Source organism: Lathyrus oleraceus, chromosome 1, assembly GCF_024323335.1.
Source record: "Lathyrus oleraceus cultivar Zhongwan6 chromosome 1, CAAS_Psat_ZW6_1.0, whole genome shotgun sequence".
NCBI classification, from domain to species: Eukaryota; Viridiplantae; Streptophyta; class Magnoliopsida; order Fabales; family Fabaceae; genus Lathyrus; species Lathyrus oleraceus.
In genome coordinates this window covers 304,811,554-304,955,732 of record NC_066579.1, presented here as the reverse complement: position 1 = coordinate 304,955,732, position 144,179 = coordinate 304,811,554, and the positions used below count along the sequence as shown (strand labels likewise).

The 144,179-nt window shown below is 38.6% G+C and overlaps 2 protein-coding genes and 1 pseudogene across 2 annotated transcripts; 1 reads left to right on the top strand and 2 right to left on the bottom strand.

Annotated features, from left to right (window-relative positions):
* The first annotated feature begins 6,457 nt into the window (after positions 1-6,457).
* Positions 6,458-10,610, top strand: LOC127115690 (uncharacterized). Its single transcript, XM_051047167.1, has 2 exons — positions 6,458-6,784; positions 9,034-10,610. The coding sequence occupies exon 2, from the start codon at positions 9,039-9,041 to the stop codon at positions 10,539-10,541; it is 1,503 nt and encodes a 500-aa protein (XP_050903124.1). The 5' UTR covers positions 6,458-6,784; positions 9,034-9,038; the 3' UTR covers positions 10,542-10,610.
* Positions 10,611-42,452: 31,842 nt separating this feature from the next.
* LOC127131949 (pentatricopeptide repeat-containing protein At1g62930, chloroplastic-like) lies at positions 42,453-108,426 on the bottom strand (annotated as a pseudogene).
* LOC127131961 (pentatricopeptide repeat-containing protein At1g62930, chloroplastic) lies at positions 45,714-47,652 on the bottom strand. The gene has a single exon (XM_051060837.1). It carries the CDS (start codon positions 47,507-47,509, stop codon positions 45,902-45,904), a length of 1,608 nt encoding a protein of 535 aa, XP_050916794.1. The 5' UTR covers positions 47,510-47,652; the 3' UTR covers positions 45,714-45,901.
* Positions 108,427-144,179: the final 35,753 nt, after the last annotated feature.

Below are 144,179 nucleotides of genomic sequence, written 5' to 3'. Positions count from 1 at the left end.
TGGAATGAGAATCAGAGCAAGCTGTAGTTCGGCTAACTACGGGGTTATGGATTGGGTTTTGGACGAACGACGTTACTACGCAATCTACCGGATGCTCGACCTTTGGAGACTTACTCGCATGTAGTAGAAGGAGTTAACGTGTTCTTAGGAGAAGAAAAATCAATGAGTTGGTAGGGTTAGGGATGCTCATGCAAAAAGGCAGTCCTTGACGAAGGAACCTGTAAAAAAAAATAAACACACAAAAACATTGCCTCCTATCGAGGTCTTCCAGCTAGGAAAGCAGTAAAATGCGGGAAAAGTGTAAAAGTACCACGCGGATAAAGATCCGAAGTAACAGCAATTAGAGGAATGGGAAACCCTGAGATCCTCCCAAGCTAACACCATCAAAGAAAGTGAGTAAGTACAGGTAATCGGAATGAAACCTCCAGGCGGTATCCCACAAATAAAGTGGAACACCAGGCAAACCATCTCTGCAAGAGTCATATGAGCCCTCACAAAACAAAACTCAACAAACAGGTTAGAGAAACAAAATAGGGTAACCAAGAGTTGCCCCCAAACCAAAATGTAACCACATGAATCATGCCATTAAAATTCACAAAAAGCTCACAAAAAGCAACCAAGGGTAGGAGGCCTAAACCTCTTGTCAAACACATGCATCAAAAGGGTATCAAATTCACCCATAATACCTCATACATTTAGAGCATTCAAATTAAAGGCATAAAGATGATGGATATAGGGCAAACCTGATTGGAGAGATCGGTTGAAATCAAATGGCACGGTTGGATTTGCAAACCAATGTTAGGGTTTGCTTGAGTTGAAAGTGTGTGAATCAGAATGAACCTTTCAGAGTTGCCTGGAGGTTGCTTTGAACTCTGTTAGCTCTTCTCTCACTATCTTTTTCCACAGGGTTCTTCTCTCACTATCTTTTTTCCAGACAGAGTAATAGGAATAGGATGAATTTTGTTTCACTGAAACTCTGAATTTATAACCTGATTTTTGTGGACCTGTGGGCTCAAATGAGAGAGGTCCAAGTCCAAGATTTTTTCTTTTATTTATTTATTTTTTTTATTTTATTTTATTTTTCGTTTTCCGTTTTTTTTTGTTTTTTTTTCAAAACACGTGGGCTTCGCCTAGCGAGCATGACAGCTCATGAACAAACCTTTGCTCCTTCAAGATTAACGTTTTGACTGACGAATAGACCCCTGTTGGAAGTAACTCAAGTCTTTCCCTTGTGTTGACTAATCATCTAAATAGAGCCCACAAAGTGTCCTGGATGATGTTCAAGCTTCTTAGATCCGATTCCGATTGCCATGATGAAATGCAAATGCTAAATGACCTAAAAATGAATGCATGCATGAGGTGTAAAGCGTATGCTTCCAGGAAAGATGAAATGGTAAATTTTGGGGTATTACAGCTGCCCCTATTCAATCAACTAGAGACCTGGAAAGAAGATAGCAGCGACTTTCGTGCTTTCGAGGTATCAAGGGATTGAATACAATAAAAGCCCGAAAATTTGCACTGAAGTGAAGTGAAGTAATAATGCCTGTCAGAATCGGCAAAGAGGTGGTCTTGAAAGAAGAATCCGTCTGGTGCGGTGAGAGTCAGTCTGAATACCAAAAAAGAATGTTAACCTGGATACCAAAATAAATGGTAACACAGAAATAACCATGGCCTGAATGCCGCTCATCAGTCTGAATACTGGAAATGACTTCGATCTGAACATCGGGAGATATGAGATTATTAATATCGGTCTAAACACCGAGAGGTTGGCCTGAATGCCACAAGTTGCGTCGACCTGAAGGTCGGGAACTTCTTCGATCTGAACATCGGAAAATTGGCCTGAATGCCACAAGTTGCATCGACCTGAACGTCGGAAACTTCTTCGATCTGAACATCGGAAAATTGTCCCGAATGCCACTCCGATCTGAATATCGGAAAATTGGCCTGAATGCCACAAGTTGCATCGACCTGAACGTCGGAAACTTCTTCGATCTTAACATCAGAAAACTGGCCTGAACGCCACAATTTGCATCGACCTGAACGTCGGAAACTTCTTCGATCTGAACATCGGAAAACTAGCCTGAACGCCACAAGTTGCATCGACCTGAACGTCGGAAACTTCTTCGATCTGAACATCGGAAAACTGGCCTGAACGCCACAAGTTGCATCGACCTGAACGTCGGAAACTTCTTCGATCTGAACATCGGAAAACTGGCCTAAACGCCACTTCGGTCTGAATACCGGAAACTTCATGCCTATCAGCATCGGCAGAAATAGGGAACGATAATAGAGGCGGCGCATGGGCCAATGACACTTGCTGGGGATAACAACGATAAGTCATGCACAATCTTCAGTCTGAGTACTAGAAACAACTTCTGGCTTATCACTTGGGATACCGAGAATGTTTTATGCTTACATGCGTATGTTTGAATTTTTCAATGGCGTAATGCTCCATGAAAATGGAAATGCTACGCGATTTGGGAGGATGCAATGCAATATGATTCTACATGCAGGGATGCGAAATGCTGGGTAGAATGCCAAGCTGAGGCAAGGGGATCTGCTGGGGAAATGATCACCATCTTCTGGACCCTTGCAAGGCTGTTGGAGATGCACATCACAAAGAACTCTGTGGGGAAATGACCCGCCACACGATGTTCTGGCAAATAACAAAATACCGAGACTCTGACTAGGGAGAGAATGGCACTAAAAACTTGCTGCTGAGGAAAGCGACAGTGGTTCTGGCAACCATAATCTACGAGAGAGAAGACTCAGCAGGGGAAGCAAACACCGATACGGTACCGAGGTTCTGCTTCAAGGAAAGAAACCATGGATTTGGCATTGGGATTATCGATCCGGCCTCGAACTCTGAGGAGCAGCCGCTTCTGCTGGGAAGATACAATATGGCACTGTCAACTCCGCTGAGGGTATATAGTCTGACACTGTCAACTCTACTGGGGAGTGTATAATCTGAAACCAACGCTTGGGGGGGGGGGGAGGTACAGTGGTGAGAACCTGCTGGGGATTGAAGAATCCAACGCTCTGATCAGCTCTGCAGGGATAAGATACCGAATTCGTCTGTTGGGGGAAAACATTCACGATCATCTGCAGGGGATTTTAAGGGAATGCCCCGAGGGTACCTGTTCTGAATAGACGATCCAAAGCACTTAAAATTTACAGCAATTTTAAATGTTTATTAAGCATGTACCTGTAAAGCTCTTATGTGTCATGATGCAATGTTTATCAAAAAATTCGGACGTCATTTTTGCAAACAAAACAGAAAAATGAAAATGAAAACAGAGATATACTGAATAACATGATTTTATTGATTGAACGGCCTCTGAATAGGCATTTATATCAGGAAGCAATCCCTGGAAAGAGGTAATCGCACAACAGATAAAAACAGACATTAATCTAATGGCAATGTGAAATGGATTTCTATTGGGTTCCAATTCTGCTATGACTTGCTCGTCTTCAAGATCCTCCAGATGATCAGCTTTCTGAAAGAGTGATTGGATTGTTTCCTATCCTTCAAAAGTTTCCAGTCATTGACACGAGATGAGATTCAGAACTACTCAGAACGCAGTCATTCGCTTAATCCCTAACTTTTGCCTGGATCGCCCTTTTCGGGTTTTCAATCCACCGGGATACCCATTTTTGCCTAAGTTGCCTTTTCAGGTTTTCAACTTACCGGGTGTACAATCTTTTCACTTTTAAACCCTAATTTTTGCCCGAACCTTTTTCATTTTCTTGGTTCGCCGGGATGCCCATTTTTTCCTGGACTACTCTTTTTATTGTCCAGCGGGTCTATTTCATGCGAAGTACTTTTTAACTACGTCTGAGTTCACCGGGGAAGTGAAGTTTTCACCATCCATCGTTGCAAGCATTAAGGCCCCACCATCAAAAACCTTGGTGACAATATACGGTCCATCATAGTTAGGAGTCCACTTGCCCCTGTGATCTGTCTGAGGAGGAAGGATCCTTTTCAACACCAAATCTCCGACCTGGAAGCATCGAGGACGCACTTTCTGATCAAAGGCTCTCTTCATCCGACTTTGATACAACTGCCCATGACAAATGGCTGCCATTCACTTCTCTTCGATAAGACTCAACTCATTGAACCTTGTCCGAATCCATTCAGCTTCGTCTAACTTGACATCCAACAGGACTCTTAGAGAAGGAATCTCCATTTCAACAGGTAGGACTGCTTCCATACCATACACAAGGGAGTAAGGGGTTGCCCTGGTCGATGTACGTACTGAAGTACGATACCCATGCAAGGCGAAGGGTAGCATCTCATGCCAATCTCTATACGTAACGACCATCTTCTGCACAATCTTCTTTATGTTCTTATTTGCCGCCTCAACAACACCGTTTATCTTAGGGCGGTAAGGGGAAGAATTGTGATGCTGAATGTTGAAGTTCTGGCACAACTCCTTCATCATTTTGTTGTTGAGATTAGAACCATTATCAATAATGATTCTTTCGGGAATCCCATAGCGACAAATGATTTCTTTCTTGATGAATCGGGCAACCACATGTCTGGTGACCTTCGCGAACGATGCTGCTTCGACCCACTTGGTGAAATAGTCGATGGCAACAAGGATGAAGCGATGCCCATTGGAGGCGGTCGACTCAATCTTTCCAATCATATCGATGCCCCACATAGCAAAAGGCCACGGTGAAGACATCACATTCAAAGGATTTGGCGGCACATGTACCTTATCAGCATAAATCTGGCATTTATGACACTTCCGAGCATATTTGAAACCATCAGATTCCATGGTCATCCAGTAATATCCCGCTCTCAACAATTTCTTAGCCATTGCATGTCCGCCGGCATGAGTACCGAAGGAGCCTTCATGAACTTCCTGCATTAACATGTCCGCTTCGTGTCTATCCACGCATCTGAGCAAAACCATGTCGAAGTTCCTTTTATACAACACATCGTCTTTGTTCAAGAAGAAACTGCCTGCCAATCTCCTCAAAGTCTTTCTATCATTGTTGGATGCCCCTGCAGGGTACTCTTGATTCTTCAGAAAGCACTTGATGTCGTGATACCAGGGCTTGTCATCAACTACCAGTTCAGCAGTAAACACATACGTGACCCTATCAAGGCGCATCACGTCGATCTTGGGAGCATGGTTCCAACAGATCACCGTGATCATGGAGGATAGAGTAGCAAGAGCATCTGCCATCTGGTTCTCATCACGAGGTATATGGTACAGCTTTACTGTTGTAAAGAAAGTCAACAGTCTTCTCGTGTAATCTCTGTAGGGGACCAGAGTAGGTTGGAGAGTGTTCCAATCACCATTCACTTGATTGATTACCAGAGCTGAATCTCCGAAGATGTCCAAAGTCTTGATTCTCAAATCAATGGCTTGCTCAATACCCAATATACAGGATTCATACTCAGCTTCATTATTGGTGCACTCGAAAGTCAGACGCACGGTGAAAGGCACGTGGGCACCTTTCGGAGTTGTAATTGTCGCACCCCAAAATTTGACTTTGGCTTTGTTGACCACATCTTGATTAATCTCGTTGTCTCGTATTCATCTCAATTTCTTAAACTTCGCGTGACAACTGGTTTGATTAGGTTTTGTGTGTTTTCGTTGCTTACCGTGTTGTATTTCGTTGTTTTAGCAAAACCTGGCCGATATCGTTGCCTCGTATTTATCTCGCTTATCTCTTTTGTGCGTGGCATCGCTTCGATTAGGTTTTGTGCGTTTTTTTTAATTGTTTGTTTGTCGGTATTTTGACTGTATTTCGAATATATTAGAGTTTTCGTATTGTCCGATTATTTGTGATTGTGTTTGTCAGCGTTTTCGTGATGTCGTGTTGATTTTATTATTGCCTAGGGTTGTTTATTTAATTACGTGTTGTGCCGTGTGATTTAATCGAGTCTGTTTGAGTCGTGTTGTTGATTTTACTGGTTTACCGGTTTACTGGTTTATTGGTTTTATCAATTTGTCTGTTTTGCTGTGCAAATTGTCATCGTTTTTATCGCGTTCGTGTCGCTCGATTTTATCGTATTTTAATCGTGTGCCGTTTAATATTATTTGTGTTTAATATTAATTGTGTTTAGTTGTTAATTAGTTTATTTAATTAGGATTAATATTATATTAGTTTATTATTATTATTATTATATAATATATAAATTATATTATTAATTTATGTTAGATATTTTTTAGGTTTCTTATTGTTTAAGTAATCTAATATATATTATTAATTTATGTTAGATATTTTTTAGGTTTCTTATTGTTTAAGTAATCTAAATATATATTATTAATTTATGTTAGATATTTTTTAGGTTTCTTATTGTTTAAGTAATCTAAATATATATTATTAATTTATGTTAGATATTTTTTAGGTTTCTTATTGTTTAAGTAATCTAAATATATATATATATATATATATATATAGATGTGGTTAGTAAGAAAAAAGAAGAGAAGGTGGATCAGTAAGGAAAAAACGTGTGGTGAGAGAAACAGAGTATTGAAAAGAAATATTTTTCCAAAAGCATTACCGTATTTCACTTGTTCTTCATTTTCGGTAACCCAAAATCGTCCCGATTATTCACCGAAACACAAAACCGATTTCATATCTTTGAAGTTCGTTGAGTCCAGGTCACAAATATCCAAGGTTCATTTCATTCCGGCGTTGTTTCACCGATCAAAAGCGACGTTGAAGTCAGGTACTCACGAAGGCAGCCAGCACTGCGTCGGTGACGGTTTCCAGCTTTCGGTCGATCATTTGGACGATCAGAAGTTCATCCTCTTCACACAAGGTAATATTCTTCACTTATCTCTGAAATCGGCAAAGTTCCGGCTTGCCGACATGTGTTTTAATATATTATTTATCTAAATATATATATATATATATATATATATATATATATATATATATATATATATATATATATATATATTATTTTTGTCTATTATATATCTAAATAAATAAATAAAAAATATATATATATATATATATATATATATATATATATTATCTTTGTCTATTATATATTATTTGTCTATATATATATATATATATATATATATATATATATATATATATATATATATATATATATATATATATATATATATATATATATTATTTTTGTCTATTATATATTATTTGTCTAAATGTACACATATATTATTTTTGTCTACTATATATTTATTGTCTAAAAATAAATAAATAAATAAATAAAAATATATATATATATATATATATATATATATATATATATATATATATATATATATATATATATATATATATATATATATATATATATATTACTTTTGTTTACTAAATATTGTTTAACTTTATTATTATTTTGCATATATGTTTTATTTAAATATTAGTTAAATTAATTATTTGTTTAAATGTTTATTTTAATTAAATGTTTATTTATATCAAATGTTTATTTTGTCTAAAGTAAATGTTTATATTGTTTTTTTTATATTTGTTTATGTTGTTACTAACCGTTTCGTTTCAGTTTCAGCTCGATTAACTCCACTAACTATTCGTAATACTAACTATTCATAGCTAACTGTGTTGTAATAATTTACTTTCTCGCATTTTTTATTTTCTGTATTGTGTGTTTAATCGTATTGTTCACGTTTTATGTTAAAAAATCGAAAAATCCAAAAAAGAGAAACCCGATGCGATTCCAACGGTCGCCGTTTAAGAAACCCTTTTTCACACACTCACAAGCTTACTCTTGGGCTTCCTTATAATGAGCCCATTTATTTATTGTTTCAGGGTTTAGGCTCATTCAAATCTTTTGCCAGCTTTGGCTTTTCAGTTTAAAAACATTTTCAAAAGGACGTGTCAGTCTCGAAGCCTCCCGCCTAGGTCGAGTAAGAGATGGCAAGACACGCCAATCTAAAATCAACAAAACAGACTTTCCCCTTTTCTTTTGGGAGAACTACGTGGATTCTGATTTCTCCATTGCGCCTTGGAGATACGTAGGCATAAAGTCTACGACTTTATCGAGTCCAAAAAACAATAAAATCAAGTTCTTTTCTCATCTCCCCAATCAAACGATCAAAGCGAAGAAAGCAAAGCATTCACATAAACATAAGCAAAAAGGTTCCTGTGGAGTACCACAGATGTAGAGGGTGCTAATACCTTCCCTTTGCATAACCAACCCCCGAACCCGTAACTCTAAAGGGATTTATCGTTATTTTTCCCTTCCTCTTTTTGGATAAAATAAAAGACGGTGGCGACTCTTGCATTTAAAATATTTTTCAAACGGGTTAAGTTCAATCAATACTTAATCTCGTGAAAAATCCCGCCGCGACAGAATGGCGACTCTGCTGGGGAAATATTGCTTAAACTTATTTGAGGGTTTAGCCTATCTTTGCTTGTTTATATGTTTGCTTTGTGAATATTTGCTAAATTGTATTGTTTGTAATGTTTGTTATTTTGGGTTTTGGGGGATACTTGTGATAAATCCTATACCCGGATTTGGGGCACATTTGAGATAGGATGGATGATAATTCAGGTTGACTTGATAGGAGACAATCCTTACCGAGTTGACTTGAGCCTTTGTTCGCTTGGTGGAGGCCTCTTTGAGGGTGATAGTGCTAAACAAGTCATTTGTGAGGCATTGTTGCTTTCGACGGGCCCGTGAAGCCAAGGACCTTAGTTTACCTTTACCCCATCTTGGCCTTACTTAGGATGTGATGTAGTGACCACTTCGGACCAAAAGTCTGGTTTGGTCGATACGCGATATCACACTCAAGCGAGATTCTTTTGAGAATAATATTGGAAAGCGAGCAGTTGCTTAACCCGGTATTATCCGAAGAAGGATCCATAACCTTGGGTACTTTTAGAACCCGTTTGGCAGGTGAAACTTAGAACTTATCTTGGGGCTTTGTCCTAAACTCCATGCTGGTGATGAACTTTGAGCCTTGTATTGTTTGACCATGTTTGTGTTTGTTGCATTCATGCATGACATGCATTCATTCCCATCATTTCAACCTTTTTCCAAGGAACTTAAAGTGAGGATTGCAAATATTGCAGGAAACATGGATTTTGGACGGAGAAGTGTGAAAAAGTACAATCTCGTCAATCCAAAGATAGATGAACTAAAGAAACTGGTTTCTTCGATCGCAGATCCTATTGGTTTCAGAGACACATATGGGGCACTTATATCTTTATTGACACTTAGGATGGAAGAAGGGTTATTGCAGACATTAGTACAGTTCTATGATCCAGTCTATCACTGTTTTACATTCCCAGACTATCAACTCATGCCTACATTGGAAGAGTATGCCCAATTGCTTCACATCCCAGTTGCTGATACAGTACCTTTCTCTGGTTCAGAAAAGTTACCCGAGCACAGTTCTCTTGCAAAAGTGTTGTACATGAAGAAGTCAGAATTCAAGAATAACTTCACCACCAAAGGAGGACTTCCAGGTTTCACTGCCAAGTTCTTAATGGGGAAGGTTTCTTATTTTGCCAGTCAAGGTTGTGATATTACTGTGGAGCATCTGTTCGCCTTGTTGATCTACGGTTTGTTACTATTTCCTAATATTGAAGGTTTTGTGGATTCATATGCTATACGCATCTTCCTAAGTGGTAATCCCGTTCCAACTTTGCTCGGAGACACCTATCATTCCATCCATTACCGTACTTTGAAAGGAGGAGGAACCATAGTCTGCTGTATACCGTTACTCTACAAATGGTTTGTCTCTCATCTTCCTAAGTCAGCTACTTTTTGGGATCGCAAGTCAGGACTTCAGTGGTCACAGAGGATTATGTCTCTTACCCAGTCAGATATTGCATGGTATAGTAAAGTTTTAGACGATGTGAAGATCATTGATAGTTGCGGGGAGTTCCCCAATGTACCCCTCATGGGCACAAAGGGAATCATTTCTTATAATCCAGTACTTGCTAGGAGACAACTCGGTTACCCTATGAAGGACAAGCCTCCTAACATTCTTTTAGAAGGTATTTTCTTGAGGGATAACGAGAAGGACCCTACCATGAAAGAGAGAGTAGTAAGAGCTTGGCATCGTGTTTGTCGCAAAGGGAGACTTGAATTGGGTAAGAAAGATTGTACCTCCTATGAGCCGTACCTCCAGTGGATCAGAGCCAGAGCTATACAGTTGAAAATGCCATACCCACATCATGATCCTATCAAACCCGCTCCGTTGAAGACCCCCTACCTTCCGCTAGATGACAAAGAAGAACTCCAAGCCACCTTGGAGAGGGTTAAGAAAGAGAGAGACGCTTGGAAGGATAAGGCCCAGGTGCTCGAAATGGAAAATGAAGAACTTCAGAGACAGTTAAAGGAGCAGAGTGGAGAAGATCGTGCAGGTAAACGTCCAAGGGTGCAAGAGGATTTATTTTCCTCAGGCACAACAGATTACTCCCAGATTCCACAGTCCTCAGGTGCATGGAAAGGTCTTGTAGACAGTTTGGTGAAGGAGAAAGCTTTTATGCAGAAGGCCTATGAAGAAAGAATTGAGAGACTTGAAGGACAACTCCTACTTGTTTATGCTCGTCCTGATGACACATGTCTTTAAATGGTTTTCTTGGTTGTATTTTGGGTTGATAACTTTGTTTTGTTATCAAAAATGTTTGCAATTCTATCTTTTCCTTCACTTAGAGTTCCTTGGAAAATCATTCATTTTGCATATCCATGCATCACGTGCATACAGGTTGTCTGTCTCGGTCCAGTCTTCTAACAGTTGCTTCCCGCCAGCAGATCCATTTCAAGCTGACGCATAATTACAACACAAGAGCCAACTACAAAAGAAGAATGGAGATAACAGATAACGAGAACCGAAAATTGAAAGCTCAGGTTGACCGCCTTTCTGCTATGGTCGAGACATTGATAGCAAACCAAGCAGCCCAAGCTGCTCAACTTCAAACAGCACAAGCTCAGGTTGCCGAAGCACAAGATGCACAGATCCAGGCGCAAGCACAGGAAGCAGAGATGCGCAACCAAATGTTAACCGCCCGTCTACAAGCAGAGGAAGCCCAGGCTAGGGCTCAAGTTCATAATTCAGGACAGACTTCGGCACAGAATCAACCTCAAATTCAGAATCAGACAACAGCAGCACCCGTCACTACAGTCATCGCTTCAGAAATCAACGTTGTCCCAGTCACTTCTGTTACCATCACAGCATCCCGTCCTTGGGAAATACCCATGGATCTTAATCAAGATAGATATCAACAAGAGTTCGTTCCACCAAATGCTCCTGTCTTCACTAATGTGCCTCCCGTTGTTCACTATACTCCTCACCTAGGAGAACCTGTCTATCACGGCCCTACCCCAAGTGAGGATCCTGGTCTCAATGATAGAATGGATGAATTCCAGGGTCAGTTTGCGGAATTACAAAAAGAGATAAAAGCTCTTCGAGGGAAAGACAGAATGGCGACTGGAGTAGTTATGAAGAACTGGACCGCAGTTGACATCCCACATTGTGTCCACATATCAAAGTAATTAAGCTTTTCAGTTTTCAAAAACCTTCCGCTTTAGCCCAAAGCGCGAAGCATTAATTTTGTAAAATGGGCACTTTTGTCAAAAACGTACTATCCATGAAAAAGATCTTTTGTGTTCCTATACACTTGTGTCCTTTTATCTTTTCAGCTTTTTCGGAAAATGGTAACACAAAAAAACCTTAAAAAGAACACATTTTTGCATGTCATGGTCAGTCCTCTAAAAACAATTGTTTGTACAGGTTACTTAAACCCGTTGAACACAATGACATCATGCCCTCTCCCAACTTTGAACATTCTGTATTCGAAGCTGAAGAGGAAGAGTGGGATGAGATTCCAGAAGAGGTCGCCCGCCAGCTTGAAAATGAAGAAGACACTATTCAGCCATACAAGGAGCCTTTGGAAACAGTCAACTTGGGTTCGGAAGAAAATGTGAAAGAAGTCAAAATTGGAGCATTGTTATCCCCACAGGTCAAGGAGCAATTGATCAGCCTGTTGAAAGAGTATGTAGATGTGTTTGCTTGGTCTTATCAAGATATGCCTGGTCTCGACACTGACATCGTAGAGCACAAGCTACCTTTGAAGCCAGAATGTCCACCGGTCAAACAGAAATTAAGAAGAACACATCCAGATATGGCCGTCAAAATTAAAGAAGAAGTTCTGAAGCAAATAGATGTTGGTTTTCTTGCCACTTCAGTGTATCCAGAGTGGATAGCAAATATTGTGCCAGTTCCTAAGAAGGACGGGAAGGTACGAATGTGTGTCGACTATCGTGACTTAAATAGAGCAAGCCCAAAGGATGATTTCCCCCTGCCTCACATTGACATGTTGGTAGACAATACAGCAAAGTTTGACATATTCTCCTTCATGGACGGATTCTCCGGGTATAACCAGATCAAAATGGCTCCCGAAGACATGGAAAAAACTACATTCATAACACCATGGGGAACATTCTGTTACCAGCGAGCCATGACAACGCTCTTTCACGACATGATGCACAAAGAGATTGAGGTTTATGTGGATGACATGATCGCGAAGTCTCGTTCAGAAGAAGGTCACTTAGTAGATCTATTGAAGCTGTTTCAACGATTGAGGAAGTTCCGTCTTCGCCTCAATCCGAACAAATGCACATTTGGCGTCAGGTCAGGTAAACTCTTGGGCTTCATTGTCAGCCAAAAAGGCATTGAAGTTGATCCAGATAAAGTAAAAGCTATCCAAGAGATGCCCGCACCAAAAACAGAAAGGCAAGTGAGAGGTTTTCTAGGACGATTGAATTACATATCCCGGTTTATTTCTCACATGACTGCCACTTGTGAACCTATCTTCAAATTGCTGAGAAAGAGTCAGAATTGTGTTTGGACAGAGGATTGTCAGAAAGCATTTGACAGTATCAAAGAGTACCTCATGGAGCCTCCTATCTTGTTACCACCTGTTGCTGGAAGACCGTTGGTTATGTATTTGACAGTGCTTGAGAATTCTATGGGCTGTATTCTGGGTCAACAAGACGAAACTGGAAAGAAAGAGCATGCCATTTACTACTTAAGCAAGAAATTTACTGACTGTGAATCACGATACTCCTTACTCGAGAAGACATGTTGTGCATTGGCTTGGGCTGCTAAGAGATTGAGGCAGTATATGTTAAGTCACACCACTTGGTTGATATCCAAAATGGATCCAATCAAGTACATTTTTGAGAAGCCTGCACTCACTAGTAAGATTGCAAGATGGCAGATGCTGTTATCAGAATACGACATTGAGTATCATACCCAGAAAGCTATCAAGAGCAGTGTGTTGGCTGAGTACCTTGCTCACCAACCCGTTGAAGATCACGATGATAATGAGGATGAGTTTCCTGATGAAGATGTCATGTTCCTAAAATCCAGAGATTGTAAAGAGCCACTTCCTGAAGAAGGGCCTGAACCAGATTCTCAATGGGGTTTAGTATTTGATGGAGCTTCCAACGTTTATGGACATGGAGTAGGTGCAGTCATTATCACTCCAGAAGGTTCTCATATTCCTTTCACGGCAAGAATTTGCTTTGAATGTACAAACAACATTGCTGAATATGAAGCCTGTATCATGGGTCTTGAAGAAGCCATTGACCTCCGCATCAAAAATTTTACTGTTTATGGTGACTCAGCGTTAGTTATCAATCAGATCAAAGGAGAATGGGAAACACGCCACCCTGGCTTGATCCCATACAAAGACTATGCAAGAAGATTGTTGACTTTCTTCAACAAGGTTGAATTGCATCACATTCCTCGGGATGAGAATCATATGGCGGATGCTCTAGCTACGTTGTCTTCAATGTATCAAGTGGGTTTTCCAAACGAAGTACCCAGAATTGTGATCAAGCGACTTGATAGACCAGCACATGTGTTTACAGCTGAGGCCAGTTTTGATGATAAACCATGGTACCACGATATCAAGCATTTCCTTCAGACTCAGGAGTATCCTCTTGGAGCAACAGAAAAAGATAAAAAGACTTTGAGAAGATTGTCAGGCAGTTTCTTCCTTAATCAGAATGTGCTCTATAAGAGGAATTATGACATGGTCTTACTCAGATGTGTTGACAAAAAGGAAGCAGAAATGTTGATGAAAGAAGTTCACGAAGGGTCCTTTGGTACTCATGCAAACGGCCACTCTATGGCAAGAAAGATGTTGAGAGCTGGTTACTACTGGTTGACCATGGAATCAGATTGCTGCAAATTTGTAAAGAAGTGTCACAAATGTCAGATCTACGCTGATAAGGTTCATGTACCACCAACCTTTTTGAATGTGATTTCTGCTCCTTGGCCATTCTCAATGTGGGGCATTGACATGATCGGTATGATTGAACCCAAAGCTTCCAACGGACACCGTTTCATTCTCGTGGCAATTGATTACTTCACCAAATGGGTGGAAGCAGCTTCGTATGCAAAGGTGACAAAGCAAGTGGTGGTCAGATTCATCAAAAATAATCTCATTTGCCGATATGGCATTCCAAACAAGATCATCACTGACAATGGCTCCAATCTGAACAACAAAATGATGGATGAATTATGTGAAAGTTTCAGGATCGAGCATCACAACTCTTCTCCTTACCGTCCCAAGATGAATGGGGCAGTTGAAGCTGCAAATAAGAATATCAAGAAGATCATTCAAAAGATGGTTGTTACCTACAAAGATTGGCATGAAATGCTGCCTTTTGCACTATACGGATATAGAACATCAGTCCGTACTTCAACTGGGGCAACCCCATTTTCACTTGTATACGGTATGGAAGCTGTGTTACCGATAGAGGTTGAAATTCCATCAATGAGGATACTAATGGAAACTCAGTTGTCAGAGGCTGAATGGTGTCAAAGCAGATACGATCAGTTGAATTTGATTGAAGAAAAAAGAATGACTGCCTTGTGCCATGGACAGTTATATCAAAAGAGAATGAAGCAGGCATTTGATAGGAAGGTTAAGCCGAGAGAATTCAAAGAGGGTGACCTTGTGCTCAAGAAGATGATACTATTTCACAATGATTCTAGGGGCAAGTGGACTCCTAACTATGAAGGACCATATGTTGTCAAGAAAGCCTTCTCAGGTGGTGCTTTAATTCTTACAAACATGGATGGTGAAGAGCTTCCACGACCCGTGAATACAGATGCAGTCAAGAAATACTTCGTCTAAAAAATGAAAAGAACAGCTCGCTAAGTTGAAAACCCGAAAGGGCGGCTTAGGCAAAAATGAGCGTCTCGGTGGACTGAAAACCTGAAAGGGCGGTCCAAGTAGAAATTAGAGACATAAAAAAACAAAGAGAATATTATCCCGGTAGATTGAAAACCCGAAAGGGCAATCTAGGCAAAAGTTAGGGATTTCAGGCAAGTAACTGCATAACAGAGATAAGATCATTGAAGTATCAGAATATTTTCAACAGTTCTCCAACTTTCTCAAGGCTGCAATACAGGTCAAAAGTGGAAGAGAGAATGATGTCATTGTAGTTCAACGTACCCTTTTTCCACGAAATTACCATTTTCCAATTTGTAAAGATCTATGGAATCACGCTGTTGGCTGATTACCATCCTATCAAATCAATTTGAGCCTTTCTATATTTCTTGGCACTCTTAATTTTCATTTCAATTTACGAAAGTTCTTTTACTTTGACAGATATGTTTTGAAACAAAAGTTTTGAATTAAAAACAGTTTTTGAAAAATATAAAGATTATTTATTTTGATTTGTGGACGTCAATAAAAGGATTGAGACATGTGGTCCCAGTAATTCTGAAATCATGTGATTCCAACTAGACATGTTCATATTACTATCCTTATATGTATATGATGAAAAAATCTCCACAGGTGTCTTGGCAGTAATATTTCTCCAGCAGAGGTTGTGATTCTGGATATCCCCAGCTATGCTTCCTAGTTTTCCTCAAGAGATCATGCAAGAAATATTTCAAGAAGTTTATTCCCTTCACTTGGGGCATGAAGACTCCCCAGTTAATTGATCATGAAGACTTTGATCCAGGTTTTAAGTTACAGATTTGGCCTATGGGATTACTACAGGTATTTCCCCAGTAATTTATCAAGGCGGGATCAGCAATGTCCCCAGCAGAGGATGAGAAGGAAGATTTGATTTCCCTGAGCAGGAGTAATACAGAGGTCTCCATCCCTCAGCGAGTGAAGAAAGATGATATTCAGAAACTACAGGGAATCTCCTGTTGTTCTCTGTCCATTCAATAGAAGGATATGTCTCCTCCTCAGTAATGTTTTGTAGTAAAAGAAGAGTGTGTTATGCATTTTAAGCAAATTCAAGAATTGCAGGATTTCTCCCGAATTCTCATTTATATTCAAAGGTCAGACATCACTGTTCCCCGGCAGAGTCTCCTAGAGGAAAGATCTCGTAACCAGATATCAGACACCATAATCCCCTGCAGAGTCTTCATATACAGAAAGTCTCCATGATAATTAAAGCAAAAAAATCAAGGATAGATTTCCCCTATATTCTTATTCCCTGGAAAGATACCACCTATCCCCAGCGGACTTTATCCCCAGCGGAGTCTTCCAGAAGAATAATCCCTTCTGCATTATCAGCAAATTCAAGAATTGCAGGACTTCTCTTACAATATCATCTTATTTCCAGAGGATAACACCTTGTATCCCCAGCGGAGTCCTCAGAAAGGTCCAATCCTCATATACCTCACAAATTCAAGAACCACAGGGAATCTCCTGCATTTTTGAAGTAGAAGGCATCTCCATTCTTCTACGGAATCCTCAGCAGAGATAGACTTTTAAAGAAACCTGGATATGGTGCTCTTGTACCAATTCCCCAGCAAGTCTTTGTACTACTCCCTAGCGAGTCTCAGTGCAAATCTCCAGCAAGTCCTTATGCAGCTGTTAACATTTTTAGTTATTCCTAGTTTTGTCTGTCCATCATGCATTCATCACTAAATATTCATGCATATCTATGACATATCATGCTTGCATTCATATGCACCTTGTTTCCTTGTTTATATTGTGGGTTGAGTCAATCTCTCCATATAGAGTATCCTCATAAGCAGCAAAATACCTTTTATTGGTCATGTTCCCCACAGAGATCTATGCCTCGTGGAAGATGGTTGTTTCAGTTGTAAATCCTGATGAGTTCATTCCTCTTCAGTTGAAGTCTTGTTTGACCGTTTCATTCTAGTTCTATCCTAGTTTGAACCTCGTGTCTCCAGATAAAGCTCAGAAATTGCCAGTAAAAGAAGGCAACAATATAGTCTTTGTGACTCTCATTCAGTAAAACAGACATGACAGATATTGTGTCCAAGTCCTTTATACCTTCATCTTTGAGTTGGTACCCGTTACAAACTTGAGTTACCTACATCCATGAGTGGTAACCTTTGTTATCCCTCGGATAAATTAATTACTATCTCCATCTATGAGTTGATAACATCCTCACAGAAAGTTCCATGGTTCTACCTGCAACTTTGAGCTGGTAGCGTGCTTTCGTCTTTGAGTTTAGCACAGATTCCTTTTGATTCCACCTTCGTCTTTGAGTTGGTGAAGTACCTGCAACTTTGAGCTAGTAATATGCATTCATCTTTGAGTTCGCACATTTTCCGGTGATTCCATCTTCGTCTTTGAGTTGATGGAGTACCTTCATCTATGAGTTAGGTACACTTTATCCTGTTACCTTCATCTTTGAGCTGGTAACGTGCTTTCGTCTTTGAGTCAGCACAATTTTCTTATGTTTCCATCTCCGTCTTTGAGTTGATGGAGTACCTTCATCTATGATTTAGGTACATAGTGAGCCCTCAGCTATGAGCTAGTAATATGCATTCATCTTTGAGTTCGCACATTTTCCTGTGATTCCATCTTCGTCTTTGAGTTGATGGAGTACCTTCATCTATGAGTAGGGTATGTTTGATCCTTGTTGAACTGATAGTGTGCTTTCATCTTTGAGTCTGCACAGATAACTTCTGATTCCATCTTCGTCTTTGAGTTGATGGAGTACCTTCATCTATGAGTTAGGTACATTTTGTCCTTCCACCGTCATCTTTGAGTCGGTAATGATAAACATCTCCAGGAGAATATGTTCTAAATTCTTTTAAACACCTTTGTCAATGAATCGGTGGTTGCCTTCAACTTTGAGTCGGCATTTCTCTGTCTACCTCATCAATGAGTTGGTAGTGTGCATTCAACTGTAAGTCTGCACAATGATCCTTAGATCTGATTCTTCATCTACACCATCATCAATGAGTTGGAATTTGATTTCCCTAGCAGTGTTATTATCAATCTTTTGAAGCTTGCCTTCAACTTTGAGTTGGCATGTCCTGTTTACCTCATCAATGAGTGGGTAGTGAGCTGTCAACCATGAGTTAACGCAGTTCGATTCTTATTATGCCCTTGTTATACCTTCATCCTTGAGTTGGTATTCATCTTTTCTGTTATCTCCATCTTTGAGTTGGTAATGTACTGTCACATCAGTACTCTTGTTATATTGATCTTTTCCCACTTTCATCTATGAGATAGTGATGTATCGTCAACATTGAGTCGATATCTCTTTTCCTCCTATTTTCCATCTATGAATAGGTAGTGAATCTTCCCCAGCTGAGTATTCTCAGTGTTTACCTTCATGCATTGAGTCGGTGTATGTCCTTCCCCAGTAGAGTTTGCACTCCTGTGTCTCTGTGTCTGTCTGTCTTTTGCATCATGCATACATGCATTTGCGGTCAAATTTTGTGGCGTTTGTCATATTTAATTACCTTACGCCATTCGATAGCCTCCGGCTATCTGGCCTAAGTTAATTAAATAGGGGCATCTGTCGCACCCCAAAATTTGACTTTGGCTTTGTTGACCACATCTTGATTAATCTCGTTGTCTCGTATTCATCTCAATTTCTTAAACTTCGCGTGACAACTGGTTTGATTAGGTTTTGTGTGTTTTCGTTGCTTACCGTGTTGTATTTCGTTGTTTTAGCAAAACCTGACCGATATCGTTGCCTCGTATTTATCTCGCTTATCTCTTTTGTGCGTGGCATCGCTTCGATTAGGTTTTGTGCGTTTTTTTAATTGTTTGTTTGTCGGTATTTTGACTGTATTTCGAATATATTAGAGTTTTCGTATTGTCCGATTATTTGTGATTGTGTTTGTCAGCGTTTTCGTGATGTCGTGTTGATTTTATTATTGCCTAGGGTGTTTATTTAATTACGTGTTGTGCCGTGTGATTTAATCGAGTCTGTTTGAGTCGTGTTGTTGATTTTACTGGTTTACCGGTTTACTAGTTTATTGGTTTTATCAATTTGTCTGTTTTGCTGTGCAAATTGTCATCGTTTTTATCGCGTTCGTGTCGCTCGATTTTATCGTATTTTAATCGTGTGCCGTTTAATATTATTTGTGCTTAATATTAATTGTGTTTAGTTGTTAATTAGTTTATTTAATTAGGATTAATATTATATTAGTTTATTATTATTATTATTATATAATATATAAATTATATTATTAATTTATGTTAGATATTTTTAGGTTTCTTATTGTTTAAGTAATCTAAAATATATATTAATTTATGTTAGATATTTTTTAGGTTTCTTATTGTTTAAGTAATCTAAATATATATTATTAATTTATGTTAGATATTTTTTAGGTTTCTTATTGTTTAAGTAATCTAAATATATATTATTAATTTATGTTAGATATTTTTTAGGTTTCTTATTGTTTAAGTAATCTAAATATATATATATATAGATGTGGTTAGTAAGAAAAAAGAAGAGAAGGTGGATCAGTAAGGAAAAAACGTGTGGTGAGAGAAACAGAGTATTGAAAAGAAATATTTTTCCAAAAGCATTACCGTATTTCACTTGTTCTTCATTTTCGATAACCCAAAATCGTCCCGATTATTCACCGAAACACAAAACCGATTTCATATCTTTGAAGTTCGTTGAGTCCAGGTCACAAATATCCAAGGTTCATTTCATTCCGGCGTTGTTTCACCGATCAAAAGCGACGTTGAAGTCAGGTACTCACGAAGGCAGCCAGCACTGCGTCGATGACGGTTTCCAGCTTTCGGTCGATCATTTGGACGATCAGAAGTTCATCCTCTTCACACAAGGTAATATTCTTCACTTATCTCTGAAATCGGCAAAGTTCCGGCTTGCCGACATGTGTTTAATATATTATTTATCTATATATATATATATATATATATATATATATATATAATATATATATATATATATATATATATATATTATATATATATATATATATATATATATATTATTTTGTCTATTATATATCTAAATATCTAAATATATATATATATATATATATATATATATATATATATATATATTATTATAATATATATATATATCTTTGTCTATTATATATTATTTGTCTATATATATATATATATATATATATATATCTATAGATATATATATATATATATATATATATATCTATATATAGATATATATATATATATATATATTATTTTTGTATTATATATTATTTGTCTAAATGTACACATATATTATTTTTGTCTACTATATATTTATTGTCTAAAAATAAATATATATATATATATATATATATATAGATATATATATATATATATATATATATATATATAATATATATATATATATATATATATATATATATATATATAGATATTTAGATATATATATATATATATATATATATATATATATATATATATATATATATTACTTTTGTTTACTAAATATTGTTTAACTTTATTATTATTTTGCATATATGTTTTATTTAAATGTTAGTTAAATTAATTATTTGTTTAAATGTTTATTTTAATTAAATGTTTATTTATATCAAATGTTTATTTTGTCTAAAGTAAATGTTTATATTGTTTTTTTTATATTTGTTTATGTTGTTACTAACCGTTTCGTTTCAGTTTCAGCTCGATTAACTCCACTAACTATTCGTAATACTAACTATTCATAGCTAACTGTGTTGTAATAATTTACTTTCTCGCATTTTTTATTTTCTGTATTGTGTGTTTAATCGTATTGTTCACGTTTTATGTTAAAAAATCGAAAAATCCAAAAAAGAGAAACCCGATGCGATTCCAACGGTCGCCGTTTAAGAAACCCTTTTCACACACTCACAAGCTTACTCTGGGCTTCCTTATAATGAGCCCATTTATTTATTGTTTCAGGGTTTAGGCTCATTCAAATCTTTTGCCAGCTTTGGCTTTTCAGTTTAAAAATATTTTCAAAAGGACGTGTCAGTCTCGAAGCCTCCCGCCTAGGTCGAGTAAGAGATGGCAAGACACGCCAATCTAAAATCAACAAAACAGACTTTCCCCTTTTCTTTTGGGAGAACTACGTGGATTCTGATTTCTCCATTGCGCCTTGGAGATACGTAGGCATGAAGTCTACGACTTTATCGAGTCCAAAAAACAATAAAATCAAGTTCTTTTCTCATCTCCCCAATCAAACGATCAAAGCGAAAAAAGCAAAGCATTCACATAAACATAAGCAAAAAGGTTCCTGTGGAGTACCACAGATGTAGAGGGTGCTAATACCTTCCCTTTGCATAACCAACCCCCGAACCCGTAACTCTAAAGGGATTTATCGTTATTTTTCCCTTCCTCTTTTTGGATAAAATAAAAGACGGTGGCGACTTTTGCATTTAAAATATTTTTCAAACGGGTTAAGTTCAATCAATACTTAATCTCGTGAAAAATCCCGCCGCGACAGTAATGACAGCACCAATTCCACTTCCTCTAGCGTTGACGGCCCCATCAAACATTAAAGTCCACTTTTCGTCTGGATCAGGTCCCTCTTCAACAACTGGCTCTTCACAGTCTTTCATCTTGAGGAACATGATGTCTTCATCTGGAAAATCAAACTTCATCGGCTCATAATCTTCAATCGGCTGTTGAGCAAGATAGTCTGACAGAATACTCCCCTTGATGGCTTTCTGGGAAGTATACTGGATGTCGTACTCTATCAGTACCATTTGCCAACGAGCAACTCTTCCGGTGAGAGCTGGCTTCTCAAATATATACTTGACTGGATCCATTTTGGAGATCAATAAGGTTGTGTGAGACAACATGTATTGTCTCAATCGCTTCGCAGTCCATGCAAGTGCACAACATGTTTTTTCAAGCATTGAGTATCTCGACTCGCAATCTGTGAATTTCTTACTCAGGTAGTAGATGGCATGCTCTTTCCTACCTGTCTCGTCGTGTTGACTGAGAACACAACCCATGGAATTATCCAATACTGTCAAATACATAATCAGCGGTCTCCCTGGGACCGGAGGCACAAGGATAGGAGGATTCTGCAAATACTCTTTTATCTTCTCGAACGCCCTTTGACAATCATCATTCCACCTGATAGCCTGATCTTTTCTAAACAATTTGAATATTGGCTCACACGTGGCTGTTAGGTGAGATATGAACCTTGCAATGTAGTTCAACCTCCCTAAGAAACCACGGACTTGTTTCTCTGTTCTTGGCTCAGGCATTTCCTGTATCGCTTTCACTTTGGTCGGATACACCTCAATCCCTTTTCCGCTAACAACAAAACCCAGTAGTTTTCCAGATCTCACCCCAAAAGTACACTTGTTCGGATTAAGCCTCAGCTTGAATTTCCTCAAACGCTCAAACAGTTTCTGCAAATTCACCAAATGTTCTTCTTCTGTCTGAGATTTGGCAATCATATCATCAACATAAACCTCGATTTCATGATGAATCATATCATGGAACAGAGTCACCATCGCTCGTTGATATGTTGCTCTGGCATTTTTTAGACCAAACGACATCACCTTGTAACAGAAGGTGCCCCATGGGGTTATGAATGTTGTCTTCTCCATGTCTTCTGGTGCCATCTTAATTTGATTATAGCCAGAAAAGCCATCCATGAAGGAGAATACCGAGAACTGAGCCGTGTTATCCACCAAAACGTCAATGTGAGGTAAGGGGAAATCATCTTTAGGACTAGCCCTGTTCAGATCCCGGTAGTCAACACACATCCGTACCTTTCCATCCTTCTTAGGTACTGGAACGATGTTTGCAACCCATGGCGGATAATTTGTGACTGCTAGAAACCCTGCATCCAACTGTTTTTGCACTTCTTCCTTTATCTTGACAGCCATCTCTGGTCTTGTTCTTCTGAGCTTCTTCTTGACCGGAGGACAACCTTCTTTGAGCGGCAAGCGATGTACCACGATGTCTGTGTCGAGCCCTGGCATGTCCTGATAAGACCAAGCGAAGATGTGAACATACTCTTGCAGCAATTCAATCAACCCCTTCTTCACATTGTCTTCCAAAGCAGCCCCTATCTTGATTTCTCTCTTGGCGTCCTCGGTGCCGAGATTAATCACTTCAACAGACTCTTGATGCGGTTGAATGACCCTTTCCTCTTGTTTTAATAACCTGGTAAGTTCTTCAGGGAGTTCACAGTCTTCATCACCCTCTTCTTCAGCTTGAAAGATTGGATTTTCAAAGTCGAAGCGAGCCATAGCAGAACCGTTATCAATAGGATCCGGTGATGTGCATCTGCATGAGTGATGGTATGTGCTTATGAGTGTGAAAAAAAAGTGGAAACTAAACAAAACATTGCCATTTTTTTTTCAAAAACTGCAAAAATAGAAAGACATGGAACGAAATATTTGAATGCAAAAAGACGTCCTTTATTTATGATAAAAAATGCAAGTGTCACATATATGAGCCCTACAATGAGTCATTACGCCCTGGCGGAACGTAAGACTTGGATATGCATGAATAAACAAAGAAAATTATTCCTCCAGACAAGTGGCTTGGACAATCTCCTCAGAAGACCAATTGTTGAGAACTTCACCCGGGATCCTCGGACGCACCCAGTTATCGATGTCGCAATCACTATCCCCATCTTCGTTGTTGACCGCAGAGACTAATTTGACTTCTCCTTCAACCATGTTAACGTTGGCTCCACCATGCTGGGGCATGGGATTGTTGACGACATTAGGAGTTGGTGCAAAGTTAACGGCCTTCGAATCAATGAGGTCCTGAACTACGTGCTTAAAAGATTTGTAGTTCTCAATAGTGTGGCCAGGTGCCCCAGAGTGGAAGCTACACCTAGCGTTGGCGTCATAACCCACTAGAAGCCTACCAACGGGAGGAGCCAGAGTGTGTAACTGCACAAGTTGTAGTTGTTGAAGACTAGAAAGCAACTGAGCGTACGACATTGGAAGAGTGTCGAAACGCCAGTCCATCGTCCTTGACCTCGGTTGATAGGCGGGTCTGTTACCCGGTTGTTGTGGTTGGTACTGAGCTGATTTATGCCGTGGTTGTTGTTGTTTTAGTGGTGCTGTGGCTGAAATGGTCATAGCCGCAACATACGGTTGCTGATGATAGTTCTGAAAGTTATTCCTCCGGTTATCCCTGTTCTGATAAGAAGATATGGCACTTGCATCCCCTTCTCTCCTCTTCTGTCCCTGAATGAACGGCTTCTTCACTCCTGATGAGGATCCACCTTCACTCTGGGTCTTGTATGTCCTCAGGTAATTCTCCACCCTCTCTCCGGTAGAGACTACATCAGCAAAATTGGAGGCATTGCAACCCACCAAGCGCTCCAAATAACGTCCTGGCAGAGTGTTCATGAACATATTAGCCATTTCCTTCTCCAACATAGGAGGTTGAACACGGGAAGCTGTTTCTCTCCAGCGTTGAGCGTATTCTCTGAAACACTCATTGCTTTTAAGAGACAGATTTTGAAGTTGAGTTCTGTCCGGAGCCATGTCTGCATTATACTGATACTGCTTCACAAAAGCCTCAGCCAAATCCCTCCAACAACGGATATGGGCTCTGTCCAGCCTCATATACCATTCCAGGGATGCCCTAGCTAGGTTGTCCTGGAAAAAGTACATAAGCAACTTTTCGTCATCGGAGTATGCAACCATTTTACGGAAATAGGCTTGCACATGGGTCTTCGGGCAAGAGTTGCCATTGTATTTGTCAAATATCGGGACCTTGAATTTCGGTGGCACTCTCACACCTGGGACCAGCCCCAAGTCAGCAACATCTACTCCCAGAGGATTCTGTCCTTCCACTGCCTTCAACCTCTCTTCCAATCTTCTAAACATGGGGTCCACACCATGACCCATACCAAAGTCTTCCTGCAGCAGGGGGAATTGATCGTCCTGATCATCATGAACGGGCTGTTGACCGGAGGTGACATGTAGGATTCAGATAGGCCCCGGTCCATTGGGTCCATTAGCCTCTCCAGCTGGAGGATCAGTCACCGTCTCTGGTTGAGCAGGGGGATTCCTCTGTATCATCTGCCTGAGCTCTTGTTGTCCCTGAGCCACCCCTTGAACCACATCCATGAATTGATTCATGCGGATTTTCATCTCGGCGAACTCTGCCTGTAGGCTTTCCATTACTCTTTGTTGGTTTCTGCGGGTACCGTACCGGTGAATGCATGGGTCAGCTATCCTGTCGATGGAACACAAAACAAACTAAGAACACTGTGGCGGTACCTATTATGCAAGACATGATAATGAATATGTAAATGCAATGACATGTTTATCAATTTCAAAGGTATTCTACCCCCTTGATTCCAGTCTCTCAATAGATAAACGATGTAAAAAAAAAGACTAAGCCGTTGATGAGAACCAAGAAAATTCCGACTAGAATCAAGTAGAAGATATAAACCCCACAGAAATGGATAAACATGTGTGAATGATTATGAATGCAAAATGATGTGATGCAAAATGATGTGAATGCAGTGCAGTGGCATGGGAATCAGGATCGTTGTATCTGCTTGAACATCTGTCAAGTTGCATTGTCTGGAGAGAAATTAAGAGCACACCAAACAAAGGTCATGGGATGGATCATGTTATCCTTAATATCAACCACCCATTTTGGCGGATTATGGTTTACACCTTATCAACATCCAAGTTTCATTGATATTAAGGATACTTGATCGGATCAACCATGAATCAAGGGTTTGTTGCAAGTCACGAGCATGGAGTTTAGGTTAAGAACCACCCAAAAGGAGTGTACTAAGGTTTAAACCTGCCAAACATGTTCTACAAAAGGTTCCCATAGTCATAATCCCATCTTTCGGATATTATCGGAGGAACGACTACTCGTATTCCAAAAATATTCTCAAGAGAGACTCTTATGAGTGTAGTATCGCGTAACAATCGTATCAAATCTTACACTTGAACGACTTTCGCACTACGTCCTACGAATAGGCCAAGATGGGTTTGGTAAACTAAGGTCCTTGGCTTCTAAGGTCTATATTGGAAGAAGTAATGTCTAACCACAACTTACTTGTGTGACATTATTGATCTCAACATGACCTCCACCAAGTGAATGGGCTTGCAAGTCAACTTGCTAAGGAATAACTCCACACAAGTCGACAAGACTATGCCATTCTCCTATCCTAAGTGCACTCGAGTTCGGGTATAGAACTCATCTCACGAAGATCACCAAGCAGCCATAGCCAGCTAACAGATACAACAATGATATGTACACAATGCAATAAGGTAAAGCAGGTAAATAAATAACAGTACAAAAGCATGAACACCCAATAAACAAACAAACTACAAAATCTAGGAGGGACTCGCTTAGGGAAACCGGTTCCCCAGCAGAGTCGCCAGCTGTCGCAACCTGAAAAGTACAGTGTGCGAAAAAACAACCGGCGAAAGAAAGTGACAGAAGAGTCGCCACCGTGCGTTATTTATCCCAAAGGAGGGAAAGGAAACGCTCGAAGTAAACCTGAAAAGAGGAAAGGAAAAGACAAGGTCTCGCAACCAAATCTTGGGTTCGGGAGTCGGTTATGCGAAGGGAAGGTATTAGCACCCCTACGCATCCGTAGTACTCTACGGGATCCACTTTTGTATCTCTTGTCTAAAGGGTGTGAGTTTATCTTGTGCTGTTTACTAAAAAAAAGGGTTAAATGAAAATGACTCGCACGGATGTCGCATCCACTGCATACGTATCTCATCTGAATATGAGAATCAGAGTCTTCGTAGCTCAGCTGACCTATGGGTTGGGGGGATGTGTGCTCGTTAAGACATCGCGTCTTATGCCTACGTATCTCATCTGGAATGAGAATCAGAGCAAGCCGTAGTTCGGCTAACTACGGGGTTATGGATTGGGTTTTGGACGAACGACGTTACTACGCAATCTACCAGATGCTCGACCTTTGGAGACTTACTCGCCTGTAGTAGAAGGAGTTAACGTGTTCTTAGGAGAAGAAAAATCAATGAGTTGGTAGGGTTAGGGATGCTCATGCAAAAAGGCAGTCCTTGACGAAGGAACCTGTAAAAAAGTAAACACACAAAAACATTGCCTCCTATCGAGGTCTTCCAGCTAGGAAAGCAGTAAAATGCGGGAAAAATGTAAAAGTACCACGCGGATAAAGATCCGAAGTAACAGCAATTAGAGGAATGGGAAACCCTGAGATCCTCCCAAGCTAACACCATTAAAGAAAGTGAGTCAGTACAGGTAATCGGAATGAAACCTCCAGGCGGTATCCTACAAATAAAGTGGAACACCAGGCAAACCATCTCTGCAAGAGTCATATGAGCCCTCACAAAACAAAACTCAACAAACAGGTTAGAGAAACAAAATAGGGTAACCAAGAGTTGCCCCCAAATCAAAATGTAACCACATGAATCATGTCATTAAAATTCACAAAAAGCAACCAAGGGTAGGAGGCCTAAACCTCTTGTCAAACACATGCATCAAAAGGGTATCAAATTCACCCATAATACCTCATACATTTAGAACATTCAAATTAAAGGCATAAAGATGATGGATATAGGGCAAACCTGATTGGAGAGATCGGTTGAAATCAAATGGCACGGCTGGATTTGCAAACCAATGTTAGGGTTTGCTTGAGCTGAAAGTGTGTGAATCAGAATGAACCTTTCAGAGTTGCCTGGAGGTTGCTCTGAACTCTGTTAGCTCTTCTCTCACTATCTTTTTCCCCAGGGTTCTTCTCTCACTATCTTTTTCCTAGACAGGGTAATAGGAATAGAATGAATTTTGTTTCACTGAAACTCTGAATTTATAACCTGATTTTTGTGGACCTGGGGGCTCAAATGAGAGAGGTCCAAGTCCAAGATTTTTTCTTTTATTTATTTATTTATTTATTTTTTTCGTTTTCCATTTTTTTTTTTGTTTTTTTTTCGGTTTTTTTTTGTTTTTTTTTTCAAAACACGTGGGCTTCGCCTAGCGAGCATGACAGCTCATGAACAAACCTTTGCTCCTTCAAGATTAACGTTTTGACTAACGAATAGACCCCTGTTGGAAGTAACTCAAGTCTTTCTCTTGTGTTGACTGATCATCTAAATAGAGCCCACAAAGTGTCCTGGATGATGTTCAAGCTTCTTGGATCCGATTCTGATTGCCATGATGAAATGCAAATGCTAAATGACCTAAAAATGAATGCATGCATGAGGTGTAAAGCGTATGCTTCCAGGAAAGATGAAATGGTAAATTTTGGGGTATTACAACCGTCAGTTAATATATGGTCTTAGCGGTGTTTCCATTTTCGACACTCAGATCTGGCGAAGCTTTGCCATGGGTTAAAGTTCCATTGATCGTTAACATTGCATAGATGCCATTCTTCGAGGTTTGCCGGGGGATCTTGGATTTGTTGAAGTATACCAAAATATACTATCAATGCTCGCTACAAAGGTGAGACATATGAGTGTGATCTATACGGGTTTTGTCATCGAATGTCGTAACATCCTTTGCAAGTTTCGGTTGGTTGCGTCTCAGAAGAAGAGAAGCCATTCTTGGGAGATATCTTTTATAGACCCACCTCACAGTTGCATTGCAACTAATGTTGTATAAGATCACCGTAAATTAAGCGTTGCATTGATATGTCAAGACATTTTGCTGCTTGTTAAGAAAGACCCGTCAGTGAAGGTAAGTATAATAATATCTCATATCATCATAAGATATAATTATACTCCATGTTACAAGAAAGCGTGGATTGCGAGGACAAAGGCTTTTGAAAAGGTGAGTATAATAATATCTAATATCGTCATAAGATATACTTATACTCCATCTTACAAGAAAGTGTGGATTGCAAGGACAAAAGTTGTTGAACAGGTATTCGGCAACTAGGAGGATTCATATAAAGAATTGCCACGGTTTTTATGGGCAATAAAAACATACGCACCAGGAACTGTTGCAATTATGGAGACATTGCCAACATTTACGCCAGACGGAATCTGTGTTGCTGGAAATAGAATCTTTCACCGCCTCTTTTGAGAGTTTGAACCGTGCATCAAAGATTTTGCATTCTACAAACCTATTATTCAAATTGATGGAACATGGCTATACGGTAAATACAAGGGTACTTTGCTTATGGATGTTGCTCAAGACGACAACAATAATGTCTTTCCCATTGCCTTTTCTCTGGTTGAAGGTGAAACTGCTGGTGGTTGGGGGTTCTTCCTTCGACATCTCAGAACACATGTTGCTCCACAAGCCAATCTCTGTTTGATTTCAGATAGACATGTTGTCATTGAGAATGCTTACAATAACCATGATAATGGATGGCATGATCCTCCTTCTACCCATGTCTATTGCATTAGACATATCGCACAAAACTTCATGCATGCAATCAAAGACAAGAACCTTCGCAAAAAAGTGGTGAATGCAGGGTATGCTCTAACTCATTCGTAATTTCAACATTACCATGATGAAATTAGATTGTCTAATGCAGATTCAGGAAGATGGATGGATAACATACTAGTAGAGTAGTGGACAAGGGAATTTGACAGAGGCTGTCGATGGGGCCACATGACAACAAACTTTGTGGAATGCATGAACGGCGTATTCAAAGGCATTAGAAATCTACCAATATCCTCTTTGTTCAGAACGACCTATTTTAGGTTGGCATTTACCTTCGCATCCAGAGGTGAAAGATGGAGTGCAGTGTTAATGTCGGGTCAAATATTCAATGAATGTTGTATAAAAGTGATGAAAGAGGAAAGTATCAAAGCTAGAACACACGCGGTTAAAGTCTTTGACCGTCATAGGCAAAATTTCAGTATACAGGAAACAATGGACCATAATAAGGGGAGGTCAAATTTATCCTATGCTGTCAAACTAAACAGAAGTTGGTGTGATTGTGGAAAGTTCCAGGCCTTCCGTATTCCTTGCTCCCATGTCATTGCGGCATGCACACATACTCACCAGGACGCTTATAGCCATCTATCTGATATTTACCAGGTCATTACTGTCATGAATGTGTATAACAAAAGCTTCTTAGTGCTACCAATGAAGGAATATTTACCTCCTTATGAAGGTGACATAATTTGGCACAACGATGAGATGCGAAGAAAGAAAAAAGGACGACCAAACAGCACGCGTATTAGAACAGAAATGGATACGACTGATAAAATGATAAGATTATGTAGTATATATCGTCAACCAGGACACGATAAGAACATATGTCCTAATCTAGGAGCAACATCTGCATCATAATTTAGTATCTCATTTCAGTTTTTGTAACCTTGAATTTTTATATATCATTATCTTTTTGTTACAACAAGGTTAACAACAAACATCACTACAACATAAGCAAACTTAAAACAGAACATTTCTAACTGATTACAACAATCAAACTGATGTCGTCTCGTCCAAACATCATTTCCCTAGCATCCTTATCAGTTTTTACTCGCACCCAACCAAATATACTATCGAGTCTCTCAATACTCCTAATTTTGTCCCCTTTTGGTATTTTCCCATCTAACCAACAAATCAGTTCCCTCTTCAGTTGATTGAAACTACAAATGTTCCAAAAGAGCATTAACATCAGAGGCTTATCTCTCGAATAAATCATTTTTTCATAGCGGCGACGAACACCAAACATGTTTGCAATGTGACGAAATGAGATATGGAAAAATGAATCACACAACACATCTATTTATTAAAAAAAAATTGCACATTACATTGAGGCGCTAGACCAATTGGCGCCTCATCTTCCAAATTACACATGGACGCCAATTGGATTGGCAGCACCATGTGTTATAGCCAATCCAATTGGTGCCCCACTTAAAATTTAAGGGTAGACGCCAATTGGTCTGACGCCTATGCCTTAGGTATTTTTTTTTAAACTGAGGTAGTTTGAGATTTTTTTTGAAAACTGTGTTATTTTAGGATTTTTTTTTTGAAAATGTGGAGTATTTGAGTAAAAAATTCTAATAACTTTATATAAATATTTACATGGTAATAAAAATCGAAATAGATTTGGAACTAAAATCCTAATCGGTATGTTTGGACTTAAAAACCGGTATGCAGAAGAACCAAAAATTAAATAAAAAAATTGATCTAAAATCGATAAAAATTTGAAAACCTAAAAGGTTATACAATTTAAGATAGACCGAATTTTGCTTTTGATTCATAAAAAAAATTATAATAAAATATATTATTTTGAATCAACATGTTATTTCCTTCGGCAATCACTTGATATTTGATTTAATTTTCTTCTCCATCTCCAATTACTTTAGTACACAATAGCGAGATAATCCAAATAAAAAAATAAAAATAAAAATTATTTTTAATTTATTTATTATTTATATTCATTGAAAATGAAATTTGTATAATAATATGTAAAAATAGAAAATGATACAATAATGTGATTTTTTTTAAATGACCGTTATTTTTAAATTAAATACTAAAACAACCATATTTTTAAATTATTTATCAAACTAATCATTTTTCAAATAAAAAAAATACACAGCAAGAGCAGACACCATTGTCTGTGGCGCATACATATTTTTTTACACTAAGACACCAAATTCTAGTGACGCATGCATGCACATGACATACGCCACTGTTAGTGGGACATGCTTTGTTTTTTATTTATTATTATTTAAAATATACATTGCATATGTACTAAGGGGAAACGTCAAAAAGTGTGACGCATGTAAAAAGCTATTGAACATGCATCATGAGGAGTAGTGCATGCATGCAATATTGATAAAAAAACAATAGGTAGTGGGGTCAGGAGGAGTGACACATGTATGCAATATTAGATTTTTACATGCATGTGTCATAGACAGTAGCGCCTTAGTGCAAATAAGCAATGGATGCGCCACAGGCAATAACGCTTGCTCTTGTCGTATAATTTTTTTGTTTGAAAAGTAGTTAGTTTGATAAATAATTTTAAAATATAATTATTTTAGTATTTAATTTTAAAATAGTGATTATTTAAAAAAACTGATAATATTGTCATGATTATTATTAATTTATTGTTATTATATTAAGATGAAAGTATTGAACATACATAACTCATGAGAAATGATAGTTTTATACTAAATTTGACATTTACACCGTATATTAATTCGATAATGTATATTTTTTTTATTTTGATATTATTTTATAAAAATTGAAAATTGTGCTAATAGAAAATAAAACATAAATGCTACTGTGTAGGGATACGGTGTCATAATTACAGTATCAGTATAGCATTCCTCCCATTGATCCATTACTTTTAATTTTATAATTTTGTTTACCTTATTGTGTAAAAATTAAAGTTAATTATATTATTATAGAATAAATTATATTTTTTTGGAAGAAGAAAAGAGGTTCAAAATATTTTGGATACTTTTGTGTTGTTTTATTTGTTGATAGTTTTTAAATATCTTCAAATGATTAAATATAAAATTTTAAAACTATAAAAGGCTATAAAAACAAAATAAATTATCAAGTGTTAGTTATTATGAAATTATCAACAAAGTTTTTATACCATTTTTAAAATATAATTATTTTTATGATTATTATTCGCATATATAAATGAAAAAAATATTTATTTATTTATAACTGGCTCAAGTGCGATTCAATTAAAATCTTATCTTAAAACCTTAATCTCACCTATACACCTGTTTGATATTTAGTCCAATTTTGATTAAATTTTTCTTAAAGTATTGTGGATACATATAATAAATACTTCTTATTTCAAATTATTTTAAAATAAAAGACAATTATCTTAAAATATAATTACAATACAACTTTAATAACTTTTTTTCATACATATTACCTATTATTTTATATCACCTATTATTTACTGAGAAATTCTTAAATGAAAAGATACATAAATCTATATTCTTAGGAACATCCGATAAGAAAGAGAGAGAAATTTAATTTATTTTTTAATTGGATTCATGACATGGTTGTGATTATGAAGGAGAAAGAAAAAAAATATTTTGTAAGTTAATAAAAAATTATAATTGATTGTATATAAAACTATTTGTTATGTCGTGTTTACCTAAGATTTTTTTTCTTATTTATTACTATTATTCTGTCTACTACTATTAATTATTCAACTTCAGTTCAAGAGGGTTATACCTCACTAAAACTCGTATTAGCCTTATAAGCCTATGGTAGCATGCTACTTGAAGTTCTGCATAAAATTTAGTAGAAAAGTCTGCATCACATAACCATAAGGTCTGATTTCATCTTTATAAAGTTGCTAACTAAGTTCGCATTTTGGTTTTTGGTGTTTGAGTTCTAGAACATCACTTGAGGTACTTGAAATTACATTATTTATTCACACAAGAGAGGCAAGCATTGAGTCCTTGACCTTTGGGGTGCATTGAGTCCTTGACCTTTGGGGTCATAGAAGTAGAAAGGAAAGGACTGAAAAATTCTAACTTTTTGTACCTTCTAGCACTAACGATAGAGTTTTTTACTGGATCAAATTAAATGATGAACATCCAGAGTATAACATTATCTCGTCAAATGGTTGCGTCTCACGATGATCAACATAGTTGTTGAAGTGCATGTCCTCGGCAACCAAACGGTCAAGATAGACTTTGTAAGGCTCGGTCGTCTAGTTCCCTCTGAACGAGATAAAAGCAGTAGCACGCGACATATCCTCAGTGTAATCAGGTACACTCATGCAACCAGAGATATGCTGGAAGAGCTGGAGGATCCAACCCTAAAATGAAAAGTTTGGAACACACGAATCATCAGTAATGGCTTTGCAAAGATGAAATAAAAATGAAAAATAAACATTCAAAGACCAATAATTATTACTGTCAGTAGTGTGACGCTTCTTGTGGCCTGCTTCATTTTTCACATACACCCATCTCTCAGCTTCGAATACAGGTAGACCAAACAAGCCGCCCCTAATTGTACTCATAAATCCGCTCGAAATCCACAAAGTAACGTAGGTAGACGACTTCTATATAGGTGGCACTCTTGTCCACAAAAATCGCAGTGCCAACCAAATAAAGCACGTGTGCTCTCAATGCATGTGATCTGTGGAGCGTCACTTGCTCATCATCATTATCATCCTACTGTGCACTCAGAAGTGCATTTTCATATACCTTCTTCAGGTATACAAATCTAGCATGAGCACCTCTAGTCTTATCTAATTCATTCATTGCCTCCCCTGGATTATCCCCCCGATACTCTACCATCATCTCGAGTGTCTCGTCTTTTGTTATCCTCCCATGATCTAGGAATCTCCCCCTGATCGGAAGATGTAGCAAATACGAGATATCATTGAGTGTGATAAACATCTCACCATGCGGGAGATGAAACAACGAGGTCTCTGAGTGTCATCTTTCCACGAATGCATTAAGCATCTTGTGGTTCACCGTAGTATAATTGTAACACCCCGAATTAAATAAGAGGATTATTTAATTAAGTTAATAATATATTAATAATTTAATTAAATAAATTGAATTATTGGATTATTATTATTATTAATATTATTTGGAATAATAATTAGTGGAAAATATATAAGTTGGAATATGGAAAAAGGGTTTCATTGTTGGTAAAGAGTTTTCACGTGAAACAGAGCAAACGGCTGAAAGGTGAAAAGTGGAGAAAGAGCAAAGGTTGAAGAATGGAAAAGCTTGAAGCTCAGAGATTGCCGGATTATCTAAGGTAAGGGGGGTTTATCGTCGTTTAATGGGTATTATATATTAACATGTCATGGGTAGTGAGAAACCGTTGAATTGACCCTAATTGGGATTGTTGAATGCTGAAAATTTGTGATGAATGAACTGGGTTTAAGCTGTAATTGAATCGGTAGTTGTGTGAGTCGTGATTCCCCGAACGTATAGCTTTTTACGGAAATTGAATCGGAGGTCCGAAAGTCCTCCAATGGCGGAAAATGCGGAGAATTCTGCATTCTGCCTTGTGTTAGCGCAGGAACTGCTGTTCGTCTGCGTTAACCGGTTAACCCAGGGTGTTAACTGGTTAACACTGTTATATTTTGTGAAAATGTGCTGTTTTGCCTGCGTTAACCGGTTAACCCAGGGCGTTAACCGGTTAACACTGTTGCGTTTTGCCAGAAAGTGTATTTTTCCTGCGTTAACCGGTTAACCCAGGGCGTTAACCGGTTAACACTGTTGCAGAGTGGGAAAATTGTTAAGTTTTATGCTGTGAACACAATTGGTGATTGGCCTATTGTAGTTAATTGAGATGAGTAATTTTGTTGAGTTTATGTGAGGAAATGTTGATACAAATATGTTGAAAGTTGATTATCAGTTGTTTTGTTGGAATTATTGAGTGGTAGGCTGATGAGCCAAAGTTGATTTTAAGTTGCTTGTTGAAAATACTGAGTTGTAGGCCGATGAGCCAAAGTGATTATAAGTTGTTTTGTTGAAGAAAAGTTGTTGTGTTGCTGTTATTCTTATGTTGTTGAGTTTCAAGTCGTACATGCCATATACATTCATATGCATTAAGTCGGAGCTTTTGCTCACACCACGTTGGCCTGGATTGGCAAAATTATGGGGCTTTTGCTCACACCACGTTGGCCTGGATTGGCAAAATTTTAAGTTGAAAGTTGGAGGCTTATGCCTTGATGCCCACTAAAATGGCAATGATTTAAGTTGGGAGTTTACTCCGAATGGTACCACATGCATGCCGAGTCGAGTCTCATTTGAGTTGCATTTTATGTTGTTATTGAATATGATCTTGAGTTGATAACTGCCGTTGCTGTATGTGTAATCTGATTTGGGTGATGAAACGTGTTAAATTACTTAGCATTACATGATGAATTATAATGCTTATTATATTGATTGAGAAACTCACCCTTACAGTTATTTTTCAGGTAACGAGCAATGAGTTGAGTAGAAGCTAATGCTTGGAGTCTAGTGTAGTCGCTTTAGTGGGTCATGCTCTGATAGATGTAACATCGGGACGGGATGTTTTAATTGTTTTGTTGTCAGTTGTTGAACCATTTTTCATGTAATACGTTATATGCTTTTGGAACGGTTGAGTTGATTTATATCCGCTGCGAATTGTGCAAAAATGTTATTTTGATTAAATAATTGAGCATGACGGTTATTATGTTGTTGAGTGCTGTGTGACACCCTTGGTGCATAATTACTCTGATATTTGTTGTTGTTATTTTAATTAAATATTTGGGGTATTTTAGAAGGGTGTTACATTAGTGGTATCAGAGCAGGTTGGTCTGTCCGGCCAGTTGTCGTGTCGTTACTGTCTAACAATTAGGTATTGTTACTAAACTAACTTTAAGTTGTGTTGTATTGATAAGTTGAAATGGCTGGAAGGAATGACGCTGCAATGGCTGCTGCAATGCAAGCAATGGCACAAGCTGTGCAGAACTTGCCAAATGCTGGTGGAGATGCTGGATCACGTAGCTTGGCGACTTTTCAAAGGGAGAATCCGCCGGTGTTTAAAGGGAAGCATGATCCAGATGCAGCCTTGGGATGGTTGAAAGAGATTGAGAGAATCTTCCGTGTTATGGATTGCACTCCAGCTCAGAAGGTTCGGTATGGTACTCACATGCTAGCAGTCGAAGCTGATGACTGGTGGCTAGAGACTCACGAGAGGTTGACCGTGGCAGGTGAAGACATTACTTGGGATGTATTCCGTAGGGAATTCCTGAGAAAGTATTATCCGGAAGATGTCCGTGGTAAGAAGGAAATCGAGTTCCTTGAGCTGAAGCAAGGAAACATGTCTGTCACTGATTATGCTGCGAAATTTGTGGAGCTGTCCAAATTTTATCCTCATTACACTGGTGCTGGTGCTGAATTTTCAAAGTGCATCAAGTTTGAGAACGGATTGCGCTCTGAGATTAAGAAGGCTGTTGGGTATCAGAAGATACGCGTTCTTACTGAATTGGTTGATAGCTGCAGGATATTTGAAGAGGACAATAACGCTCATTACAAGATTGTCAGTGACCGCAAGGGAAAGCAGCATCAAAACCGTGGAAAGCCGTATGATGCTCCAGTGGGAAAAGGGAAACAAGTAGCTGCTCCGGCTCAGAGGACTAGTAGGGGAGGTGCTCCTGCTGGTATAGTTTGCTTCAAATGTGGTCAGGCTGGTCATAAGAGTAATGTTTGCACTGCTGAAGTAAAGAGGTGTTTTCGCTGTGGTAAGACTGGTCATGCAATAGCTGATTGCAAGCACAAGGAAGTGATTTGTTTTAATTGTGGCGAAGAAGGGCATATTGGAAGTCAATGTCAGAAGCCAAAGAAATCTCAGACTGGGAAGGTGTTCGCATTGACCGGAACTCAAACCTCCTGTGAGGACAGACTTATCCGAGGTACATGTTTCATAAATGGTACTCCTTTAATTACTATTATTGATACCGGTGCTACCCACTGTTTTATTTCTGCTAACTGTGCTCGAAGACTGGGTTTAAAATTGTCCGCTTTGGATGGTGAATTGATTGTTGAGACCCCAGCTAAGGGATCAGTAACTACTTCTTTGGTATGTTTAAAATGTCCTTTGTCGATCTTCGATAGAGATTTCTATGTTGATTTAGTATGTTTGCAGTTGGATGGGATGGATGTAATTCTTGGTATGAACTGGTTAGAGTATAATTATGTTCATATAAATTGTCATCATAAGTCGGTGAGGTTTTCCACTCCTGAAGAGGAAGGAGTTGACGTATTACCTTTCAGAGAATTGCGAAAATTGATGAGAGAGGGAGCTCAGACGTTTTCTTTGATGGCGACGTTGTCGGTTGAAAGTAAAGCGAAGATAGAGGAACTGTTAGTGGTGAAAGAATTCCCGGAAGTTTTTCCTGATGAAATTCCTAGTGTGCCGCCAGAGAGGGAAGTTGAATTTACGATTGATCTGGTACCTGGTACTAGGCCTGTTTCGATGGCACCGTATAGAATGTCGGCATCTGAATTGTATGAATTAAAGAAGCAATTGGAAGACTTACTTGAGAAGAAGTTTATAAGGCCAAGTGTGTCGCCGTGGGGAGCTCCAGTGTTGCTAGTAAAGAAGAAAGAGGGTAGTATGAGGCTTTGTATTGATTATAGACAATTGAATAAAGTAACGATCAAGAATAAGTATCCACTACCGAGAATAGATGATTTGATGGATCAATTGGTGGGTGCTTGTGTGTTCAGTAAAATTGATTTGAGATCGGGCTATCATCAGATCAAAGTGAAAGATGAAGACATCCAGAAGACAGCGTTCAGAACTCGGTATGGACATTATGAGTATTCTGTGATGCCTTTCGGTGTGACTAATGCGCCGGGAGTATTTATGGAATACATGAATCGTATTTTCCATACTTATCTGGATCATTTTGTGGTAGTATTTATTGATGATATTTTGATTTACTCTAAGTCCGAAGGAGAGCACCAGGAACATTTGAGATTAGTATTGGAGGTTTTGAAAGATAAGAAATTGTATGCGAAGTTGTCCAAGTGTGAGTTTTGGTTAAGAGAAGTCAGTTTTCTTGGCCATGTAATTTCAGGAAAAGGTATTGCTGTAGATCCTTCCAAGGTAGAAGCTGTATTGCAATGGGAAACTCCTAAGTCGGTTACCGAGATTAGAAGCTTTTTGGGATTAGCTGGATATTATAGAAGATTTATTGAAGGATTTTCTAAGTTAGCACTTCCGTTGACTAAATTAACTTGCAAAGGTAAAGCTTTCGTGTGGGATGTTCAGTGCGAAGAGAGTTTTAATGAATTAAAGAGGAGATTGACGTCGGCGCCGGTTTTGACTTTGCCAAATCCGGAGGAACCGTTCATAATTTACTGTGATGCTTCGTTGATGGGTTTGGGAGGTGTGCTCATGCAAAATGATAAAGTAATTGCTTATGCGTCGCGACAGTTGAGAATTCATGAAAAGAACTATCCTACGCATGATCTTGAACTTGCTGCTGTAGTGTTTGCGCTAAAAATTTGGAGGCATTACCTTTATGGTTCCAGATTCGAAGTTTTTAGCGATCATAAAAGTTTAAAGTATCTATTTGATCAGAAAGAGCTGAACATGAGACAACGTAGGTGGTTCGAATTGCTTAAGGATTATGATTTCGGTTTGAATTATCATCCAGGAAAAGCAAATGTTGTGGCCGATGCTTTAAGTAGAAAGACCTTGCATGTGTCAGCAATGATGATTAAGGAGTTGGAATTAATTGAGCAATTCCGTGATATGAGTTTGGTTTGCGAAGTAACACCGCAGAGTGTGATGCTAGGAATGCTAAAGATTAATAATGATTTTATGGATAGTATCCGAGAGGCACAGAAATTGGATGTGAAATTAGTAGATATCCTTAATCGTTGTGGTCAATCAGAGAAAAGTGACTTTAAGGTTGATGCGAGAGGTGTGTTGAAATTAGGGGAAAGAATTTGTATTCCTGATGACGCGATTTTGAAGAGAAGTATTCTAGAAGAGGGTCATAGAAGCAGTTTGAGTATTCATCCAGGAGCTACTAAAATGTATCAGGATTTAAAGAAATTATTTTGGTGGCCCGGAATGAAAGAAGATGTGGCTCGTTTTGTGTATGCGTGCTTAACTTGTCAGAAGTCGAAGATTGAGCATCAGAAGCCTGCTGGGTTGATGCAACCGTTGGAAGTTCCAGAGTGGAAATGGGATAGCATTTCTATGGACTTTGTAACGGGGCTGCCTGCTACCTTACGAGGGCATGATTCGATTTGGGTGATCGTTGATAGGCTCACGAAGTCGGCTCACTTCATACCTATTAACATCACTTACCCAATTGCGAAGTTGGCAGAGATTTACATCCGAGTAGTTGTAAAGTTGCATGGTGTTCCTCTGTGTATTGTGTCGGACAGAGATCCGAGGTTTACATCGGGATTTTGGAAAAGTTTGCAAGATTCGTTGGGATCTAAGTTGAGGTTGAGTTCGGCATATCATCCTCAAACTGATGGCCAAACTGAGAGAACGATTCAATCATTGGAAGATTTACTGAGAGCTTGTGTTCTTGAACAAGGAGGTTCGTGGGACACTTATCTTCCATTGATCGAGTTCACATACAATAATAGTTACCATTCTAGTGTCGGAATGGCGCCTTTCGAAGCATTGTATGGTCGTAGATGTAGAACTCCGTTGTGTTGGCACGAATCTGGTGAGAGTGTAGTACTTGGACCAGAGTTAGTTCGAGAAACTACAGAGAAAGTGAAGTTTATCCGGGAGAAGATGAAAGCTTCTCAGAGTAGGCAGAAGAGTTACCATGACAAGCGGAAGAAGGATTTAGAATTTCAAGCTGGTGACCATGTGTTTTTGAGAGTCACGCCTGTGACCGGAGTTGGGAGGGCTTTGAAGTCTAAAAAGCTCACTCCTCGCTTCATTGGTCCGTATCAAATCTTAGAACGAGTTGGGAAAGTTGCTTATCGGATGGCATTACCATCTAATCTTTCGAATTTGCATGATGTATTCCATGTGTCGCAGCTTCGGAAGTATATCTCAGATCCGTCTCATGTGGTTAGTATGGATGATGTGCAAGTGCGAGATAATTTAACAGTAGAGACAAAGCCTGTACGAGTTGAAGATCGTGAAACAAAGACTCTTCGAGGAAAAGAGATTGTGTTGGTTAAAGTCGTTTGGTTGGGAGCTGCGGGCGAAAGCATGACATGGGAACTTGAGAGTCGGATGAAGGAGTCCTATCCGGAGTTGTTCGCTTGAGGTATGTTTTCGAGGACGAAAACTCTTTTAGTAGGGGAGAGTTGTAACACCCCGAATTAAATAAGAGGATTATTTAATTAAGTTAATAATATATTAATAATTTAATTAAATAAATTGAATTATTGGATTATTATTATTATTAATATTATTTGGAATAATAATTAGTGGAAAATATATAAGTTGGAATATGGAAAAAGGGTTTCATTGTTGGTAAAGAGTTTTCACGTGAAACAGAGCAAACGGCTGAAAGGTGAAAAGTGGAGAAAGAGCAAAGGTTGAAGAATGGAAAAGCTTGAAGCTCAGAGATTGCCGGATTATCTAAGGTAAGGGGGGTTTATCGTCGTTTAATGGGTATTATAGATTAACATGTCATGGGTAGTGAGAAACCGTTGAATTGACCCTAATTGGGATTGTTGAATGCTGAAAATTTGTGATGAATGAACTGGGTTTAAGCTGTAATTGAATCGGTAGTTGTGTGAGTCGTGATTCCCCGAACGTATAGCTTTTTACGGAAATTGAATCGGAGGTCCGAAAGTCCTCCAATGGCGGAAAATGCGGAGAATTCTGCATTCTGCCTTGTGTTAGCGCAGGAACTGCTGTTCGTCTGCGTTAACCGGTTAACCCAGGGTGTTAACCGGTTAACACTGTTATATTTTGTGAAAATGTGCTGTTTTGCCTGCGTTAACCGGTTAACCCAGGGCGTTAACCGGTTAACACTGTTGCGTTTTGCCAGAAAGTGTATTTTTCCTGCGTTAACCGGTTAACCCAGGGCGTTAACCGGTTAACACTGTTGCAGAGTGGGAAAATTGTTAAGTTTTATGCTGTGAACACAATTGGTGATTGGCCTATTGTAGTTAATTGAGATGAGTAATTTTGTTGAGTTTATGTGAGGAAATGTTGATACAAATATGTTGAAAGTTGATTATCAGTTGTTTTGTTGGAATTATTGAGTGGTAGGCTGATGAGCCAAAGTTGATTTTAAGTTGCTTGTTGAAAATACTGAGTTGTAGGCCGATGAGCCAAAGTGATTATAAGTTGTTTTGTTGAAGAAAAGCTGTTGTGTTGCTGTTATTCTTATGTTGTTGAGTTTCAAGTCGTACATGCCATATACATTCATATGCATTAAGTCGGAGCTTTTGCTCACACCACGTTGGCCTGGATTGGCAAAATTATGGGGCTTTTGCTCACACCACGTTGGCCTGGATTGGCAAAATTTTAAGTTGAAAGTTGGAGGCTTATGCCTTGATGCCCACTAAAATGGCAATGATTTAAGTTGGGAGTTTACTCCGAATGGTACCACATGCATGCCGAGTCGAGTCTCATTTGAGTTGCATTTTATGTTGTTATTGAATATGATCTTGAGTTGATAACTGCCGTTGCTGTATGTGTAATCTGATTTGGGTGATGAAACGTGTTAAATTACTTAGCATTACATGATGAATTATAATGCTTATTATATTGATTGAGAAACTCACCCTTACAGTTATTTTTCAGGTAACGAGCAATGAGTTGAGTAGAAGCTAATGCTTGGAGTCTAGTGTAGTCGCTTTAGTGGGTCATGCTCTGATAGATGTAACATCGGGACGGGATGTTTTAATTGTTTTGTTGTCAGTTGTTGAACCATTTTTCATGTAATACGTTATATGCTTTTGGAACGGTTGAGTTGATTTATATCCGCTGCGAATTGTGCAAAAATGTTATTTTGATTAAATAATTGAGCATGACGGTTATTATGTTGTTGAGTGCTGTGTGACACCCTTGGTGCATAATTACTCTGATATTTGTTGTTGTTATTTTAATTAAATATTTGGGGTATTTTAGAAGGGTGTTACAATAATCGGTCATGCACAAGCTCTTCAGGCCAGATAAGGACTAAACCGACTGAAATCATTCCTCATTCGTCTGAGGAAATGCAACAATATTCTTCCTGTGGTTAAGAAACTTTTGTGGATCACGCTCCTGAAATTTGTCAGAAATAATCAATGTCAGAAATTAAAATTAACGTATAAATAAATAAAGAATCCATAACTCATGTTACCTCTCTATCCCAGATATGCCTGACAATATGGTCTGGATACATAGGCAGTAAGGACAAATCAACTAGACCACCCCTAAAAGCCTCTGGCTCAGCATCCGCAGTAGCCTCACCCTCCGAAGGTGGCACTGGATCAACAACATCATCAGTAGGAGGTGGGACATGAGGTGGGACTGGATCATCAACATCGGTAGGAGATGGCACTGGTGAAACCTCACGCCTGCGGGAGAATGGAGGGAGTGATGCGTCAGATGGCGAATCTCATCTCCTACAGGAAGAAGAAGATGAAGCGGCATGAGGAGAAGCACGAGCCCCAGAAGTAGACGACTTTTCCTGACCATATGAACTAAGAATCTCCGGAACCTACTGACTCTTCTCCTGTCGAATGGATGCGTGTTGAGCAACCCTGCCATGCCTCAATCTATCATGCATATCAGTCATTATGTTTGTAAGTTAAAGTAAAGCAGACCATTAGTGCAGGCAATCAACACAAGTAAGAAAATAAATACAAAATACTGAGAAATTTCTGGAGATGCATCTCCGATTACTGAGAAACTAAGCCGCTGAAAAATTCCGGAGATACATCTTCAGAATTTTCTGCAACTCAGAAGTCGCACCAATGGCGTAATGTACCCACATGCAAGTTCAAAAAAATTTATTTTGATCATCAGTTTCAGCCAACAAACAATTAATATATTATGCCTAAACTATCTTAAATGTCATTTCTACTCAGTTCTAAACCCTAATCATTGATTTCTACTCCTTTACACCAAAACTCAACCATTTATCGAAAACTCGAAAAACTTACAAGAAATTGATGTTTTTGATGAAGATGGATGATATTACATATGAAGATTGATGTTCCCTTGAGTTCCCTTAAGGCTTGTTGAATGAAATTTGACTTGGTGTAGAGAAGAAATTTGAGAGAGGTTGAAGTTGAGTTGAGTTGAATTTGAGTAATGTGAAATGATGAAGGAGAAGAGTCTAACGCGACTTAACCTGTAAAATGTTCCGGAGATTCATCTCCAAAATATTTTAACGTTAACTGATCTTTTGGTGCGTCCGGAGATGCATCTCCGAAAACTGGAGACAAGAAACATATGAGGTGCATTAAGAAATCCTCAAAAAATATTTTATGAGGCCCCATTTAACTATAGTTTAACCTTGAAAATTTTGAGACGCTATGCAGTAGCCCATCTTGCACGCCCTCAAAGACGGCCCTAACAACAAGAATAATATATTTTCACATTATGTAATTTTACTCAGAGTGGTGGCAGGTTCCTACACAAACAAAAAAAAAAATACATGAAAACAAACCAACAACTCCATAATAGTCTTAAATAATAAATAGAACTAGGCATGAAAATTCAAAATGTTAAACCGTCTTTCAATTCCATGTCCTCCAAATATGCACAAGTAAATGATTATGGCTAGAACAACTTCTGAAAAGACACATTTTCAAAGAGGATTTCTTAATGCACTCTATAAGTTACTTAGGCATCACATGAAAATACTTAAATGCCCCTAGATTTTAGAAATGTATCTCCGGACGCACCCAATTTTGACTTGACGCTAAAATATTCCGAAGATGAATCTCCGGAAGATATTAGAGCTTGAACTCCTGAAAAAGATGTATACAGATGAGCTACTGGTGCGATTTAAGCTCCACTACCATCCGGAGATGCACCTCCGGAATAATTCTGGAGATACATCTCCGAAATATTTTAACGTTAAGTCTGAATTGGGTGCGTCCGGAGATATATCTCCGGAATCTGAGGACATTTTAGTATTTTTCACGTGATGCCTAAATAACTTATAAGGTGCATTAAGAAATCCCCTTTTCAAAATTAAGCCACAGACAAGAGTGTGAAGTAGCTATAGAAGAAGAAATTGAGTTTCATAGGTTGCAATTCTTGAACTAAACAGAAGCAAAAAAGACAGCATAGCAGTCTAACTCACTAATATCATTAAGTCATTCTTTGCTTACTTTCACTTAAGTGTCAAGCTTATACCTGTTGCGTGCAATTAAGATCTTAGCAATTCAGCCTTAAACATTCTGAAACAATTAAGCTTCGCAAGATAGAATTATCATGCGGAAGAACAAATATAACTTCGATAAAATAAATGAAGTTACCTGTTCTGTCCCAGTTCAATTTAGTAGCCCAAAGAACAAGTATAACTTTGATAAAATAAATGCTGGGAATACTAACAGTTATCAAATAAATAAGATAAATGAAGTTACCTGTACTATCTTTTTTTGTTCACTTGTATATAGTTATTTATAAAAACCAGGTGTGACTTTCATAACTCAAAGCATTCTGTTGGAATGAGCATGCAAACCTATTTTCTGCAGAACCCAACAACAAGAATACTGAACTAGTAACCAAATACAAGAAGAAGAAAAAAACAATTCAGTTTAAAAAGCATAAGTTCCAACTCAAGCCCTGCTTTTCATGATCTTGTAGCTGTTAATTATTCAACTTCAATTCAAGAGGGTTATACCTCACTAAAACTCGTATTAGCCTTATAAGCCTATGGTAGCATGCTACATGAAGTTCTGCATAAAATGTAGTAGAAAAGTCTGCATCACAGAACCATAAGGTCTGATTTCATCTTTATAAAGTTGCTAACTAAGGTCGCTACATTTTGGTTTTTGGTGTTTGAGTTCTAGGACATCACTTGAGGTACTTGAAATTACATTATTTATTCACACAAGAGAGATAAGCATTGAGTCCTCGACCTTTGGGGTCATAGAAGTAGAAAGGAAAGAACTGAGTAATTTTTAGACAAAAAGTTCTAACTTTTTGTACCTTCTAGCACTAACAACATAGTTCTTTACCGGATCAATTAAGTGATGAATGAGATAATGTAATATCATCTAGAGAAAGATAAATGGGAGGAAACAGGAAACAAGATCTATAGATGTTTTCGTAAACAAACTTAACAAAAGAAACAACAACTATAAAGCCTTTTCCTGTTAAGGGAAAGGGCAGGTACATAAATTAAATGATACGACAACGTTTATATATAAATTCAAAATAACAATGTATAAATAGAAAAACATCTAACCTGGTTTGAATCTTACAATAGACCTCTCATAATCATTTCACGAAGAAGTTTTTCCGCCATATCATTTTCATTTTTTTTGAACAACGAAAGAATAATTATTTCATAAATTTTAGCATTTGGAATGAGGCCATTCTTTTTCATTTTTGACAGCAAGGCCAAGGCTTCATCAAAATAGCCCTTGTCACAAAACCCTTTGATCATAACAGTATATGCAAAGACATCTATATTGTAGCCTTTACTTAAAAGATCTTGAAAAATCTCTTGTGCATTCTTAAGCCTTCCATCTCGGCACAGTCCCGTCATAAGAATAGTATATGTATACAAATTTGGTCGAATACCTTGGTCTTGAACTTTTCTTAACAATGCAATTGCCTTGTCAACATGGTGACTTTTGCATAAAGCATCCAATATAGAGGTGTAAGTAATTATATCCGGGGGTTGACCTCTATCATGCATCTCTTCGACAAGCTCTAAAGCATGTGAGATTTTCCTCGATTTGCACAAACCATCAATAAGGGAGCTGTAAGTTACCGTATTGGGAATGATTTTTCTGCAACGCATTTCTTTGAAGAGATTAATAGCTTCATCCACCATTTTAACCTTACAAAATCCAACTATCATGGTACTGTAGCTCCAAACATCAGCAATCACTCCCCTTTTGGACATAATGTTGAATATATCATTGGCCTTGCTCACTTCATTTGCATGACAATATCCATTCATTAAAGAGTTATACGTAACAACATTAAGTTTAATGTCTTTTTTAATCATCATAGCTAACACATTTTGTGCTTCTTTCACCTTTCCTTCCTTACAAAAAGCATCAACCAATATACTAAAAGTATACACATCCGGGTAGATTTTTTCCAATGTCATTTTATTAAACAAATAAATTGCTTCTTTCAATCTACCAACAATGCAAAAGCCATTAATTAAAGCATTGTAAGTGAAAACATTAGGAGAAATTCTCTTAACAACCATTTCAGAATATAAATCACATGCATTGTTAACAAGTTTATCTTTGCACATGCTGTCAATAATCGTAGTGTACATTACCACATCAGGTTGAACCAACTTTCCATCAACTCGTCTGAGCAACTGTAGTGCTGCAGTTGTTTCTCCAAGTTTACATAAACCATTGATCAATGTCCCATAGCTAACTTGGTTGAAATGAAATCCGCGAGCTACCACCTTGTCATGAAATTGCAATGCTTTATGAAGTTCACCTTTGAGACAGAAACCCTTGATGAATGCAGTCAAGGTTATAGCATCTGGGAGATAACCCCTCTTGAGAATCTTCCCCAAAACAGAAAAAGCAAAAGTAATATGACCTAATTGAGAGAGAGAATTGATGATGATGTTGTGAGTTACAAAATCAGGAGTAACTCTACTCAATTCCATCTGTTGAGAAAGGGAAACAACAGTGGGATAATGTTTGGCTTTGACAAGAGAACCTAAAATCTTGCCAAATTCAATGGCGGGTGGGGTGGGTTTCGTTTGGAGCAATCGATTGAACAAGGAAACAGCATCAACAGCATCATCATTGAAATGTTGGAGACAGTGAGAGTATGATCTAGAATTGGGAAAGGAAACACAAGCAACATACCTTAAAAACGACATTGTTGTCTTGTCGCTTGGCACACTGAACAAATTGTGTGCTGTGTTGGAATTGGAATTGGAATGAAAGAATAACCTATGATCTATAGAACACTTGAATATCTATACTCAGTTTGCAGACAAAGAAAATAAGCAAAATTAACATAGTGGCGTTTGTTATTGAAGTGGTTCGGAACATTTGGATTTTTTTTTTAAATAATCATTATTTTCAAAAAAAAATATCAAAATAATCGATTTAAAAAAAAAAATTAAAATAACCAACTTTTAAAACAGATGCGTCAAATGAATTGGCGCATCCATTTTGTAACAGGAGGAGGCGTCAGCATCACCGGCGCATGGGATTGACAAAAATTTAATGATCAGCCCGATCGAAACGTCCCCTTGTTCCACATCCTAGTGCATTAGTTTGTCTTCGAGGTCTCCCACGATTTTCCTTAGGTGTTTGGGGTCTTTGTGTGCTAACCTGATCCAATGATGGCTGGTGTGAAGGTCCGGCGGAAGTTCCAGCGGTATTTGATAGATGTGTCATCATTTGTTCCCAATAGCTAGGGGGCTCTAGCCAACGACGCTTCCGTAATGGAGTTCGACGCTCATGTTGTTGTAGTTGAGTCGATGTGGTTGGGTGAATTGTGGACGGTATAGTTGCCCGAATTGGGACATTGAATCGTTTTGAAAACGAAGCAATGGTTTCTGGGGTGTACTATAGTTAAACAATGGTTTGGTGTTTTGATGATGAGATGTTTGGATGGTCATTGGTAGGGGGCTACGATGAAGTGACCCATATGAATCATCTGGGCTATAGACGTTTGTGGTTGATGCATATGGTTATTGGTGGGTAGGGTTTGATTCTTGATTTTGTGGTTGGGTGAGTGGCATGAAAGGATTGCGAGGTTGGGTGTTTGGTTGTTGGGTGGGTGACATGAATGGGTTGCGAAGTTGGGTGTTTGGTTGTTAGGTGTATGTGGTAGGTTGATGGTGTGAGGTTGGTTGTTGGGTTTGGGTTGTTTGGCATTGTTGTTGGACGGGGACTTGTTGTTGGGTGTATGATGACGAAGCTAGTTGGCGTGGATCAATCAAATATCGTGGCTCAGACACAAATTGTTGCGTTGTTACCGACCTAAACCATGTCATATATTGTTGAGTTGGTCTTGCACCATGTATGATTGATTCTTTTAAGATGTGTTGTCGTCGATTCCTCCAATGATGACACATCTCTTTTGCAAAGTCTCTCTAGTTGGAATAATCTCATTGGGCATCAATTCTTTTTTTATGTCAATCTCCAAAACACGTCGGAGGTTCTGGAATCTGTTGCTACATGCCAAACTGCAGTTTTACTCGGTCACTCTGGTGCATCTCCACAATAGTGAACCGGATAATTGGTGTATTTGTTGTCCAAACTGCAGCAGCATCATGGTTAACCTGATGATCAAGACCCAAATATGGCCTCAAGATAAACTGTACAACAATACGACACGATTAAATGATAAATAATTTGATAAATACGTTTAAATTAAAATAGAGTTGTGTAGAAGTATTACATCGTCTGGTCCAATGTGGTCCAATAGATTGCGATAGACTATTATAGCGTGTTTTAGACACATATTATAGTTCATCTCTCTAACTGACCACCTAGATCATAAACAATTGATAAATATTATGTACACTTAATAGTAATATAAAGTCTAATTAATTATATGGTAAATTTTTAATCTTACTTTGTTGCAAACGGGAATATGAATGGTTTCTCGTTTACCGGGGGCGAGTGACGACATTCTTGACCAACCCCATGCTTGTAGCAAATACGCACATGAATAAAAGTACAAGTGTTTTTTATGCATTTTTACACATTGCACTATATAGATGGGCCAACACAGTTGAACCCCAACTGTATGTGTTTACCTAATTAATGTTGCGTAACAACGGTAAATACATAATATTTACTGTAATACCAGTACTTTCTGGAAATAAAAAATTACCAAATGAAATCATAATATAACACTGAGCTTTAATTATTTTTTCGTACTCGGTTGATTCTTCGGACAATATTATACTCACATAATATTGTTTAAGATATTTTAAATTTATACATTGCCCCCTAGCTTGACCGGATGACTCTCCCTCGGTTTGGTCGTCACACAAAGGGACACCCAATCATTCATTGCAGATAGAGTTGTCCTGGTTAACTCTATCATTCACGACCTTACCATTTATACGTAGACCCAACAACATGTATACGTCCTCAAGTGTGACGGTACACTCATCGAAAGGAATGTGAAATGTGTGGGTCTCGGGTCTTCATCTCTCCAACAAAACAAAAATAAATTTGTAGTCCACCGAGTACGAGACTATGTTGAGGAGATTTCCAAATCCAAATTCTCTAACATATGATTCTATCAAAGGATCGTGAGGGTACATATTCATGTATACGACATCGAAATCGCTTTGGGTCATAATAAAACATAAGTAAGAAATACAATAAGAAGAAGTAATATATAATAAAAACATAGATAAGAAAGATATACGAAATAAATATGAAATAAGTAAAAAGAGAGTAATAACATACAAATGTCGAGATATTCTTGAGTGTTCCTTTGTGTTCATCACCCATAGTCAACAGAGACATAACGCTGCAGAGGTTAAGTGTTGCAGAGCTTGAGTGTGATAAAGAAAGAGTGTTGCAGATGATTAGATGTTGTGAATTGATGCCCTATTTATAGATGAGGAAGTCTTTACTAGGTTTGCAACATACGCAACATGTGATTGGGTGCATGTATGACAAAGTAGATGAGGCACCATAGTCTTAGGCATATGCATGTAGGAGGAGGCGTCATACTCTTAAGCGCATACATGCAATATTCACATGCAAGGTCACATGCGCCAAGGCTAGTGGCGAATGCATGTGAATATTTACATGCAATGAAGAGGCGTCTATGTTATTGGCGCCTAGGTTGCTTTATGCGCCTAGGGAATGGGCGCCTGTTTTGGACTATTAGGGCAGAGATTCTTGTGAGATTTCTTGTGTGCAGGCGCATGCTTTGTGTGTGCAGAGATTCTACCAAGCGCATGCATTGTATTATCTTGTCCTAGTGTTGGAACGAACACAACGATAAATTCACGTACCTCTGTTGCAATATATGAAAAACTAAATTTAATTCATATTATAAGTTTGTGAGGAAATATCATTACATAAACAACAACACCAACAACTAAAATAATTAAAATACAATAACTAAGTGATTACAACCATCAAAACAATTTTGAACATATAATGCATCATCCTATGAACGTCTTTGTCAGTCTTAATATCCACTCATTCGCGCACTTCTCCATTTTGGTTAAACGTGGACACAAGTCATTGGATTCTTTTAATCCTTCCATCATCTCCAATTTCTCCATCTAACCAATTGTTCAACGTCCGATTAAGACGTTCAAACGAATCTATATTTCAAAGTCGAATATATATTTCAAAGTCGAATCTTTATCGGAGAAGCAACGGCGAAAAAAATCAAATCGACATTTCGCTTGTGAATGTATTCAGACATGGTTAAAACTAAAAAACTTGAAGGAGAGTGAATTTGAATGAAAGAAAATGTGGTTGTAAGGTAAAAGTCGTGTGAAAAATATTGCATGCAGGGCGAGGTATTTATAGAAGGAGTAAGAAAATGCATGCGCCAAAAGTTTAGGCGCCACACATGTGAACACATGTAGGCGCCAGAAGCATTATCGTCACCTAATGCAACTACATGCATGCGTCAGCTCACTTGGCGCCAATATTAAATGCTTCCAAAGCATGCGTCAGTGATGTTGGCGCCTCCTCCTGCTACAAAATGGATGTGTCAGTTCATCTGGTGCATTTGTTTTAAAAGGTGGTTATTTTGGATTATTTTTTAAAATATTGATTATTTTGGGGGAAAAAATTGAAAATAGTGGTTTTTTAAAAAAATCGAACTTTTGAGTATTATACCTATTTAATTTAAATAGTATTTTGGTAAGGTGGAGTGTTTTTTATTTTTGTTTTGTATTTTTTTAAAATAATTGTTAAAATAATTTTGGTTTTAATGCTTAAAGTTAAAATTTGTATGAAAAAAATTCTGCGAATTTTATCATTAAGGATTAAAATTAATTTTTTTAATAATTTAAAGATTTTATCTTAAAAAAATACAAAAAGTAAAAATATGATAATTTATCGGGATTAAAAAAACTATTTAAAGCTATCTATTTAAATCAATATTTCTATACACACCATATTTTGTTAAATAATCTTAAATTTTCAATAAATATTCTATAACAATTACTAGTTACTAGCGTCCAAACGCGGTCTGTCCGCTTTTTTAATAAACACATGTGAAAATATATACGATATTATTTTATTTAATGTTAATTTTAATTGAAAGTTATATAAGAAGTTAATAGTAGGAAGTTATGTGAAAGATGATAATAGTAGTTTTAATAGAAATTATTAGAAGTTATTATGTAAGTTACCTAAGGGTGAAATTGGTAGAAAAATAGGCTACACCAAAATCAAGTTTTCCCTTCATATATTGTTATAGATGAAGAAAAAAGTTACTAAGGGAAACTAAGAGAGAGCGCACAAGCGAAAGCTGGACACTTGTGAGTTCGAGAAGGAGGAGAGCAAGAAACTCGAATCGATTTAAGACAGATGTGGCTACAATGACTAAAGATGGATCAACATCATGTTACGTAAATAATTTACCGAAAGACATCACTGAGTTAAAGATGGAGAGAAATTTCGCTAAATGGAGAAAAGTGGTAGATGTGTATATTGCAATAATAATAATAATAATAATAATAATAATAATAATAATAAGACAGAAAGAATCTTTTGGTGTGTAAGATTTGAAGGAGTTCATGACAATGAATGTTTATAGAATCAACTTAATGACATATGGTTCAGATCATTCAACACTTGGGTCAATATATCAAGATTCCCAAGACTAGAAAGATAGGTATGCCAAAATTCCATTGTTGTAACAATCAATCATAAGAATCTAACACACGGAGCTGACGCGGAACCAAACAACATAGAAAATAGGGACTTTCAAATAAGTGAGAGGGCACAAGGAAGATGACAGGAAGGCAAATCATATGCGGATGCAATCAGAAGCAACTTTCGTTATCAGAACAGAGACGACGACATGGAATGGAGACAAAAGGAAATACAAAACGATAAAAAGAAAGCAAAGGAAAAAAGGTTGTGTGTATATCATTATCAATAAGCGAGGAAGAAATGACATATTAATGCTTCAACAGAGAATGACGGAGGAAGGCATCGTTATAGTAAAAATCATCCCACTTAGGGGTGAGCAGCTATTCCTAAAGGTAAACGAAGATGCCAACTTCAAAGAATTGGTGAATGATTCAAAATAATTTTTCAACAAATAGTTTAGTGTAGTAAGAGAATGAGAGACAAGAGATATGGCATGGGCAAGATATATTTTGTGTTGCATTTACGGTGTATCAGACCATGCTTGGAGAAAGAGATTGTTTTCAATTCTGATCATATCATTTGGAAGATTAATTAGGATTGATCCTGAAATAGAAAATATGCATAGGTTGGTCGTGGCTCGAGTCTTGGTCAGGACGATATTACTCAATTTCATCAACAAAACCAAGAGAGCTTAGACATAAGGATAACCGAAGAGTTGTGTGACTATGAATCCAGTATCAGAGAAGCAGATTACTGGGATGTTTTAGAGGTTAATACAAATGTAGATTCCATAAACTCAGATGATACCTCATTCTGCTATCATTTGAAGTTGCATATCCTTGGGAGGAGATGGGAGTTACATGTCCCTAACACATTCAGGGGAGAACCCAAATGCGGTGGTTTTGTTGTTCGTCTTATGATTTTCATTTTCATTTACTTTTGTTTATTGAGTCTTGTGGTGTTATATTTGCAAATAACCTTGTCTAAGACGACAACTTGGGACCACACTAGGAAAGGGTGATGATGTGAGGTCGTCTGAAGGGAGGTATTACATCATCCTTAGGTCTTCCTCACCCCTAAAGAGAGGAAACATGGGATAAGATGTGTCTTGGATAAAGAGAAATTCATAGGCGTTACTGACCCATGTCTCCCTTGGGAATAAGGATTCAACTGTCCACATTTTGACTAGGTGGACGATGACCTTTCCCAAGGAAACTCTAGGGATCAGGAACTCTTATAAATACACTATCCTCAAACGGATAAAGGGGTATCCTTGAGTGATACACACTTACTACTACTTAGAGAGCTACATGCTCATATTAACCTTAACACCGTCAATTTAACCACTCGCCTACAACCTTGTAGCACCAGCCTTCAGCAGGATCTCTTACCTCACATGAGTTGGTCCCTTAAACAGCCTCAAAAACCACCACATTGGGCTACTCGCCACCGTGAGCTAACCCTCACCCCTGAAGGAGTAATATACCTAATAGGGCCTCTGATCTCACTTCCCTTGCAGGGGGAACATGCACACACATATACTTTTTGGAAAGTACAAGTCTCCTTCATAATCAACATTACCTCATAAGTGTGTTTAAATCAATTCATTTTTAGAAAGCATAAACCAATGGTTATATTTGAGCTTGATCGTGATGCTTTTAGTCAATTTCAAGTCAATGGAATAATAACCATGTGTATTATGTGTATTTTGAAAATCATGAAAAATTGAGATTTTGTATGCATGATTCGAATCATGTACATATCCTGACTCGGGTCAAATTGGACAGAGGCAACCCAAAATTTTCAAACACTCTGATTCAAATCATACTTTTAACTTGATTCGAATCAGTCAACTTTGTGATTCAAATCAGACTTTAGACTTGATTTGAATCAAAATGATTTGGGTCACCTCGACTTGATTTGATCTGAATCAAACTTTATACATGATTCGAATCAGACACTTTTTCCACATTTCGCTTTTAGCTCTGTTTGAATTAATTTGAATAAGAATTTACACTTGATTAAAATCACAGGCTTTCTGATTCGAATCAAACTTTATGCTTGATTCGACCCATCTGAGAAATGGGTGTCATACCCTAAATTTCTCCCCATCTTAGGGTCATTCATTTGTATATTGCATCCATATCATTTCTCATGACCATTTTATCTGGTCATAGGACTCCATTTCACGCAAAGGTCAAATATCAAGGAACCAAAGTAATTCGGACCATACTTGAATGTCATGCATCATCAGAGGTTTTTGGACTGATTCTTGTATCATTTTTGGCAAAAGTGTAAAGGTTTGGTCCTCCATTTAAGCCAAGTGACATATGTTTGTTTTGAATTTAGCCTTTGTTTGGAAAATTGGGATTGAAGAGATTCATTTCCATTTCCCTATGTTTACCAAGTCCAATTCAATACATTCATTCAAATATAGGATCAAATACATATTACACAATACATCTTGCATAACCAAAGTTGCATGGCATTGCAATCAAAACATATAGTTGTCATTGAATTTGCATTTAACTTGCTTACATCACCATTAACATAGTTTTAAAAAACCTAAAATATAAACATGAGATGAAATAGAGTCAAGGCCCATGTTGCCCAAGATTGCACCTTTGAGCATTTTTTTTTCACTGCATTTTTAAAAATAGCACACCAACATTAGTTTTTGATGCACTTTATCCGGTGATAACATTCACTTGAGGGACCACCTATAGCTATGGACAATCATCAATTTCACTACAAACAAAACTCATAAACTATGCATACCCAATTTACCCTCAACCCTCACTTTTGGTCCCCACAAATGAGCAAAGAATAATCAGTGTCAACCTTACTCTAATAGTTTTATGCAGACCTCAATTACAACTCACTTTTTAGAAAAAAATCCATAACCAAGTCTCACATGTGTGAGGATATATTCCTCTCACCTGACATGTATTCTAAACCCTTTCATACACTTTATAAAGAGAGCATTTACTACTCACTCTAAAGGAGAGATGAAAGTCTAGCGGAGCCCTGCTAAAATCGATCTTCACACCTCACCTAAAGCTCATCTATGAGTTCACTGAGCTTCACATTGAAGCTTATTTGAACTGAGCTTGACCCCCCATCACGATAACCACCAAGCGACGGAAAAGAAGAAAGAGAAATAGAAAGTCACAGCAGAAAGAAAACAAATCGAGTAGACATAACTTTAGGACAATCATTTCACTCCATTCGGTAGTCACCTTTGCTTCATCTCTTTCATTTTTGAATTCGTCTTCACTCTATTTCCATGTAGTACTCGATGTAACCGATAAAATAGTGAAAACGATTAGGGCATTGGGACTGCGAGGGATGATGGTTATATGGTTGTTATCTTTGTTTGCTTCTTTGATGTTTGTCATATGCGGCTCCGTGTGTTTTGTTCGCCGATTTCGTTGAGTTTGTTTTGATTTGACTTGTTTGATTTGCGTTTGATTTCTGGTATAACTAATGTATCCAAGGTTTAGTGACAATGGTGTGTTTTTATTAGGTTATAAATCAAGGAGATTTGTTTTGTTTTTTATTTATTTTAAATTTAATTTATTTTTTAATTGGATTCATGAGATGTTTGTGATTATGAAGGAGAAAGAAAATAAATTGAAAGTTAATAAAAAATTATAATTGATTGTATATAAAACTATTTGTTATGTCGTGTTTATCTAAGATTTTTTTCTTATTTATTACTATTATTCAATATCTTTTCTTTGTCTACTACTATTAATTATTCAACTTCAGTAGTTCAAGAGGGTTATACCTCACTAAAACTCGTATTAGCCTTATAAGCCTATGGTAGCATGCTACTTGAAGTTCTGTATAAAATTTAGTAGAAAAGTCTGCATCACAGAACCATAAGGTCTGATTTCATCTTTATAAAGTTGTTAACTAAGGTCGCCACATTTTGGTTTTTGGTGTTTGAGTTCTAGAACATCACTTGAGGTACTTGAAATTACATTATTTATTCACACAAGAGAGGTAAGCATTGAGTCCTCGACCTTTGGGGTCATAGAAGTAAAAAGGAAAGGACTGAGTAATTTTTAGACAAAAAGTTCTAACTTTTTGTACCTTCTAGCACTAACAACAGAGTTCTTTACCGGATCAATTAAGTGATGAATGAGATAATGTAATATCATATAGAGAAAGATAAATGGGAGGAAACAGGAAACAATATCTATAGATGTTTTCATAAACAAATTTAACAAAAGAAACAACAACTATAAAGCCTTTTCCTATTAAGGGAAAGGGCGGGTACATAAATTAAATGATACAACAACGTTTATATATAAATTCAAAATAACAATGTATAACTAGAAAAACATCTAACCTGGTTTGAATCTTACAATAGACCTCTCATAATCATTTCACGAAGAAGTTTTTCCGCCATATCGTTTTCATCTTTTTTGAACAACGAAAGAATAATTATTTCATAAATTTTAGCATTTGGAATGACGCCATTCTCTTTCATTTATCAACAAAGTTGTAAATAATAATCATAAAAATAATTATATTTTTTCATAATAATCATAAATTTTAGCATTTGGAATGAGGCCATTCTCTTTCATTTTTGAAAGCAAGGCCAAGGCTTCATCAAAATAGCCCTTGTCACAAAACCCTTTGATCATAACAGTATATGCAAAGACATTTATATTGTAGCCTTTACTTAAAAGATCTTGAAAAATCTCTTGTGCATTCTTAAGCCTTCCATCTCGGCACAGTCCCGTCATAAGAATAAGATATGTATACAACTTTGGTTGAATACCTTGGTCTTGACCTTTTCTTAACAATGCAATTGCCTTGTCAACATGGTGACTTTTGCATAAAGCATCCAATATAGAGGTGTAAGTAATTATATCCGGGGGTTGACCTCTATCATGCATCTCTTCGACAAGCTCTAAAGCATGTGAGATTTTCCTCGATTTGCACAAACCATCAATAAGGGAACTGTAAGTTATTGTATCTGGTATGATTGTTCTGCAACGCATTTCTTTGAAGAGCTTAATAGCTTCATCCACCATTTTAATCTTACAAAACCCATTAATCATGATACTGAAGCTCTTAATATCAGGAGTCACTCCCCTAAGGGCCATAGCGTTTAATATATCTTTGGTCTTGTTCACTTGTTTAACCAGACAATATCCACCCAATAAAGAGTTATACGTAACAACATTAAGTTTAATGTCTTTTTTAATCATCATAGATAACACATTTTGTGCTTCTTTCACCTTTCCTTCCTTACAAAAAGCATCAACCAATATACTAAAAGTATACACATTCGGGTAGATTCTTTCCAATGTCATTTTATTAAACAAATAAATTGCTTCTTTCAATCTACCAACAATGCAAAAGCCATTAATTAAAGCATTGTAAGTGAAAACATTAGGAGAAATTCTCTTAACAACCATTTCAGAATATAAATCACATGCATTGTTAACAGGTTTATCTTTGCACATGCTATCAATAATCGTAGTGTACATTACCACATTAGGTTGAACCAACTTTCCATCAACTCGTCTGAGCAACTGTAGTGCTGCAGTTGTTTCTCCAAGTTTACATAAACCATTGATCAATGTCCCATAGCTAACTTGGTCGAAATGAAATCGGCGAGCTACCACCTTGTCATGAAATTGCAATGCTTTATGAAGTTCACCTTTGAGACAGAAACCCTTGATGAATGCATTCAAGGTTATAGCATCTGGGAGATAACCCCTCTTGAGAATCTTCCCCAAAACAGAAAAAGCAAAAGTAATATGACCTAATTGAGAGAGAGAATTAATGAGGATGTTGTGAGTTACAAAATTAGGAGTAACTCTACTCAATTCCATCTGTTGAGAAAGGGAAACAACAGTGGAATAATGTTTGGCTTTGACAAGAGAACCTAAAATCTTGCCAAATTTAATGGCGGGTGGGGTGGGTTTCGTTTGGAGCAATCGATTGAACAAGGAAACAACATCAACAACATCATCATTGAAATGTTGGAGACAGTGAGAGTATGATCTAGAATTGGGAAAGGAAACACAAGCAACATACCTTAAAAACGACATTGTTGTCTTGTCGCTTGGCACACTGAACAAATTGTGTGTTGTGCCTGTGTTGGAATGAAAGAATAACCTATGATCTATAGAACACTTGAATATCCATACTCAATTTGCAGACAAAGAAAATAAGCAAAATTAACATAGTGGTGTTTGTTATTGAAGTGGTTCGGAACATTTGGAATATCTTTTTTATAATAACCATTATTTTCAAAAAAAAATCAAAATAATTGATTTAAAAAAAAAAATAACCAACTTTTAAAACAGATGCGTCAAATGAATTGGCGCATCCATTTTGTAACAGGAGGAGGCGTCAGCATCACCGACGCATGCTTTGGAAGTATTTAATGTTGGCGCCTATGTTTGGCCTTTGGTATATGCGTCAATTCATTTGGCGCATACACCTTTGTATTTTTTTAAAATTTTTTTTTTAATAAATAATGAAATATAATGTTAAAAAAATGTTTATTCATGATATAATAAAAGTTACATGGGATTGACAAAAATTTAATGATCCGATCGAAACGTCCCCTTGTTCCACATCCTAGTGCATTAGTTTGTCTTCGAGGTCTCCCACGATTTTCCTTAGGTGTTTGGGGTCTTTGTGTGCTAACCTGATACAATGATGGCTGGTGTGAAGGTCCGGCGGAAGTTTCAGCGGTATTTGATAGATGTGTCATCATTTGTTCCCAATAGCCGGGGGACTCTAGCCAACGACGCTTCCGTAATGGAGTTCGGCGCTCATGTTTTCGTAGTTGAGTCGATGTGGTTGGGTGAATTGTGGACAGTATAGTTGCCCGAATTGGGACATTGAATCGTTTTGAAAACGAAGCAATGGTTCCTGGGGTGTACTATAGTTAAACAATGGTTTGGTGTTTTGATGATGGGATGTTTTGATGGTCACTTATAGGTGTAACAACCCAATTTTAGTAATTATTTCTTATATTATTATTATACTTTATTTTAATTATTTGGAGTATTAAGTAATTAATTGGTTGATATGAGATATAATTAAATAATTATATTAATTAACTTAGTGTGTATGTTGTGTTGGTTTAATTTATTTGAATTAAATAGAGATATTTAAATATTAGGTCTTATTGGGCCTAATAATTAAATTAGAGGTATCACTTTAAGCCCAAATAGAATACTAATATAAATAGTAAGAGGAGAGGGAGAATAGGATTCATTTGATCATTTGACAAAAATAGAGAAAGAGAAGAGGAAAAGTAAGGAGAAGAGGGGAAGGACAAGAGAGAAGCTAGGGTTTCCAGAAAATTGAAGAGGTAAGGGGGGAATCCTTATTATTATGGGTCAGTATGATTGGGTCAATGGGTAGAAAATGTTTAGGTTGAAATCCTTAAATTACATTGTTAGGTCTTGATGAATATTCTCGATTTGTGGTGATTTGATTATATTAAAACTGTAAATTAATGTTATATACTTAGAGTATTGTATGAGTCATAATTTTCTGAACGTTTGACTTTTTACGAAATCGAAATCGGAGGTCCGAAAGTCCTCCAACGATGAAAAACGCAGAAAATTCTGCATTCTGTTTTATGTTAACCGGTTACCCACCGAGCGTTAACCGGTTACTTGCTTGAAAATCTGCGCAGAAAGTTGATTCTGTTTTATGTTAACCGGTTACTTGCTCTGTTTTGTGTTAACCGGTTACTCACCGAGCGTTATCCGGTTACCACTGTTGAAAAATGAAAAATTGAGATTTTAAAAAGTGGTATTCATTTGAATGAAATCTAATTGTGTGTATTTGATAATTAGCTTATATTTGTGAATGATATATTGTATGAATGTGTATATGTACCATTGGTGGATAATTCATAGAGTTGAATTATGGTGATATGTGGAATGTTAAGATGGTAGAGATGATCTTAATTGTATATGTTGTTGGTATGTGTGCATTCATTCATGGCATGGTCGGCTTCATGGTGGAAGCGGTGAAACTGTGGGTTCACATGGTAGCATACATTGATCCTTAATTGGAAATAGGCGTAGTAGATGTAGCATATGTTGATCCTTAATTGGAAATAGGCGTAGTAGATGTAGCATAGTTGATCCTTAATTGGAAATAGGCGTAGTAGACGTTGATCCTTAATTGGAAATAGACGTAGTGGCTTTGATCTTGTCCGGATCGGAAGCGTGGCTTGGATTCTAGATATTGAATCGGAAAGCGGTGAAACATTGGGTTCACATCGAGGTACCACATGCATAGAGTCACATGTCTTGCATTAAGTCACATTAGAGTTATGCGATAATTGAATGTATGTATTGATGTGATTGTGATGTGTGTTCGAGATATGGTAATTGAATTTGGTGATGTTTGGATACATAACTTGGTGAAATATGTGATTATGTGATAATTGTGGTTATGTGTATATTTGAGAATATAGCATTGAATTTAATATTAACTCCTTGAGTTTTGAAGTATGTTTGAAAATGTGAAATAAATGTTGGTTAATATTATTGACATGATTATACAAGGTGTGATGAATTCCGTTAATTGTTTATTTAATCATTGTGCCTTATTATGCTATTTCATAATGATTTGAATTCTCACCCTTTCTGTTTGAATGTTGCCTTTACATGGGCATCGTGCAGATACTCCAGAGTAGTATTGCTGAAGTAAATGGGCGGTAGCTCGCTCGAGATTAGCTAGAGAATTTCCGTATTTTAGTTTGAAGACTAGGTAGTGAGTCAATGCTCTGGTCATGTAACATTGGGTAGATTAGTAGTATTGAACTCATATCTTATTTGGATATGCATTATGTTATTACTTGTTTTATTTTATCTTGAGGTGATTATTGAGAGATGATCATGGTACGGGACATGGATCATTTTATGAAATGCATGAATATTCCTTATTTTCCGCTGTGAACATATATTCTTGAATATTCATGAAAATTGAAATGTGTTATTTTAAATGACCAGGTGTATTGTATATTGATGAGGAATGATGTTGGTTTTTGAAAGCTTTTAGTTTTTTTGAAAACGTCGATGTGACGCCCTTTTGTTTATATGCGTGCTTATTTACTCTGATTATATGTTAAGTATTTTGGGATATTAAAAGGGGTGTTACATTAGTGGTATCAGAGCAGGTCGGTCCGTCCGGTCAGGTTGTTTAATTACGTTTGTTCCCTAGTATGCGACATGTGTGTGAGAACACTGTCGATGCTTGTTTTATTTTCCATTTGCAGGTTGGGAATGAAATAAGTGGGGGAGAAACGTCTGTTTCTCTTGGATGTTCCAATTGTATCGAGCTTGGACATTATGTTGTTGCATGCAAGAGTGCAGTGTTGGCTAGTTAACTTGTTTTGAGAAGACGGTTATTTTTCCCGAGGTTGGTGCTAAGGAAGATTAGTTTGTGTCTGCTAAGCAAGTTGATGAATCCGTGCAAGGTGGTGTCGAGTTGTTTATGTTGTTGGCAACCTTGGATATTCGTGAGAAGAAGACGATTGAAGAATTGCCAATAGTTTGTGAGTTTGCGGAGGTATTTCCGGAAGATATAAGTGATTTACCGCCGGAATGTGAGGTTGAGTTTTCGATTGATTTAGTTCCTGGAACTAGTCCTGTATCGCTGGATCCCTATAGAATGTCTGCTTCTGAGTTGAAAGAGTTGAAGGGTCAACTTGAAGACTTGCTCGAGAAGAGGTTTATTCGTCCTAGTGTGTCGCCGTGGGGTGCACTTGTGTTGTTGGTCAAGAAGAAAGAAGGTTCTATGAGATTATGTGTTGATTATAGACAACTGAATAAAGTGACGATTAAGAACAAGTATCCACTTCCGAGGATTGACGATCTGATGGATCAGCTGGTTGGAGCTTGTGTGTTTGGCAAGATTGATTTGAGGTCTGGGTATCATCAGATTCGTGTAAAGGCTGAGGATATTCAAAAGACTGCTTTTCGGACAAGGTACAGTCACTACGAGTACTCCGTGATGCCTTTTGGTGTGACTAATGCACCTGGTGTATTTATGGAGTATATGAATAGAATTTTTCATGACTATCTGGATAAGTTTGTTGTTGTGTTCATCGATGATATATTTATTTATTCCAAGAGCGAAGAAGATCATGCCGAGCATTTGAAGGTTGTGTTATCGGTGTTGAAGGAGAGGAAGTTGTTTGCTAAACTCTCTAAATGTGAATTTTCGTTGAGTGAAGTAAGTTTTCTTGGACATATGATTTCGAGTGGTGGTACTTCTATGGATCCTACGAAGATTGAAGTTGTATCTCAGTGGGCAGCTCCTAAGTCTGTTGCTGAGATTAGAAGTTTCCTTGGTTTGGATGGCTATTATAGGAAGTTCATTGAAGGATTTTCTAAGTTGTCGTTACCATTGACGCAGTTGACTAGGAAAGGTCAAGCTTTCATTTGGACTTCGTAGTGTGAAGCGAATTTTCAAGAGCTTAAGAGAAGATTGACTACGGCTCCTATTTTGATTTTACCGGATCCGTTAGAAACTTTCGTTGTGTAGTGTGATGCTTCTTTGTTGGGTTTGGGAGGTGTTCTGATGCAAAAAGGGCAAGTGGTAGCTTATGCTTCAAGGCAACTTAAAGTTCATGAGAAGAATTATCTGACGCATGATTTAGAGTTGGCCGTCGTTGTGTTTGTGTTGAAACTTTGGAGACATTATTTGTTTGGATCGAGATTTGATGTGTTTAGTGATCACAAGAGTTTGAAGTACTTGTTCGATCAGAAGGAATTGAATATGAGGCAAAGGAGATGATTGGAATTCTTGAAGGATTATGACTTTGGTTTGAATTATCATCCTGGAAAGGCGAATGTTGTAGCCGATGCATTGAGTAGGAAGTCATTGCACATGTCTATGTTGATGATTCGAGAGTTTGAATTGTTGGAGCAATTTAGAGATTTGAGTTTGGGTTGTGAAGCGACGTCTTCGTGTGTTAAGCTTGGTATGTTGAAGCTTACGTGTGGCATTCTTGATGAGATTAGAGAAGGTCAGAAGTCAGATTTGAAATTAGTCGATGTTATGACATTGATTAATCAAGACAAAGGTGGTGACTTTCAGATTGATGAGAATGGTATCATGAGGTGTCGTGATCGAGTTTGTGTTCCGGATGTTGCGGATTTGAGAAAGAGGATTCTTGAGGAAGGGCATAGAAGTGGTCTGAGTATTCATCCTGGTGCTACAAAAATGTATCAAGACTTGCGAAAGATGTTTTGGTGGCAAGGTATGAAGAAGGATGTAGCGGAATTTGTGTATTCATGTTTGACTTGTCAAAAGTCAAAGATTGAACATCAAAAGTCGTCTGGTTTGATGCAACTGTTATCTATTCCCGAGTGGAAATGGGATAGTATCTCTATGGATTTTGTTTCGGGTTTGCCGAGAACATCGAGTAATTGTGAGGCGATTTGGGTCGTTGTGGATAGGTTGACGAATTATGCTCATTTTATTCCGATGAGGATGGATTATTCGATGGAGAGACTTGCTAAGTTGTACATCGAAAGGATTGTGTGTTTGCATGGTATTCCGTCGAGCATTGTTTCGGATAGAGATCCGAGGTTCACTTCGAGATTTTGGGAAGGTTTGCAAAGTGCTTTGGGTACGAAATTGCGTTTGAGTTTGGCATATCATCCGCAAACTGATGGTCAAACGGAGAGGACTATTCAGTCACTTGAAGATCTTTTGAGGTCTTGTGTTTTGGAACAAGGAGGAAATTGGGATAGTTTCTTGCCTTTGATCGAGTTTACGTATAACAACAGTTTCCATTCGAGTATTGGAATGGCACCTTTTGAGGCTCTTTATGGCAGAAGGTGTAGAGCTCCTTTGTGTTGGTACGAATCGGGAGAGACTGTTATGGTTGGACCCGAGTCGATTCAAGAGACTACGGATAAGATTAAGATGATTCAAGAGAAGATGAAGGCTTCTCAGAGTCGTCAAAAGAGTTATCATGATAACAGGAGGAAAGCTCTTGAGTTTGAGAAATACGAGCATGTGTTTCTTCGAGTTACGCCAATAACGGGTGTTGGTAGAGCTTTGAAGTCGCGCAAGTTGACGCCGCGTTTCATTGGTCCTTATCAAATTTCCGAGAGGGTAAGTGAAGTGGCATATCAGATTGCATTACCACCATCACTTTCTAATCTTCATGATGTGTTCCATGTGTCTCAATTGAGGAGGTACATTGCAGATCCATCGCATGTTGTTCCATTAGATGATGTTCAAGTGAGGGATGATTTGACGGTTGATACATCACCTATGCGAATTAAAGATCGGGAGGTGAAGAAGCTTCGTTGTAAGGAGATTGCTTTGGTGAAAGTGATATGGGGCGGAGTCGCCAATGACAATATTACTTGGGAACTCGAGGATAAGATGAAGGAATCGTATTCGGAGTTGTTCGTGTGAGGTAAATTTTCGAGGCCGAAAATCTTTTAAGTGGGGGAGAGTTGTAACAACCCAATTTTAGTAATTATTTCTTATATTATTATTATTATACTTTATTTTAGTTATTTGGAGTGTTAAGTAATTAATTGGTTGATATGAGATATAATTAAATAATTATATTAATTAACTTAGTGTGTATGTTGTGTTGGTTTAATTTATTTGAATTAAATAGAGATATTTAAATATTAGGTCTTATTGGGCCTAATAATTAAATTAGAGGTATCACTTTAAGCCCAAATAGAATACTAATATAAATAGTAAGAGGAGAGAGAGAATATGATTCATTTGATCATTTGACAAAAATAGAGAAAGAGAAGAGGAAAAGTAAGGAGAAGAGGGGAAGAACAAGAGAGAAGCTAGGGTTTCCAGAAAATTGAAGAGGTAAGGGGGGAATCCTTATTATTATGGGTCAGTATGATTGGGTCAATGAGTAGAAAATGTTTAGGTTGAAATCCTTAAATTGCATTGTTAGGTCTTGATGAATATTCTCGATTTGTGGTGATTTGATTGTGTTAAAACTGTAAATTAATGTTATATACTTAGAGTATTGTATGAGTCATAATTTTCTGAACGTTTGGCTTTTTACGGAATCGAAATCGGAGGTCCGAAAGTCCTCTAACGATGAAAAATGCAGAAAATTATGCATTCTATTTTATGTTAACCGGTTACCCACCGAGCGTTAACCGGTTACTTGCTTGAAAATCTGCGCAGGAAGTTGATTCTGTTTTATGTTAACAGGTTACTCACCGAGCGTTAACCGGTTACTTGCTTTGTTTTGTGTTAACTGGTTACTCACCGAGCGTTAATCGGTTACCACTGTTAAAAAATAAAAAATTGAGATTTTAAAAAGTGGTATTCATTTGAATGAAATCTAATTGTGTGTATTTGATAATTAGTTTATATTTGTGAATGATATATTGTATGAATGTGTATATGTACCATTGGTGGATAATTCATAGAGTTGAATTATGGTGATATGTGGAATGTTAAGATGGTAGAGATGATCTTAATTGCATATGTTGTTGGTATGTGTGCATTCATTCATGGCATGGTCGGCTTCATGGTGGAAGCGGTGAAACTGTGGGTTCGCATGTGTCATACCCCAAAATTTGCCCATTAATATTCTTAGGCACTCCAACTTATTTTTCAAGGCATTGACCCCAAAAGAACAAAAGTCCAGCTCACAACAGGCCCAATCCAGAAAATGGCCCAGACTAGCTTGCTCGCTAGGTGAGCAACTCCTTCGCCTAGCGAACACCTCGTTATGACAATGGCCCCAGCGAAGCACCAGATCCAGTAAAAGCCCAAACTAGCTGGCTCGCTAGGCGAGCAATTCCTTCGCCTAGCGAAGCTTGCGAATATCAGAATTTCTGGGCCTCATTCTGAGCCCATTAGGTCATAGCAAGAGCATTATAAATAGCCAAGCCTTCAGTCACGAAAGGAGGAGGAAAAACGAAGACAGGAGGAAAAACGAAGACAGGGAAAAAAGAACGAAGACGGGAGAACGGAAACGGATAAAGGAGAGCCTTAGCAAGCAAACCCTGATACTCATTGGAGGCAAACCCTGAAAGAATTCGGCGGCACCAAGGTCTACCTCTGCCCAATTCAATCCGATTTGCCGATTCAAAGTCACAACTCCGTTGCTAACAAGTTTACATTGCTATTATTGTCTTATGTTCTTAATTCGCATATGGCTTCATGATTAGGTTTATGAAATATCTTAAGCTTGACATGTGAACTCTAGTATATACCTGCAGACTTTAAGTGATCAACCATATAATTGCAGTAATGAAATCCATAAGGCATAAAATTGGTTGGGGTTGTACTGATAGCAAATTCAAAGCCAGCAGCCGCTCGCTAGCACATCGCTAAGCGAGTCGGTGGCGAGTACTCGCCAGGCCTTCGCTAGGCGAAGCAGAGGCGAACGAGACAGTGGCTGTTTCATTCCTTGCTGTTCTATTTTTTGTTTGTCTAATCATGATTTATTATAATTCTGCATCATTTGGCCTGAGTTCATGACTGTTGTGTTTATTTTATGGTGCAACTTTCAATTATACTTTATCTCGATGCTCTAATCCGTGTGTTGAATTGTGTAAAGGCTTACATATTTCCGGGGAGACGGCCGGCTAGGTGTTCCACCTTAGGTGTGGGATACCCTTATGGAGATGGATGCTGAATTATTTAATTTTAAATTACCTAGCTGATTTTAATGTATTGATTTCACCAATTTTTAATATGGACCTAATTACCTAATTGATTACGACTATATAATTAATTGTAAAAATATGGCCTTTAAATATGTGATCTTGGACCTCTCTTTGTTGCCCTACGGTATTACGGTATTACGGTCATGTCCCGCGAATGTAGGGATACACTTAGCAAAGACCCTTCGGTTAAATCATCATAAAATAAATCATGGTCCCTCGGATGTTGCCTTCGAAAATACGATTTTGTCCCTCGATGACCCTTCGGTGTAGCCTACGGTTAAATGATGATCGTCCCTTCGAATGCTAAGGTATCCTTACAACTGTTGCCTTCAATGACCTATCGATGACCCTACAATGACCCTTAAACATCCAAAGGCTAAAATTACTTACTTCTCAATAGTAAGGACAGTTTTACCCTCATAAGGATAGGAAACGTTCATAACGACCTTAGAAAGGTATAACTCTCAATTTCTGGATCATAACCTAAAACATTTTCCACCCCTCACATTTTGCAAATACTAGAAAATCACCACTTGGTATACATTCATACTAGAATCATTGCCAGGTTATATTTTTCTAAATTGTTTCAAAATTAAATGAGATAACACTTCGTATACATTCATACGAGAATCATTACAAAGTGGAACTCTCTTTCAAACATTTTTTAAGCAATTCACCAACACTTTTTCAGACAAAAATATAAGTGATCCAGCAATTAAGAGCCCATGGATAACCATGGATACAAAGGGTGCTAACACCTTCCCTTTGTATAATGTACCTCCCGAACCCAAAATCTAAATTAAGGTCTTTCCTGTTCTTTTCCACCTTTCCTTATTGGATAAAAGAAAAGTCGGTGGCGACTCTTGCTATCCGCGACATTGCGATAAAAAGCAAAACACCCCAAGTCAGTTCACCGTATGACAGAACTGGCGACTCTGCTGGGGATTACAAAAAGAGAGGTTACCTTAAAAAACAAGATCACTTATTTGAATTGTTTGATTTACTTTTAAGGGATTGCTTGGGTATCCTATGCTTGAGTGAAAGATCCTACACCCGGATCTAGTGTACCTTAGGTAAGTAGCAATAGATCATCGCGACTATCCGGCGTATACTGGAATGGTTAAAATGGTGGCTACGGTTAATGTGACACTTTGGTTGTCCTGATGTTCCTCATGTTACTTGAGGAAAAATTTAGCTTCCGCGTGGTGTCATCAAAGCATTAACCAGACCTTTAGAACCCTAATTGACTCATCCTGGCCATTAGAAAGTAGTGAGATAACTGACTTCGGTTCCGACTGGGGTTGGTTGAGACTCGATACTACACTCTTTGAGATTGGACTTTAGGGAAGCTTCGGTCTACCACTTGGTGTTGCACTGAAGTGGACTTAAGGAAAGGTCGATGATTTGAGATCCTTTTAGAACCCGATTACTATTCTAGGACAGGTTGAACCAACCAAACTTCAGTGGGGAGGGTACTTACCTATGGAACTCATACAAGCCTTAAAACTTAGGAATGATTGTGGTGTGACTTGCTTGTGCTTGTTATTTACATAATATCATAACATCATAGCATCATAACATCATAACATCATAACATCATAACAGCATAACAGCATGACAGCATGACATCATGACATCATGGCATTGTACTAACCATTTCAAGGACTTTAAACATTGAAAACATTTCATACATTGCATAGCATAACATTGCATAACAGGTACTCTAAAGGGATCAATGTTCTCACGGTCTTCCTATTGCAAACAGAAAAATGGATCTCGAACAAACTGTCAAAGATCTCCAGACTCAGAATGCTCAATTCAAGGAGATGATGCTAAGCTTATCCAAGGGGCAGGAGGAACTGAAGGCTCTTTTGCTCGAAAAGAAGAAAGACAAGAAAGCTGTGAGTTTCATTAACCCGGGAAGAAGGCTTAAAAGACAGGCCGCGGGAGTCAAGTTTGGAATTCCGAATGGTCCGGAAGAGGAGACGGAGAATGATTCAGAGGAGGAGAATGTCGATTTCTCCGACCCTGAGGATGACGATGAAGATTATGAAAATGAACAGTACTCTCCAAGAGATGATAAGTACAAGTCGCTGGAAGAACGTATGCTAGCTGTGGAAGGTCAGAAGGCACCCGGTCTGGATTTCGAAAGTTTGGGTCTGGTCTCCGATGTGATCATTCCTTGCAAATTCAAAATCCCCACCTTCACTAAGTACGATGGTGCGTCTTGTCCTCAGATGCATCTGAGAGCTTATGTGAGGAAGATTCAGCCACATACCTCTGATAAGAAGCTATGGATCCATTTCTTCCAAGAGAGTCTGTCTGGCACACAGTTGGAATGGTACTATCAGCTCGAGAGCTCTGACATCCGCACCTGGACTGATTTAGCAACAGCTTTCTATAAACAGTACCAGTATAACTCTGAACTAGCGCCTACCCGGCTACAGTTGCAGAATATGACTATGGGATCTAAAGAAAGCTTTAAAGAATATGCTCAAAAGTGGAGGGATTTGGCTGGCAGAGTCAAACCCCCTATGACTGACAGAGAATTAGTGGATATGTTCATGGGCATACTGACCGACCCATTCTACGGCCATCTATTGGGAAGTTCTTCATCAGGTTTCACTGAACTTATATTGACAGGTGAACGTGTTGAAAGCGGCATCCGAAGTGGAAAGATACAGGCGGCTACCTCTGCAAGCACCAAAAGGTCCTATCAGGGGAGGAATGAATCAAATGCTGTATACGGTCAAAAGGGTCGTAACAAGAAAAATCGTGACCATACCATTGGAGCAGTTATGATTGCAGCTCCGCCATCTCAAAACTTCCAGCCCAAACAAGACAAGCCAAGAAGGCAGTTTACCAGGATCAATATGACCTTGGCACAGGCACTGCAGGGAATGCTAAAGGCAAATTTGATCACCCTTAGAGATCCTCCTATGAAACCCAACACTACTTCTTCTCGTTATAATCCCAATGCCAGGTGTGCATATCACTCCGATAGCCCCGGACATGATACAAACGATTGCTGGTCATTGAAGAATAAGGTTCAGGATATGATCGAAGCTGGAGAAATTGAATTTGAGCCTCCGGAGACTCCTAATGTCATCACTGCTCCCATGCCTAATCATGACAAGACTGTTAATGCTGTGGATGATTATTCTCACATTTCTAATGTAGCTGACTTAGCATCTCCTCTCCTGATCATCAAGAAGAATTTAGTACAAGCTGGTTTATTTCCATGTTGTGCTGAAGATTGCGAGCTCTGCATACCCCGACCCAACGAGTGCTTGAAGTTGAGGAAGGGTATTCAACGGCTGATGGATGATCGTACAATTCTCTTCGAAAGGATTCCCAAGGCAGAGAACCCTATTGAAGAAGTATCTGTGATTGCTAGGTCCAAAGTTCCAGTGAAGATTACCGCTCCTAGAGTACCTGTGAAGATTACTGCTGAGCCCAAGGTAGCTCCCCTAATCATTACTGCACCTGGCCCAATACCGTATTCCTCAAACAAAGCCATTCCGTGGAATTATGGCGGCGATGTTTACGTCCATGGCGTGAAGCAAGTGGATAATGCTGCTAATACTAGTGGCATTGTTGGGACTAGTAAAATTACTCGAAGTGGAAGGATATTCTCTCCAGAAATCTCACCTCCTGTCCCCGAAAATCGAGGAAAGGAACCAGTCGACCCTTCTCAGTCAGAAACACCGGTCGAAGTTACTACTGAAGATGTTGCCAAACAAGAAATGGAAGAAGTGCTGAAAATCATCCGCAAGAGTGATTTTGATGTGGTAGAACAGTTGGGGCATACTCCGTCTAAAATTTCAATGTTATCCTTGCTGTTATCTTCTGAATCTCATGCCAATGCATTGATAAAATTCTTGAAGACCGCTCATGTACCTCAGGAGACATCTGTCGATCAATTTGAAAATTATGTTGCCAACCTGACTGTTGACAACGGCTTAGGCTTTTCTGATGCTGACTTGACACCAGCCAGAAAGAATCATAATAAAGCTCTGCATATCTCCATTGAGTGTAGGGGAGTCACTTTGTCTCCTGTGTTGATCGATAATGGCTCTTCTTTGAATGTGCTGCCGAAAGTTGTGCTTGATAAAATTGACTGTAAAAGCGTCGAACTGAAACCTAGTGACATTGTGGTGCGTGCTTACGATGGTGCGAAGAGTGTTGTCTGTGGCGAAGTAGTGCTCCCTATCAAGATATGACCTCAAGTCTTTAACACTACCTTTCACGTAATGAACATTCGTCCTGCCTATTCCTGCTTGCTGGGACGCCCTTGGATTCATGGGGCAAGTGTTGTAGCTTCATCCCTCCATCAAAAGCTGAGGTATCCAATAGAAGGCAAGATTGTTACCGTGTGTGGAGAAGAGGAATACATTGTCAGTAGTGTGCATGCCTTCAGATACGTCGAGATGGATGGCGAATTCTTTGAGACTCCTTCTCAATCATTTGAAGTAGTTCCTCCGACTAATCATGTCCTTAAGCCAACTTCCTGCGCGCCCAAGGTCATTCGTGCTCCTCCTGCTATGATTTATCTGAAGGACGCTCAAGCTGTGGTTGAAGATGGTAGTCGTACTGGCTGGGGTCGACTAATCGACATACCATACAAGTCTGATAAATTCGGCCTGGGGGTTTAACTCTGAGAAGATAGTCAAAGATCAGGTTAATGCCATAGAAGATGCTGACAGCGACTGTGACCTGGATAGCTGGATTTTCCCGACAATTGGTGACGGACTCAATAATTGGAAGGCTGAAGACACTATCCCGATTTCCTTTAGTCAGGAGTAATTGTTATTGTCTTTTTTTTAGTGTTGCAATTTTTATTTTTTACAATTAAACTTCTTAAAGCATTGTGTCTATACCGAGGCATAATAGCTAATTTTAAGGGTTTGTCATTTTCATAAGCATATTCATATTCAATAAATCAATGGACTTTTTGCATTCAAATATTGCGCTCTTTATCTTTCCTGTCATTTTTCAAACAAGCTATGTTTTCTTGCACACACTCACGTAACAATTTGCCGATCCATATCCACTCTGGATCCTGTTGGTAATGACTCTGCTACTGTTCATTATGACTTTGAAAATCCGATCTACCAAGCCGAGGATGGAAGTGAGGAAGATTGTGAAGTCCCTGGAGAACTTGCCAAACTGGTACTACAAGAAGAAAAGACCATACAGCCGCATGAGGAATCAATTGAAATTGTAAATCTGGGTACTGAAATAGACAAGAAAGAAGTCAGAGGTTTCTTGGGACACTTGAATTACATTGCCCGATTCATTCCACACTTGACTGCTACCTGCAAACCCATCTTCAAATTACTAAAAAGGAAAAATCAAGAGATGGCATGGAATGATGAATAACAAAATCAGGAAATATCTCCAAGAACCTCCAATTCTGATGCTACCAGTTGAAGGAAGACCTCTACCTATGTATTTGACCGTGTTAGAAAATTCAATAGGGTGTGCTGGGGCAACATGACGAGTCTGGTCGAAAAGAGCATGTCATACACTGCCTTAGCAAAAGGTACCGACTGTGAAACAAGATACTCACAGCTCGAGAAAGCTTGCTGCGCTTTGGCCTGGGCTGCTCGCCGACTAAGACAGTATATGTTGAATCACACCACTTTATTGATTTCTAAGATGGACCCTATCAAATATATATTCGAGAAACCTGCCCTCTCCGGAAGAATAGCAAGATGGCAGATGATCTTGACAGAGTATGATATCCAGTATACTACCCAGAAAGCAATCAAAGGAAGCGTGCTAGCTGATCATTTGGCTCATCAGGCGGTGGATGATTACCAATTTATGAATTTTGAGTTCCCAGATGAGGATGTCATGCTTGTCACTGATTATGAAGAACCTGGACCGGATGAAGGACCCGAGCCGGGATCCCGATGGACTATGGTTTTTGATGGATCTTCTAATGCATTGGGCAATGGTGTTGGTGTTGTAATCATTTCCCCCAAGGGTGGCCATACGCCTTTCACAGCTAGACTATGTTTTGATTGTACCAATAATATGGCTGAGTATGAAGCATGCATTTTGGGACTCAGGGCCGCTATAGACCTGAGAATCAAGCTTTTGAGTGTATACGGAGACTCAGCATTGGTCATCAGTCAGATCAAAGGAGAATGGGACACTAGACATCCGAACCTCATCCCTTATCGGGAACGGGTGTTAACGTTAATCCCATACTTCGAAGAGATTACATTCGAACATATCCCACGAGAAGAGAATTAGTTGGCAGATGCATTGGCTACCATGTCCTCTATGTTCAGAGTCAGATGGGACAATGAAGCTCCCAGGATCACCATTGAACGATTAGATGAACCAGCATATTGTTATGCACTTAATGCTGAGGAAGTAAAAGAGAAACCTTGATTCCACGAAGTAAAAAGATATTTAGAAGCTCAGGAGTACCCTGCAGGGGCATCCATCAATGACAGAAAATTCCTGAGGAAGTTCTCCGCTAAATTCTTTTTGAGTAATGGAGTATTATACAAACGTAATCATGATTCAACTTTGCTTCGCTGTGTGGACAAAAAGGAAGCAGAAAAGATTATGAGAGACATACATGACGGTATTTTTGGGACTCATTCTAGTGGACATACGATGGCCAAGAAGATTCTGAGATCAGGATATTATTGGTCTACCATGGAAACTGATTGCCACCATCATGCCAGAACTTGTCACAAGTGCCAGATTTATGCGGATAAAGTACATGTGCCTCCTGCTCCATTGAACGTGTTGACAGCACCTTGGCCCTTTGCAATGTGGGGCATCGATATGATTGGGGAGATTAAACCTACTGCTTCCAACGGACATCGTTTCGTCCTTGTTGCTATTGATTACTTTACAAAGTGGGTAGAGGCAGCCTCATTCGCTTCTGTCACCAAAAATGTGGTGGCACGGTTCATTAAGAATAGTCTCATTTGTCGATACGGCATCCCTGACAGAATTATCACCGACAATGGTACTAATTTGAACAACAAGATGATTACTGAACTCTGCACGCAGTTCAACGTAAATCACCATAACTCTTCTCCGTACCGACCAAAGATGAATGGCACTGTGGAAGCTGCTAATAAGAATATCAAGAAGATCATACAAAAGATGACGGTGACGTACAAAGACTGGCATGAGATGTTACCGTTTGCTCTTCACGGTTATCGCACTACAGTACGAACTTCGACAGGGGCAACTCCTTTCTCTTTAGTCTACGGGATGGAAGCCGTATTACCAGTGGAAGTCCAGATTCCCTCTCTAAGAATCATGAAAGAGGCAGGTTTAGACGAGGATGAATGGATTCAGACTCGACTCGATCAGATAAATTTGATTGATGAGAAGAGACTTGCGGCTGTTTGTCATGGGCAGATATATTAGAAGCGCATGACCCAGGCATTTAACAAAAGAGTCAAGAGACAGGTGTATCAAATTGGCGACTTGTGTAACACCCTTCTAAAATACCCCAAATATTTAATTAAAATAACAATATATCAATCAGAGTAATATGCAATCAAGGGTGTCACACAATTATTTCGCACCATTCATCATAATATTTAGTCATGCTCATTATTTATCAAATAAAACAGTTGCATAATACGCAGCGGATAGGGATCAAATCGATCATTCAAAACATGCAACATACTACATGTAAACTGATTCAACAATCCTCAACAACACAATTAAAATGTTCCCTCCCGATGTTACATCTATCAGAGCATGACCCACTAAGGAGACTACACTAGACTCCAAGCATTAGCTTCTACTCAACTCATTGCTCGTTACCTGAAAAATAGTTGTAAGGGTGAGTTCCTCAATCGATATAATAAGCATTATAAAATATCATGTCATGTTAAGTAATTCAACACATTAATCACCCTAATCATATCACACGTTCAGTAACGGCACATCAGCCCAATTATCATACTCAATACCAACACAATTCATACTCATACTCAATGTCAACACAACCACACGTATAATATTGGAATACATCCATTCATATTATACGCCATACATACATTATGCAATGAGACTCCACACATGCGGTACCGACTATTCTTGAACGTATAGTTCAAGCTCACCGATCAATCCAGATACGGCTACTAAGCTCACTAGTCCCACTCATTTGAGACCTAGTGACTCACTCACTAATTCCTCACCATGGGAATTAGCTACAGCCCCAAAGGCTATGCTATGCACACTAATCACCTAGCATGCTGTCATACCCCAAAATTTGCCCGTTGGTATTACAAAGCATTTTCCAAGACCCCGACTTATTCTGCAAGGCACCGACATCAAGCCCAGCTCACAACAGGCCCAATCCAAAAGGGGCCCAAAATAGCTTGCTCGCTAGGCGAGCAATCTCTTCGCCTAGCGAATGCTTCGTCATGACACTCGCCCAGCGAAGCGTCAGATCCAGGAAAAGGCCCAGACCTAGTTTGCTCGCTAGGCGAGCAATTCCTTCGCCTAGCGAAGCTTGCGAAGTTTGAGATTTTTGGACCTCATTTTAAGCCCATTAGGTCACCACTACCTCTACTATAAATACCTGCTCCTCTGCTATGAAAAAAGACACACAGACGGACGAAGACGGACGGAAACACGCATCCAGAGGGAGAAACACAGAAACCCTGCTGATCCAAAGAATTCAGAAGGCGGAAACCCTGAAGGCCGTTTATTCACTCCGAAGCTACCGCCGTCCAACTCAATCCGGCTCGCCAATTCAAGGTTACAACTTGATTTGCAAACAGGTTAGCCTCACTATTATCGCTTTAGCTTCTTAATTGGCATATGATTATCATCTGGTGTCCTTATTTTGCATGTGGTATCATTTTAGTATCTTAATTTGCATGTGATATCGTTTTATATTTTCAATTGGCATATGGTACCACTTCATGTTCTTAATTTGTGGATTATAATTGAATTCATAAACATCTTGAGGTCTTGCATGAGAATTTACATGTGTTTGCCTATTGTGAAACTGAACCATATAATTGTATGTTGGATGCCATAAGCCATGCTGCAGGTTGAGGTCATAATGTTTTCAAATTTCAAACCCGTGGCCGCTCGCTAGCTCATCGCTAGGCGAGCCCGCAGCGAGCCTTCGCTGAGCCTTCGCTAGGCGAAGCAGAGGCGACCGGGCCAGGGGCTGCTTTGCTTTTTGCTGCCTATTTCATGTTTACCTAATGATGATTCTGCATTATTTGGCCTAAATTCTTGGCTGCTATATTTATCTTATGATGCAATTTCCAATTGTATTTTATGCTTTAATCCGTGTGTTCATGGTAAAGGTTAGCATACTTCCGAAGAAATAGCCAGTTAGGTACTCCGCTTTACGCATGGGAAGCCTTCATGGAGAGGGATTCTAAATTATTTCACTTTAATGTGAAGATTCATATTGAGTGCCTAATTAATTTTACTACATTAATTTTTAATGTAATGTTGATTTTAATGTATCGATTTAATGCGGTATCATCATAATTACCTAATGGACTTAAAACATGGACTTTAAATAAATGACATCGGACCTCTCTTTATTACCCCACGATTACAATATTACGGTCATGTCCCGCGAACGTAGGGATACCTTAGCAAAGACCCTTCGGTAAAATCATCATAGTCCCTCGGATGTTGCCTTCGAAATTACGATTTTGTCCCTCGATGACCCTTCGGTGTAGCCTACGGTTAAATGATGATAGTCCCTTCGAATGCTAAGGTATCCTCACAACTGTTGCCTTCAATGACCTATCGATGACCCTACGATGACCCTTATACATCCCCAGGATAAAACTACTTACTTCTCAATAGTAAGGACAGTTTTACCCTCATAAGGATGGGAAATGCCCAGAAAGACCTCGGACAGGTATAACCTTAATTGCTCACTCATAACAAAAAAAAATGCTTTTCACACCCCACACCTTTCAAATATCTTTTTGGAAAATCACCACTTAGCATACATCCGCACTAGGATCATTGCCGAGTTATATTTTTCTAAACTATTTTCTAAATTAAAACGAGATAACCACTTTGTATACATTCATGCAAGAATCATTACAAAGTTAAATTCTCATTTTGCAAAACATTTTTCACACCTTTCTCAACCACCTTTTTCAAACTAGAAAACATAAATGATTGAGCGATTAAGAGCCCATGGATAACCATGGATACAAAGGGTGCTAATACCTTCCCTTTGTATAAAGTACCTCCCGAACCTAAGAATTTAAAATTAAGGTCTTTCCTGTTCTTTTCCACCTTTCCTTATGGGATAAAAGAAAAGTCGGTGGCGACTCTTGCTAACCGCGACATTGCGATTACAAATCCAATAAAGTCCAGTTCACCGTATGACAGAACTGGCGACTCCACTGGGGATACAAAGAGAGGTCCATCTTAAAAAAAAAAAAATCATTTATGTTTTATTATTCCTTCTTTTAAAGGGGGCTTTGAGTGAAAGATCCTACACCCGGATCTAGTGTACCTTAGGTAAGTAGCAATAGATCATCGCGACTATCCGGCGTATACTGGAATGGTCAAAATGATAGCTACGGTTAATGTGACACTTTGGTTGTCCTGATGGTCCTCATGTTATTTGAGGAAAAATTTGGCTTCCGCGTGGTGTCATCAAAGCATTAACCAGACCTTTAGAACCCTAATTGACTCATCCTAGCCATTAGAAAGTAGTGAGATAACTGGCTTCGGTTCCGACTGAGGTTGGTTGATACTCGATACTACACTCTTTGAGATTGGACTTTAGGGAAGCTTCGGTCAACCACTTGGTGTTGCACTGAAGTGGACCTAAAGAAAGGTCGATGATCTGAGATCCTTCTAGAACCCGGTTACTATTCTAGGACAGGTTGAACCAACCAAACTTCAGTGGGGAGGGTACTTACCTATGGAACTCATGCAAGCCTTAAAACCTAGGAATAATTGTTGTGTGACATGCTTGTGCTTGCATAACATCATAACATCATAACATCATAACATCATCATACTAACCATTTCAAGGACTTAGGAATTTAGCTTTGCTCTGTTGAACAGGTTATGGCTTCCAGGAAGACTATCCGGATCAATCTTGTAGCAATCTCTCCTCAACTCAAGGATTTGGTGTCAGAACTCCCCGATCATGCTCAGTTCAACAAGAAACATGGTCATCTTCTCAACTTAGTTACCACTGGTTTCAAAGAAGATATGATGAGAGTCCTATTCCAGTTCTTCGATCCTAAGCATCATTGCTTCACTTTCCCAGATTATCAGTTGGTACCCACATTGGAAGAGTTTTCCCAGCTGCTCGGGATACCTATCCTGGATCAAATACCTTTCAGCGGTTTAGAAAAGATGCCAAAGTCTGAAGAAGTTGCCGCAGCTTTACACATGACGAAGTCCGACGTTGAAGCTAATTGGGTAACAAGGAGTGGAGTTAAGGGTTTACTTGCCAAATTTCTGATAAGTAAGGCCCGAGAATTCCTAAAAGTTATGAATGTCCATGCTTTTGAAGACGTTCTAGCATTGCTAATCTATGGTTTGGTGTTGTTCCCTAATCCGGACCAATTCATAGACATGAATGCTATTAAGATATTCCTCACTCACAACCCTGTGCCTACCTTGCTTGGAGATGTCTTGCATTCCCTTCACACTCGTACTATGAAGAAGCAAGGGACTCTCATGTGCTGCGTACCTTTGTTGTCTAGGTGGTTTATTTCGCACCTTCCTCAATCAGTTTTAAAGAATGATCAAAATCTGAAATGGTCTCAAAGGATAATGACACTCTCCCATCCGGTGGTGTTCTAACCTCAGAGAAAATGTTATCATCATCGACCGTTGTGGAGAATTCCCTAATGTACCCCTCATGGGGATAAGGGGAGGTATTACTTACAATCCTGCCTTAGCCCTACGTCAGTTCGGGCATGCTCGAAGAGACGGTCCACATGAAATGATTATCCAAGGTATAGTGTTTGACTATGACAATGACCCTCAAAATCTCCGTCAAAAGTTTGTACGAGCTTGGGGCATGGTGAAAAGAAGCAATTTAGGCAAGAAAAATTCTATTCCTATGGAGCCTTATCTCAGATGGGTACGCGCCAGAGCTCGTGAACTTGTCATGCCATATCTTGCAGTCGGACCATTGATTGTTGAATCAGAGGTCGAAGGAGGTACTTCCCAGATCATTCCTTACCCAGATATGCCTACTGATGTTGAGGAATTGAAAAGATCCTGGACCCAGTTGAGAGAAGAGAGAGATACTTTCGAAGCTCAGTTCAATGCAGAAAGGAAGAAAGTATTAGAGCTCACCAGTCAGCTTAATGAGGAACGAAGACTCAATGCATATCTTCGCCCAAAAAGAAGTCGCCCTGGGAGACTTGAACTTTCATTGTATTTTATCATTATTCCTTTTGTAATGAACATTGAAAAATTAGCAATAAACATTTCTCTCTTGTTGGCAACTTACGCAAAGTTAAATTCCAAAAGTCCTTGAAAACATTTCATGCATTGCATCGCATAACATAACATTGCATAACAGGTATTCCAAAGGACCATATTCTCACGGTCTGCCTCTTAAACAGAAAAATGGATCTCGAACAAACTGTCAAAGATCTCCAGACTCAGAATGCTCAGTTCAAGGAGATGATGCTAAGCTTATCCAAGGGCAGGAGGAACTGAAGGCTCTTTTGGCCGAAAAGAAGAAGGACAAGAAAGCTGTGAGCTTCATTAACCCGGGCAGAAGGCGTAAAGGACAGGCTACGGGAATCAAATTTGGAATCCCGAATGGCCCAGAAGAGGGGGCGGAAAAGGATTCAGAGGAGGAGGACGCTGATTTCTCTAACCCTGAGGATGAGGATGAAGAGTATGAAGATGAACAGTACTCTCCAAGAGATGATAAGTACAAACTGCTGGAAGAGCGCATGCTAGCCATGGAGGGTCAGAAGACACCTGGTCTGGATTTCGAAAGTCTGGGTCTGGTCTCCGATGTGACCATTCCCCGCAAATTCAAAATCCCCACTTTCACTAAGTACGATGGTGCATCCTGCCCTCAGATGCATTTAAGGGCTTATGTGAGAAAGATTCAGCCGCATACCACTGATAAGAAACTGTGGATCCACTTCTTCCAAGAAAGTCTGTCTGGCACTCAGTTGGAATGGTATTATCAGCTCGAGAGCTCTGACATCCGCATCTGGACTGATTTAGCAACAGCTTTCTACAAGCAGTACCAGTACAATTCTGAATTAGCGCCTACTCGGCTACAGTTGCAGAATATGGCTATGGGATCTAAAGAAAGCTTCAAAGAGTATGCTCAGAAATGGAGAGATTTGGCTGGCAGGGTCAAACCCCCTATGACTGACCGAGAGTTAGTAGACCTGTTCATGGGTACCCTGACTGGCCCATTCTACAGCCATCTACTGGGGAGTTCTTCATCAGGTTTCACTGAACTTATACTGACAGGTGAACGGGTGGAGAGCGGCATTCGAAGTGGAAAGTTACAGGCAGCTACTTCTACAAGCAGTAAGAAATCCTATCATGGGAAGAATGAATCGAATGCTGTGTATGGTCAGAAGAATCATAATAAGAAAAATGGTGACCATGCCGTTGGAGCAGTGACAATTGCAGCCCCGCCAGCTCAAAACTTCCAGCAAAGACAAGACAGACCAAGAAGGCAGTTTACCAAGCTCAATATGACTTTAGCACAAGCACTGCAAAGCATGCTGAAGGTAAATTTAATCACTCTCAGAGGTCCTCCTGCAAATGTCAACACTGCTTCGCCTCGTTATAATCCCAATGCCAGGTGTGCATATCACTCCGATAGCCCCGGGCACGATACAAACGATTGTTGGCTGTTAAAGAATAAAATTCAGGACATGATCGACGCTGGGGAAATTGAGTTCGAGCCTCCGGAGACTCCTAGTGTCATCACCGCTCCTATGCCTAATCATGACAAGGCTGTTAATGCTCTCGATGACAATCCTCTCATCACTACTGTAGCAGACTTAACATCTCCTCTCCCAATTATAAAGAGGAATTTATTGCAAGCTGGTTTATTTCCAGGTTGTACGGAAGATTGCAATCTCTGCATACTCCGGCCCGAGGACTGTTTGAAATTGAAGAATGGTATTCAACAGCTGATAGACGATCGTACAATTCTCTTTGAAAGGGTTTCTAAGACGGAAAACCCTGTTGAAGAAGTATCTGTGATTGCAAGGTCCAAGGTTCCAGTGAAGATTACTGCTCCCAGAATACCTGTAAAGATTATTGCTGAGCCCAGAGTAGCTCCCCTGATCATTACTGCACCTGGCCCGATCCCGTATTCCTCAAGCAAAGCTATTCCGTGGAATTATGGAGGTGATGTTTACATCCATGGTGTAAAGCAAGTTGGCAATTCTGCTAATCCTAATGACATTGTTGGGACTAGTAAAGTTACTCGAAGCGGAAGGATCTTCTCTCCAGAGATCTCACCTCCAGTTCCCGAAAACCGAGGAAAGGAACCAGTCAACCCTTCTCAGTCAGAGACACCGATCGAAGCTACTACTGAAGACGTTGCCAAACGAGAAATGGAAGAAGTGCTGAAAATCATCCGCAAGAGTGATTTTGATGTGGTAGAACAGTTGGGGCATACCCCTTCCAAAATCTCGATGTTGTCCTTGTTGTTGTCTTCTGAATCTCATGCCAATGCCTTGATAAAATTCCTGAAGACCGCTCATGTGCCTCAAGAAACATCCGTCGATCAATTCGAACATTATGTTGCTAATTTGACTGTTGACAATGGCCTAGGCTTTTCCGATGCTGACCTGACGCCAGCAGGAAAGAATCACAATAAAGCTCTGCATATCTCCATCGAGTGTGAGGGGATCACCCTGGCTCACGTGTTGATCGACAACGGCTCTTCCTTGAATGTGCTCCCGAAAGCTGTACTCGATAAATTTGACTACAAAGGCATTGAACTGAAACCTAGTGATGTTGTGGTGCGTGCTTACGATGGTGCGAAGAGTGTTGTCTATGGTGAAGTGGTTCTCCCTATCAAGATAGGACCTCAAGTCTTCAACACTACCTTTCACGTGATGGACATTCGTCCCGCCTACTCCTGCTTGTTGGGGCGCCCTTGGATTCATGGGGCAGGTGCGGTAGCTTCGTCGCTTCATCAAAAGCTGAAGTATCCAATAGAGGCATGGTTGTCACTGTATGTGGAGAAGAAGAGTATATTGTCAGTAGTGTGCAAGCCTTCAAATACGTTGAGATGGATGGTGAATTCTTTGAGACTCCTTCTCAGTCATTTGAAGTGGTTCCTCCACCCAGTCCTGTCCTTAAGCCAACTCCCCTTGTGCCCGAGGTTATTCGAGCTCCTCCTGCTATGATTTCTCTGAAAGATGCTCAAGCTGTGGTCGAAGATGGTGGCTGTACTGGCTGGGGTCAACTGATCAACGTACCGTACAAGTCTGACAAAGCTGGTCTGGGATTCAACTCTGGAAAGATGGTCAAAGATCAAATCAATGCTGTAGAAGATGCTGACAGTGATTGCGACCTGGATAGCTGGATCTACCCAACAATTGGCGACGGACTCAATAATTGGAAGGCTGAAGACACTATCCCGATCTCCTTTAGTCAGGAGTAATTGCTATTGTCCATTTAGTTTTGCAAATCTTTATTTTTTCAATTGAACTTCTTAAAGCATTGTGTCTATACCCGGGGCACAATAGCTAATTTGTTAAGGGTTTGTCATTTCATAAGCATATTCATATTCAATAAATCAATGGACTTTTTCGCATTCAAATATTGCGCTCTTTATTTTTCCTGTCGTCTTTCAAACAAGCTATGCATTCTTACACACACTCACGTAACAAATTGCAGATCCGTATCCACTCTGGATCCTATTGATAATAATTCCGCTACTGTTCATTATGACTTCGAAAATCCGATCTACCAAGCCGAAGATGGAAGTGAGGAAGATTGTGAAGTCCCTGGAGAGCTTGCCAGACTGTTACTGCAAGAGGAAAGGACTATACAGCCGCATGAAGAGTCACTCGAAGTCGTAAATCTAGGTACTGAAGTGGAAAGAAAAGAAGTTAGAATAGGAGCAGGATTGGAAAACAGTGTCAAAGAAAGATTGATTCGGATGTTACATGACTATGTAGAGGTTTTCGCTTGGTCTTATGAAGACATGCCCGGGTTGGATACCGATATAGTGGTGCATCGACTGCCAACGAGGGAAGAATGTCGTCCTGTTAAGCAAAAGGTTCGTCGCATGCGTCCTGAAATGTCCGAGAAAATCAAAGCCGAGGTTATGAAACAGTTCAATGCCGGTTTCCTAGCCGTTACTTCTTACCCTCAATGGGTTGCTAATGTGGTACCAGTACCGAAGAAAGATGGTAAGGTGCGAATGTGCGTAGATTACCGAGACCTGAATAAAGCAAGTCCCAAAGATGACTTTCCACTCCCGCACATTGATGTTCTGGTAGATAACACCGCTCAACACAAAGTATTCTCATTCATGGATGGATTCTCGGGTTATAACCAGATTAAGATGGCACCTGAGGACATGGAGAAAACTACGTTTGTGACGCAATGGGGCACTTTTTGTTACAAAGTAATGCCATTCGGTCTAAAGAACGCCGGGGCAACGTACCAGCGTGCTATGGTGGTTTTGTTCCATGATATGATTCATCATGAGGTAGAAGTATATGTGGATGACATGATAGCTAGATCTCACACTGAAGGAGAACATCTCGATCATTTATACAAACTGTTCGAGAGGTTGAAGAAGTACAAGTTGAGATTGAATCCGAACAAATGCACTTTTGGAGTAAGATCCGGTAAACTCTTGGGCTTTATTGTCAGCGGTAAAGGAATTGAGGTTGACCCGGCTAAAGTGAGAGCTATTCAAGAAATGCCAGTTCCCTGTACGGAGAAAGAGGTAAGAGGTTTCTTGGGACGCTTGAACTACATTGCTCGATTTATTCCCACTTGACCGCTACCTGCAAACCCATCTTCAAATTGCTGAGGAAGAATCAAGAGATGATATGGAATGACGAATGCCAGGAAGCTTTTGACAAAATCAAGAACTACCTCCAGGAACCTCCGATTCTGATACCACCAGTTGAAGGAAGACCTCTAATCATGTATTTGACCGTGTTAGAAAATTCAATGGGGTGCGTATTGGGGCAACATGACGAGTCTGGTCGAAAAGAGCATGCCATATACTACCTGAGCAAAAAGTTTACCGACTGTGAAACAAGATACTCACTGCTCGAGAGAACTTGCTGTGCTTTGGCCTGGGCTGCTCGCCGACTAAGACAGTATATGTTGAATCAGACCACTTTGTTGATTTCTAGGATGGATCCCATCAAATACATGTTCGAGAAGCCTGCCCTCTCCGGAAGAATAGCGAGATGGCAGATGATCTTAACAGAGTACGATATCCAGTACACTACCCAGAAGGCAATCAAAGGAAGCGTGTTGGCTGATCATTTGGCTCATCAAGCGGTGGATGATTACCAATCTATGAATTTTGAGTTCCCAGATGAGGATGTCATGTTTGTTACGGATAATGAAAAACCTAAACCAGATGAAGGACCCGAATGGGGATCCCGATGGACTATGGTCTTTGATGGATCTTCTAATGCATTGGGCCATGGTGTTGGGGTTGTACTCATTTCTCCCGGAGGTTACCATACACCTCTCACGGCTAGACTATGTTTCCATTGTACCAATAATATGGCTGAGTATGAAGCATGTATTTTTGGACTCAAAGCTGCTATAGATTGGCGAATCAAGTTTTTGAGTGTGTACGGAGATTCGGCCTTGGTAATCAGTCAGATCAACGGGGAATGGGATACTAAACATCCAAATCTCATCCCTTATCGAGAGCGGGTGATGACATTAATCCCATACTTTGAAGAGGTAACATTTGAACATATTCCACGAGAGGAGAACCAGTTGGCAGACGCATTAGCTACCATGTCATCTATGTTCAGAGTCAGATGGGGCAGCGAAGCTCCCAGGATTACCATCGGACGGTTAGATGAACCAGCTTACTGTTATGGACTTAACACTGAGAAGGTACAGGAGAAACCTTGGTTCCACGACGTGAAAAGATATTTAGAAGCTCAGGAATACCCTGAAGGGGCGTCCGTCAACGACAGAAAGTTCCTGAGGAAGTTCTCCGCTAAATTCTTTCTGAGTAATGGAGTGTTATACAAACGTAATCATGACTCGACTCTGCTTCGCTGTGTGAATAAAACGGAAGCAGAAAAGATTATGGAAGACATGCATGACGGTATTTTTGGGACTCATTCTAATGGACATACAATGGCTAAGAAGATTCTGAGATCAGGGTATTATTGGTCTACCATGGAAACTGATTGCCACCATCACTCCAGAACCTGTCACAAGTGCCAGATCTATGCGGACAAGGTACATATGCCTCCTGCTCCATTGAACGTGTTAACAGCTCCTTGGCCCTTTGCAATGTGGGGCATCGATATGATCGGAGAGATTAAACCCACGGCTTCTAATGGACATCGCTTCATTCTTGTCGCTATTGATTACTTTACGAAGTGGGTAGAGGCAGCCTCATTCGCTTCTGTCACCAAGAATGTGGTGGCACGGTTCGTCAAGAATAGCCTTATTTGTCGGTATGGCATCCCTGAAAGGATTATCACTGACAATGGTACTAATTTGAACAACAAGATGATTACTGAACTCTGCACGCAGTTCAAAATTAAGCACCATAACTCTTCTCCGTACCGGCCAAAGATGAATGGCGCCGTGGAGGCTGCTAATAAGAACATTAAGAAGATCATACAAAAGATGACAGTAACGTACAAAGACTGGCACGAGATGTTACCATTTGCTCTCCATGGTTATCGCACTTCAGTACGCACTTCGACAGGGGCAACTCCTTTCTCTTTAGTCTACGGAACGGAAGCTGTTTTACCAGTGGAAGTCCAGATTCCCTCTCTAAGAATCATGAAAGAGGCGGGCTTAGATGAAGATGAATGGATTCAGACACGACTCGATCAGATAAATTTGATTGATGAAAAGAGACTAGCGGCTGTTTGTCATGGGCAGATATATCAGAAGCGCATGACCCAGGCATTTAACAAAAGAGTCAAGAGACAGGTGTATCAGGTAGGCGACTTGGTGATCAAGCGTATCACTCTACCACAAGGGGACCCCAGAGGCAAGTGGACTCCCACATACGAAGGACCATTCGTGGTTAAGAAGGTATTCTCTGGTGGAGCCATGATACTTGCTACAATGGATGGCGAAGACTTCCCGCATCCTGTGAACGCGGACATAGTTAAAAAATACTACGCATAAAAGAGACCCGCTAGGTCGACGTACCTAGGCAAAAGTAAGGGCATCCCGGCGAACCAAAAGGGTTCGAGCAAAAATTAGGGATAAACATATAAAGACGTGCACCCGGCAAGTCGAAAACCTGAAAAGACGGCTTGGGCAAAAAAGGGTATCCTGGTGGACTGAAAACCTGAAAAGGCGGTCCAGGCAAAAATTAGGGATTAAAGCGTATGACTATGTCCCGTTCTCAGTCAACTTTCATCCAAGTTCGAGGGACTGACCAAGCCAATCACTTCTATCCGACAGCAAGGGATGAGATGCTCGAAGACATAATGACAGTAGTAGGCTTAAAATCAATAGGACTTCTTCCACATAGCTTTCTCTTTGTTTTCGACAATTTCCTCTTACTAGGATTTCTGTCTCCTTGTACACAAATTGCCTGTTTATAGGCCTCCTTTCAAAATCAATACAACCCTCTTTCAAAAAAAAGATGCTTTTGTTTTTACTTTTCTGTTTTGGTTGCGTAAATGTCCATTGATTTAATTTGAATTAATATATGCATTTGAATATGACCAATGTTTACCAAAATACATGCATAGAATAGCAATAGCAATTACTACAAGACTTCAGGATCGAGGATAAGGTCTAACCATGCTTCCAATGAATCCGCTACCAATTCTCTTTCCCAGAAGAAAATGGCAGTATCCCCAGGCACAGCCAGCTATTCCCCAACAGAGGTCGGCCTCATCAGGCAGATTGATCATCTCACCCATCCCTAGCCAGGCTCTGTTGAATATCTCTACCATCAGACAGAAATCAGAACCCCCAGCCGAGAGAGGGTCCTCAACACGAATATCTCCAATCAGTGGATGGGGATTTATTTTCCCCAGTAGAGTCCCCAAGCAGAACTGCTCATACGCATAACTCATTCATTACATCGTTTCACAACATACGCATGCATACAACATTCGCATTTATTTTCGAAAGCATAAAACATCTCATGCATCATGACATGGCATAAAGCTAACCTTTCTTTGCAGGTTAATCATCCTCCTGATATAGTCAAAGTAAAAGGCTCATTCAGGCAGACGCCTTTATCAATCACAGACAAGATTCAGATACACATTCCAGATGCAATTCATGGGAACATTCATTCTGACAACACTTCGATATCCTCCTAGCGATGGCATCTTTAAGCCCATCCCAAACATTTATTGCAAATACAATGTATACAGATACAGCCTAACATACGGTTCATCCGGATTCATCTCAACATATGACTCCTTCAACAACTCAAATACAGTCTAATGTACGACCAAGTTAGACCAGATGCTGCTCAAATACGGTTTAATGTACGACCAAGTTAAACCTTCATCTTTCTCAGGTGCTACCTTCGGACAGGTACATTCCTGAATGGTAGTCTAGTATACGGCTACTCCCTTTCTCAGGTGCTACCTTCGGACAGGTACATTCCTGAATGGTAGTCTAGTATACGGCTACTCCCTTTCTCAGGTGCTACCTTCGGACAGGTACATTCCTGAATGGTAGTCTAGTATATGGCTACTCCCTTGCTCAGGTGCTACCTTCGGACAGGTACATTCCTGAATGGTAGTCTAGTATACGGCTACTCCCTTTCTCAGGTGCTACCTTCGGACAGGTACATTCCTGAATGGTAGTCTAGTATACGGCTACTCCCTTTCTCAGGTGCTACCTTCGGACAGGTACATTCCTGAATGGTAGTCTAGTATACGGCTACTCCCTTTCTCAGGTGCTACCTTCGGACAGGTACATTCCTGAATGGTAGTCTAGTATACGGCTACTCCCTTTCTCAGGTGCTACCTTCGGACAGGTACATTCCTGAATGGTAGTCTAGTATATGGCTACTCCCTTTCTCAGGTGCTACCTTCGGACAGGTACATTCCTGAATGGTAGTCGAGTATACGGCTACTCCCTTTCTCAGGTGCTACCTTCGGACAGGTACATTCCTGAATGGTAGTCTAGTATACGACTACTCCCTTTTCAGCAGCTTCAGCCTAACGTACGGCTCATTCTGCAACTCAGATACGATCTAGCGTACGATCCATTCTGATCTTTCATCCCCAGCAGAGTCATCTGCCTAATGAACGGCTCATTCTGCAACTCAGATACGATCTAGCGTACGATCCATTCTGATCCTTCATCCCCAGCAGTATAGCATACTCTGACTCCCCAACGAAGTCAACAGCATAATGGATGGTTCACTATACGGTCTGATTTATGACCCGGTGTGACACTCATGTCTCTAGGTATCGTCTAACGTACGACACAATCTGGAAATCTCCTCAGCAAGTTTCTTGGATGGCATCTTTAAGCCCATCTCCGTCAAGACAAATGAACAAGTGCAAATTTTTGGGGCATTCTAAGTGTTCAATAATCTTTCACCTCCAGACCACGAACGGCATCTACCATTCTACTCTCTCGGTTCAAGAATATTGAACAGGGGCAGCTGTCATACCCCAAAATTTGCCCGTTGGTATTACAAAGCATTTTCCAAGACCCCGACTTATTCTGCAAGGCACCGACATCAAGCCCAGCTCACAACAGGCCCAATCCAAAAGGGGCCCAAAATAGCTTGCTCGCTAGGCGAGCAATCTCTTCGCCTAGCGAATGCTTCGTCATGACACTCGCCCAGCGAAGCGTCAGATCCAGGAAAAGGCCCAGACCTAGTTTGCTCGCTAGGCGAGCAATTCCTTCGCCTAGCGAAGCTTGCGAAGTTTGAGATTTTTGGACCTCATTTTAAGCCCATTAGGTCACCACTACCTCTACTATAAATACCTGCTCCTCTGCTACGAAAAAAGACACACAGACGGACGAAGACGGACGGAAACACGCATCCAGAGGGAGAAAACACAGAAACCCTGCTGATCCAAAGAATTCAGAAGGCGGAAACCCTGAAGGCCGTTTATTCACTCCGAAGCTACCGCCGTCCAACTCAATCCGGCTCGCCAATTCAAGGTTACAACTTGATTTGCAAACAGGTTAGCCTCACTATTATCGCTTTAGCTTCTTAATTGGCATATGATTATCATCTGGTGTCCTTATTTTGCATGTGGTATCATTTTAGTATCTTAATTTGCATGTGATATCGTTTTATATTTTCAATTGGCATATGGTACCACTTCATGTTCTTAATTTGTGGATTATAATTGAATTCATAAACATCTTGAGGTCTTGCATGAGAATTTACATGTGTTTGCCTATTGTGAAACTGAACCATATAATTGTATGTTGGATGCCATAAGCCATGCTGCAGGTTGAGGTCATAATGTTTTCAAATTTCAAACCCGTGGCCGCTCGCTAGCTCATCGCTAGGCGAGCCCGCAGCGAGCCTTCGCTGAGCCTTCGCTAGGCGAAGCAGAGGCGACCGGGCCAGGGGCTGCTTTGCTTTTTGCTGCCTATTTCATGTTTACCTAATGATGATTCTGCATTATTTGGCCTAAATTCTTGGCTGCTATATTTATCTTATGATGCAATTTCCAATTGTATTTTATGCTTTAATCCGTGTGTTCATGGTAAAGGTTAGCATACTTCCGAAGAAATAGCCAGTTAGGTACTCCGCTTTACGCATGGGAAGCCTTCATGGAGAGGGATTCTAAATTATTTCACTTTTAATGTGAAGATTCATATTGAGTGCCTAATTAATTTTACTACATTAATTTTTAATGTAATGTTGATTTTAATGTATCGATTTAATGCGGTATCATCATAATTACCTAATGGACTTAAAACATGGACTTTAAATAAATGACATCGGACCTCTCTTTATTACCCCACGATTACAATATTACGGTCATGTCCCGCGAACGTAGGGATACCTTTAGCAAAGACCCTTCGGTAAAATCATCATAGTCCCTCGGATGTTGCCTTCGAAATTACGATTTTGTCCCTCGATGACCCTTCGGTGTAGCCTACGGTTAAATGATGATAGTCCCTTCGAATGCTAAGGTATCCTCACAACTGTTGCCTTCAATGACCTATCGATGACCCTACGATGACCCTTATACATCCCCAGGATAAAACTACTTACTTCTCAATAGTAAGGACAGTTTTACCCTCATAAGGATGGGAAATGCCCAGAAAGACCTCGGACAGGTATAACCTTAATTGCTCACTCATAACAAAAAAAAATGCTTTTCACACCCCACACCTTTCAAATATCTTTTTGGAAAATCACCACTTAGCATACATCCGCACTAGGATCATTGCCGAGTTATATTTTTCTAAACTATTTTCTAAATTAAAACGAGATAACCACTTTGTATACATTCATGCAAGAATCATTACAAAGTTAAATTCTCATTTTGCAAAACATTTTTCACACCTTTCTCAACCACCTTTTTCAAACTAGAAAACATAAATGATTGAGCGATTAAGAGCCCATGGATAACCATGGATACAAAGGGTGCTAATACCTTCCCTTTGTATAAAGTACCTCCCGAACCTAAGAATTTAAAATTAAGGTCTTTCCTGTTCTTTTCCACCTTTCCTTATGGGATAAAAGAAAAGTCGGTGGCGACTCTTGCTAACCGCGACATTGCGATTACAAATCCAATAAAGTCCAGTTCACCGTATGACACATGCAAACATCAACAACAAATCCACAATGATTCACTCACTAATTCCTCACCATGGGAATTAGCTACAACCCCAAGGGCTATGCTATGCACGCTAATCATCTAGTAATGCAACATCAACAACAATCCAAAATGGACATATGCTCACACTCTAAGCCATACAACAGTCCATTCACAAATACATGCATAATATATACATTCACAACATTATGCATATCATCATACATCATCAACACATGTATCAAACACCATATCATGTCAAATAATTAATCACAGTATTAGCACACTCTACTAATACCCTTACTACTCAAAACAACAGGAAATAATCCCTATTACATCATCCGCCAACATATGCCAACCATCAATTAAGTACACAACATTTAAAACACCAATTTTCCACTCTGCAATAGTGTTAACTGGTTAACGCCCTGGGTTAACCGGTTAACGCAGCACAAACACGCTTCCAGCCTAAAACTTAACAGTGTTAACCGGTTAACGCCCTGGGTTAACCGGTTAACGCAGACAGAACAACAATATCTCAGCAATCACAACAGTGTTAACCGGTTAACACCCTGGGTTAACCGGTTAACGCAGACAAAACAGCAATTTTACACAATACAACACAGTGTTAACCGGTTAACACCCCGGGTTAACCGGTTAACGCAAGACAGAAAGCTGTTCCTGCGCTAACACAAGGCAGAATGCAGAATTCTCCACATTTTCCGCCGTTGGAGGACTTCCGGACCTCCGATTCCAATTCCGTAACAAGCTATACGTCCAGCAAATTACGACTCACACGACTATCGATTCAATTACAGTTTTTATCACAGTTTATCCAACGTAATTTTCAGCATTCACAATCCCAATTAGGGTCAATTCAACGGTTTATCACTACCCATTACATGCTAACCCATAATACCCATTAAACGACGATAAACCCCCCTTACCTGATTAATCCGACAAATCTTTGAGCTCCAAGCTTTTCTCTTCTCCAACCTTTGCCCTTGCTCTTCCTCTTTGCCCTTTTCTCCACTTCCCACTTTTCAGCCGCTTCTCTGTTTCACGTAAAACTCTTTTTACCAAATGGGATTCTTTTTCCTTATTTCACACTTATATATTTTCCAATTTATATTATTATCCCAATAATAATAATAATTCAATAATTCCAAAAATAATAATAATAATAATCCAATTATCTAATTAAATTAATAATTATATTATTAACTTAATTTAAATAATTATCATATTATTATCGGGGTGTTACAACTCTCCCCCACTAAAAGAGTTTTCGTCCTCGAAAACATACCTCAAGCGAATAACTCCGGATAAGACTCCTTCATCTGACTCTCCAGTTCCCAAGTCACATTGCCACCTGCTGGTCCTCCCCAAGCTACCTTCACCAAGGCAATCTCTTTACCCCGCAACTGCTTCAACTCTCGATCCTCGATCCTCATAGGTGATGTTTCAACAGTCAGGTTATCTCTCACCTGTACATCATCTACTTGGACTACATGCGACGGATCATGAATGTACCTCCTCAACTGAGACACATGAAAAACCTCATGCAAATTCGCAAGCGACGGCGGTAAAGCGATACGATAGGCTACCTCCCCTATCCTCTCCAAAATCTGATAAGGACCAATAAATCGAGGTGTCAACTTCTTCGACTTCAAAGCTCGACCAACACCAGTTATCGGAGTGACACGAAGAAACACATGATCTCCCTCTTGAAATTCAAGTGACTTCCTCCTCTTATCATGATAACTCTTCTGACGACTCTGAGCAATTCTCATCTTCTCCTGAATCATCTTAATCTTTTCCGTAGTTTGTTGAACAATCTCCGGTCCAACCACAGCACTCTCCCCGGACTCATACCAACATAAAGGTGTCCGACATCTCCTACCATACAAAGCTTCAAACGGTGCCATACCAATGCTTGAATGAAAACTATTGTTGTAGGTAAACTCAATCAAAGGTAAATAACAATCCCAAGCACCTCCTTTTTCCAAAACACAAGCCCTCAAAAGATCCTCTAGTGACTGAATCGTCCTCTCAGTCTGACCATCAGTCTGCGGATGATATGCAGAACTCAATCTCAGCTTAGTTCCCAAAGCCCTCTGCAAACCTTCCCAGAACTTCGATGTAAATCTAGGATCTCTATCCGAAACAATACTCGACGGAATACCATGCAAACTTACAATCTTCTCAATATACAACTCGGCTAATCTCTCTAACGGATAGTCCATTCTGATCGGAATGAAATGAGCCGATTTCGTCAATCTGTCAACAATCACCCAAATAGCTTCAAAATTCTTATTTGTCCTCGGCAAACCAGAAACAAAATCCATACTGATACTATCCCACTTCCACTCTGGAATAGCCAACGGTTGCATTAGCCCAGACGGCTTCTGATGCTCAATCTTTGACTTCTGACAAGTCAAACAGGAATAAACAAAACTCGCAATTTCTCTTTTCATTCCCGGCCACTAAAATAACTTTTTCAAATCATGATACATCTTCGTAGCTCCAGGATGAATACTCAAGCCACTACGATGTCCTTCCTCCAGAATACTCTTCTTAAGTTCGGTAACATCCGGAATACACACCCGATTACCAAATTTCAAAACACCATTCTCATCAACTCTGAATTCACCACCTTGACCTTGATTCACTAAAGTCAACTTATCAACCAAAAGCACATCGGATTTCTGACCCTCTCTAATCTCATCCAGAATACCACTCGTTAACTTCAACATCCCCAATTTAACACTATTGTGAGTACTCTCACACACCAAACTCAAGTCTCTAAACTGCTCAATTAAATCCAATTCCTTAACCATTAACATGGACATATGCAATGATTTCCGACTCAATGCATCAGCCACTACGTTTGCTTTACCCGGATGGTAATTCAAACCAAAGTCATAATCCTTCAGAAACTCTAACCATCTCCTCTGTCTCATATTCAGCTCTTTCTGATCGAACAAATACTTTAAACTTTTATGGTCACTGAAAACCTCAAATCTCGACCCGTACAAATAATGCCTCCATAACTTCAGAACAAATACCACGGCTGCCAACTCTAAATCGTGTGTCGGATAGTTCCTCTCATGAACCCTCAGTTGTCTCGAAGCATAAGCTATAACCTGCTTATTCTGCATCAACACACCACCCAAACCCAACAATGAAGCATCACAATACACCTCAAATGGTTCCGACGGACTTGGTAATATCAGAATAGGAGCAGTAGTTAACCTTCTCTTTAACTCTTGGAAACCTTCTTCACATTTTGAGTCCCAAACAAACGCTTGCCCCTTTCTGGTCAACATCGTCAACGGTAACGCCAACTTAGAAAATCCCTCAATGAACTTCCTAAAATAACCAGCCAAACCAAGGAAACTTCGAATCTCAGCAACAGACTTAGGAGCTTCCCACTTAGATACCGCTTCTATCTTAGAAGGATCAACAGCAACACCACCTCTTGAAATCACATGACCAAGAAAACTAACCTCTTCTAACCAAAATTCACACTTCGACAGTTTAGCAAATAACTTCTTTTCTCGTAGAACTCCTAAAACCACTCTCAAATGCTCAACATGCTCTTCTTCAGATTTCGAATACACCAAAATGTCATCAATAAACACCACAACGAACTTGTCTAGGTACGGATGGAAAATCCTCTTCATATACTCCATAAATACTCCAGGCGCATTAGTCACACCAAAAGGCATTACAGAATACTCATAATATCCATACCTTGTTCTGAAAGCAGTCTTCTGAATATCCTCAGTTTTCACACGTATCTGATGATACCCAGATCTCAAATCTATCTTGCTGAACACACTCGCACCGACCAACTGATCCATCAAATCATCAATCCTCGGCAAAGGATACCGATTCTTGATCGTCACTTTATTCAGTTGCCTGTAGTCCACACACAACCTCATAGTACCCTCTTTCTTCTTAACCAATAACACTGGTGCACCCCACGGTGACACACTCGGACGAATAAACTTCTTATCCAACAGATCTTCCAGCTGACTCTTCAATTCAGCTAACTCAACAGCAGACATACGGTACGGAGCCATCGATATCGGTCTAGTACCAGGTACCAAATCAATCGAGAACTCAACTTCACGCTCTGGCGGTAATTCATTCACTTCTTCTGGAAACACATCAGGAAAATCACACACCACGGCTAGATCGCAATTCACCAGTTTATCTTTAGCCTCCAAAGTCGCTAACAGCATAAACAACTCTGCCCCATCTGTTACTGCCTCATTCACCTGCCTCGCTGATAGAAACAAACTCTTTCCTTCCTCAACCTCAGGAAATATCACAGTCTTATCAAAACAGTTGATAGAAACTCGATTAAACACCAACCAGTTCATACCCAAGATAACATCAATCTGCACTAGTGGAAGACACACAAGGTCCATCTCAAAGTCTCTACCAAAAAGACTCAAAGGGAAATTTAAACAAACTGAAGTAGTAGTCACTGAACCCTTCGCAGGAGTATCAATCACCATACTACCATGCATCTCAGATATCTCTAACTTAAGTTTCACAGCACAATCCAAAGATATAAAGGAATGAGTCGCACCTGTGTCGATAATAGCTACAAGAGGAAAGTCATTAATATAACACGTACCTCGGATCAAACGATCATCTGCAGAAGTCTCAGAACCCGATAAGGCAAAGACCTTGCCTCCTGACTGATTCTCTTTCTTCGGCTTAGGACACTGTGGACTGATATGACCCACCTCTCCACAGTTGAAACAAGTTACAGTCTTCAACCGGCACTCTGCAGCCAAATGACCACCTTTGCCACACTTGAAACACTTCATCTCAGCACTGGTACACTCATGGACACGATGTCCAGCCCGACCACATCTATAACACTTAGCAGGGGCACTAGAGTCTCCCCCACTAGGCCTCTTCATCCCACTCTGCCTCTGAAAACCTTTGCCAACTGCATACGGTTTCCCACGATCATTCTGATTCTTGCCTTTCCTATCAACCCTCTGCTGATAGCTCTCCGCTCTGGCTTTGGAATCCTGTTCAAAAATCCTGCAACAGTCAACCAAGTCAGAAAACACTCTGATCCGCTGATATCCAATAGCCTGCTTGATCTCAGGACGCAACCCGTTCTCAAACTTCACACATTTCGAAAATTCTCCAGCAGCCTCATTATAGGGAGTGTAATACTTTGACAGCTCTGTGAACTTAGCAGCATACTCAGTAACAGACCGATTGCCCTGCTTCAATTCTAAGAACTCTATCTCTTTCTTTCCTCTAACATCCTCTGGAAAATACTTCCTCAGGAATCTCTCTCTGAACACAGCCCAAGTGATCTCAGCATTCCCAGCAGATTCCAACTCAGTGCGGGTAGCAACCCACCAATCATCAGCTTCCTCTGACAGCATATGCGTACCGAACCTGACCTTCTGGTTATCGGCACACTCAGTTACTCGGAAGATCCTCTCGATCTCCTTCAACCACTTCTGAGCACCATCTGGATCGTATGCTCCCTTGAACATTGGAGGATTGTTCTTCTGGAACTCACTCAGTTGACGAGCAGCTCCCATTCCCACAACATTCGGATTCCCTCCAAGCACTCCAGCCAGCATACCCAGAGCCTCAGCAATCGCAGCATCGTCTCTACCTCTTCCAGCCATCTCTATTCTGAAAACCCAACAAGCTAAAACAATAAGTACTGATAGGGTTACACAACACCTATCCCGTACAGGGGAAACATAATAATTACGACTCGACTCGACCGACTATGCTCTGATACCACTAATGTAACACCCTTCTAAAATACCCCAAATATTTAATTAAAATAACAATATATCAATCAGAGTAATATGCAATCAAGGGTGTCACACAATTATTTCGCACCATTCATCATAATATTTAGTCATGCTCATTATTTATCAAATAAAACAGTTGCATAATACGCAGCGGATAGAGATCAAATCGATCATTCAAAACATGCAACATACTACATGTAAACTGATTCAACAATCCTCAACAACACAATTAAAATGTTCCCTCCCGATGTTACATCTATCAGAGCATGACCCACTAAGGAGACTACACTAGACTCCAAGCATTAGCTTCTACTCAACTCATTGCTCGTTACCTGAAAAATAGTTGTAAGAGTGAGTTCCTCAATCGATATAATAAGCATTATAAAATATCATGTCATGTTAAGTAATTCAACACATTATTCACCCTAATCATATCACACGTTCAGTAACGGCACATCAGCCCAATTATCATACTCAATACCAACACAATTCATACTCATACTCAATGTCAACACAACCACACGTATAATATTGAAATACATCCATTCATATTATACGCCATACATACATTATGCAATGAGACTCCACACATGCGGTACCGACTATTCTTGAACGTATAGTTCAAGCTCACCGATCAATCCAGATACGGCTACTAAGCTCACTAGTCCCACTCATTTGAGACCTAGTGACTCACTCACTAATTCCTCACCATGGGAATTAGCTACAGCCCCAAAGGCTATGCTATGCACACTAATCACCTAGCATGCAAACATCAACAACAAATCCACAATGATTCACTCACTAATTCCTCACCATGGGAATTAGCTACAACCCCAAGGGCTATGCTATGCACGCTAATCATCTAGTAATGCAACATCAACAACAATCCAAAATGGACATATGCTCACACTCTAAGCCATACAACAGTCCATTCACAAATACATGCATAATATATACATTCACAACATTATGCATATCATCATACATCATCAACACATGTATCAAACACCATATCATGTCAAATAATTAATCACAGTATTAGCACACTCTACTAATACCCTTACTACTCAAAACAACAGGAAATAATCCCTATTACATCATCCGCCAACATATGCCAACCATCAATTAAGTACACAACATTTAAAACACCAATTTTCCACTCTGCAACAGTGTTAACCGGTTAACGCCCTGGGTTAACTGGTTAACGCAGCACAAACACGCTTCCTGCCCAAAACTTAACAGTGTTAACCGGTTAACGCCCTGGGTTAACCGGTTAACGCAGACAGAACAACAATATCTCAGCAATCACAACAGTGTTAACCGGTTAACACCCTGGGTTAACCGGTTAACGCAGACAAAACAGCAATTTTACACAATACAACACAGTGTTAACCGGTTAACACCCTGGGTTCACCGATTAACGCAAGACAAAAAGCTGTTCCTGCGCTAACACAAGGCAGAATGCAGAATTCTCCGCATTTTCCGCCGTTGGAGGACTTCCGGACCTCCGATTCCAATTCCGTAACAAGCTATACGTCCAGCAAATTACGACTCACACGACTATCGATTCAATTACAGTTTTTATCACAGTTTATCCAACGTAATTTTCAGCATTCACAATCCCAATTAGGGTCAATTCAACGGTTTATCACTACCCATTACATGCTAACCCATAATACCCATTAAACGACGATAAACCCCCCTTACCTGATTAATCCGGCAAATCTTTGAGCTCCAAGCTTTTCTCTTCTCCAACCTTTGCCCTTGCTCTTCCTCTTTGCCCTTTTCTCCACTTTCCACTTTTCAGCCGCTTCTCTGTTTCACGTAAAACTCTTTTTACCAAATGGGATTCTTTTTCCTTATTTCACACTTATATATTTTCCAATTTATATTATTATCCCAATAATAATAATAATTCAATAATTCCAAAAATAATAATAATAATAATCCAATTATCTAATTAAATTAATAATTATATTATTAACTTAATTTAAATAATTATCATATTATTATCGGGGTGTTACAACTTGGTGCTCAAGCGTATCATTCTACCACAAGGTGATCCCAGAGGCAAGTGGACTCCCACATACGAAGGGCCATTTGTAGTTAAGAAGACATTCTCTGGTGGAGCCATGATACTCTCTACAATGGATGGCGAAGACTTCCGACATCCCGTGAACGCAGACATAGTCAAAAAATACTACGCGTAAAAGAGACCCGCTAGGTCGACGTACCTAGGCAAAAGTAAGGGCATCCCGGCGAACCAAAAAGGGTTCAGGCAAAAATTAGGGATAAACATATAAAAATGTACACCCGGCAAGTCGAAAACCTGAAAAGGCGGCTTGGGCAAAAAAGGGTATCCTGTTGGACTGAAAACCTGAAAGGGCGGTTCAGGCAAAAATTAGGGATTAAAAGCGTATGACTATGTCCCGTTCTCAGTTCCAAGGACTGAACAAGCCAATCACTTTTATCCGACAGCAGGAGATGAGAGGCTTGAAGATATAATGACAGTAGTGGAATTAAAATCAATAGGACTTGTTTTGCATAGCTTTCTCTTTGTGTTCTTGACAATTTCCTCTTACTAGGATTTCTGTCTCCTTGTACACGAATTGCCTGTTTATAGGCCTTCTTTCAAAATCAATACAATGTTATTTCAAAAGATGCTTCTTTCTGTTTTGTTTGCGTAAACGTCCATTGATTTAACTTGAATTGATATATGCACTTGAATATGATTGATGTTTACCAAATACATGCATAAAATAGAAATAGCGATTACTACTAGACTTCAGGATCGAGGAGAAGGTCTAATCATGCTTTCCAATGAATCCGTTGCTAATCCTATCCCCCAGCTAAGCCAGTCATTCCCAGAAGAGAGTGGCATTACTAGACAAATGGGTCATCTCTTCCACACCCAGCCGGGCTTCTGTTAAATATTTCTACCATCAGACAGAATCAAATATCCCCAGCTAAGAAAGGATCACCGATACCGGTATCTCCAACCCGAAGACTGAGATTTATTTCCCCAGTAGAGTCCTCGGGAAGAACTTTTCAGATGCATAATTCATTCATTACATCATTTCACAGCATACGCATGCATACATCGTTCGCAGTTATTTTCAGAAGCGTAAAACATCTCATGCATCATGACATGGCATGAAGCTAACTTTATTTTTCAGGTTAATTATTCCCCTGATACAGTCAAAGCAAAGGTCCATTCAGACGGACACCCTCGTCAGTTACGTTCAGGATTCAACTACATCTTTCAGATATACTCCATGTCAACATTCATTCTGACATCCTCCTAACGATGGCATCTATAAGCCCATCCCAGACATTTATTGCGGGTACAACATATACAAATCTCATCGGATATAGCCTAACGTATGGTTCATTCTGATTCAGCCCAACCTATGATTCTTTCAAATATTTCAAGACGGTCTAGCGTACGACCCATTCGGATGTTCATCTCCTCAGATGCTACCTAGTGTACGGTACATTCTGGCATGGTCTAGCACACGACTACCCTTTCATCCTCAAACGCGGCCTGACAGACGACTCATTCCGCAACTCCAATGCGGCCTAACATACGACCCCTTTGGATCTCCAACTCAGATACGATCTAGCATACGATCTATTCTAATTTCACCTGCTTCGGATACAACCTAATGGATGGCTCATTCTGCAACTCAGATACGATCTGGCGTACGATCCATTCTGATCTTTCATCCCCAGTGAAGTCACCCGCCTACTGGACGACTTAGTCCGCTATTCAGATACGATCTAGCGTACAATCCATTCTGACCCCTTATCCCCAGCGGTATATAACACACTCCGACTCCCCAGCGAAGTCGACAGCTTAATGGGCGACTCACTATACGGTCTAACGTACGACCCGGTAGGACACCCGTGTTTCTAGATATCGTCTAACGTGCGACACAATCCGAAGTTCTCATCATCAAACTTCCTGGATAGCATCTCTACGCCCATCTCCATCAAGACTAATTGACAAGCACCAATTTTTGGGGCGTTCTAGTGTTCAATAATCTTCCACCTCCAGACCACGAATGACGTACATACCATTCTAACTCTCTCGGTTCAAGAATATTGAACAGGGGCAGCTGTCATACCCCAAAATTTACCTATTAATATTCTTAGGCACTCCAACTTATTTTTCAAGGCATTGACCCCAAAAGAACAAAAGTCCAGCTCACAACAGGCCCAATCCAGAAAATGGCCCAGACTAGCTTGCTCGCTAGGCGAGCAACTCCTTCGCCTAGCGAACACCTCGTTATGACAATGGCCCCAGCGAAGCACCAGATCCAGTAAAAGCCCAAACTAGATGGCTCGCTAGGCGAGCAATTCCTTCGCCTAGCGAAGCTTGCGAATATCAGAATTTCTGGGCCTCATTCTGAGCCCATTAGGTCATAGCAAGAGCATTATAAATAGCCAAGCCTTCAGTCACGAAAGGAGGAGGAAAAACGAAGACAGGAGGAAAAACGAAGACAGGGAAAAAAGAACGAAGACGGGAGAACGGAAACGGATAAAGGAGAGCCTTAGCAAGCAAACCCTGATACTCATTGGAGGCAAACCCTGAAAGAATTCGGCGGCACCAAGGTCTACCTCTGCCCAATTCAATCCGATTTGCCGATTCAAAGTCACAACTCCGTTGCTAACAGGTTTACATTGCTATTATTGTCTTATGTTCTTAATTCGCATATGGCTTCATGATTAGGTTTATGAAATATCTTAAGCTTGACATGTGAACTCTAGTATATACCTGCAGACTTTAAGTGATCAACCATATAATTGCAGTAATGAAATCCATAAGGCATAAAATTGGTTGGGGTTGTACTGATACCAAATTCAAAGCCAGCAGCCGCTCGCTAGCACATCGCTAAGCGAGTCGGTGGCGAGTACTCGCCAGGCCTTCGCTAGGCGAAGCAGAGGCGAACGAGACAGTGGCTGTTTCATTCCTTGCTGTTCTATTTTTTGTTTGTCTAATCATGATTTATTATAATTCTGCATCATTTGGCCTGAGTTCATGACTGTTGTGTTTATTTTATGGTGCAACTTTCAATTATACTTTATCTCGATGCTCTAATCCGTGTGTTGAATTGTGTAAAGGCTTACATATTTCCGGGGAGACGGCCGGCTAGGTGTTCCACCTTAGGTGTGGGATACCCTTATGGAGATGGATGCTGAATTATTTAATTTTAAATTACCTAGCTGATTTTAATGTATTGATTTCATCAATTTTTAATATGGACCTAATTACCTAATTGATTACGACTATATAATTAATTGTAAAAATATGGCCTTTAAATATGTGATCTTGGACCTCTCTTTGTTGCCCTACGGTATTACGGTATTACGGTCATGTCCCGCGAATGTAGGGATACACTTAGCAAAGACCCTTCGGTTAAATCATCATAAAATAAATCATGGTCCCTCGGATGTTGCCTTCGAAAATACGATTTTGTCCCTCGATGACCCTTCGGTGTAGCCTACGGTTAAATGATGATCGTCCCTTCGAATGCTAAGGTATCCTTACAACTGTTGCCTTCAATGACCTATCGATGACCCTACAATGACCCTTAAACATCCAAAGGCTAAAATTACTTACTTCTCAATAGTAAGGACAGTTTTACCCTCATAAGGATAGGAAACGTTCATAACGACCTTAGGAAGGTATAACTCTCAATTTCTGGATCATAACCTAAAACATTTTCCATCCCTCACATTTTGCAAATACTAAAAAATCACCACTTGGTATACATTCATACTAGAATCATTGCTAGATTATATTTTTCTAAATCGTTTCAAAATTAAATGAGATAACACTTCGTATACATTCATACGAGAATCATTACAAAGTGAAACTCTCTTTCAAACATTTTTTAAGCAATTCACCAACACTTTTTCAGACAAAAATATAAGTGATCCAGCAATTAAGAGCCCATGGATAACCATGGATACAAAGGGTGCTAACACCTTCCCTTTGTATAATGTACCTCCCGAACCCAAAATCTAAATTAAGGTCTTTCCTGTTCTTTTCCACCTTTCCTTATTGGATAAAAGAAAAGTCGGTGGCGACTCTTGCTATCCGCGACATTGCGATAAAAAGCAAAACACCCCAAGTCAGTTCACCGTATGACAGCATGGTAGCATACGTTGATCCTTAATTGGAAATAGACGTAGTAGATGTAGCATACGTTGATCCTTAATTGGAAATAGGCGTAGTAGATGTAGCATACGTTGATCCTTAATTGGAAATATGCGTAGTAGACGTTGATCCTTAATTGGAAATAGACGTAGTGACTTTGATCTAGGAATCTCCCCCTGATCGGAAGATGTAGCAAATACGAGATATCATCGAGTGTGATAAACATCTCACCATGCGGGAGATGAAACAACGAGGTCTCCGAGTGTCATCTCTCCATGAATGCATTAAGCATCTTGTGGTTCACCGTACTATAACCGGTCATGCACAAGCTCTTCAGGTCAGATAAGGACTAAACCGACTGAAATCATTCTTCATTCGTTTGAGGAAATGCAACAATATTCTTCCTGTGGTTAAGAAACTTTTGTGGATCACGCTCCTGAAATTTGTCAGAAATAATCAATGTCAGAAATTAAAATTAACGTATAAATAAATAAAGAATCCACAACTCATGTTACCTCTCTATCCCAGATATGCCTGACAGTATGGTCTGGATACATAGGCAGTAAGGACAAATCAACTAGACCACCCCCAAAAGCCTCTGGCTCAGCATCCGCAATAGCCTCACCCTCCGAAGGTGACACTGGATCTGCAACATCATCAGTAGGAGGTGGGACATGAGGTGGGACTGGATCATCAACATCGGTAGGAGATGACACTGGTGAAACCTCACGCATGCGGGAGAATGGAGGGAGTGATGCGTCAGATGGCGAATCTCATCTCCTACAGGAAGAAGAAGAAGATGAAGTGGCATGAGGAGAAGCACGAGCCCCAGAAGTAGACGACTTTTCCTGACCATATGAACTAAGAATCTCTGGAACCTGCTGACTCTTCTCCTGCCAAATGGATGCGTGCTGAGCAACCCTGCCATGCCTCAATCTATCATGCATATTAGTCATTATGTTTGTAAGTTAAAGTAAAGCAGACCATTAGTGCAGGCAATCAACACAAGTAAGAAAATAAATACAAAATACTGAGAAATTTCTGGAGATGCATCTCCGGTTACTGAGAAACTAAGCCGCTGAAAAATTTCGGAGATGCATCTTCAGAATTTTCTGCAACTCAGAAGTCGCACCAATGGCGTAATGTACCCACATGCAAGTTCAAAAAAATTTATTTTGATCATCAATTTCAGCCAACAAACAATTAATACATTATGCCTAAACTATCTTAAATGTCATTTCTACTCAGTTCTAAACCCTAATCATTGATTTCTACTCCTTTACACAAAAACTCAACCATTTATCGAAAACTCGAAAAACTTACAAGAAATTGATGTTTTTGATGAAGATGGATGATATTACATATGAAGATTGATGTTCCCTTGAGTTCCCTTAAGGCTTGTTGAATGAAATTTGACTTGGTGTAGAGAAGAAATTTGAGAGAGGTTGAAGTTGAGTTGAGTTGAATTTGAGTAATGTGAAATGATGAAGGAGAAGAGTCTAACGCGACTTAACCTGTAAAATGTTCCGGAGATTCTCTCCAAAATATTTTAACGTTAATTGACATTTTGGTGCGTCCGGAGATGCATCTCCGAAAACTGGGGACAAGAAACATATGGGGTGCATTAAGAAATCCTCGAAAAATATTTTATGAGGCCCCATTTAACTATAGTTTAACCTTGAAAATTTTGAGACGCTATGCAGTAGCTCATCTTGCACGCCTTCAAAGACGGCCCTGACAACAAGAATAATATATTTTCACATTATGTAATTTTACACAGAGTGGTGGCAGGTTCCTACACAAACAAAAAAAAATACATGAAAACAAACCAACAACTCCATAATAGTCTTAAATAATAAATAGCACTAGGCATGAAAATTCAAAATGTTAAACCGTCTTTCATTTCCATGTCCTCCAAATATGCACAAGTAAATGATTGTGGCTAGAACAACTTGTGAAAAGACACATTTTCAAAGAGGATTTCTTAATGCACTCTATAAGTTACTTAGACATCACATGAAAATACTTAAATGCCCATAGATTTTAGAAATGTATCTCCGGACGCACCCAATTTTGACTTGACGCTAAAATATTCCGAAGATGAATCTCCAGAAGGTATTAGAGCTTGAACTCCTGAAAAAGATGTATACAAATGAGCTACTGGTGCGATTTAAGCTCCACTACCATCCGGAGATGCACCTCCAGAATAATTCTGGAGATACATCTCCGAAATATTTTAACGTTAAGTCTGAATTGGGTGCGTCCGGAGATGTATCTCCGGAATCTGAGGACATTTTAGTATTTTTCACGTGATGCCTAAATAACTTATAAGGTGCATTAAGGAATCCCCTTTTCAAAATTAAGCCACAGACAAGAGTGTGAAGTAGCTATAGAAGAAGAAATTGAGTTTCATAGGTTGCACTTCTTGAACTAAATAGAAGCAAAAAAGACAGCATACCAGTCTAACTCACTAATACCATTAAGTCATTCTTTGCTTACTTTCACTTAAGTGTCAAGCTTATACCTGTTGCGTGCAATTAAGATCTTAGCAATTCAACCTTAAGTTTAACTAACATTCTGAAACAATTAAGCTTCGCAAGATAGAATTATTATGCGGAAGAACAAATATAACTTCGATAAAATAAATGAAGTTACCTGTTCTGTCCCAGTTCAATTTAGTAGCCCAGAGAACAAGTATAACTTTGATAAAATAAATGCTGGGAATACTAACAGTTATCAAATAAATAAGATAAATGAAAGTTACCTGTTCTGTCCCACTTCAATTTAGCAGATGCAAAAATTTCTACACTCACTCACACAAAACAAGTACTATCTTTTTTTGTTCACTTGTATATAGTTATTTATAAAAACCAGGTGTGACTTTCATAACTCAAAGCATTCTGTTGGAATGAGCATGCAAACCTATTTTCTGCAGAACCCAACAACAAGAATAGTGAACTAGTAACCAAATACAAGAAGAAGAAAACAATTCAGTTTAAAAAGCATAAGTTCCAACTCAAGCCCTGCTTTTCATGATCTTGTAGCTGTTAATTATTCAACTTCAATTCAAGAGGGTTATGCCTCACTAAAACTCGTATTAGCCTTATAAGCCTATGGTAGCATGCTACATGAAGTTCTGCATAAAATGTAGTAGAAAAGTCTGCATCACAGAACCATAAAGTTGCTAACTAAGGTCGCCACATTTTGGTTTTTGGTGTTTGAGTTCTAGAACATCACTTGAGGTACTTGAAATTACATTATTTATTCACACAAGAGAGGTAAGCATTGAGTCCTTGACCTTTGGGGTCGTAGAAGTAGAAAGGAAAGGACTGAGTAATTTTTAGACAAAAAGTTCTAACTTTTTGTACCTTCTAGCACTAACAACAGAGTTCTTTACCGGATCAATTAAGTGATGAATGAGATAATGTAATATCATCTAGAGAAAGATAAATGGGAGGAAACAGGAAACAAGATCTATAGATGTTTTTGTAAACAAACTTAACAAAAGAAACAACAACTATAAAGCCTTTTCCTGTTAAGGGAAAGGGTGGGTACATAAATTAAATGATACGACAACGTTTATATATAAATTCAAAATAACAATGTATAAATAGAAAAACATCTAACCTGGTTTGAATCTTACAATAGACCTCTCATAATCATTTCACGAAGAAGTTTTTCCGCCATGTCGTTTTCATCTTTTTTTGAACAACGAAAGAATAATTATTTCATAAATTTTAGCATTTGGAATGAGGCCATTCTCTTTCATTTTTGACAGCAAGGCCAAGGCTTCATCAAAATAGCCCTTGTCACAAAACCCTTTGATCATAACAGTATATGCAAAGACATCTATATTGTAGCCTTTACTTAAAAGATCTTGAAAAATCTCTTGTGCATTCTTAAGCCTTCCATCTCGGCACAGTCCCGTCATAAGAATAGTATATGTATACAAATTTGGTCGAATACCTTGGTCTTGAACTTTTCTTAACAATGCAATTGCCTTGTCAACATGGTGACTTCTGCATAAAGCATCCAATATAGAGGTGTAAGTAATTATATCCGGGGGTTGACCTCTATCATGCATCTCTTCGACAAGCTCTAAAGCATGTGAGATTTTCCTCGATTTGCACAAACCATCAATAAGGGAATTGTAAGTTACCGTATTGGGAATGATTTTTCTGCAATGCATTTCTTTGAAGAGATTAATAGCTTCATCCACCATTTTAACCTTACAAAATCCAACGATCATGGTATTGTAGCTCCGAACATTAGCAATCACTCCCCTTTTGGACATAATGTTGAATATATCATTGGCCTTGCTCACTTCATTTGCATGACAATATCCATCCATTAAAGAGTTATACGTAACAACATTAAGTTTAATGTCTTTTTTAATCATCATAGCTAACACATTCTGTGCTTCTTTCACCTTTCCTTCCTTACAAAAAGCATCAACCAATATACTAAAAGTATACACATCCGGGTAGATTTTTTCCAACGTCATTTTATTAAACAAATCAATTGCTTCTTTCAATCTACCAACAATGCAAAAGCCACTAATTAAAGCAGTGTAAGTGAAAACATTAGGAGAAATTCTCTTAGCAACCATTTCAGAATATAAATCACATGCATTGTTAACAAGTTTATCTTTGCACATGCTGTCAATAATCGTAGTGTACATTACCACATTAGGTTGAACCAACTTTCCATCAACTCGTCTGAGCAACTGTAGTGCTGCAGTTGTTTCTCCAAGTTTACATAAACCATTGATCAATGTCCCGTAGCTAACTTGGTCGAAATGAAATCCGTGAGCTACCACCTTGTCATGAAATTGCAATGCTTTATGAAGTTCACCTTTGAGACAGAAACCCTTGATGAATGCAGTCAAGGTTATAGCATCTGGGAGATAACCCCTCTTGAGAATCTTCCCCAAAACAGAAAAAGCAAAATTAATATGACCTAATTGAGAGAGAGAATTGATGATGATGTTGTGAGTTACAAAATCAGGAGTAACTCTACTCAATTCCATCTGTTGAGAAAGGGAAACAACAGTGGGATAATGTTTGGCTTTGACAAGAGAACCTAAAATCTTGCCAAATTCAATGGCGGGTGGGGTGGGTTTCGTTTGGAGCAATCGATTGAACAAGGAAACAGCATCAACAGCATCATCATTGAAATGTTGGAGACAGTGAGAGTATGATCTAGAATTGGGAAAGGAAACACAAGCAACATACCTTAAAAACGACATTGTTGTCTTGTCGCTTGGCACACTGAACAAATTGTGCGCTGTGTTGGAATGAAAGAATAACCTATGATCTATAGAACACTTGAATATCCATACTCAGTTTGCAGACAAAGAAAATAAGCAAAATTAACATAGTGGTGTTTGTTATTATTGAAGTGGTTCGGAACATTTGGATTTTTTTTTTAAAATAACCATTATTTAAAAAAAAAATCAAAATAATCGATTTAAAAAAAAATTAAAATAACCAACATTTAAAACAGATGCGTCAAATGAATTGACACATCCATTTTGTAACAGGAGGAGGCGTGAGCATCACCGACGCATGCTTTGGAAGTATTTAATGTTGGCGCCTATGTTTGGCATTTGGTGTATGCGTCAATTCATTTGGTGCATACACCTTTGTATTTTATTTTTTATTTTATTTTATTTTTAATAAATAATGAAATATAATGTTAAAAAAAATGTTTATTCATAATATAATAAAAGTTACATGGGATTGACAAAAATTTAATGATCAGCCCGATCGAAACGTCCCCTTATTCCACATCCTAGTGCATTAGTTTGTCTTCGAAGTCTCCCACGATTTTCCTTAGGTATTTGGGGTCTTTGTGTGCTAACCTGATCCAATGATGGCTGGTGTGAAGGTCTGGCGGAAGTTCCAATGGTATTTGATAGATGTGTCATCATTTGTTCCCAATAGTCGGGGGGCTCTAGCCAACGATGCTTCCGTAATGGAGTTCGGCGCTCATGTTGTCGTAGTTGAGTCGATGTGGTTGGGTGAATTGTGGACGGTATAGTTGTCCGAATTGGGACATTGAATCGTTTTGAAAACGAAGCAATGGTTCTTGGGGTGTACTATAGTTAAACAATGGTTTGGTGTTTTGATGATGGGATGTTTGGATGGTCATTGATAGGGGGCTACGATGAAGTGACCCATATGAATCATCTGGGCTATAGACGTTTGTGGTTGATGCATATGATTGTTGGTGGGTAGGGTTTGATTCTTGATTTTGTGGTTGGGTGAGTGGCATGAAAGGATTGCGAGGTTGGGTGTTTGGTTGTTGGGTGGGTGGCATGAATGAGTTGCGAAGTTGGATGTTTGGTTGTTAGGTGTATGTGGTAGGTTGATGGTGTGAGGTTGGTTGTTGGGTTTGGGTTGATTGGCATTGGTGTTGGACGGGGACTTGTTGTTGGGTGTATGATGACGAAGCTAGTTGGCGTGGATCAATCAAATATCGTGGCTCAGACACAAATTGTTGCGTTGTTACCGACCTAAACCATGTCATATATTGTTGAGTTGGTCTTGCACCATGTATGACTGATTCGTTCAAGATGTGTTGTCGTCGATTCCTCCTATGACGACACATCTCTTTTGCAAAGTCTCTCTAGTTGGAATAATCTCATTGGGCATCGATTCTTTTTTTATGTCAATCTCCCAAACACGTCGGAGGTTCTGGAATCTGTTGCTACATGCCAAACTGCAGTTTTACTCGGTCACTCTGGTGCATCTCCACAATAGTGAATCGGATAATTGATGTATTTGTTGTCCAAACTGCATCATCATCATGGTTAACCTGATGATCAAGACCCAAATATGGCCTCCAGATAAACTGTACAACAATACGACACGATTAAATGATAAATAATTTGATAAGTACGTTTAAATTAAAATAGAGTTGTGTAGAAGTATTACATCGTCTGGTCCAATGTGGTCCAATAGATTGCGATAGACTACTATAGCGTGTTTCAGACACATATTATAGTCCATCTCTCTAACTGACCACCTAGATCATAAACAATTGATAAATATTATGTATAGTTAATAGTAATATAAAGTCTAATTAATTATATGGTAAAGTTTTAATCTTACTTTGTTGCAAACGGGAATATGAATGACTTCTCGTTTACCGGGGCGAGTGACGAAATTCTTGACCAACCCCATGCTTGTAGCAAATACGCACATGAATAAAAGTACAAGTGTTTTTTTATGCATTTTTACACATTGCACTATATAGATGGGCCAACACAGTTGAACCCCAACTATATGTGTTTACCTTATTAATGTTGCGTAACAACGGTAAATACATAATATTTACTGTAATACCAGTACTTTCTGAAAATAAAAAATTACCAAATGAAATCATAATATAACACTGAGCTTTAATTATTTTTTCGTACTCGGTTGATTCTTCGGACAATATTATACTCACATAATATTGTTTAAGATATTTTAAATTTATACATTGCCCCCTAGCTTGACCGGATGACTCTCCCTCGGTTTGATCGTCACACAAAGGGACACCCAATCATTCATTGCAGATAAAGTTGTCCTGGTTAACTCTACCATTCACGACCTTACCATCTATACGTAGACCCAACAACATGTATACGTCCTCAAGTGTGACGGTACACTCATCGAAAGGAAGGTGAAATGTGTGGGTCTCGGGTTTTCATCTCTCCAACAAAGCAAGAATAAATTTGTAGTCCACCGAGTACGAGACTATGTTAAGGAGATTTCCAAATCCAAATTCTCTAACATATGATTCTATCAAAGGATCGTGGGGGTACATATTCATGTACACGACATCGAAATCGCTTTGGGTCATAATAAAACATAAGTAAGAAATACAATAAGAAGAAGTAATATATAATAAAAACATAGATAAGAAAGATATACGAAATAAATATGAAATAAGTAAAAAGAGAGTAATAACATACAAATGTCGAGATATTCTTGAGTGTTCCTCTATGTTCATCATCCATAGTCAACAGAGACATAATGCTGCAGAGGTTAAGTGTTGCAGAGCTTGAGTGTAGTAAAGAAAGAGTATTGCAGATGATTAGATGTTGTGAATTGATGCCCTATTTATAGATGAGGAAGTCTTTACTAGGTTTGCAACATACGCATCATGTGATTGGATGCATGTATGGCAAAGTAGATGAGGCGTCATAGTCTTAGGCACATGCATGTAGGAGACGTCATAGCCTTAAGCGCACACATGCAATATTCATATGCAAGGTCACATGCACCAAGGCTAGTGGCGAATGCATATGAATATTTACATGCAATGAAGAGGCGTCTATGCTATTGGCGCCTAGGTTGCTTTATGCGCCTAGGGAATGGGCGCCTGTTTTGGACTATTAGGGCAGAGATTCTTGTGAGATTTCTTGTGTGCAGGCGCATGCTTTGTGTGTGCAGATATTCTACTAGGCGCATGCATTGTATTATCTTGTCCTAGTGTTGGAACGAACACAACGATAAATTCACGTACCTCTGTTGCAATATATGAAAAACTAAATTTAATTCATATTATAAGTTTGTGAGGAAATATCATTACATAAACAACAACACCAACAACTAAAATAATTAAAATACAATAACTAAGCGATTACAACCATCAAAACAATTTTGAACATATAATGCATCATCCTATGAACGTCTTTGTCAGTCTTAATATCCACTCATTCGCGCACTTCTCCATTTTGGTTAAACGTGGACACAAGTCATTGGATTCTTCTAATCATTTCATCATATCCAATTTCTCCATCTAACCAATTGTTCAACGTCCGATTAAGACGTTCAAATGAATCTATATTTCAAAGTCGAATATATATTTCAAAGTCGAATCTTTATCGGAGAAGCAACGACGAAAAAAATCAAATCGGCATTTCGCTTGTGAATGTATTCAGACATGGTTAAAACTAAAAAACTTGAAGGAGAGTGAAGTTGAATGAAAGAAAATGTGGTTGTAGGGTTAAAGTTGTGTGAAAAATATTGCATGCAGGGCGAGGTATTTATAGAAGGAGTAAGAAAATGCATGCGCCAAAGGTTTAGGCGCCACACATGTGAACACATGTAGGCGCCAGAAGCATTGTCGTCACCTAATGGAACTACATGCATGCGCCAGCTTACTTGGCGCCAACATTAAATGCTTCCAAAGCATGCGTCAGTGATGTTGGCGCCTCCTCCTGTTACAAAATGGATGTGTCAGTTCATCTGGCGCATATGTTTTAAAAGATGGTTATTTTGGATTATTTTTTTAAATATTGATTATTTTGGGGAAAAATTTGAAAATGGTGGTTTTTAAAAAAAATCGAACTTTTGAGTATTATACCTATTTAATTTAAATAGTATTTTGGTAAGGTGAAGTGTTTTTTATTTTTGTTCTGTATTTTTTTTTGAATAATTGTTAAAATAATTTTGGTTTTAATGCGTAAAGTTAAAATTTGTATGAAAAAAATTCTGCGAATTTTATCATTAAGGATTAAAATTAAATTTTTTAATAATTTAAAGATTTTATCTATAAAAAAAATACAAAAAGTAAAAATATGATAATTTATCGAGATTAAAAAAACTATTTAAAGCTATCTATTTAAATCATGATTTCTATACACACCATATTTTGTTAAATAATCTTAAATTTTCAATAAATATTCTATAACAATTACTAGTTACTAGCGTCCAAACGCGGTCTGTCCGCTTTTTTAATAAACACATGTGAAAATATATACGATATTATTTTATTTAATGTTAATTTTAATTGGAAGTTATATAAGAAGTTAATAGTATGAAGTTATGTGAAAGATGATAATAGTAGTTTCAATAGAAATTATTAGAAGTTATTATGTAAGTTACCTAAGGGTGAAATTGGTAGAAAAATAGGCTACACCAAAATCAAGTTTTCCCTTCATATATTGTTATAGATGAAGAAAAAAGTTACTAAGGGAAACTAAGAGAGAGCGCGCAAGCGAGAGCTGGACAATTGTGAGTTCGAGAAGGAGGAGAGCAAGAAACTCGGATCGATTTAAGAGAGATGTGGCTACAATGACTAAAGATGGATCAACAACATGTTACGTAAATAATTTACCGAAAGACATCACTGAGTTAAAGATGGAGAGAAATTTCGCTAAATGGAGAAAAGTGGTAGATGTGTATATCGCAATAATAATAATAATAATAATAATAATAATAATAATAATAATAATAATAATAATAATAACAATAATAGTAATAATAATAATAAGACGGAAAGAATCTTTTGGTGTGTAAGGTTTGAAGGAGTTCATGACAATGAATGTTTAGAGAATCAACTTAATGACATATGGTTCGGATCATTCAACACTTGGGTCAATATATCGAGATTCCCAAGACTAGAAAGATAGGTATGCCAAAATTCCATTGTTGCAACAATCAATCATAACTTCATAAGAATCTAACACACAGAGCTGACGTGGAACCAAACAACATAGAAAATAGGGACTTTCAAATAGGTGAGAGGGCACAAGGAAGAAGACAGGAAGGCAAATCATATATGGATGCAATCAGAAGCAACTTTCGTTATCAGAACAGAGACGACGACATGGAATGGAGACAAAAGGAAATACAAAACGATAAAAAGAAAGCGAAGGAAAAAAGGTTGTGTGTATATCATTATCGATAAGAGAGGAAGAAATGACATATTAATGCTTCAACAGAGAATGACGGAGGAATGCATCGTTATAGTAAAAATCATCCCACTTAGGGGAGAGAAGGTATTCCTAAAGGTAAATGAAGATGCCAACTTTAAAGAGTTGGTGAACGATTCAAAATAATTTTTCAACAAATAGTTTAGTGTAGTAAGAGAATGGGAGACAAGAGATACGACATGGGCAAGATATATTTTGTGTTGCATTTACGGTGTATCAGACCATGCTTGGAGAAAGAGATTGTTTTCAACTCTGATCACATCATTTGGAAGATTAATTAGGATTGATCCTGAAATAGAAAATATGCATAGGTTGGTCGTGGCTCGAGTCTTGGTCAGGACGACATTACTCAATTTCATCAACAAAACCAAGAGAGCTTAGACATAAGGATAACCGAAGAGTTGTGTGACTGTGAATCCAGTATCAGAGAAGTATATCACTGGGATGTTTTAGAGGTTAATACAAATGTAGATTCCATAAACTCAGATGATACCTCATTCTGCTATCATTTGAAGTTGCATATCCTTGGGAGGAGACGGGAGTTACATGTCCCTAACACATTCAGGGGAGAACCCAAATGCGGTGGTTTTGTTGTTTGACTTATGATTTTCATTTTCATTTAATTTTGTTTATTGAGTCTTGTGGTGTTATATTTTCAAATAACCTTGTCTAAGACGACAGCTTGGGACCACACTAGGAAAGGGTGATGATGTGAGGTCGCCTGAAGGGAGGTATTACATCATCCTTAGGTCTTCCTCACCCCAAAGAGAGGAAACATGGGATAAGATGTGTCTTGGATAAGGAGTAATATACCTAATAGGGCCTCTGATCTCACTTCCCTTGCAGGGGGAACATGCACACACATGTACTTTTTGGAAAGTACAAGTCTCCTTCATAATCAACATTATCTCGTGTGTTTAAATCAATTCATTTTTAGAAAGCATAAACTAATGGTTATATTTGACACTGATTATTCTTTGCTCATTTGTGGGGACCAAAAGTGAGGATAATGAAATCGTTGAGGGTAAATTGGGTATGCATAGTTTATGAGTTTTGTTTGTAGTAAAATTGATGATTGTCCATAGCTATAGGTGGTCCCTCAAGTGAATGTTATCACTGGATAAAGTGCATCAAAAATTAATGTTGGTGTGTTATTTCTTTTGCTGAAAATTTGTTTTGGTTAACTTACTTCTCATGTTTAAAAATGCAGTGAACAAAAAATGCTCAAAGGTGCAATCTTGGGCAACATGGACCTTGACTCTATTTCATCTCATGTTTATATTTTAGGTTTTTCAAAATTATGTTAATGGTGATGTAAGCAAGTTAAATGCAAATTCAATGACAACTATATGTTTTGATTGCAATGCCATGCAACTTTGGTTATGCAAGATGTGTTGTGTAATATGTATTTGATCCTATATTTAAATTAATGTATTGAATTGGACTTGGTAAACATAGGGAAATGGAAATGAATCTCTTGAATCCCAAATTTCCAAACAAAGGATAAATTCAAAAGAAACATATATCACTTGGCTTAAATGGAGGACCAAACCTTTACACTTTTGCCAAAAATGATCAAAGAATCAGTCCAAAAACCTCTGATGATGCATGACATTCAAGTATGGTCCGAATTACTTTGGTTCCTTGATATTTGACCTTTGTGTGAAATGGAGTCCTATGACCACATAAAATGGTCATGAGAAATGATATGGATGCAATATACAGATGAATGACCCTAAGATGGGGAGAAATTTAGGGTATGACACCCATTTCTCAGATGGGTCGAATCAAGCATAAAGTTTGATTCGAATCAGAAAGCCTGTGATTTTAATCAAGTGTAAATTCTTTTTCAAATCAATTTAAACAAAGCTAAAAGAGATATGTGGAAAAAGTGTCTGATTCGAATTATGTGTAAAGTTTGATTCAGATCAAATCAAGTCGAGGTGACCCAAATCATTTTGATTCAAATCAAGTCTAAAGTCTGATTTGAATCACAAAGCTGACTAATTCAAATCAAGTTAAAAGTATAAATCAGAGTGTTTGAAAATTTTTGGTTTGCCTCTGTCCAATTTGACCCGAGTCAGGATATGTACATGATTCGAATCATGCACACAAAATCTCAAATTTTCATGATTTTCAAAATACTTTGAGATTTTTCTTTCCACCTAACTTGAACCAATAATACACATGATTCTTATTCCATTGACTTGAAATTGACTAAAAGCATCACGATCAAGCTCAAATATAATCATTGGTTTATGCTTTCTAAAAATGAATTGATTTAAACACACTTATGAGATAATGTCGATTATGAAGGAGACTTGTACTTTCTAAAAAGTACAGGTGTGTGCATGTTCCCCCTGCAAGGGAAGGGAGATCAGAGGCAATATTAGGTATATTACTCCTTTAGGGGTGAGGGTTAGCTCACGGTGGCGAGTAGCCCAATGTGGTGGTTTTTGATGTTGTTTAAGGGACCAACTCATATGAGGTGAGAGGTCCTGTTGGCAACTGGTGCTACAAGGTTGCAAGCGAGCGGTTAAATTGACGGTGTTAAGGTTAATAGGAGCATGTAGCTCTCTAAGCAGTAGTAAGTGTGTATCACTCGAGGATCCCCTTTTATCCGTTTGAGGATAGTGTATTTATAAGAGTTCCTGATCCCTAGGGTTTCCTTGGGAAAGGTCACCGTACACATAGTCAAAATATGGACAGTTGAATCCTTATTCCCAAGGGAGACATGGGTCAGTAACGCCTATGAATTTCTCTTTATCCAAGACACATCTTATTCCACGTTTCCTCTCTTTAGGGGCAAGGAAAACCTAAGGATGATGCAACACCTCCCTTCAAGCGACCTCACATCATCACCCTTTCCTAGTGTGGTCCCAAGCTGTCGACTTAGACAAGGTTATTATTGTAACACCCTTCTAAATACCCCAAATTATTATACTTAAAATAACAATATTTTCATCAGAGTAATTATGCCCCGAAGGGTGTCACACAAACATTTCACCACATTCATCAGATTATCCTGTCATGCTCATTCATTTAATTAAAATAAGATTCTTTGCATAATTCGCAGCGGAATAAATTCAACATCAATGTAAAACATGTAACACTATACATGTAAATCATCCAACAACCAATATCAAATTAATTAAAACATTCCCTCCCGATGTTACATCTATCAGAGCATGACCCATAAGAAACTACTCTAGACTCCAAGCATTAGCTTCTAATCAACTCACTTCTCGTTACCTGAAAAATAGGCGTAAGGGTGAGTTCCTCAATCAATATAACAAGCATTATAGAACAACATGTAATGCCAAGTAATTAACACATTAATTCACCCTAATTAGACTACGCATCCAGCAACAGTAATATCCATTTAAACATCATACTCAACAGTACAATTCTCCATCATATTCAATCATTAACGACACAACACACAACACACATATGATACTGGAATACATCCAATCATATCATATGCCACACATTCATTATGCAATGAGACTCTATGCATGCGGTACCGACTATTTGTGAACATATAGTTCAACCTCACCGTCCAAATCCAGGCACGGCTACCAAGCTCACTAGTCCCACTCATTTGAGACATAGTGACTCACTCACTAATTCCTCACCATGGGAATTAGCTACCACCCCAAATGGGCCATGAAATGCACGCTAATCACCTAGCATGCAAACAATCAACAACAGTCCAAAAATGACTAAACTCACTAATTCCTCACCATGGGAATTAGCTACCACCCGAAGGCCACAATATGCATGCTAATCACCTAGCAATGCAACATCAACAATAATCAAGAATAGACACATGCTCACACTCTAAGCCATAATACAGTCTATTCACAAATGTATACATTCACATCATCATGTATACCATCACACATTATCAACATAATTAATCACAAAAGCATATCATATCATGCCACAAAATCAAACACAGTATTAGCCCACTCTACTAATACCTATACCACTCAAAACAACGGGAATTGATCCCTACAACATCATATCTCAGCTAAGTACATCACTCAGCCCAAAACAATCAAAAACTGCACAACAACAGTTCAGGAAAATCCCAACTCTGCCCATACGCGTACTATCCATGCCATACGCGTATTGCCCAAACCTGGCCAACTCCATACGCGTAATGCCTACTCTCTTACGCGTATTGCGCATTTCCTCGCCCAACTCATACGCGTATCACCTGTCTCATACGCGTATGCTACGCGTAACAATATCCCATTACGCGTACCACCAGAGACCAATTCACGTTCAAAATGTCATCTTTTTCTCCCATACGCGTAAGGCTTTCCCCCATACGCGTACCAACATCTCATACGCGTATTGCCTAGTGCCATACGCGTATGACCAGAGACCAGAGCTCACAGATCTGCAATGGCTTTCTCTGCTACGAAGCCTATCCGATCCAACCCTCTACAGTCCAATTTTCACACATAATTCCTTCCTATCGTCTAATACAAAACAGATCCTACTCGATTCCACAAAGTCTAACATTTCCACATCAAATTCCTACGGTAAAAATCCCAATTTCGTCCATCCCAATATTCAACAGATTCATCAGGCATCAATCAAATCAGAGGTAAAATAACAGTTATTACTACCCAGTACATATCATCCCATAATACCCGTTAATCGATGATAAACCCCCCTTACCTGAGTTAATCCGGCAGCTTCCGAGCTCCAAGCTTCTCCTCCCTTCAACCCTTGTTCTCTGGTTCTCTTTTTGCCCTTTTCCACGTTCTGTCTTTTTTTTTTTTTTTCCTTTTCACGTGAAAACCTTTTTCCAAAAATTGGGACTTTTTATTATTCCAACTTATATACTCCAATAATATTATTCCACTAAATAATTATCCCAATAATTATTATTCCAAAATAATAATAATAATAATTCAAATATTCTAATTAAATTAATAAACATATTATTAATTTAATTTAAATAAATACATATTATCATCGGGGTGTTACAACTCTCCCCCACTAAAAGAGTTTTCGTCCTCGAAAACATACCTCAAGCGAACAACTCCGGATAAGCCTCCTTCATCTGGCTCTCTAGTTCCCAAGTCACATTGCCACCTGCTGGTCCTCCCCAAGCTACCTTCACCAAGGCAATCTCTTTACCCCGCAACTGCTTCAACTCTCGATCCTCGATCCTCATAGGTGATGTCTCAACAGTCAGGTTATCTCTCACCTGTACATCATCTATTTGGACTACATGCGACGGATCATGAATGTACCTCCTCAACTGAGACACATGAAAAACCTCATGCAAGTTCGCAAGCGACGGCGGTAAGGCGATACGATAGGCTACCTCTCCTATCCTCTCTAAAATCTGATAAGGACCAATAAATCGAGGTGTCAACTTCTTCGACTTCAAGGCTCGACCAACACCAGTTACCGGAGTAACACGAAGAAACACATGATCTCCCTCTTGGAACTCAAGTGACTTCCTCCTCTTATCATGATAACTCTTCTGACGACTCTGAGCAATTCTCATCTTCTCTTGAATCATCTTAATCTTTTCTGTAGTCTGTCGAACAATCTCCGGTCCAACCACCGCACTCTCACCGGACTCATACCAACATAGAGGTGTCCGACATCTCCTACCATACAAAGCTTCAAACGGTGCCATACCAATACTCGAGTGAAAACTATTGTTGTAGGTAAACTCAATCAACGGCAAATAACAATCCCAAGCACCTCCCTTTTCCAAAACACAAGCTCTCAAAAGATCTTCTAATGACTGAATCGTCCTCTCAGTCTGACCATCAGTCTGCGGATGATATGCAGAACTCAATCTCAGCTTAGTTCCCAAAGCCTTCTGCAAACCTTCCCAGAACTTCGATGTAAATCTAGGATCTCTGTCCGAAACAATACTCGACGGAATACCATGTAGACTTACAATCCTCTCAATATACAGCTCAGCTAGCCTCTCTAACGGATAATCCATTCTGATCGGAATGAAATGAGCCGATTTTGTCAACCTGTCCACAATCACCCAAATAGCCTCAAAATTCTTACTTGTCCTCGGCAAACCAGAAACAAAATCCGTACTGATACTGTCCCACTTCCACTCTGGAATAGCCAACGGTTGCATTAACCCAGACGGCTTCTGATGCTCAATCTTCGACTTTTGGCAAGTCAAACAGGAATACACAAAACTTGCAATTTCTTTCTTCATCCCCGGCCACCAAAATAACTTTTTCAAATCATGATACATCTTCGTAGCTCCAGGATGGATACTCAAACCGCTACGATGTCCTTCCTCTAGAATACTCTTCTTAAGCTCAGTAACATCCGGAATACACACCCGACTACCAAATCTCAAAACACCATTCTCATCAACTCTGAATTCACCTCCTTGACTTTGATTCACTAAAGTCAACTTATCAACCAAAAGCATATCAGATCTCTGACCTTCTCTGATCTCCTCCAGAATGCCACTTGTTAATCTCAACATTCCCAATTTAACACTATTGTGAGTACTCTCACACACCAAACTCAAATCTCTAAACTGCTCAATTAAATCCAATTCCTTAACCATTAACATAGACATATATAATGATTTCCGACTCAGCGCATCAGCCACTACATTTGCTTTACCCGGATGGTAATTCAAACCAAAATCATAATCCTTCAGAAATTCTAACCATCTCCTCTGTCTCATATCCAGCTCTTTCTGATCAAACAGATACTTTAAACTCTTATGGTCACTGAAAACTTCAAATCTTGACCCATACAAGTAATGCCTCCATAACTTCAGAACAAATACCACAGCTGTCAACTCCAAATCATGCGTCGGATAGTTCCTTTCATGAACCCTCAACTGTCTCGAAGCATAAGCTATAACCTGCTTATTCTGCATCAACACACCACCTAAACCCAACAATGAAGCATCACAGTAAACCTCAAATGGTTCCGACGAACTCGGTAATATCAGAATAGGAGCAGTAGTCAACCTTCTCTTTAACTCTTGGAAACCTTCTTCACATTTTGAGTCCCAAACAAACGCTTGCCCCTTTCTGGTCAACATTGTCAACGGTAACGCCAACTTAGAGAATCCCTCAATAAACTTTCTATAATAACCTGCAAGTCTGAGAAAACTCCTTATCTCAGAAACTGACTTCGGAGCTTCCCACTTAGATACCGCTTCTATCTTAGAAGGATCAACAGCAACACCACCTCTTGAAATCACATGACCAAGAAAACTGACCTCTTCTAACCAAAATTCACACTTAGACAGTTTAGCAAATAACTTCTTTTCTCGTAGAACTCCTAAAACCACCCTCAAATGCTCAGCATGCTCTTCTTCGGATTTCGAATACACCAAAATGTCGTCAATAAACACCACCACAAACTGATCTAGGTACGGATGGAAAATCCTATTCATATACTCCATAAATACTCCAGGTGCATTAGTCACACCGAAAGGCATTACAGAATACTCATAATGTCCATACCTTGTTCTGAAAGCAGTCTTCTGAATATCCTCAGTTTTCACACGTATCTGATGATACCCAGATCTCAAGTCTATCTTGCTGAACACACTTGCACCAACCAACTGATCCATCAAATCATCAATCCTCGGTAAAGGATACCGATTCTTGATCGTTACTTTATTCAGTTGCCTGTAGTCCACACACAACCTCATAGTACCTTCTTTCTTCTTAACCAACAACACTGGTGCACCCCACGGTGACACACTCGGACGAATAAATTTCTTATCCAACAAATCTTCCAACTGACTCTTCAATTCAGTTAACTCCACAGCAGACATACGGTACGGAGCCATCGATATCGGCCTAGTACCAGGTACCAAATCAATCGAGAACTCAACTTCACGCTCTGGCGGTAATTCATTCACTTCCTCCGGAAACACATCAGGAAAATCACACACTACCGCTAGATCGCCAATCACCAGTTTATCCTTAGCTTCCAAAGTCGCTAACAGCATAAACAACTCCGCTCCATCTGCTACTTCCTCATTCACCTGCCTGGCTGATAGAAACAAACTCTTTCCTTCTTCAATCTCAGGAAATATCACAGTCTTATCAAAACAGTTGATATAGACTCGGTTAAACACCAACCAGTTCATACCCAGAATAACATCAACCTGTACTAGTGGAAGACACACAAGGTCTATCCCAAAGTCTCTACCAAAAATACTCAAGGGACAACTTAGACAAACTGAAGTAGTAGTTACTGAACCCTTCGCAGGAGTATCAATCACCATACTTCCAAGCATCTTAGATATCTCTAACTTAAGTTTCACAGCACAATCCAAAGATATAAAAGAATGAGTAGCACCGGTGTCAATAATAGCCACAAGAGGAAAGCCATTAATATAACACGTACCTCGGATCAAACGATCATCTGCAGAAGTCTCAGAACCTGATAAAGCAAAAACCTTGCCTCCTGACTAATTCTCTTTCTTCGGCCTAGGACACTGTGGACTGATATGACCCAACTCTCCACAGTTGAAACAAGTCACAGTCTTCAACCGGCAATCTGCAGCTAAATGACCACCTTTTCCACACTTGAAACATTTCTTCTCATTACTGGTACACTCATGGATACGATGTCCAGCCTGACCACATCTGTAACACTTAACAGGAGCACTAGAGTCTCCCCCACTAGGCCTCTTCATCCCACTCTGCCTCTGAAAACCTTTGCCCGCTGCATACGGTTTTCCACGATCAACCTGATTCTTACCCTTCCTATCAACCCTCTGCTGATAGCTCTCTGCTCTGGCTTTGGAATCCTGTTCAAAAATCCTGCAACAGTCAACCAAATCAGAAAACACTCTAATCCTTTGATATCCAATAGCCTGCTTGATCTCGGGACGCAACCCGTTCTCAAACTTCACACACTTTGAAAATTCTCCAGCAGCCTCACTATAGGGAGTATAATACTTTGACAGCTCTGTGAACTTAGCAGCATACTCAGTTACAGACCTGTTACCCTGTTTCAATTCCAAAAACTCTATCTCCTTCTTTCCTCTGACATCCTCGGGAAAATACTTCCTCAGAAATCTCTCTCTGAACACAGCCCAAGAAATCTCAGCATCTCCAGCAGTTTCCAACTCAGTGCGGGTAGCAACCCACCAATCATCAGCTTCTTCTGACAGCATATGTGTACCGAACCTGACCTTCTGATTCTCAGCACACTCAGTTACTCTAAAGATCCTCTCTATCTCCTTCAACCACTTCTGAGCACCATCTGGATCGTATGCTCCTTTGAACATTGGAGGATTGTTCTTCTGGAACTCACTCAACTGACGAGCAGCTCCCATTCCCATAACATTCTGATTTCCTCCAAGTACTCCAGCTAGCATACCCAGAGCCTCAGCAATTGCAGCATCATCTCTACCTCTTCCAGCCATCTCTATTCTGAAAACCCAAACAACTAAAACAAATAAGTACTGATAGGGTTACACAACACCTATCCCGTACAGGGGAAACAGAATAATTACGACTCGATTCGACCGACTATGCTCTGATACCACTAATGTAACACCCTTCTAAATACCCCAAATTATTATACTTAAAATAACAATATTTTCATCAGAGTAATTATGCCCCGAAGGGTGTCACACAAACATTTCACCACATTCATCAGATTATCCTGTCATGCTCATTCATTTAATTAAAATAAGATTCTTTGCATAATTCGCAGCGGAATAAATTCAACATCAATGTAAAACATGTAACACTATACATGTAAATCATCCAACAACCAATATCAAATTAATTAAAACATTCCCTCCCGATGTTACATCTATCAGAGCATGACCCATAAGAAACTACTCTAGACTCCAAGCATTAGCTTCTAATCAACTCACTTCTCGTTACCTGAAAAATAGGCGTAAGGGTGAGTTCCTCAATCAATATAACAAGCATTATAGAACAACATGTAATGCCAAGTAATTAACACATTAATTCACCCTAATTAGACTACGCATCCAGCAACAGTAATATCCATTTAAACATCATACTCAACAGTACAATTCTCCATCATATTCAATCATTAACGACACAACACACAACACACATATGATACTGGAATACATCCAATCATATCATATGCCACACATTCATTATGCAATGAGACTCTATGCATGCGGTACCGACTATTTGTGAACATATAGTTCAACCTCACCGTCCAAATCCAGGCACGGCTACCAAGCTCACTAGTCCCACTCATTTGAGACATAGTGACTCACTCACTAATTCCTCACCATGGGAATTAGCTACCACCCCAAATGGGCCATGAAATGCACGCTAATCACCTAGCATGCAAACAATCAACAACAGTCCAAAAATGACTAAACTCACTAATTCCTCACCATGTGAATTAGCTACCACCCGAAGGCCACAATATGCATGCTAATCACCTAGCAATGCAACATCAACAATAATCAAGAATAGACACATGCTCACACTCTAAGCCATAATACAGTCTATTCACAAATGTATACATTCACATCATCATGTATACCATCACACATTATCAACATAATTAATCACAAAAGCATATCATATCATGCCACAAAATCAAACACAGTATTAGCCCACTCTACTAATACCTATACCACTCAAAACAACGGGAATTGATCCCTACAACATCATATCTCAGCTAAGTACATCACTCAGCCCAAAACAATCAAAAACTGCACAACAACAGTTCAGGAAAATCCCAACTCTGCCCATACGCGTACTATCCATGCCATACGCGTATTGCCCAAACCTGGCCAACTCCATACGCGTAATGCCTACTCTCTTACGCGTATTGCGCATTTCCTCGCCCAACTCATACGCGTATCACCTGTCTCATACGCGTATGCTACGCGTAACAATATCCCATTACGCGTACCACCAGAGACCAATTCACGTTCAAAATGTCATCTTTTTCTCCCATACGCGTAAGGCTTTCCCCCATACGCGTACCAACATCTCATACGCGTATTGCCTAGTGCCATACGCGTATGACCAGAGACCAGAGCTCACAGATCTGCAATGGCTTTCTCTGCTACGAAGCCTATCCGATCCAACCCTCTACAGTCCAATTTTCACACATAATTCCTTCCTATCGTCTAATACAAAACAGATCCTACTCGATTCCACAAAGTCTAACATTTCCACATCAAATTCCTACGGTAAAAATCCCAATTTCGTCCATCCCAATATTCAACAGATTCATCAGGCATCAATCAAATCAGAGGTAAAATAACAGTTATTACTACCCAGTACATATCATCCCATAATACCCGTTAATCGATGATAAACCCCCCTTACCTGAGTTAATCCGGCAGCTTCCGAGCTCCAAGCTTCTCCTCCCTTCAACCCTTGTTCTCTGGTTCTCTTTTTGCCCTTTTCCACGTTCTGTCTTTTTTTTTTTTTTTCCTTTTCACGTGAAAACCTTTTTCCAAAAATTGGGACTTTTTATTATTCCAACTTATATACTCCAATAATATTATTCCACTAAATAATTATCCCAATAATTATTATTCCAAAATAATAATAATAATAATTCAAATATTCTAATTAAATTAATAAACATATTATTAATTTAATTTAAATAAATACATATTATCATCGGGGTGTTACAATTATCGCATCTCGAAAAACATGATCCTTCGCGAGGCGCTCACACGCTCGCGAAAAAGATGTTCGAACAGAGTCGCCACCGAACTTTATTTATTACAATGAAGGAAAGGTAAAATATCGATAAAACCCACAAAAAACAACAAAAAGAAAATGGTCGTCGCAACCAAATTCGGGTTCAGGAGTCGGTTATGCAAGGGGAAGATATTAGCACCCCTCATATCTGTTGTACTCAACGAGAACCATTTAGTTAAATTTGCGATAAAGTGTTAGCTTGATGTTAATTGTTATCTTCTATGTATTGGGCGAGAAAAAGGAATAGAGAAATTAAAGACTTAATGTGTTTTAATATTAATGTGTCTGACAAGATCTCGCAATCCCGCTCCTACGTATCTTCAGGTGCTATGAAGAACTCAAGGCATACGTAGTTCTAGCCAAAGAGAACTACTGGGTGGATTACTTTTAAAGAGAGTGATGCTTTAATCACATTTGAGCGATTAAACCTTTACTTGCTGCTCACTCTTGGAGGCTGAAGTCTTTGTTTGTTTCGCATCAAAATGGATGTTGCATACTCTTTTCTGAAAATGTTTTCGTGGTCGCGCAAGGGCGGGAAACAAGTTTGATTGGTTGAGTATTTTGTTGGATGACGATTACTCGAATGGCCGAGTAAGGCTACTCGTATCTAAGTACTCGAGAAGAGGAATAGAAGGCTCTAGACCATCTTCCTTTTCATCCTTAATTTGTGAAAGGATTTAAATAATCTTAAAGTGTTTTGGACGGACGACAAATACTTGAACGACCGAGTAAGGCTACTCGTATTCAAGTACTCGGGGAAGGGAATGGAAGGCTCCAGACCACCTCCCTTTTCGTCCAAGTTTATTACGAAAATGAGTTTGACTTAAGTTTGATTACGAAATGAGTTTGACTTAAGTTTGATTACGAAAAGAGTTTGGATGTGGTGGGGGTTAATGGTATTTTAACAGATGACAATTGCTTGAATGGCCGAGTAAGGCTACTCGTATCCAAGTAATTAAGGAGAGGAATTGAAGGCTCGAAACCATCTCCCTTTTCATCCTTTCTGAAATGGTGTCTAAATATGATTAAGTATTTTGGATTTGATTAGGAAAAGGCACTCAATGTTGAATCGAGGTTTTAATATTTGCATTTGAATCGAAACAGAAGGAATGAGTTGACAGTTTTGAAAATGATGGGGAAATGGATATGGAAATGGTTCTAACTTTTGTGAAAATTACTCTAGGCAACCAACCCAATCTGCATCAGTGTAGGAAACCAATTTGCTGACAGAGGAGGGATGCAAGTGAAGGCCGAAATCAATAGTGCCGTGAATATACCGAATTATATGCTTCAGTGCTGACATATGTTGTGTTTTTGGATGATGCATGAATAGGCATACCTGTTGTACTGCATAAGAGATATCGGGTCTTGTGAAGGTTAAATACTGCAATGCTCCTGCAAGACTCCGATATTCAGTTGAGTCATGATATAGATTCCCAGAAGAGCCACTGAGTTTTGCCTTGGTGTCGACTGGAGTGGGTGATGGTTTGCAAGAGGACATGCCTGCTCGTTCTATAATTTCCTCTGCATATTTTCTTTGAGACAAGAAAAGACTACCTGTATGTTTGGTGACAGATATTCCAAGAAAATAACTTAGAGGACCCAAATCCTTCATGGCGAATTCAGAACTAAGTTTAGACATAATAGAGTCACGAAGAGCATCAGACGAAGTAGTGAGAATTATGTCATCCACATATAGAAGGATATAAGCAATATCAATACCGCGATGAAAAACGAATAAGGAATGATCAGAGATGCTGTGAGAGAAACCCAATGTGGCAATATAATCAGTGAATCTTTGGTACTAGGCACGAGGTGCTTGTTTTAGACCATAGAGAGACTTTTTGAGTAGACAAACGTGCTCAGGATATTGTGGATCGCGGAATCCAGGAGGCTGGTGCATATACACTGTTTCATCCAGATTTCCGTGCAAAAATGCATTTTTGACATCTAGTTGGTGGAGACACCATGATTTGGATATTGCAATGCTAAGTACCATGCGAATAGTGGCCGGTTTGACGACAGGGCTGAAGGTTTCACCAAAATCGACACCTGATTGTTGATTAGCACCATTACCTACAAGACGAGCTTTGTATCGCTCAAAAGACCCATCAGATTTCTTCTTGTGCCTGAAAATCCACAAACTTCGAATAACATTAGCATTAGAGGGACGAGGAACTAATTCCCACGTTTTATTTTCAATAAGAGCATAATATTCGTCTTTCATGGCCATTTTCCAATTAGGATCTCTTAATGCATCAATTGGATTTGTAGGCAAAGGAGAGATTGATTGGTGGGTTGATGTGTGTAGGTTGAAAAGCTTACGGGGTTTGACAATTCCGTGTTGTGACCGGGTTGTCATTTGAGGTGAATGAGGCGCGGGAGGGGAAATGGGTGTCGGAATAGGTGCAAAGGAGGTGGTAGGTGTTGTTTTTGTAGATGAAGTTGTTGTTTGGGAGGGAGAAGGTGTTTGAGCCGTGGGTGTAGTTTGTTGGGCCGAGGGAGAGGTTGTTTGATTCGTGGTTGGAGGGGGAGGAGTTTGTGGTGCTGCTGGTGATGGTGGTTGGGTGACAGTTACGTTAGGAGAGGGGGTTGCTGGAGATGTGGTGTACAAGTGTGAGGGAAGAAGGGGGATTATGCCGTCATCTAAGAAGTTATAGTTAGTCGTTGTAGGCGCATTCATGGTGGAAAAGGGAAACATATTTTCCTAAAAAATGACATGCCGAGAAATAATGATTTTATGACTTGACAATTCGTAACACTTATAACCTCTATGATTAGACGGATATCCTAGAAAGACACATGGTGTAGACCGAGGTTGGATTTTATTCCTAGTGGTGGACGGAATTAAGGGATAACAAAGACATCCAAATACTCGGAGGTGTGAATAAGACAGATCTTTTTGGTAGAGAATTTTGGTGGGTGATTGGAGAGTGAGTTTCTTATTTGGAAGTATGTTGTGTAGGTAAGTGGCCATTTGAAGAGCATGGTGCCAGAAAACCGATGGAATAGAAGCATGAGCAAGGAGGGTTCGGATTATATTATTGATTGTACGAATTTTTCTTTCGGCTTTTCCATTTTGTGGGGAGGTATGAGGACTAGAGAATCGAAAAGACATTCCATTTTGTTCACAAAACTTATGAAAGAGGGCATTATCGTATTCCTTTCCATTGTCACATTGAAAACATTTTATTTCACGTTCAAATTGTGTTTTAATGTGAGCACGAAATTGTAAAAAAATGGAATGTACTTGTGATTTGTTAGAAACTGGAAAAGTCCACAAAAAATTAGTAAAATCATCAAGAAATAAAACATAGTAACGATTCCCTCCAGAGCTTAATACCGGAGATGTCCAAAGATCGCTATGAACAATGTCAAAAGGCATACAAGTAAATGACAAGGAATTATAAAAAGACAATTTTATTTGTTTCCCAAGTGGACAAGATTGACAAAAGAAATCATTTCGAAACTTATTACACAACAAAAGTTTGTTTCGATGAAGAGAATTTAAGATAGGAGCTCCTGGATGTCCTAAACGACTATGCCATAACTCGTTAAATGAAGCAGCAAAGGCGGATGTTGGTAGTGCTGTTGTGTTTGGTTTTGTGGGAATAGGCATTGTTATTATTAGAATATTATTGTTATTAAATAGTCTTGATTGTATAGCAAATAGACAGAGAGAAAAACTGATTGTATATATATCATGACTATTTAATAACAATAATATTCTAATAATAACAATGATATCCTAATAATAAGAATGATATTCTAATAGTGTATTTATAGTATAAACAAAACTAGATTTTCATTCTCAACATACAGTAAGTGATTTTTTTCAAATTTTTTTATTAACCTCCCCTATTATACTGACACGTGGCATGGATATTATTTTAAGAAAACAAAAAGAGAAAACAACCTTACTCTCTTTCTCGTTTCAGCCATTCTTCTCCCTTACCCATGATATTTCTTTTTTTCTTTAAATAAAAAAAATAAAAACTCCACATTGCAACAAAAATAAACTTGAATCATGCTCTCATCCTTTTCTTGTTATTTATCATCTAAACTCTATATTCTCACTAAACTTGAACAAATACTTAATACTAAAACAAGAGAAAAAAGAAGTTACCCTCAGTGGTGAGCTGCAACGATTGTTGCGGTTTGGTTCCTCTTAATTCGGTTTCAACAGCTTACCACGTTTTGTTGTTGTAGTGACAAAGAGGTCGGTTTCGTGGGGATGGTTGTGTACTTGAGGAAATGAAGTTATGTAGTGGTGTTTGAAGATGATATATTGACTGTGGTGGTGAATGTTGTGTGTATCAAAAAAAATTGCAGGTTTGTGGTTTGCTTCATGTATTTTTTTATTACATCTTCTCTTTGCTTCTTTAATGAGAGAGAGGTGAGGATAAATGAGGGTGTAGTTGTCTGTATTAAGAAGAAGAATGAATGGAGTATATTGGTTTATGAAATGGAAAATGTAGGAGAATGGTTGGTGTTGATGAAAACAGAAAAAAGATGCAGGTTGTCTTATCGTTGAAAGAAGATGACCATTTAGCCAACTTCTAAAGAAAGACTCAATTTGGTTGGGCGGTGGAAAAATAAGGAGTAACTTTGCATCCGTCTATAAGTTAGATTTTATAGTAAATTTTAGGTTTTACAAATAGTGAAAATTCCTAACCCTTTAGATATCTTATTAGTGAGAACATGGGTCCAAAACAATTAAAACCAATAAAATTCAAATAATCTTAAATAATTAAAATAAAATTAAAATAAAAATACAGTTAATTCTATTTATTTTCTCTAAATATTTTAGTAAAAAAACAAAAATTAAAGAAATTAAAATGAATAAATATCGAGCGCGAAAGTATTCGGAAAAATAAAAATAAATACACTAAAATGATCAGCGCAACATAAACTTTTGAAAAACATACAGGTTTTATTAAATATTAAAGTAAAAAAATGATCGGTTAAAATGGCTTAGGCTGATCAAAATGTGATCGAAAAAATAGTTGAAAAATTAAAATGAGAACACCAGTTTAAACTAAGTGAACTATAAATTAAGAAAACTGACGTCTGAAAGCTCAATTTTGAAATTTTTCATCCGTTAATTCGACGTACAGTTGAGAAACGATTCGATCGATCTGTCTGTAGATCCGAAAAATGATTTCAAGTGGCATTTTAAGTACTATGCTAAACAAAATGCATGTTATGACAAGTAGAAAATGCAAACATCTTATAAATTAACTGAATTATTGTCTGAGTAACCATGAACAGACAATCAGATGTAATTGAATCACCCTTGGACCATTTACTTATGATTCTCCATCACAATTAAAACCTACAAAGATTCAGATGGCGACAATACTCTTGATTGTCACCCTCTGAACCTCTCAAACATGATGTAATGGAAATAAACGGCGCATCGAGACTTAGAAATCAAGTCTTTTGACTTCTCAATCAATAGATGATTGAATGAATGTCATCAAGATCAGATAAAATGCTAGAACTCCTGATTTTTCATCTAAATCCTAATAAATGCTTTTAATTAATGAAACACACGACAAAATGGATCGATTTATGCTATGTTGGTGTGAGTGAAAATTCAGGGTAAAATTTAGGGTATGACAGTTGCCCCTATTTAAAAATCTTTAACCGGAGGATATGAAGAACTCTTGTCTTTAAATCATCATGGTAAAAGATAGTTTAAATACCAAACAGACCTAAATTTTTCCCTTATATGCAAAAGAAATATATGTTTGTGATTACAGATTAATGCACATAGATTAAGAAATACCCTTGATTTCATAATCAACAGATATCAATGATGTGGATGCAACGAGACTTAGGAAATACTCTTGATTTCCTAATTGTTGGGTGATATGGATTAATGAAATGGATTTAAGAAGTACTCTTGACTTCTTAAAAATGAATGCAAATGATCCAAGAAATTCTCTTGATCTCTTGATCATGAATGAAATGAGTTTAAGAAGTACTCATGACTTCTTAAAAATGAATGCAAATGATCTAAAAAATTCTCTTGATCTGTTGATCATGAATGAAATGTGTATGAATATGTATGTTAAGAAGTACTCTATACTCCTTAGAGATGAATGAATTAAGAAATACTCTCGATCTCTTAATCATCATATGATGAAATGCAGATGAATTAAGAAATACTCTTGATTTCTTAATCACAAATGTAAATTGAATGTATATGAGTTAAGAAATACTTTTGATTTCTTAATCATGAATGCAAGTGAACTAAGAAATACTCTTGATTCCTTAGATGTTATTCAAGTTAAGAAGTACTATCGACTTCTTAAAGATGAAATGATATGAGTTAAGAAATACTCTTGATTTCTTAATCATGAATGTAAATTAAATGTATATGATTTAAGAAATACTCTCGATTTCTTAATCATGAATGTAAGTGAATTGATAGATACTCTTGATTTCTCATATGATATGCAACTGAGTTAAGAAATACTCTTGATTTCTTAGTCATGCGAATGCAGATAAGTTAAGAAATACTATTGATCTCTTAATCATCATATGATGAAATGTAGATGAATTAAGAAATACTCTTGATCCCTTATTCATGATTGTAAATGAATTGTGAAATACTCTTGATTTCTCAAATGATATGCAGATGCATTAAGAAATAATCTTGATTCCTTAATCATGATTGTAAATGAATTGAGAAATACTCTTGATTTCTCAAATGATATGCAAATGAATTAAGAAATACTCTTGATTCCTTAATCATGACTGTAAATGAATTGAAAATACTCTTGATCTCCTTTATCATGAATGCAAATGAATTGAGAAATACTCTTGATTTCTCAGATGATATGAAGATGAGTTAAGAAATGCTCTTGATTTCTTAATCATAAATGTAAACAAAATATGTATGAGTTAAGAAATACTCTTGATTTCTTATATGTTATGAGAATGAATTAAGAAATACTCTTGATTCCTTAATCATGAATGTAAATGAACTGAGAAATGCTTTTGATTTCTCAAATGATATGAAAATGCGTTTAAGAAATACTCTTGATTTCTTATATGTTATGCGAATGAATTAAGAAATACTTTTGACTCCTTAATCATGAATGTAAATGAACTGAGAAATGTTCTTGATTTCTCAAATGATATGCAAATGTTTGGGTTTCAGAGAATTATGTTCAGTTGCTCTTGACTGACGGTAGATATCCAGGGATAAATTTGTTACAAAGTAACAAGCTCGACTGGTCTTCAGACGTTCTTTGCTGAAGGTACACTCCTGGGAGAACAAATTATCATATTCAGCTGCTCTTGGCTAAAGATGTCATATTCAACAACTCTTGGCTGAAACTGATGCATTCAAATGCTCTTAGAGTTAGTTGATGCAAATTGCATAAAATAAAAAATAACATTCAACTGCTCTTGGTTGATGCAAATTGCATAAAATAAAATGATGTCAAACTGCTCTTGGTTGAAACCACTACATTCAACTGCTCTTGGTTGATGCAAACTGCATAAAATAAAATGGTATCCAACTGCTCTTAGCTGAAACCACTGCATTCAACGGCTCTTGGTTGATGCAAATTGCATAAAATAAAATAGTGTTCAACTGCTCTTGGCTGAAACTACTGCATAAAATAAAATGGTGTCCAACTGTGGCTGAAACCACTGCATTCAACTGCATAAAATAAAATGGTGTCCAACTGCTCTTGGCTGAAACCACTGCATTCAACTACTCTTGGTTGAAGCAAACTGTTGGAAAATAAAATAATATTCAACTGCTCTTGGTTGAAACTAATGCATTCAACTTCTCTTGGTTGAAGCAAACTGCTGGAAAATAAAATAGTATTCAGCTGCTCTTGGCTAAAACTAATGCATTCAACTGCTCTTGGTTGAAGCAAACTGCATTCAACGGCTCTTGGTTGAAGCAAAACTATAAAATAAAATGGTGTTCAGCTGCTCTCGACTGAACCCACTCCATTCAAAATGGTGTTGTTTGATGCAAAACTGGACAAAAAATGGTTTCCAACTGCTCTTGGCTGAAACCACTACATTCAACTACTCTTGGTTGATGCAATACTGGAAAATAAAATTGGTGTCCAGTTGCTCATGGCTGAAACCACTGCATTCGACAACTTTTGGTTGATGCAAATTGATGGGAAATAAACAAATGACTTTCTTTGGGGAATAACTGTATGTTCAGCTGCTCTTGGATGACAAAAGAATCCTTTGGTGAATGAGAAGATCTTAGAGATTTGTTGGGGATGAAAGGTTAATGTTATCTAAAAGGCTTAGCATTACTCTCAATTATCAAACTGAATGATCCAATCCAATGCTTCTTCATAAAGTAGATCAGTAAGGACTACTTGCTCTGTCGGGGATTAACTGAAGTAATTTGTTGGGGGATATAGGAGACTCTCTAGGAAATAAATGTACAGGAGACTCGCTAGAGATATACCGAGAATCATTCAGTAAAGCTTGTCTATCATGGAACTCATGTCCATTAGACTCAATGGGGATATTACTAACTTATGAAGATATATCCATCTTAGACAACTACTTCAAAGAGACTCGCTGAAGATAATTTTGTTGGGGATACCTTTCTCAAGGAATCATGCTGCTATGAAACTCGCTTGGGGAGTTCATGAAGTTTTACTGGAGAAAATTACATAGCAAACTCTATGGGAAAATATCTACTGAGGAAACAAAACATAAATTTCGTTGACATCAGAGTTCCAATGGGAGAATATCAATCACCTTGTTAAGGAATAAAAACTCGTATTGAGAATCAACACTAACAATGATCAAATTCTGAAAGTACTTATTGAAGAAAATAATTGTTCTACTCCTAAGAGCACCCCTTGAATCTTGGTTTGTTGAGGATTATACTGAACTTTCTTGAGAGGTTGTTGAATTCGACTGCGGTTTATGCATGATCTATTTTGTACATGATATGTAAAATGAATGTGAATGCATGAATATATTAGTTTATTCATTTTGTGAGTATGAAGATCTGATTCCCCGACACCACTGGCTTTGAACAATTTTGTCACCATGAAGATGGTTTGCAAAACTCTGATTTGTGCCTCGCCGCCTGGAGAGATTCATTAAGGATTGTTGTCTCTAGAAGAGTAGTAACCTCTTACTTGCTCAAATCAATATGAACAATGAGATGTTTCACATTTTGTGAACTTATCATTGTCGCATCTCGAAAAATACGATTCCTCGCGATGGTCGCGGAAAAATTTATGTTCGAACAGAGTCGCCACCGAACTTTATTTATCCCAATGAAGGGATAGGAAAATATCGATAAAACCTTTAGGAAATGGAATAATGGTCATCGCAACCATATTCGGGTTCGGGAGTGGATTACACAAGAGGAAGGTATTAGCACCCCTCACGTCCGTTGTACTCAACGAGAACCTTTTAGTTCAATTTTGCGATTTGAGTGTTAATTTATGTTGTTTGTTTTCTTAGGGTTATAAATATATTGAAAATAGAAATGGATGGGAACCTCGGAAAGGGAAAAGGGGAGGTTTTTTATTAGTGTGCTCGCCAAGATCTCGCAATCTCGTGCCTACGTATCCTTATGGTGCAATAAGGAAGTCAGAGCATTCAGAGATTGGGGAACTACGGTTGGTTGGCGTCTTTTAGTGAACAACTGTTTAGATCGCATTCTAAAGGCTAAACGTCGGCTTGTCTACTCTCGGCGGAGGCTTAAGCACTAGTTTGTTGTGCGCGTTAGAAGAGATTAAACAATGTTCTTTCTGAAAAGAGTTTTGATCACACGAGGGTGACAAGTTGGATTAATATGTTTGACATTTTGTTTGATTGGTTTTGATCGCACATGGGCGAGAAAGATATATATTTGATGTGTTGAGACATTTTGTTGGATGATAATTACTCGGATATTCGAGTAAGACAACTCGTATCCTAATAGTCGAGGAGAGGAATCGAAGGCTCTAGACCATCTCCCTTTTCATCCTTAATTATAAAAAGGATTTGATAATAATTAAGGTGTTTTAAATGGATGACGAATACTCGGATAATCGAGTAAGACAACTCGGATCCTAATAATCGGGAAAAGGAATAGAAGGCTCTAGACCTCTTTCTGTTTCATCTGAGCATTTATAAAAATAAGGTTGTATATGGTTGACGTATTTTAGAATGAACGAAAAGTACTTGAATGACTGAGTAAAATAACTCATATCCAAGCATTTGAGAAGAGGAGTTGAAAGCTCAAAACCTTCTCCTTTTTCGTATAGTTTGTTAAGAAAATGATTTGATTAAGTTGTATGTTTGTGGAAAAATGACAATTGTTCGACTGACCGAGTAAGAGAACTCGTATTCAAACAATTGAGGAGAGAAGTTGAAGACTCAAAGTCATCTCATTTTTCATTTCATTATTATGAAAGTGCTTTGATTTAATCGAGGTTTGTGCTTAAGTGGATTAGCGATTGCAGCGGGGTATTCGTTACCATTAGAGATATTGACTAAATCCAAGGTAAATCATACAAGTCGAGTCGCCACCGCACTTCTATTTATCCAAAGGAATTGTTAGAAAGCGAACAAAAACCTAATAGTTTTAACAAAAACTAGTAAAAGAGAACAGAGATCTGGGTAAGGGGGTTGGTTATGTAATGGGAAGGTGTTAGGCACCCAAAATATCCTAGGTACTCCTAGGGAGCCCTTTTCATACTTGTTGTAAAAGGTTGTTGTCTTGTGAAAAATTTGTTTGTGCAAACATGATTGAAGAGATGAGAAGAGAATATACAAGTTTATTTACATTTTGTGTTTGGATGGATAAATCCATTGCCTACGTACCATCTTATAAAAAGATTAGGATCAAAACCTCGTAGTTCGGGGTAAAAATCTCAAAAAAACAAATTGGTGAATTGATTGGTCCAAAAGTCGTAAGGTCTTTTGTTATCAAAGGGAGAAAACTCAACCAAACCACAAATCCACCATGTGAGGATAGCATCAACATGCTAGTGAGGGGTTAACCCTATAATAAGCATGGAAGACTCATTGTCCATCACTAAGGATATAGGTGAGTATTACATCTACCACAAAGATAACTCAAACCTAATAACTAAAGGTTATGGAAAATTTGATTAAGAAGGTGGCCATTGGAACCACAAAAAGAAATTTGAATGGGTTATATTTACCAATTAGAAGTATATACAAAATGATCAAAGTTGACTTAAAGATTCAATTCAAAATAAGTGTTATGAAAAGAAAGTTTGAAAATCAAAAGCATAAGGCTTAGGTTTCTAATGTTGAAAACAAGTGTTAAATGTTTGCACAAAAAGTTTTGGCTTGGGTTAGAGTGGAGAGAAGAAGAAGAAGGGCTAAGTCCTAAGTGAAACAAAAAGGTGAGGGATAAAGAAACAAAACCACAATATAGTCCCTCTCTCGAGATCATATTGATGATCCAAGTAGCTCCCATCCTTTGGAATAAGCAATCACAAAGCATAAGCAATCATCAAACAAGTCTCTTAAGAGATCCTCAATGTATCTTGCATCTTCCACTTTGGATGAACATGGCAATGGCTTCTCCAATTAAGCTCATAGAATCCCCTAGCACAAAAGCACACACATCAAAGAGTTTTATGAAACAAATCAAGAATGGACAAGAGTGAGTTTAGAGATTTGGTCCTTCTAATCTATCTTCATCATTAAAATCCTTTTACTCCAATTTTGCATAAGGAAAGTCCTAGGATCTAAGTCCATTTCTCCATTCTTTTCATAGGTCATATCCTAGAGACTAAGTCCAATTCTTTGCATTTGGTTCACAACAAACAAAACAAAACACAAGCACGATAATAATATATACACAATTATGTGCTCAAGTGAGCAAAAGGCAAATGGCATTAACATAAACATGTGCTCAAGTGAGCAAAGAGAAAAGCAAATGGATAATATGTGCAAGAATGGTAAATTACATGAAGTAAATGTTAATCGTCAATAGTTAGTGTTAATAGTTAGTGTGCCATATGACAAATTTAGCGCTATGTTAAGCAATCGTAATTGGACTTATGTAGAAGTCACAACTATCTGAGGTCGGTCAATAATAATGTAGGCAACAACACAAGTTAGAAGTCTTGATTAGTGAACCAAGTTCCAACAACTTGCCATGCCAAAAAGAAAATGAGAATTGATCTTGTATTGGTTTAAGTGTTTTGCATGATTTAGAAGACAACCTATCCTTAATGCAAAGTCATTCACTTGATCAATTGATCAAGATGAATTAAATTTGAATCAAGGAAGATTAAATCTCCCTAACCAATGCTAACTTATCAACCTTCAACTCATTGATCAAAAGAAAGAAGAAGAAAGAAGAAGGAGGAGATGGATAAGAGAAATGGAAAAGGCAAAATAAAAGTGCATTAAATGAAATAACATGTACCAATCATCATATGTTGACCAATGGCATTGAAAGTCAAGGTCAAACAATCAAAAACCGAAGTGAGATGAAGATTGGAAATCAAGAAATGAACAAAATTATTTTTGGCATTTTTTAATATTTAATTAAACTTGAATTAAAAATAAATGGAAAGGTCAAACTTCAAAATTACTTCAAATCAACCTTGGAAGGTCCAAGTAATTTATCCCAAGTTCAACAAGGTCAAACAAAGTTTGACAAAAAGTTTCAGCATTTTTAAAAGTCAGAAACTATTTTTAATCAATTAAAAATGGATAAAAATAACCTAATTGAACTAAAATCTCAAATAAATCTCAAATCAATTCAAAAATTGATAAGAATATTTTTCATAGATCCATCATCATTCAAATAGGTTAGGAAAATATTTTTGTATTTTTTGAATATCAAAAACTATTTAAAATGAATTAAAAACAACCAGAAAAGAGAAAATTCACAAAAAAAAATACCAAATGACAAAATAAAAAATATTAAAAATCAAAAATGGAAACTAGAATTTATTTGGAGACTAATGCAATTGGTCCCATAATTTTTGGATTAAAAATGAGAGAGTTATGATTTTTTGAAATAAAATGAATTTAAGAAAATAAAATGGATTAAATCAGAAAATAGAAAAAAAGCACGCGCGTTGGATTCATTTCATTAAATGACTTGGCAGATCCAATGGCTCTCAGCGCGCGTGTACCATATGCCTTAGTCAACTGAGACACACGAGGCAATATAAAAAGTCATAACAATGGAAGGTCCAGATTAGATCTGGAAAAGAGATCACACGGCCAGGGATTGATCTGGCAATGATGAAGCCACCGGAGCCACCGTCTTCTCCGGTGAGCTTGGATTTTCCGGCCAAAATTGCAGAGATCCAAACCTTAATGAAAATGCGCGATCTATACATATTTAGAAAGCTGGGATGATGTACATCATCCCTGTACCATCCATTTTCACTCTAGATCTCCATGGTGTGAGAAATCAGAGGTTGAAAAATATGGTGTTCATCATGAACTCAATGGATTTCAAAAATTGAATGCATAATCATGATGCCTCTATTGAGAGGACTTCAACCAACACAAGATCCAAGCAAATAGGTCAATGGATGATGAGATTCGAAGAAAATACCAGTTGAAGAGTAAGCTTGAATTCTGGTAACTTGAGCTCGATTCTTGGCTTGCTTTGCCAAAACAGAAGATCAGTGAGATGAATGATGAAGGTTTAGAAGCTTAAGATCCAAGAATTCAACCAGATGAAGTTGAATTTTGGATCTGAAAAATTTGAAGGAAAATGGAAATTGCTTCTTTGGCGAGGTTGGGGAATCACTTCAGCAGGGTTTCAGGCGCCTTTAGGTTGAGTTTGAATGAAGCTGAACCCTTCTATTTATAGCAAAACAAACTGCAAGCAAGGTGAATTCTCATGTGCGTGGAATTTGGATAATCCTTGCATGGGCCTGTACAGGCGCGTGCAAAGCCCAAAAGTTGATGCAAATGCATGCTGAACACAAACCAAGTTGAATTGGACGTGTAGTTTGAATGGCAATTGCTTGTGTATCAAGATTTCATGTGCATTCCATAATTATGCCTAAATGTTCAACTCTTTGAAAATACCATTTGCCAATTCCAAATATGATCATGTGAGTAATGGTTGGAAAGGTCTTGATGTAAGGAACAATTGTTATGTTGGAAAAAAAATCCATTTGAAGTCTGGAAATTTATGAAATTTGAGTTTAAAGTGTGATGTGCAAAACATGTCAATGCAAGGTTTCTAAATTTGGCCAATGTTCAAGCCCTTCTGTTTTGATGATGCAAGCCTCAAATGAAAACATCTCCAACATAAAAGTTATAGATCCTTTCAATACAATTAAAATGGACTTAAATGTTGCATCATTTGGATTTTTGATGAAAGAGTTATGGGCATTTGAAGTTGGACCTTTTTGACTTTTAATGCATTTGGTCAAAAAGGACCTATAATGTCTTGCATTATCACATGTATTTCCTTTGAGATTTTTAAAATTTGCTCAACATAACATTTGAAGTAGACATCTTAAGCTTTCCAATGCATTTGATCCCACCTCAAAATCATAAAAAATGAATGAGTTATGTCCTTGGGAAGTTGACCCAAAATTAGGGTTTCAGTCAAAATGACCTATAATGTATTGGAATGACAGATGGCCTTCCAAGCTTCAAATCAATTTTTGATGAACATTAAAGTTGTTCATATTGTCCTTAAGAACAGTTTTTTCTTTTGGAACCATCTCCATTTGACCAACACATAAAAAGTTAGGTCTCAATGCATTTCAAAATAGTCAGATGATTTGACTGATCAACTTCTCAAGTCCATGACTCATATCTTGATGAATTGATGATTGAGGACACTCAAATAAGTTCAAATATGCATGAAATGATGAATTAAAGAACTTCCCTTGATTGTATTTGACCATGGGTTGAGGTTGCTTCAAGAGCAAGGCATTGTGGTGCACAGATGAATTAGGGTTTCTCTGGGGAACCAACCTCAAACCCTTTGACTTGCTTTGATAAAAATGATAAATTGAGATGCTAGGGAGTCATATTTGATGGATGAGAGCTTTGGGAACCATTACCATGCTTGCTTTCATCTTCTTTTGGCCATGTCATTGCCCAAATGATCTCCTTGAAGCTCTTGACCTGGTGATTGCTTGAGCTACAAACAAAAGATGTTAGTGACATATTTTTTGTGCTTTTGGTTAGTAAACAAAATAAGAAAAGCAATGGCATACAATTCAAACATGCTTGGTGATCTCCAACCACTCACAAGAGGTCCTACCCAAAGGCAAATGGAACCAAGATGCTAATGATCCTTGAGGCAATGCAAGTGCAATGTTATGATGCCATGAGGGATCTTAGGGCCAAAATTGGGGTCTTACAGATGCCCCTATTTAAGGTCATTCTAACCGGAGAAGTGAAGGTTAAAATCTTCGTCTCGACGGGGTAGAATGGGCTTAAATAATAACAAATAGACGAATTTTGGTCCCTAAGAGACCTCATGATGCAGATGTATGCAATGCAAATGGTAACACTCAGTGGGGGTATGTATCCACAAAAGAAAAAAGAAATCCGGAGAAACTAAAAAAATCCAAAGGAGTAATACACTCACTAGGGAGACAGAGACTCCGGGGGAGTAAAGGGTGAAAACGCGTGAGCAGATCACGACTCAAAGCTTGGGGAACAAAATTCCAAAGGGAATAAATCCAATGGAAAGACTCGAGCTGACTCAAAGGTGCATGTGTTGGGGAATATGCCAACACAGCAAAATTATCCATAATGGATACTTCGGATAAAAAATCCGGACTCAGGTGGGGGTAATCCACTAAGGGACTTTGCTGGGGATATCCAAAAAGGACTCTCCTGGGGGAAGCAACGGGATAAGGTATTACCGGTTACTGGGTAATAAGCTCAAAGAGACGTGTGATATGATCACCGGTATAAGGGTGAGAGAACGACATGCTTGGGAAGAATGAGTATCTAAGACCGGTATAAGGGTGAGAGATATAAATAAACCAAGTCATCTGAGGAAGACCTAAAAAGGTATATTTCAACTCAGGAAAATCTGACTCCACAAGGGACAAAAAGTCATAATAGGGAGCAGAAAGAAGGAACACCAGGGATACCGGTTACTGGGCATATAATAGGTGACCAACCAAAGCGTGAATTAGGGAATATTCCCAAAACACTCATCATCCGAAAGAGGGCAAAAAGCAAACTCGATTATGGGATGGACATTCGATTCCAAAACAGGGATACGAATCTTACTCAACTAGGGAAGAACAAAAGGCTTCGACCAAAGAGTGCATGAGATATATTATCTATTACCGTCAGAACGTAGATAATATACTCGCATGGAAGATTATCCACAACCGGTTACTGGGTTAATAAAGGATAAATCGACCGACAAAGAAAGGCATCGGGATACTGAAACTAGGTATATAATGATGACTAATCAAAGGGGAGCAACAAACATTACTGGCAACAGGTATGAAAGATGACTTGCTGGGGATAAAATTGCCTACTCAGAGAAATTATCCAAAAGAATGAGGGAATATCATTGCTGAATATTGGATAATGATAACCGTCAAGAAGGGGATTACATCTACCGGATACTGGGTAGAAAACCACGGAAGAGTAACCGTCATCAATTAGGATGAACAAAAGGCTAACTCAGCAAAGGGGAGAAAATAGGGTTTACAACTACCGGTATAAGGGTAGAAAACCACAGACTCCGCTGGGGATAATATGAATGATTGCTAATTACTGAGCAATTATTCATTTGTACCACGGGGAAACACAGGAAACAGTCACAAAAGGCCAATTTAGGATCAACCCAAAGAGGCAAACTGAATCAAGACTCGTCCTAGCGAGGATATAACTCAATAGGGAAACCCATCCCAATATATGTGTTGGGAGGAAACAAAAACAAACATCGTCCACGAGGATATAAATCAGTGGGGAATGGCGAAGGAAAGATAAACACTTTCTGCTTAATGGGCTGACTCTCTACATTGAGGGATCAGACACCGACATCTGCTTGGGAAATGCATTACCAACTAGCAGAGGATAACAAACAAAGATATATGGCAAAAAATGCAATCATGAATATCTGAATGTTTGAAAATTATATGCACATATGCGTGGTTTATGTATGATGAATGCTGACAAACAGACATTCTTAACACAAACGACTCCAAAGAATAAGCACACAAGCATCCGGTACTACGTCTCAAAAGAGAAAGCTAGATTCACCAGAGAGTACCCAATCTGCCGGGGATCAGAGATACCAGAAAGCAACAAAATCTTTGCAAGGGATGAATAGTCAATCCGGCAGGGGACAGGAGTTATTGCATAGGTAAAATCTCCCACATAAGCAACTCTACTGGGGAATCTATCCGAGGAGGTAAGGGATTCTGGGGATCAATCACCAAGTACCGTACTCACCAAAGAGATCATATTTGTTGAGGAGGAAAGATCGCTACTTCGCTGAAAGGAAGAGTGGTGAACATTTCAACAAGCAGGAAAGCCACAAAAGGCCCCAGAGGAAGAAGATACAGTCATGCCAGGAATATGAACAAATGTCTTACCCTGTTGGAGATCATACCATCCTTGGGAGAGCACTGAGGATCTCTTAAGTATCTTTTCGTCATTGTGAATGTTCACTTTGTTTAAAAACAAGTTATGAAAACTTTGTTTATTCAAAACAATGATATTTTCTCAATTAAAACATGTAGAACATTTGTTGAATAGAAACAAATAAGAGTGCAAATAATTGGATAAAAGGCTCAAATTTATTTGATGGAATGGTAGTCTGCAAATGGAAAGTCTCCATAAATCTTTACAAATTTGAAGTTGGTGATATATATTGGAAAAGGGCTACATTGAACATAATGACCATTTCTCCACCAATTCTGAATTCGATGTATTCGAAGCTTCGGTTGATGACGAATGAGCAAGAATCTCCGACGGATGACAGTTGTAGAACAAAGTCTTGTCAGGATGCAGTTACTTGCCAAATCCCTAATTTTGCCTAGATTGCCCCAGGATGAGGTACTCAATCTAGCGGGATACAAATATTCATTTTTTATGTCTCTAACTTTTGCCTGGACCGCCCTTTCGGGTTTTCAATCCACCGAGATGCTCATTTTTGCCTAAGCCGCCCTTTCGGGTTTTCAACTTAGCGAGTTATTCTGTTTTTATTTCTAGGCGAAGTATTTCTTGACTGCATCTGAATTCACAGGACGAGTGAAGTCCTCCCCATCCATAGTTGTAAGTATCAAAGCACCGCCTGAAAAGGCTCTCTTAACAACATATGGACCCTCATAGTTTGGAGTCCACTTTCCCATGGAATCGGGTGCGAAAGACAAGACTTTCTTGAGTACAAGGTCACCTTCTCGGAACACACGAGGCTTAACCTTCTTATCAAAAGCTTTCTTCATCCTTTGCTGATATAACTGACCATGGCACATGGCAGTCAATCTCTTTTCTTCTATCAAATTCAGCTGGTCATAACGACTCTGAACCCATTCAGCATCAGTCAACTTGGCCTCCATCAAGACTCTTATTGATGGGATCTCCACCTCTACTGGGAGTACAACCTCCATGCCATAAACAAGAGAGAAAGGGGTTGCCCCTGTTGAAGTGCGGACAGACGTACGATATCCATGTAAAGCAAATGGCAGCATCTCATGCCAATCCTTATACGTGACAACCATCTTCTGGATAATCTTCTTGATATTCTTATTAGCAACTTCAACAGCCTC

What these genes read in the sequence shown, in the direction of transcription:
- LOC127115690 (XM_051047167.1), top strand. Translation starts at nt 9,039, where the DNA reads ATGGATTTTGGACGGAGAAGTGTGAAAAAGTACAATCTCGTCAATCCA.
- LOC127131961 (XM_051060837.1), bottom strand. Translation starts at nt 47,509, where the DNA reads ATGTCGTTTTTAAGGTATGTTGCTTGTGTTTCCTTTCCCAATTCTAGA.